Genomic DNA, 144,179 nt, shown 5'->3' with positions numbered 1-144,179 from the left:
CAATGAAGGACTCCACCATTCTGACAGGCAGTGAGTATCCACATTGCCACCATCCTCTGGGTGAAAAAAGAATTTCCTCTCATAACATCTAAAACTCCTGGTCTTTACCTTAAGTCTATGCCCCTTTGGTCATTGATCTCTCCACCCAACATTCCTTTCCTACCCTACCTATGCCCCTCATGATTTGACACATCACAGTCATGTCCACCGCTCCATTTCCGCCGCTCCAAGGAAAACAATACCAGTGTATCCAATCTCTCTTCCTAACTAAAACACTCCAGCCCAGGTAAATCTTTCTTCTGTACGACAGGGGAACTATGATGATATTTACAGAAGGAAAACCTGTTTTCAGGCACACAACATGGAAGACCGAATGTCTCTTGAACCAAGATGGTACTCTTCCAGCGCTGTTCACAATGCAGGAGCCAGAGTTCGAACACAGAATCTAATCTGGATAAATAGCAGCTGTGAGTTTAATTTTGCCTCCATCCTATATACCGTCTCAGTCACGCTCAGTACTGCTATATCGCCAATAAAATCTAAGTGCTGGCAGGTGTTAGTTTTCATTACAAACAACCAAAATTGCGCATAGTGCAAATCATATTTATTTGTGACATCATATCAAACATTCAGGCCTTAAATTGTTACTGTCATTACATTGTAGAAATATCACTGCAGTCCAAAAATCATCAAGTGATTAGTGTCCTGATTCTTGTGGGTGGCTGTTTAGCTATGCAATATCATTTAAACAACAATAAATCACATCAGACTTACAGTGTTAATTACAGTAAATAGCAAACAATAAGCCAGTAGGGTAACATTAATTCAGAATGACACACTGTAAGACATCATTCTCACTAATGTGGCACTCCGTTCACAAACACGTTTTGGTGAACTCAGATCTAAGTTTTGGCTGGTCGTACTTCTAGCAGAGGTAAAAACAATGACTGCAGATGCTGGAAAGCAAATACTGGATTAGTGGTGCTGGAAGAGCACAGCAGTTCAGGCAGCATCCAATGAGCAGCGAAATCGACGTTTCGGGCAAAAGCCCTTCATCAGAAGGGCTTTTGCCCGAAACATCGATTTCGCTGCTCGTTGGATGCTGCCTGAACTGCTGTGCTCTTCCAGCACCACTAATCCAGTACTTCTAGCAGATGTGAACGCAAGTGAAAATCGCCGAAAATTTGGCTTGGACTTTTTTCCCCTTTCCATGGTTCAGTTTGAATCTCAAAGCCAAGTCAAGGAGACCATACATCAAAGCTCCACCTATTTCTAATGAGTGGGAATAACTCCACCAGGCTCTATCACTGAAGGAAAGACAGAAATTGCTGGAAGAGCTCAGTGGGTCTGGCAGCATCTGTGGAGAGAAATCAGAGTCCAGTGACTCTTCCTCAGAACTCAAAAACCTGTCCTCGGAGTGTCATTGAAGACCTGTCTGAGGCCAGGCAACCCATTGACCCTCCTTCCCTTCAAAGGTGCAGGATAGCTCAGGGATTGGCAACTGGCCTTTAAGGACCTGTCAAGCTCTTGCGTGCGTCACCCATTTGATCCCTGCAGTCCTCTCCAACAGAAGGGCAATGAGACCGATGTTTCTGTAACTGGTGGTTCACCATCATGATTTATCGGATCACCCATTCCCCAACTGTGGTAAAAATCAACCCTGGTTGGAAATGCAATGCACAATTTAGTGTTGCCAACCTCATATGGGTTTATCCAAAACCTATAATTATCTCCCTCTGAGGTAGAGGTACTCTGCACCACGCAATCTACCTTGATTCATCTGCAAACACAATTCTACAACTGCCATTTGTTGAAGTTGCAAAGTGCTTGAATCCCACAGTAGGTTTCCATTTCATCCAGCGACACAGTTCGACCTAGAAAATGGCGTCTGAGGTGCCCGTGTTGGACTGCGATGGACAAAGTCAGAATTCACATGACACCAAGTTATAGTCCAACAGGTTATATTTGAAATCACAAGCTTTCGGAGCCCTTCGCCAGGAGTAGTGAGAGAGAAGTGAACACAGACACAGCACTAATAGGCAGAGAGAGCAAGGGCAGAGAGATCAGGAAATCATACAGCTGGTGTGAGTGGAGTGTCGAATAATTAGTCTCGGCAGGTGACCAACAGTGTTAGACAGTGTGAGTAAATTGTCAACAGCTGAATAACAAGCAAACAGATGACCTATAATCCGATTCAATGAGGCAGAGAGATAATCTAAAAAAATTAGAATAAAGTGGTGCTGGAGACAAACTAAACACCTGGAATAAAATAATAGACATAAGAGTCACATGTTGAGGGTCTAACCAAAGTATGAAGTAACCCAAAACTGTACAAACTAATGAAGGTAGAGAGATCATAACAATTTATCAAGGTGAAGGTGTCAAACAAGGAAGATTTTACAGATCCAGTTTACCAGTTCCACCACAGAACACACCAGATGGCCTCCTTATTTAGAGACCGCAATTTCCCTTCCCATGTGGTTAAAAATGCCCTCCAATGCACCTCATCCACATCACGCCCCTCCACCCTCAAACCCCACCCCTCCAACCGTAACAAGGACAGAACCCCCCCCGGTGCTCACCTTCTACCCTACTAACCTTCACATAAACCAAATCATCGAAGACATTTCCGTCACCTCATAACGGACCCCAAAACCATGGATATATTTCCCTCCCCACCCCTTTCCACTTTCCGCAAAGACGGTTCCCTCCATGACTACCTGGTCAGGTCTACGTCCCCCAACAACCTACCCTCCCTTCCTGGCACCCTCCCCTGCCACCGCAGGAATTGCAAACCCTTCCACATCCATCAAAGATTTACCTGCACATCCACCAATATCATTCATTGTATCTGTTGCTCCCGATGCGGTCTCCTCTACACTGGGGAGACTGGACGCCTCCTAGCAGAGCGCTTTAGGGAACATCTCCGGGACACCCACAACAATCAACCCCACCGCCCTATGGCCCAACATTTCAACTCCCCCTCCCACCCTGCTGAGGACATGGAGGTCCTGGGCCTCTTTCACCACCGCTCCCTCACCACCCAACACCTGGAGGAAAAACGCCTCATCTTCCGCCTCAGAACACTTCAACCCCAGGGCATCAATGTGGATTTCACCAGTTTCCTCTTTCCCCTTCCCCCACCTCACCCCAGCTCCAACCTTCCAGCTCAGCACTGCCCTCATGACCTGTCCTACCTGCCTATCTTCCTTTCCACCTATTCACTCCACCCTTCTCTCTGACCTATCACCTCCATCCCCACCCCCATTCACCCGTTGTACTCTTTGCTACCTTCCCCCACCCTCCTCTCTGACCTACACCTCCATCCGCACCCCCATTCACCTATTGTATTCTTTGCTACCTTCCCCCACCCTCCTCTCTGACCTACACCTCCATCCGCACCCCTATTCACCTATTGTACTCTATGCTACTTTCTCCCCAACCCCACCCCCCTCTCATTTATCTCTCCACTCTGCAGGCACCCTGCCTCTATTCCTGATGAACGGCTTTTGCCCGAAACATCAATTTTCCTGCTCCTCAGATGCTGCCTGACCTGCTGTGCTTTTCCAGCACCACTCTAATTTAGACTCTGGTTTCCAGCATCTGCAGTCCTTGTTTTTACCTGGAAGATTTTACAAATACAGAACGGTGTAGTGGGGTCACACATAGTATGACATGAACCCGAGATCATCTTCATGGATACAGGGCATGGCTATCAGTTTCTGTATGTTGATTCTGCGTTGTTATGTATCTCAAAGTCCACCTTGGAGGATGCTTACCTGAAGATCTTTGACCGCTGAAGTGTTCCCCGGATAGGAGGGAACATTCCTGTCTGGCGATTGTTGTGCTGAGTCCATTCATCCTTTGTCGTAGCATCTGCATGGTCTCGCCAATATACCGTGTCTCAGGGCATCCTTGCCCACAGCACCTGAGATAGACAACATTGGCTGAATAACATGAGTCTCTGCTGTGCATGTAGTGGGTGGTGTTCTCACGTGTGGTGGTAGTGTCCATGTCGATGACTTGCAGAAGTTGCCTTGGCAGGGTTGTGTGGTGTTATAGTCGAGATTGTCCTGAAGGCTGGGTAGTTTGCGGCGAATGATGGTCTGTTTAAGGTTTGGCCATTGTTTGAAGTGAGAAGTGGAGACCGAGTGACTTATCATTCGACACTCCACTCACACCAGTTGTTTGATCTTTTGATCTCTCTGTCTATAAGTTTTGTGTCTGTGTGCTCTTCTCTCTCACTATACCTGACAAAGGAGCAGTGCTCCGAAAGCTTGTGATTTCAAATAAACCTGTTGCTCTATAACCTGGTGTCATGTGACTTGACTTTGAACTACAGAACATAATCTTTTCTTTAAGTGTAGCAAATACAGTGTAGACTGTAACTTACTCTTCAGATTATCTAAATTTGGTTAAATATTAAAAGTGCAACTATTACTAAGCTAATGTTATTTATTCCACTGACTAATAATGTGCATGTGAGCAGTACATCACAACAGGCGTACAGGACAATGATTTATCCAAATAATCAATAGCCTGTCAGGTTGTTTTGGGTGAAGCACATCTGGCCAGGATTGATTAACAGAAATTCTAGTTTAAACAGATACTTTGGAAGTTGTTTAAAGCCTTGAGGGATGCAGGTTACTTCACAGAGATCCTTCCCACAGGATCTGAGAATGCTGAAGTAAAGTTGATGATGGATTGACCCGGATTTGAAACTACATTGTCGCTTCATCACTGTCGCTTGGTCAAGATGCTGGAAATCCCACTGTGGGTTTACCTCCACCCCACAGTCTGCAGTAGCACAGGAAGGTGGCACCACCACCTTCCCAAGAGCTATTAGGGACAGGCAATAAATGCTGCCCCAGCCAGCGAAGCCCACATCCTGTGACTTAATTTTTAAAATACTATTGTGCTGTGGATGGAACAGATTTAGTGGAATGTTTGCCTCACTCTTATGAGTTTCTTAAGTTTTTACATTATTTATCTCAACATTTTTGGCCATGGTTCCTTCCATGCCCTCTATTCCCAGATGTGAGGATGCTTTCCACTGCAATTCCTCCTTACCTTGCAGTCAAGCTGCTGTTCACCTCAGGTAAATTCCCACACTTTATGAGGAAATATATGGATGATGAAGGAACGATAAAAACAGCTCAATGGTTTACTAGTGTGTAGTACAGTGCCTTGCAATAGTGTCTTGCTTGTTAATAGAGCATCTATTGAACATTCATCCACCCCATGATTGTGAAGATTGAACTAATACATCTGTGCCACAGTTTATGCCGTGTTGACCGTGAAACATTCCTTTACAGATTTTCACCTCCTGGCCAGTGGCACCATCTGCTGTTAGTCTGCTGCTTTAAGATCCTTCCTGCTATCCATCTAGAGTCTAATTTAAAGTTGAGCAACAAAAGGTGCAGCAGATTCATTCGTAAATAGTCAACATATTGTATTGCACGTTAGGGACATGCTCATCCCACAAATGAATAAAAGAAACATTCTCACCAGACGGACAATAATCGCTGGGACACGGAATAAATTTAAACAAGAGATAGACGTTTTCAATGGGTCAAAGGGTAAAGGGGGACAAGCAGGAAAGTGGAGTTGAGGCAAGATGAGATCAGGCATAATCGTATTGAACAGCAGAGCAGGCCCGAGGAGCTGAATGGTCTACTCCTGCTCCCAGTTCTCCTGGTCCTCAGTAACTGGCTGCTTGCCACTTGATTCACGAACCTGAAGTGGCCAGACCAGCTTAAACAGAACCCCCCCTACTCCTGCTGAAAATGTGAAATCCCCATCCCCCCCATCACACAACAGGGAATGTTTTTTTTAATTTATTCCCGGGATGTGGGCCTCACTGGCTAGGCCAGCATTGATTGCACATCCCTAATTACCAAGAAAGTTGCTCCCAGTCAACCACATTGCTGTGGATCTGGGGCTGCATTGCAAGAGGAACTTTAACCTTTTGTTTTCGCTTCAACCTCTTCCTATTATCCATGCAAATCAAACACAAACACATGAATGTGCTATCAGCGTAGATCCTCTGGTTTTAACTTGGTTTATGCCATAAAAAGACATGAAAAGAAACACAAAAGAGAGTGGCTCTTGATGAGTTTTCTTCCACACAAAACCCACAAGCAATCGCAATGAAGATGGCTAGAAAAGACAGTGTACTTGTGGGTTTACCTGAAAATGGCTCCCGACTACCTGAACAAATGCGCTGGGCTGAAGTTCATGGATACATTTTCAGAAATGGGACAGTTTTTGAGCTCTGACTCCATTCTCTTAAACAGCTGGAATTCAGGCGTGATTTTATGTAGGGCGGCGGATAAAGAGCCTGCCTTTCTGTGATGTTGGCTTCAGGGTGAGAGCACGTGCGCACTGAGGAAATCCAATCCTTTTAGCACTTTTCTAGGATCTGAGAGTCATCACTTGCTGACCTCAAAAACTGTGGGAAAACCACTTGGAGAAGCAAATATTGAACAACAGTACAAGTTAGAAAACAGTATCATAGAACACACATTTTGGGTTCAATAGTTCTACAATGTTTAGAAGTACCCAGCTGTATATTATAACAATATGAATTAACTGCCGCATAATAACATTACAATTGGTGTGGTACTCCTGATTTACATTGGCAGGTTTGCAGGAATCATTTCATCCCAATTATTAGTGTGAATATGTACGATATAGATTAGGACAAGGCCAAGTTTAGCGAGATTGCCTTCTCCTTTCGACACAAGTGGAATGGCTTGACTGTCTACTTTCACGTTGTAAAAATAGCTACTTGGAATCAGTGCTGGAAGGTTAGAAATGGAATTAGAATTAGGTTTTACTGTACTCGAGTACAACGATACAGGAGTACAGTGAAAAATGGACAAAATCGCCATTCCCTGTGCCATCTTAGGTACCCAGTCACAAAATCTGAGGTAAAAATTAGAAAAATAAGTTAAAAGTTCAACATTACAGTTCTTCTCAGTACAAATAGTAAATAAGAATTAAAGTTTAAAGATTGTCAGTATCCAACATAAACCAATAGGGAGACAATGACCAAATGGTATCCAGAAAGTCAGCTAATGTTCTGGGGACCTGGGTTCAAATCCCACAATGGCAGATGGTGGAATTTGAATTCAATAAAGAATCTAATGATAGTGACCATGTGTCTATTGTGCTTTAAGGAAGGAAATCTGCCCACCTCCTGGTCTGACCTGCTTGCGACTCCAGACCCACAGCAATGTGGTTAACTCTGAACAGCCCTCTGGGCAATTAGGCTTGGGCAATAAAAACTGGTAGAGCCAGTGATGCCCTAATCCCATGAATTAGCTAAAGAAAAGGTCTACGTTACATTAGTGTTTGACCTTACATTTATAGAGCACCTGTCACAACCTCAGGTTATCCCAAAGTGCTTCATTAACAATGAAGAACTCTTCAGAGTGTAGTCACTGATGTAATGTGAATTAAAAAACCCGGCAGCCAATTTGAACACAACAAGCTCCCACAAGCAGCAATAACATAAATGGTCAGATAATTGGTTGGGGAAAGACAAGATATGAAAGAATAATTGCAGCAATAATCTAAATCATATACTTACTCATCACAATTAGCACTCTAAAATTTGTGATTTCTGAGTTTCACAGCTTGTGTTATACACTGAAACTGTATTACTGACATTAGTGGGGAACGTTTACCTTTACCTCACCAGTGACAGGAAGGGTGCAATTGCACCATCTGCTGGAACTTCACAACATTGCTATCAACCGTAAACAGATGGCATTGCGGTAAGGTCAATGATGGTTTTGAGAGATTTCTGTACAACGGATGCTCATAAATGGATTGCATGTTTTGTGTATGGTTTGCATTTTCTGCAATTATCACACTTTTCTTACACTCTAAAGCACTACAGCATGGACATACAGCCACACTCACATCACCCCTTACCACTCTCTCAAATTCCACTCAGTCCCTCCAATCCATGTATAACATTGGCATTTTGTTACATCTTGAAGCGATTCTCCAGCACTGTGACCCTCTCTTGGCTTCTCATCCCAAATGGTCTTAAAAAAACAAGACATTTCCTCGATTATTCTTCATTCTCATTGCTCAGCCTTGGACATTCAGCTGTTAAGTTCCAGTACTCTGAAACTCTGCGTAGTTGGCTCAGATTTCTATGCCCTCCTTTATTTTAAAATTCTTCATGAAGTTGGCCTGTCTGACAATACCTTTGGGTCTTTTATGTCCCGTAAGATATAGGAGCAGAATTAGGCCATTCGGTCCACCATTCGACCGTGAGTCCTGAAGAGGGGTTACACTTGAAACGTCGACTTCTCCACCTCATGGCTTGCTGTATTCTTTCAGCCTCCTGTTTGTCTACTTTGAGTTCCAGCACCTGCCATTTTTTTGTCTCCCACCATTCAATCAAGGCTGATATCAAACCCATTCTCATTCCCTCTCCCCATGACTCTTGATCCCTTTTATTAATAAACAACCTACCCCCATCGCCATCTTAAACCTGGCCTCCACAACCCTCTACGGCAATGAGTTCCAGAGATTAGACTGGCAGAAGAAATTCCTGCTCATCTCAGTTCTAAAGGGTCGTGACTTGATTCTGAGGCTGTGCCACCCTAAACTCTTCTACTAGTGGTAGCATCTTCTCCACATCCACTCTACCCAGGCCTCTCAGTACTATGTAAGTTTGAATGAGATTCTCCCTCATCCTTTGCGCAGAAGGAATTTCTAATTCTCAGGTGTCAGGGAAGGATAGATATCTCTCCTGATGTCAACCTGTCTGGTTAAATGTCTTAACTCCAGAGAGTGGTGAGTCCGTAGAATTTGCTACCAGTGACAGCAGTCTGAGGCCAAAGCATTGCATGATTCAAGAAGGAGTTGGACATAGAACTTGGGGCTAGAGTGATCAAAGAATATAGGGGTAAAGCAGGGACAGGCTATTGATTTGCATGATCATAATGAAAGGTGGAGTGGCCTCAAAGGCTCATTCCTGACGAAGGGCTTTTGCCCGAAACGTCGATTTTCCTGCTCCATGAATGCTGCCTGACCTTTTCCAGCACCACACTCTCTGATCTCCAGCGTCTGCAGTCCTCATTTTCGCCAAGTTCTGGAATGCACTGCCTGGAAATGAGATAGAGGTAGATTCAAGCATGGCATTTAAGGGGGCACTGGATGCCTATTCGGATAGAAATGGCATGTAGGGACACAGGGAAAAGGCATGAGATTAGCCTTGGGGATAGAATTGGTGCAGGCATGATGGACTGAATGGTCTCTTTCTGTTCCGCAGCAATTCTACAATTCAGGTGACCTCCTAAACGCCAGGTGGAGTTAAGGATTAGGACATCATCCACGATCTCATTGGATAATAGAGAGGATTGAATGGGCTGAATAACCAACATTTGCTCTGACATCTCATGGTCACTCCTGTTACTCCATTCCACAATGACCTGCAATCCTACAGTTGCCTTTAGCATGGCAAACTGTTCCCCCAATGCTTCACAAGAGTGGGTCCTCAAATGAGTGGTTTTTCACACTGTGAACTGTACAAAGGAGATGCAAGGATAGATGAGCCAAAGTTTGGTCAAAGAGAGTTTTTTTTTAAGGGGGCATTTTAAAGAGGAAGGAGAGGTTTGTTCAGGACCAAGGCAGCTGAACGCACAGTGAGCCACCAATGGGGTAGCAGTAAGCAGAGGTGCTGGAGGCCTGATTGGGAGGGTTCAAATCTTGGAGGGTTGCAGGGCAGGAGTTAGTTACAGAAATCAAGGTGGGTTAAGGGCATGGATGGATCTGAAAACAAAGAAAAACATTCTAAACTCGCAAACTGTTGCTGGACAGGGAGCCAATGTGAGCTTAGAGTGAGAACAGGGATGAAGTGAGATAGAATATCCGCAGTAGAGTTTTGGATGTTTACAGAGATTAGAAGATGGGAAGCAGCCAGGAGTATAGTGGCACAGTTCCAATGAAAATAGCTTTTCATCACATCCCCATGACCACCTGCGTGCAGTATGCATAATATTAGCATCCTTCTAATACTACAGGACCCTGATTTATATTATTAGTCCAACTCTGCTACTACCTAATGTCTATCGGGTCTTCCTAGATGCAATATGTTCTGATGCACATGAGGAACACAGTATGAGCGCTTGTTGTTGTTTAATAAACTTGGACTTTTAACCCAGTTCGTCAAATACCCCATATCCTGTTTGGTTAGTGAAATAAGAAGACAGGATCCTATTTAGAAACATCTGTTTCAATTAAATCAAAATAGTTTAGTTGTATTCCCTTGTATTAGAGAGGAAATGAACTGCAGTTAAAGTGGATTATGCATATCTGAGATTAAAGAAACCACTGCAATTACTGAGCAGAAAAGTCATAATTGTATCCAAGATTGGACCAAAATACAAGACATTTAAATAGGCTTCAAAATGGACCACTAGCATAATTGAATAATTGCCAACATTTTGAACTTACATCCTCGCTTTGATTTTTATTCCAAATGTAATTATTTTTCCCAAACTTCTTCTTAGCTTTCCTGAAGTTACAGGCTTCTGCCAACATACCTTTCCATATCCCCAGCCATCCTCCAGTAGCTCACTGAAGTGGTTATTCCCAGGTGCTAACTAACACAATATTGTGGCACTAGTGTCTTAATTATGCTGGGCCTGTCTAACATCTGTAAACAGGTACCCAGTGTAACTAGGGGCTATGAAGTCTCTCAGCAAATCATTTTATAAGTTCTGTAAAATCCATACTTTGTAACTGCTTTCCGTCTGTGAAGCTGGGGACAGAGGGCTGAATACTGAATACTCTGTGTGGAATTTTTACATTCACCCCTCGTCTGTGTGGGTTTCCACCAGGTGCTCTGGTTTCCTCTCACAGTCCAAAGATGTGCAGGTTGGAAGGACTGGCCATGCTAAATTGCCCCATAGTGTTTAGGGATGTGCAGGCTAGATGGACTATCTGTGGGAAATTCAGGGTTGCAGGAATAGGGTTGGGGTGGGATGCTTTTTGGAGGGTCGTTGTGGACTTGATGGGCCAAATGGCCTGCTTTCTCACTGTTGGGATTCCATCCTATTCTACTGCTTCAGCACTCACCTAGAGTGCATCTTCCATCTTTGCCTCTGCACAATGGGATACATCTTTATCACTGTTTTTAGGATGAAGGTATAGGACTAGTCAGATAACACAGGGGGTGCATATCATCCAATTGCTGTTACCTACTCCGGAACATGTTGCAATGTTACTTCTACCTTCATTTGACCCAACAGCAGTACTGTTATAATTGTAAGAAATTTGGGTTATTGATTTCTGAATAGCATTAGCTTGATGCTTAGAATTTTCATAGGATGAAATGGTTTTGAAAAGGAAAAATACTGACTTATTAAGGCCACAGCATCCACTTGACCAGAATGTGGCGAAACTGTGAAACCAATGTGAGATTAAACAAAGGGAATCGGAGGTGAAATCAGCACTTTATGAAAAGACATTGAACCTAGACAGACAAGTCTGCTTGTGAAGCAAACCTATTTTGACTTACAACGTGATGTGAATTTTCTCCCACACTCAGCAAACCCAAAGAAACATATTTTCCCCAGACAGAATACATAAAGTAAGTTTTTATTTCAGGGAACTGCTTTCGGCAGAGCTGAGGAGATGGATTTCTGACTACAATCAGAACCTGCTGGAGAAAGTGCTGCCTCAGCCTCTCATGAAAGAAAAGTGCCCGGAGACTAAACTGATTACAAAGAAACATCAAAATGCAGAGAACTCAAAAGGATAACTGAAATATTCACTAATGCTGATACTCAAGACACCAATTGAACAACCTAGTCTCAGGTTAAAACCCTCACGGCACAAGGTCACAAATTTAAACCGCGTGTTCCTCTCAACCTCCTGTACTGTACATATCAGACAGTTTCTGGGTTGAAAAAGGGCTCAGTTCTCGAGTCTATCTGCAAGTTGATTTCTACATGAGTCAAAACACAATGCAGGATAATGTAAAGCAGCTGTTCATAAGTACAGCAAATGTTCGTATATTAGGATTTCTAAAATTTAAAATGTACATTTGTAAGTGCAAGCATTTGTACATTGGACGCTCATAAATCAGGGACCTCCTGAAGTCCCTTTTGATTTTATACTTATGTTTGCTTCATGTCACATCTTTATTACTATTCTTGGGCTCAACAGATAGCAAATTCTTTCACTCAAGAAAACATTGCAATTGCTTCAGTACTGAGACAGTAGAGATGAATTAACCTTTTTTTTTATTTGCAAATGATTCAACCTTGTGCTAGAAAATAATGTTGTGAGGAGGTCAAAGTGAGGGGAGTCAATTCACCTCTCCTCCACCTGGTGGTAACAGTGGTTCCAGAAGGAAGCAAGCTGACCTGCAGCCCAATATAATGTCTGTCAAGTTCACCACAGCCCGGAAAACACACCGGGTACATCAGTAACAACATTCAATCATCTTGGCACTGATGCATAAACAAATCACAGATGTACTGTTGGCTCAAACAAGTTAGTTCATCACTTTCCTCATGGATTACTGACAGCAGCATGAAAGCACTGCAATTTTAAAGAAAAATAGGAAATTGCACAGTTATGTAGCACCTTTCAGAATATTCCAAAGTACTTCACAGCTAGTTAAGCATTTAAAAGTAATTTTGAAAGTGTAGATAGTTAACTTACATGGGCAGAACTCCTCACAAAATGCAATCATTGAGCTCACCCACAAAGTCTTAGATATCCCTTCATCAATCTCATAATTTAGATCAACAGGAAACGATTCCACTCACTAAATGTGCAGTTCATTTACAGACAGTAGCACACATCATGCTAACACCTGCCCTGGCAAAGTGTTAACATATCCCTACTTTCTACCCGAATATACCGCTATCATATCACAGATAATGCCCTCAATCCCAGGCCGTCTGCTGAGTGCACTGGATCAAAAAAACTCACAGCCGTGTTACTTTACTGCACCCTTGAAATTCCACCAAAACGACAGCCTGCACGCTACCTTGGGGTGGGTCACATAGACTGGATCACTTTGAGTTTCAGCTGGGGCATTTATCACCCGTCGATGAACTCCAAGTTGTGCACATTTTCTGCAAGCACGCAGCACCTCCTTAAAGTTGAGGCCGAGATGATCAAGTAGTGGAGCAGGTTCAAGGGGCTCCTAGTTCTTAGGTCCTTCTTAGGTCAGCCTGAAAGACTTGCAGATGAGGTGAGGTGAAAGTGAGGACTGCAGATGCTGGAGATCAGAGTGGCGCTGGAAAAACACAGCAGGCCAGGCAGCATTCGAGAAGCAGGAGAGTCGATGTTTCAGGCATAAGCCCTTCATCAGGAAGTTGCCTGTCAACTCTCCTGCTCCTCAGATGCTGTCTGACCTGCTGTGCTTTTCCAGCGGCACACTTTTCGATTCCCGTTGAGATGAGAGGACTCAAGAGTAAGTTAAGGAATTTCAAAATGAATTGAAACTGCTCATCATGCAATTGAATTTTTAATATACATTGTTTATTAAAAATGGAATGTGATTACATGATTGCATTGTTACTGTACAATGCTTGCTAACAAAAAACACTTTCATTGATGATTACCCAGCAACAGAATTGTACTTCAACTTGTTATGTTATTTCAAGGGGGTTGGATTATAACAGTAAGGAAGTCTTACTGCATCTGGAGAACTGTGAGCAGTTTTAATTCCCTTGGCTAAAAAAGCATATTCTTTCAGTGGGGGCAGTTCACAGAAGGTTCACTATGGAGGGATTGTCATATGGGGCAAAGGTTATAAATGTTGGGACTTATTGGAAATTGGAAGGATGAGAGGTGATCTCACTGAAACATATAGGGTCATTAAGGGGCTTGACAGGGTAAATTCTGACAGGATGTTTCCTCTCATGGGAGATCCTATAACCAGAGGGCATAGTCTCCAAATAAAGAGGTGCCGATTTAAAACTGAGAGGAGGAAGAACTTCTCTCAGAGAGTTGGAAGTCTTCGAAACTCCTCACCACAGTTGCTTTAGGGGCAGAGTTCTTGTGTATATTTAAGGCTGAGATAGATAGATTCTTGATGAGTCGGGGAATCAAGAGTTATGGGGGATGGACATAAATGTGGACGTGAGGAATGCCCGATCAGTCATGATCCTATAGAATGGTGGGGCAGGTTGGAGGAGCTGAATGGCCTACTCCTGTTCCTGTTTCTTATTGGTTCGCAGCTAAGATGTGGTACAACAACTTTCCAGAACTGCAGGATCCCTCACAACACAATCTCAAACATGGCAGAGTAGGATACTAAATTGAAGCCTGGTGGTTGTCCACATTCATAGAACATAGAATCCCTAAAGTGTGGAAACGGGCCGTCTGGCCCAACAAGTCCACACTGACCCTTCAAAGAGTAATCCACCCAGACCTATTCCCCTCCCCTATTACTCTACATTTCCCTCTGACCAATGCACCTAACCTACACATCCGTGAGCGCTATGGCCAACTCACTCAACCTGTACATCTTTAGATTGTGGAAGGAAACCGGAACACCTGGAGCAAACCCACACAGACACAGGGATTAGATTCCCTACAGTGTGGAAACAGGGCCTTTGGCCCAACAGGTCCACACTGACCCTCCGAAGAGTAACCCACTTCCCTCTGACTAATGCACCTAACACTATGGACAATTTAGCATGGCCAATCCAACTGACCTGCACACCTTTGGACTGTGGGAGGATACCGGAGCACCCGGACGAAAACCACGCAGACACAGGGAGAACGCAAACTCCACACAGATACACACCCAAGGCTAGAATCGAACCTGGGACCCTGGTGCTGTGAGGCAGCAGTGCTAACCACTGAGCTGCCGTGCCACGGGGAGAATGTGCAAACTCTACACAGACTCCACATTCAAAAAAGGAGAATCAATGTTTACCTCAGTCTTCATTCTATCCCCTTGTGGCTGGATTGGAACATGGTTTAAGGTGAGAGGGAAAGATTTAAAAGGGACCTAAGGGGCAACTTTTTCACACAGAGGGTGGTACATGAGCTGCCAGAGGAAGTGGTGGAGGCTGGTACAGGAAGGGCTTAGAGGGATATGGGCCAAATGCTGGCAAATGGGATTAGTTTCTGATTGGCACTGATGAGTTGGACTGAAGGGTGTCTTTCCATGCTAGACATCTCTATGACTCTATGACCTTATCTGTTGCAAGGAGAAAAGGGCAGGGTAACTACTACCCATTTTGGATCAGGAATTATCCAAACATTGGCAGATGGTGCTGTTGTGATAATGTCACTGGAATAGTAATCCAGAGATTTAGACTAATACTCGGAGGACAAGGACTCAAATCTCACCATAACTGCGGTTGGAATTTAAAGAGTATCAGTAACGGTGACTGTGAAAATATCATCTCTTGCTGTAAAAATCCATTTGGTTCTCTGACATCCTTCCCAGGGTTTGCCTACCACGCAATCCAAAATACTGCCTCTATGGAATTCCTTGCCCAGTGAAGTAGTTGATATTGCTTCAGTAAATGCTTATGCCCGAATCGTCGATTTTCCTGCTCCTTGGATGCTGTCTGACCTGCTGTGCTTTTCCAGCGCCACACTCTTCGACTCTGATCTCAAGCATCTGCAGTCGTCACTTTCTGTTACTTCAGTAAATGTTTTTAAAGCTAAGATAGATATTTTTTGAACAATGAAAGAATTAAGGGTTACGGTGAGAGGGCGGGTAAGTGGAGCTGAGGCTATGAAAAGATCAGCCATGATCTTATTGAAGGGAGAAGCAGGCTCGAAGGGCCAGATGGCCTACTCCTGCTCCTCGTTCTTATGTGATTAAATGGTCTAAGGAACCACTGAGTTGTAGGTCAAATTATAGTTGTTTCCATTATCTCATATTGGTTTGGTAAAATGTAGGCTAATTGGACTTGAAAATCTCAAACAGGTCCAATAAACTGATAATTTGCAGTGTTGATATTAGCTGGGTTAGCCGAAATGAAGTTAGATGAAGAGAACATTTGTAGCCTGTTGACAATCTAATGATTTGAAAGATCACTAGTTTTAGTGTGTTTCTGTGCTTTCTCAAAGGAATGTGTGCATGTTTAGATTGAGTGTGCTATCTCAGCTGTAATGAACTAGACTCTCATAGTAACTTAGGAAAAGCTGAAGTTTTGTTTAAATCAGACACAGTGAATCAGATGTGATAACGTAGACTGTTTATCAGTTTACAATTTGAGATTGTCATGAAACTGTGCTGTGTAAATATCATATGGTTGACTGGACGACATAAGGACAGCCACAGCACGAGCAACCAATCCTGAGATCAAAGGCTGTGAAATACAAGAGATATGCTTCTTTCCAAGGAGACATGAGCAAGTCCGAATGAGTTAATTGATTAAACTGACCATGATAGATAATACATTCATGATATTTGTCTGTGGTCAAACTGATCGTTCACTAGAGACTGTCAAGGTTTGGATGCACAATTTGTCTGTGGAAAGAGTATAAGGAAAGCTCACCTCAGAGCACAGATAGCCAGCTCAGGACGGGTCATTGGATCAGTGGCTGGAAGCTGGGTCTGGGCAGGCTGACTACCTGTGTTAGTCTGATCCTCAGACATCCATATTTACAGATTCACTTGTGATTGTATGGGTAAAAGTTTTGCAGTGTTTCTTTTGTAGCGTACTTTGCTTTAATAAAGAATATTGGGTACATCCCAATGTCTGAAGTACCTTGGGTTACTGATTTCCAAAGTAAAACTGAGGGACCAGTGAAAGTGGGAATAAAAGCCTATAATAATTACAGAGTTATATATGCCCATTCTTAGTCTAACATGCTCCTGCTTAGATTCATCATGGCTGCTGGTCATGTGGTATCATCTTGGTCCTTGGCCCATTCGCTTATTCAGTTCTTAAGGTGGTACCACAGCTGCAGCCCATTTTCCAATTATTTGTCGAGAACACATCACTGAATTCAACAAATTCAGATTGTGAACTCTGACCTCCATTTTGACTTCTTTTTTGCCAAGTCCCTTTTAGCATCTTTTTTTTTGCTTTCATTCAAACCTGTCCTTTATTTGACAATCAACACTTACCCTGCACCAATGCTTTGCTTCCTTACCTAATCATTGCCTCTCCTTTTTCTTTTGTTCCATAATGCCTTTGCTGTTTAACCACCCATTAATCTATCCTTGCCCTTTCCTTTTATCACTGACCACCCCACCCCCACCCCCCCACTCCACTAACCAAAGTAACAGTCCCACCTCTCTTCAGCTCTGAAGAAGAGTAATATTGGACTCAAATTGTTATCTCCATTTCTCCTTCCACAGCTGTTGTGTTCTGTCAGCACCTTATTCTTTAATATCTTATTTATTAAATCACCTTTTCTGTATTTTTACATTTTCATGAAAGTTTTAATTTCAAGGCTGGTTTACATTTCTGCCTAGATCTGTGATTCTGTTCATAAAATTCAATTTCTTAAAGGAGGCATTTAGAGGTAATATGGTACAGCAAAGGGACGGGATAGCAGGGGAGGGAGGAGCACACATAGGGACCAGTGAAAGTGGGAATAAAAGCCTACAACAGTTCCAGAGTTAAACGTACACATTCTTAGAGTCAAAGAGATGTACAGCATGGAAACAGACCCTTCAGTCCAACCCGTCCATGCCGACAAGATGTCCCAACCCAATCTAGTCCCACCTGCCAGCACCCAGTCCATATCCCTCCAAACCTTCCTATTCATATACCCATCCAAATGCCTCTTAAATGTTGCAATTGTACCAGCCTCCACCACTTCCTCTGGCAGCTCATTCCATACACGTACCACCCTCTGTGTGGAAAAGCAAGTGTGGAGAATGTTGTAGATATGAGGGATGTGGAGGCATGATGGTGGAGATATTATATTGTGGTGTTAGGGATGGAAGGACGTTGGGATTCATAACAACATGAAGACTTAGGCAGTAGAATTTTGACGATTTGAGGATATATCAGTGAAGTTTAAGGGGATGGAACAGCATGTGTTAACTGAGTGGAGGTGACAAAAGTATGGAGAAGCAGAGGAGATGAAGTCAGGGCAAAAGTGAACGAATGGGATTGAAATGGAATTGAGTATTCACTGTGGTGGAGTCTAAAACATGGCTCATGGTGCAACGGGTTAGCCAGGATGTAAACAAGTCTGGATTAGTCTGAGATGGCTGTCAGGAGCAGGATAGGGTTTGTGTCCTGGTCAGTGGCCACAGACCATTTCTAACCCTATTCCGCAGATTAGCCTTCCTATCCTTTACAGTCATGCAAACTCCCTATTTCAAATAATCACACAATCCTGGTTTTAAGCTAACCCACCCTGAAGAAGACAGGTTCTTGATGTTTTGTGTGTGTGTTTTCATTTTATAGGTATAGATTAAACTTTGCAACGCTTGCTGTTTTGACTTCAGATTTCAAGTATCCAAATTATTTTGTTTGTGGTAGATGCCCTTTTACCTAAAGAAATAAAAATTGACATCTGGCGCAAAGTAGCTGGGCAGTTAGGTAAACGTTTCTTTCATTCATGTACGGGTTGAGGGCACTGGTATGTAGGCCAGCGTCTATTGCCCATCCCTAATAGCCAGAGGGCAATTCAAAGTCAAGAATTAAATGTAAGACAGCAGTTTCCTTCCCTAATGGACATTAGCGAACCATGTGGGGTTTCTCCACCAATCGACTTATGGTCATATCAGACTCTCATTTAATTCAAATTTCACAATAGTGGGATTCCAAACCAGATCATTACCTGGGTCTCTGAATTAACAGGGTAGTAATAATATCTTTAAACCTTGGCTTCCCTGAAAGCTCCTGGGGCTTTAAAAAGAGCCATTTTGATTCACATTTCACTGATAAATATAGTGTAATAGCAAAGTTGAGAGGAGAAAACTGGCGAATTAGAACTTTACATTTGTGTTGAATTAATTGACTAATTACTGAGTTATTTCAAATATTCAGCATGGAGAGGATGATGACACCTACTGACTAACGGTAAAGGTAAACTTTTAAATTTAGATGAAAATTTTCTGTGTTTACTTTACTCTTGCCACAGATATATTCCCAGCGTGACAAAGAATCCACATGGTATCATATAAATTATCTGTTTGCTACACAGATGGGGCCAGTCCTGTTAAGAGTTTCAATACTTTCCATTAATTTGTTTAAAATAACACAAGACCAGATCATGGGTGAAGTTGGGCTTGCGGGGTGTAATGGTAAACTGCTAAACTACTGTTTTCGGGGAAATTGTCTGCTCAGAACCTTTTGGTCAAAAATAATCTTCATCGAGTTGTTATGATACCAACTATCCAAATCAAATGTGAAAGTAAAGTTGGCTTGACAGCACAAAACTCTTATTTTTGCCAATCGGCTTCCACAGTGGTCAGTCACTAAAGATATCCACATCGAGAGTCAATAGACAAGAGTAGTTTTATTTGTCATTTCTACAATATACAACTGATACAGTAAAAATGGGACAGCGTTCCTCCAGCACTGAGGGTGCTACATGGACAACACAAATTACATGAGAGTACAGTCATACACAGGACAGCATAAAGTGCATCGGAAAAGTACAAAACACGCAAGACAGCACAGTAATTCCTGACAAGACAAGACAATAGGCACAGTGGTGGACAAATTACAGTGCAATAATGACTGATCATTAAGAAACCATTGTTTTAGCAGCAATTCGAAAAGTCATACAAAGAATTGCAGAGTGTGATCACACTGGGTTAAGGAGCCTGATGGCCGGGGGGAAGAAACTGTTGCAGAGTCTGGTCATGACAGACTGAATGCTCCAGTATCTTCTGCCAGATGGAAGGAGAGAGAACAGTTTGAATGATGGATATGTGAGGTCTTCTCCAATGCTGTTGGCCTTTCGGATGCAGCGTGTGGTGTAATGGAGGGAAGATAGACCCGATGATCTTCTCAGCTGACCTCACTTATTTGTTGTCGGGTTTTACAATCCGAGACGGTGCAATTCCCGAACCAGGCAGTGATGCAGCTGCTCAGGGTACTCTCATGAGGCTGTCGATGTACTTTTAATGAAAAAACAGTAGTTTATAACACAAAGATTGAAACAAAAAAACTCATATGTTTCTACAAAAGACAAATTAGGAACATTTTATACACAGCAACAAATTTTCCAGTGCTATCCTTTACAGACACTCAACCACAGTGAAATACCACTCCTATCTTCACCAGCTCCCCTAATTTTTTTTAGTCAGATGCACAGATCTCCATATTGGCAATGCATTGTCATGTCAATCAGAAAGTGCAGTGTCTCCGAGCAGCTGCACAGTTTAGAGGGAGTGTTGTTCTTCACTCTTTATTTCTTCTTCAACTGAGGAGTTCACAAACTTTTCCTTTCAACAAATATTTGCACTTTGATTATTTCCATCTCACCCGAGACACACGACACAGACTAACTCAGTGTATTTGTCACTGAACTCTTAGGAAAAAAAATCTCAGCACTTTTTCCCATTTCCTGACCACTTTTCAGCTTTTAAACAGCACATCTGCCAAAATAGACCTCCTGAACTGAACCTGTTTCTGGTCTGTGGCCTCTCTTTCTCTGGGTTGTAAAACCTCACCTCAGTGAACACTTCAGCAATTATCTCACCGATAGACAGTCTAGTCATTCAGCTCAAATCACATGATTTTCTGGAATTGCTGATTTGACCAGCACATTCTCCCATACAGCATGAAATATTTCTGGATTAGTGGTGCTGGAAGAGCACAGCAGTTCAGGCAGCATCCAAGGAGCAGCCTAAACTGCTGTGCTCTTCCAGCACCACTAATCTGGTTTCCAGCATCTGCAGTTATTGTTTTTACCAGCATGAAATATTGTCCAGGCAAAAGTGAGGACTGCAGATGCTGGAGATCAGAGTCTAGACTAGAGTGGTGCTGGAAAAACACAGCAGGTTAGGCAGCAACCGAGGAGCAGGAAAATTGATATTTCGGGCAAAAGCCCTTCATCAGGAATGAGGCTGGGAGTCTCCTCTTCATTCCTGATGAAGGGCTTTTGCCCGAAACATCCATTTTCCTGCTCCTCGGATGCTGCCTGACTTGCTGTGCTTTTCCAGCACCACTCTAGTCTAGAATAAAATATTGTCCCCCCGCTAAAATGGCATTCTTGCAAACTGACCTGATGAATGCAAGACGAAAATCAAATTGTTTCCTTTTTTAGCAATTCTCAACAGATTTAAAAAAGAAAACAGATTCTTGTTGCTTTGTGTGTGTTTTCACTTTATGGGTACAGATTAAACTTTACAATGCTTGCTGTTTTTATTTCAGATTTCCAGTGTCCAGTTATTTTATTTTGATATTAAAGGCCCGGGATTCCTGTTCAGAGGGAACGCAATTTGTCTGTGGAAACTGTCATCTAGCTACTTTTATGAGTAAAAGTGTTGGGAAAAACAGACAGTCTGTTTGGGATATTCTCAGTCCATTTGAATTCCAAACCACTTTATCATCAAAGTCTGAACTTGAATATCATTTTTAGTTTAGAAATGTTGCAAGCTTGTACGATAATAGATAAAACAATATGATCAAATTGGTAGCACTGACTTTTAAAATATTATTAAGATGCCTTAGCAATTTATTTTAATTATTAACATGTGAGAAGCAATTGCTTTCAACCGGCCAAAAAAAAAAGACTGACTGAAATAACAAAAGGGTTGACAAGAATTAATAAATGTTCGCCCTCCAAAGTATCACGCTGTGCTTTTATTTGATCACTTACAGGAAGTGAACACAAACTATAAACAATAACGCATGTCAAGGTACTGACAGAAAATAATAAACCTCTCCTTCTAAAAGCAGCAGACGACAGAATCACAAAAGGAGGAGAGGTGCTCATCCTAGTTGACTTATTAACGAAGAAAATCTTTGGTCCTCTGCTGTATACTTTCCATTTCTATAAAGGCTGATAATAGCAGTCTGCCTTGTTTCCAAGCATTGAACATCACCAGCAGGACTCTGCTAGGAGGAGCTCCATGCATGTAGCTGATGTATACACTGGGGTCTGCTGTGTGCAGTCTAGTGCTGGAAACCGATGATGCAACTGCAGCCACTTACTTACATTCCTGTTTGGAGTAGTCTCCAGATTAACTTAAAGCGCTCTGCTAGGAGACGTCCAGTCTCCCCAGGGTAGAGGAGACCGCTCCCGATGCGGTCTCCTTTACATTGGGGAGACTGGACGCCTCCTAGCAGAGCGCTTTAGGGAACATCTCCGGGACACCCGCACCAATCAACCACACTGCTCTGTGGCCCATCATTTCAACTTCCCCCCTCCCACTCTGTCGAGGACATGGAGGTCCTGGGCCTCTTTCACCGCCTGGAGGAAGAACGCCTCATCTTCTGCCTCAGAGTTGGATAGAGCTCTCAAAGATAGTGGAATCAAGGGTTATGGAGATAAGGCAGGAAGAGGATACTGATTAGGAATGATCAGCCATGATCATATTGAATGGCGGTGCAGGCTCAAAGGGCTGAATGGCCTACTCCTGCACCTATTGTCTATTGTCTATTGGAACACTTCAACCCCAGGGCATCAATCTGGACTTCAACAGTTTCCTCATTTCCCCTTCCCCCACCTCACCCCAGTTCCAAACTTCCAGCTCAGCACTGTCACCTTGACTTGTCCTACCTGCCTATCTTCTTTTCCATCTATCCACTCCACCCTCTCCCCCCAATCTATCACCTTCATCCCCTCCCCACTCACCTATTGTACTCTATGCTACTTTCTCCCCACCCCCACCCTCCTCTCACTTATCTCTCCATCCTTCAGGCTCTCTGCCTGTATTCCTGATGAAGGGCTTTTGCCCAAAACATCGATTTTACTGCTCCTCAGATGCTGCCTGAACTGCTGTTCTCTTCCAGCACCACTAATCCAGAATCTGGTTTCCAGCATCTGCAGTCATTGCTTTTACCTAGTTGTTTTTACCTCCAGATTAACTTAGGCAAGGATCAATCAACAAGGACAGTATCGTCAAGCTACTGGACCTATGCCTTACCACACACTTCACCTTCATCAACAAAACCTACAGACAAAACCAATGGAATACCCATGGGATCTCCGATATCAGGGTTCTTAGCAGAGGCAGTAATGCAGAGACTCGAACAAACAGCTCTGCCAACCATCCAATCCAAACTTTGTCATCTTTGTCAACACCTTTGTCATCACTAAATGAAACAAATTAGAGGAAGCCTTCAAGACAATCAATAATACCCTTACTGGCATAAAATTCACTAAAGAGGAGGAAATAAAAACAAACTGCCATTCCTAGATGTCACAGTAGAGCGAACAGCCAATGGGGAACTTCAAACCAGCATCTACAGGAAAACAGCACATACGGATCAAATACTGAACTACAGAAGCAATCATCCTAACATCCACAAACGAAGCTGCATCAGAACATTACTTCAATGAGCCAAACATACTACATAGGAAAATCACCTGTACCGTGTATTCAAAAAGAATGGGTACCCAATGAGCACAGTCCGCCAATTTCTCAGAAACAAACCCAAACAAGCAGACAAAACACGTCCAGAAACCCTAGCCACTCTCCCCTCCATCAAAGACAGATCGGAAATGACTGCCAGACTACTCAGACCCCTTGGCACCATGGTAGCCCACAAATCTACCCACACACTAAATCAGCAGCGCATGAACTTGAAAGACCCTATACAGACAACAAACAAAACTAATGTAATTTACAAAATACCGTGCAAGAACTGTAACAAACACTACATTGGACAAACAGGCAGAAAACTAACCACCAGGATACATGAACACCAACTAGCCACAAAACGACATGACCCTCTCTCACTAATATCCTTATATACAGATAAGGAAGGACACCACTTCGACTGGGACAACATATCCATCCTTGGACAAGCCAAACAGAGAGACACACAAGAATTCCTAGAAGCATGGCATTCCAACCGGAACGCTATCAACAAACACATCACGTTAGACCCCATCTACCACACCCTGAGAAAAAGAACAGGAAATGACATAATCACAGGAAATGACATCACCAACCCAAAGAAACAAAAACTTATAAATAGAAAGCAGGAATTATGTACACTGCTTTGCCTGAGGCCCACTGAAGATCTTACCTAGTAGGGTGACGAAACATCTGGAAATGAACCTCCCAGCTCAGCGGGCAAACCTACATCTAGAACTTATAACTCATATCCAAACAGTTTCTTCACCCTCAAACTATGTCCACAGTACAACTGACTGATACTTGCGACTGATGTCAGCATGGCTCACCCATAAACTTGTGGTATTCACCAGTAGAGGGAGTTCCATTCAGGTCTCCTGGAAATCCTTGGTGTAACTTCGAAACAAAGTGCAGGAGTGGGCCATTCGGCCCTTCAAGTCTGTTTTGCCATTCAATATGATCGTGGCTGACCACCCAACTCAGTCCCCTGTTCCCGCTTTCTCTGCATATCCCTTTAGCCCGAAGTACTATTATCTAACTCCTTCTGGAAAACATTCAATGTTTAAGCTTCAACCGCTTTCTGTGGCGGAGAATTCCAGAAGCTCCCCACTCCCTACGTGAAGAAATTTCTCCGCATCTCAGTCCTAAATGGCCTATCCCATATCCTTAGACTATGACCCTTCTTAAATGTAAGAAGTGGAGATTAAGAAACCGCTGACATTTGACATCCTCCAACACCGGGATATGTCCATACCACTGGAAAAAAGTAACAGATTCCCCACACAACCGAACTCTGTAGTATGATGGCAAGTGGTTCTCTCCTTCCAATCAAGCATTGAATTTTTCACCCATTCAGCCATGCTGCCACGTTGATTTTGTTTTACCCATTTAGGTGTCAGCTGTGCTTACTGGGCATATTGCCAGAGAAGCTGGCAAAAGAGGTACCACTTATTGTGGGGTTCGACAGAGTTTATGCAGAAAGGATGTATCCCCTTGTGGGAGAGTCTCAGATTGGAGAGCAGAATCTCCGAATAAGAGATCACCCATTTCAGACAGAGAGGAGAAAGAATTTATTCTCTCAAAAGACATTGGAATTTGTGGAGGTTTTTTTTAGCACAGAGGGGTGTTGCGGATGGCTCATGAAGTACAATTGAAGCTGAGATAGGCAGATTTTTAATCAGTTTAGGGAGTCAAGCATTACGGGAAAAGATAGGAACGTAGAGCTGAAGATTATCAGATCATCCATGAGCTCATTGAATGATAGAGTATACTCAATGGACCAAATGGCTTCCTTTGTTTGTTGCGATTTCTCTATGACATCTAAGCATTCCTCCATGAACTGCAAGATGGGCACTAAACTCTGTCACCATGTCAGGTGTCAAGATCATGCATGTTTCCTGCAAGGAACTGACACTGACTGCTAGTTTTTTTAATTCTCTCATGGGATGTGGGCACTGCTGGTTGGATCAGCATTTATTGCCTGTCTCTGGTTGCCCTTGGGAAGGTAGCGGTGAGCTGCCTTCTTGAACTGCTGCAACTGATGTTGTTGGAGCTGTACCCATCAGCTGTACCCATCCAGGTAAGCAGAGAGTATTCCGTTACATTCCTGATTTGTACCTTGTCAATGGTGGACAGGCTTTGAGGAGTTAGAAGGTGAATTACTGCCGTATTTCATAGTAATAGAAACAGGAATAGGCAGTTTGGTCCGTCAACCCTTTGATCTGCTCTTGCAGCCCCTCTATTTATTTGGCAAGTGCAGTTGAGTTTCGGGCCAATGGTAACTCACTGAGATACTAATGGTGGCGGATTCAGTGATGGTAATGCCATTGAATGTCAAGGGATGGTAGTTAGATTGCATCTTAGTGGAGATGGTCATTGCCTGGCATTCTGAAGAAGAGTCACCGGACTCAAAATGTTAACTTTGATTTCTCTCCACAAATGCTGCCAGACCATGCTGAGATTTTCCAGCAATTTCTATTTTCGTTTACATTTGTAATTGGGTGTAATGCACATGGCAACCCTCACCCTCCTCATTCTGGGCTCTGAGCAATGGCATAGTGATATCATCAATGAACTTGCTATCCATCACTGGGACAAGGTTTCAAATCCCAGCATGGCTGATAGTGAAATTTGAATTTATCAAAAATCTGGAGTTTAACAAACCTAACCTAATGGCAATTACATAACCATGGTTGATCATTGTGAAAACCAACTGGTTCACTAATATCTTTCAGGGAAGGAAATCTGCCGATCTTACCTGGTCTGGTCCACATGTGATTCCAGACACACAGAATGTAATTGTCTCTTAATTGCCCTCCGGGCATTAGGGTTCAACAATTAATACTCATTAATAACCAGTAGCATCACTTTATCATGAAGACGATGTGTGACACAGTGTTCATCCTGGGTCAAATTGAGCATTGCAGTTTCAAACAGTCAGCTTCACTCTAAATGAATTTTTTTTAAAAAAAGACAGACCTGGATTAAGAACAATTTCTTCCAGTGGGAAGAGCAAGACCATCATCTTTGATTCCCATTTCAAATGAACAATTCCATCCTTCTCACCGCCACTGCGTAAGAATGAAACTGACTGTATGAAACTGTAATGTTCCATTTGACCCAAGATGAGCACTCAATCTGACATCTGCTTCATGACAATGAATTCCTCTGCAGCATCTTCTTTTCTTGCTTGTGCCAATACATATGCTGCTGAAACTCAGACCAAATGCTCCATCAACTCTAGACTGAAATTACGCACAAATCCTCCCCGGGTTGGTCTAACACATTCCTGATGAAGGGCTTATGCCTGAAACATTGTCTCTCCTGCTCCTTGGATGCTATCTGACCTGCTGTGCTTTTCCAGCACCACACTTTTTGACTCAGCTTTCTCTCTTTGCCCCATTAACTACTACCTGCATTCTAAAGTGCACTACGTCCTGCTCAGTTATTACTCTTTGTTCCTCACAACCTACATTAGTTCCTAGCCCCACAACACTTCCAAATTAAGATCACACTGACACGTTGAAATCTCTTGACCGCTCTGTAATCCGCACCTCCCCATCCCATCTCAGCCCCACAAAAAACTGAAAATTCTGTAATGCTCCAGTTCTATTTCTCCGTGAATCCCTCGGTTCTTTTGGCCTTGACAAATCTTTGCAAAGTGGAGAATTGTGGATCGTTGCACTGGTGTCAGAGTGTGTTGTACATTGAGACATTGAAAAATAATGACAGAAAAGCTCCATACGTTTATCAGTGTTATCTGATCACATGTCCCATAGCATACTTGAAACACACTGTAGCCTGTATTATCCTATTATATAGCTGGCGTTTATGGAACCAGTTTTATTTCACATTCAGCAAGTTTGCTTTTTTTTTGATGATAAGTTTGTGGTAGGCATCTGAGATCAACTCACATCAATGAACTGCAGTGCTGTTATTCCTTATAATTTGAACTTCAATGATGTAGGATTTGATTTCTGTAGGAATGGCAGGAGAACAGTAGTGCATGTATGAGTTATGGAAAATTATTTCTGGTCTTCACTGTAACAGCACGAAACCATTTCTTTGCTTATATTATTTTTTCCAAAGAATTCCGATTAGCCACTAAAAGCACCTTTATGAACACAGGCCCTCTCCCACTTTTTTTTGTTATTTCTCCATCTCTTTAAGTCCCAGTGCTCATTTAAAATACTCATGAATGTTTCTTTCAAAGTGAAGTTGGCAATGTAGGGGAACTGGAATGAAGTGGTCCTGGCGATAAGTTTGGGAGAATGACACTGAACTCTAAGTTTGATCAGGGTACTGAAACAATGCACTAAAATGGGTCAACTTGAACAACCAATTAGGGAGGGGAATAGGCGCAGACAAAAAAAAGTTGTAAAAGAGGGGTTCAGTTTTGCTGTGCTCAAATATTCATCTATGACTGGACCCCTGACATACACTGTGCCAATGAGTAACAATGGACTTTTTATTTGTTAAAGTTTATTCATTTATATGTTGGCATCACTGGCAATACAGCATTTATTGCCGATCCCTAATAGCTGTTGTGAAGGTGGTGGAGAGTTGAATTGCTGTAGTCTTTGTCTTTTGGGAACACGCATAGTGTTGTTAGGGAGGGATTTTAACTCAGCAATAAATAAGGATTGGTGAAACAAGCCCAAATCAATCAGAAATCTGACAGACTGGGGAAGATGCACATCAGGACCCTGTAGAGTTCCTGAGATGTGGATATAAGTGGGAATGACCTCGGAGGTTTAAGGTTCCAAAAGGATTATTCCTTCTTCTCTGGGATCATAGAATCACAGATTCCCTACAGTGTAGAAACAGGCCCTTCAGCCCAACAAGTCCACACCGACCCTCCAAAGAGTAACCCACCCAGACCCATTCCCCTTACTCTATTATCTTGTATTTACCCCTGACTAATGCACCTAACCTACACATCCCTGAACACAATAGGTAATTTAGCATGGTCAATTCAGCTAACCTGCACATTGCTGGATTAGATTAGATTAGATTAGATTAGATTTAGATTAGATTACCTACAGTGTGGAAACAGGCCCTTTGGCCCAACAAGTCCACACCGCCCCACCGAAGCATAACCCACCCATACCCCTACATCTACATCTACCCCTTACCTAACACTACGGGCAATTTAGCATGGCCAATTCACCTGACCTGCACATCTTTGGACTGTGGGAGGAAACCGGAGCACCCGGAGGAAACCCACGCAGACACGGGGAGAACGTGCAAACTCCACACAGTCAGTCGCCTGAGGCGGGAATTGAACCCGGGTCTCTGGCGCTGTGAGGCAGCAGTGCTAACCACTGTGCCACCGTGCCGCCCATTGTGCCACCGAGCCGCCCATTGTGGAAGGTAACCAGAGTATCTGGAGTGAACCCACGCAGACACGGGGAGAACAGGGGAACTCTACACAGTCAGTTGCCCGAGGCTAGAAACAAACCTGGTCCCTTGTGCTGTGAGTCAGCAATGCTCACCACTGAGCCACCATGCCACAATGGGGTCCTATGTGAATACCTCTGACTGAGAGATGGAGTCCCAGTCTTGGGATAAATGTGTGCAACTTACCTTGACAGTTATCCAGGAATTGTCAGACGGTTTAAAACCTTGGACTAATCGCTGGGTAACTCCATAACAACGCCCCTCCCCCCCACCACTCGCCCTCACAAAATCACTGCCACATCAACAGTCCAATGACCCTAATGATCCATCCACTCAATTTCCCACACCTTAATTATCTCTTGACAGGGATATTCCTCATTCCCGATCATCTCTCCCAAACCTACTAAACCCCTCACAACCAAATTCCTCCCCACCCTCCAACGCCTGATCAAACCCTGACTACTCAACTGTTCCCAAGCACCTGACTACCCACTAAGCCACTCACTCATCCAATTTTTTTAAACCCATAGTCATTTTTAACCCAGTTGAACCTTTAACAAAAAAAGAGACTTTTGCACCTTGCCCCAACTCCACTGTGATCCACTGGACTAAATTGGGAATTGCTGTACTGCCTATTCCCCCTTCATCTGGAACTAAAAGATGCCAAAGGAAAGTTGCATTGAGTTGGAAAAATCTTCACAAGGGTCAGAAATGCACAAAGCACAGACCCAGTTCAGGAAGTTATGAGACTTGGAGAAGCATGTGCACACAGTGGTAGTGACTAGCTACCATTAGGTGCAGGTCAAAGCTGGAAGATACCACTGAAGAAATCTTGACAAATTGCTGCAGGATGACTTGTACTGGTACATCCCACAGTCTTGGTCTGCTGGTATAGAGTGGATACAGTGGTGGTTTGGTTCCTGATCAAAGATATTCACAGAATCGTAGAATTGTACAGTACAGAAGAAGCCCTTTGATTCACTGAGTTTGATTGTGGGAGACCTCATAATCAAGCTTAATGCTGAGTATCTTTGGTATCCACAAATCTGGGTTTCTCAAGTAGGGATGAATTCAGGGTGGATAGGAGGTTGGTGTAGTGATTGGAATGATGTCAGCCAGGTGGATCTCATAGGATGCAAGTTCTGTGAATGGGGTTGTTAACCTGGTTAAATTAGGGAGCCCTGGCTGACAGATATAAACAAGTGTGTCAGGGGTTGTGTTCACTCTAGGAGCTAGCTCTAAGCTGGCTGGGTCAGGGTCATGTACTACACACATGTAAACAAAGAGTGAGTAGGTGACTGGGTTCCAGCCTCCTTGGAGTTATTTCATTTGGCTTATTTGATCTCTCCCTAGACAGAAGATGGGGGCCCACTTATAATATCCCCGACTAGCCCCACAATTGATCAGTCACTATAATACCTATATTTATTGATTCAGAATGGGATACCAAATGTTGCACAAAAAGTAAAAACAAATGCTAAATTGGTGCAGTGCGATTACGAAATGCCTGTTCGAAAGTCTGGAATTGCATTGCACAGTGTTGGCCCTAACAGCTGGTAACTATAATTTTAATTTATCGGCTAAACCAGAAACCTGAAGATGGAGCACTCAGGTGTTGATTAGACACGATTTTCATGCAGCAGCATATGGGGATTCCTTACAGAAGCTGTGCTATGAGCTGAGAGCAATGCAAGATAGCCCGACGTACTGCACAAGGTTAGGGAAACACAAACCACTGGAAATAAAAGTATTCCTATACTTCTGCCTGTTGTAGGGTTCCTACAAGGGCTAACTTAGGCTGGAGCATGGAGAGATGAAAGCGCCTGATAGTCTGTACAGAAGATTACAGAAGGCTTTGGAAGATGACCTCAGGCAGGATACTAGATCAGGCCGTGCATTGCATCATCTTGACATCAGCTGAGGCTGATGATCAGTCAATGGCCAGGTTACTGGTGGATTGGTAAGGATAGGATGACGAATGGTGTTTTACTGAGATAGGAAAGAATGTTTACGTTCCATGTAGTGACTGTGGTAACCCCTTGGAAAACTCTGTTGAAGGACCAATTATTAGCAAGACCTTTTGCAAGCTATGCAGTCTGAGGTTTTACCACTGACTTGATTTTGCCTTCAATAGAGCACTTTACCTAATGTGACAATGCATATGTTACCTCCTGTAACATTAACTGGGTGTGGACAGCAACAGATTTTTAATATAAGTGACTATTATTTACAAACAGTGTACTTCAGACACCTAAGTGTCTGGGGTAACATGAAGCAATTAAGCTGCAAAAGAGAGCTATATGCATTCAATAGCATATTATGCTTCAAGTGATACTTGGATAAGATAGAGTATGAGATCTTTATACTGTCATATGATACTGCAATGATGTCAGGAGTGTGTCTCTTAGTGGTCATGAGACATAATACAACAACTACAGTGGTTCACTAGAATGGCTACCACCTGCACTGAATAAGAGTTCAGAGATTGGTCATCAGATGCTGCATTGTTGGGTCCAATGGTGGAATGAAATTGGTCACCACTTGCATGTTGGAAAGAATGGGCTCCAACCAATGCCAAAACCATGTGTCAAGTTGGCTTTGTATTCCTCCTTGCCTTTTGACATTAAATGCATGGTTCATGATGCACTGAGCGTTTGTGGTACATTCCCATTAGCACTCCTCTAGGGTTGTCTCGTTGAGGCTCTCATGATGGCCTCTGCAGCTGAAGTTGTGAGAGGCTTCACTCTCTGATGAGCTCCTGGCTGCATATCGTTCCTGGCTGTGGTGCTTCTGGGTGCCCAGTAGCTTGCAAAGTGCAGATCCTAACTTTAATCTATCATCTAAAAGGTGTATGCAGTGCCCGTGTCACAAACACAGAGTAAAAAATATAATTTTAATGCACATATAGCAATTGTTTTTACAACACTTCTAACTGTGCCACTGCTGTAATCATGAGAGTGTTCTTATCGGTAACCTTCCAGAAGATTCTCAAAAGTCATCAGCCAGACACAAACACCTCAAGTATCTCTTAATGAGAGGACAGTGCAAAACTATTGAGTTATATGTTTCTGTAGGGATGATTGTCTCCACGAAAGCACCCTACACATAAAATAGCAACACCCATCTTACAAGATGGGTTTAAGGTCATTGCGGCACAGTGGTAGCATCCCTGCGTCTGAGCCAGGAGACCAGGGTTCACATCCAACCTGCTTTAGAGGTGTCAATAATAACACCTCTGAGCAGGTTGATGAGGAAAATATCTACAAGAAGATGTGTTAATGTATATTGAGAAGAGGACGAAGTGTAATTGAGTTTTGCCTGTACCTGTGTTTTTGTTTTTGCCGCTGTTTACCTATTATTTACTGATCTATGCTACTTAACTCTGCGATCTGCCTGCATTGCTCGCAAGACAAAGCTTTTCACTGTGCCTCGGTACACGTGACAATAAATTCAATTCAATTCATTCAATTCAATTCAATTCAATTCCATTTAAGGAATAGGCCAGAGACCGTTCCTTCTTGCAATGCAAGGTATTGTCTTAATGGTAAATATTTCTGACCGCCCCACCCCTCTACCATGGAGGCTTGGTCATATGACTCCCACAGTATTGAATCCAACTGTCCTTTATAACTAACCAATTTTAAAACAGTACACTGTTAAAGTGCCAATGCTGTTCTGTACCACATCTAGTGACAGAACCATCAACGCCTAACTCTGGGCTACACAGAAAAATATTCTGGCCTGTGATATGTATGTGTGCATTTTACAAGTCAAAGAAATAAACTTCCTCTCATCAAAACAGTGAAGCAGAAATCACACTGCTGCAAAGAAAATCTTCAAAAGAGTTTCAAAGGAACTTTTGAAGAAAAGAAACTGCCTACAACTCTTCAACTGATTGTTGGCCAATGAAATCAAAAACTTCTCTATTGGCTGCCATCGACATGTTGGGCCGAACGGCCTATCTCAGTACTGTAAGCATCAGTGAGTCTACTCCCACACTCTGTCCTTACTTCCCTGCAACTCTTTTCAAACAATTCTTAAAAATTTTGTTCAACAATGTGAATATTGCTGCTAAAAGCAATACTTATTGATCATCCCTAGTTGTCCTTGAGAGAAAGCCTTTTGAAATGCTGCAGTCCATGTAGTTTAAGTACACCCATGGTGTTGTTGGGGATCAAGGTCCAAGGGTCTGACCCACCAACAGCAAAGGATAGATGATAAAGATCTGAGACACAATGGTATGTGGCTTGGAGAGGAACTTGCAGGTGGTGGTGTTCCCATGTACATAGAGCCCTAGTCCTGCTAGATGATACAGGTTATGGATTTGGAATGTGCTGCTGAGAGCGAGTTGGCGCAGTGCATCATGAAGTTGGTGTAAATACACTGCTCCTTTTATGAATCCTCTATACTGTACTCTGAACCTTTCCAACACCTATTAGCCTCTATTCCTCTTAGCTGCAGAAATCTACAGTCAGCAGCTTCTATTAGGCTGTAACTCCTTCCAGGCTACATCATTTAACAACCAGCATGCCCCTCTCCAGGACAATTAGGCACCAAGCAATAATTGATGGCCTTGCCAATGATATCCAAATGCTATGAGAGAATGTTTTTTAAAAATAAAAACCTTCCCCCAGTTCCATACCTCTTGCGCCAAACCACTTCCACAATTTGCAATTGCTGTCTGACTTAACGGAGGTGGAACATTTTACCCAATGCACTGCCCAAGTCAATGTTATGATGATATAAACATTTTGAAGAACAAAATGATGAATGAGTGAGATGGAAAATGGAACACTTAACACATGGATGAGGGGCAGCTTCAATCTTCTCAGCGCAGGAGTGGAAAAACATTTAGCCAATATTCCCATAACCTAATGACTGTATCCTTCAATGAAGGCATCAACCATTAGAGCAAGGACCACTCCATGTTTGCATGGCTCACTTACATTCCCTATGGTTCCTCATAAGGGATGACCATAAAGGTAAGGCACTGTCAGGGGACCAGGACCCCTTTCAACCGTACCCAAGTTTGAGTCAGCACCTTAAAGAAAGAAAAGCTAAACGTTTGAGGAGAAATCAGCTTGTATTTCATGAATGAAGTGTTAGCACAAATGTGAACCATTATAAGCCAAGACATTACAGGAAATTTGAGCCAAGTGAAAATTGCTGGGCATTGTAACTTTCTTTTTCTGCACTGTAATCCATTTTTCAGACAGCAGAAAAAATTACGAAAATATTTGTAGAAATTCCCTTTGACAGCAACTTGAAACATCAAGTTTGTAATTTGATAATTTATGGAAGCTGATAAATTTGGCACAACTATGCTTTAATATATTCTCCCACTAAAAACACAAAATCCATAAAATTCAGGAGTTATGATAATTGCAAACTACAGATTCAGTTTAATTACTGCACAGTCATAGGTAGTCATGAGTGGTTGTATTACTGATTTATGTATATTGCGGGATTGATTGAAGCATCTGACGACAGCAACAACTGCATTTTAAAGTTTATGTAAGTCCCTCTATTCAGGCTGCTTTATAATCATTTACAAAATATTTCATTGTGCATGCTTAATTACTTTACTCTTGTTAGGAAGTTGCATTAGACAATAGACCATAGACAATAGGTGCAGGCTTTGGCCATTTGGCCCCTCGAGCCAGCACCACCATTCATTATGATCATGACTGATCATCCATAATCAATATCCTGTTCCTGCCTTATCCCCATAACCCTTGATTCCATAATCTCTAAGAGCTCTATCCATCTCTTTCTTCAACGTATCCAGAGACTTGGCCTCCACTGCCTTATGGGGCAGAGCATTCCATACACCCACCAATCTCTGGGTGAAGAAGTTTCCGCTCAACTCTGTTCAAAATGGCCTACCCTTTATCTTTAAACTGTGTCCTCTGATTCTGGACTCACCCATCACCAGAAACATGCTTCCTGCCTCCAGAGTGTCCAATCTTTTAATAAACGTATACGTCTCAATCAGATCCCCTCTCATCCTTCTAAACTCAAGTGTATAAAAGCCCAGTCACTCCAATCTTTCAATATATGATAGTCCTGCCATTCCGGGAATTGACCTTGTGAACTTATGGTGCACTCCCTCAATAGCCAGAAAGTCCTTCCTCAAATTTGGAGACCAAAACAGCACACAATACCCCAGGTGTGGTCTCACCAGGGCCCTGTACAGCTGCAGAAGGACCTCTTTGCTCCTATACGCAATTCCTCTTAGTTATGAAGGCCAGCGAATCCATTAGTTTTCTTCACTGCCTGCTGTACCTGCATGCTTGCTTTCATTGACTGATGTACAAGAACACCTTGATCTCGTTGTACTTCCCCTTTACCTAACTTGACTCCATTTATATAGTAATCTGCCTTCCTGTTCTTGCCACCAAAGTGGATAAACACACATTTATCCACATTAAATTGCATCTGCCATGCATCTGTCCACTCACCTAGCCTGTCCACGTCACCCTGTATTTTCATAACATCCTCCTCACATTTCACCCAGCCACCCAGCTTTGTGTCATCAGCAAATTTGCTAATATTACTTTTAATACTTTCATCTCTATCATTAAAGTATATTGCAAACAGCTGCAGTCCCAGCACCGAACCTTGTGGTATCCCACTTGGTCACCGCCTGCCATTCCGAAAGGGACCCGTTTATCACTATCTTTGCTTCCTGTCAGCCAGCCAATTTTCAATCCAAGTCAGTATTTTGCCCCCAGTACCATGTGCCGTAAATTTGAGATAAGTAAAAATTGCTGGGGTATTTTAACTTCTACCTTTCAGCTTATCAGGTGATCTAAGAGATCTTCAAAATTCTGAAAGATTAATATAGTGGATAGGTGGAATGTTCCTCTTGTGGAGAAGAGCTTACCTAGATGTCATCAGTATAGGATAGCTTCCAAGAAATCTAGTGGAGAATTCAAAAGAAACTTCTTTTACCTGAACAGTGGAAGGAATTTAGGATTCACCATCACAGACAGTTGTTAAAGAAAATAATATAAAAGTAATTAAAGGGAATCCAGACAAGCTTAAGAGGGTTTGAGTGGAGCACAGGCACCAGCATCTGATGCACATTTTGTCCTCCAACAAGCTATCTTTAGTTGAAGGGATCATGTTTATGTTACTACTCATAACACAAGATGTGGGTAAGATCCAACAGAGATTTACTGCAGCTCACTAATATATAATATTATTATCCCACGCACTTCAGTACCTGAGTTGACATTAGGCTATTTGATTATAAAGAGCAGTATGTTTCCGTCAGCATGTCATGCTTCAAATGGCTCAAGTTAAGATGCAGTATGTGATCTTTTTATATCATCTGATCACAAGCTATGACACAGAGATAATATAGTGAACACGACTCTTAAAGGTATACTGACACTTATGTCTGTGAGATACACACTAATATACTGATCAGACAGCACATCATCACCATTTTTCCAAACAAAATTATCCCAAACAAATGTACACTGTTGCACACAGCAACTGTTTTCATTTGGATAATTATATAAACAGGTGAAACAGAGATTATAAGACTGGCATTTCAAACATCAATGTAATGTTTTGGAAGTTTGCCAAAAATTCCCAGGATTCAGAAGACTCTGTCCTTCCACATTGAAGGGAGACAGGTATGATGGGTATGGGCAGAGTTGATGGTTTCATATTTCAGAAGTTGGAAAATGGTAAGGCTTTTATTTCTTGAGTCCAACATGAAAATCTAGACAGAGTCTTGAATTAATCATGTTTGTATCCAGATAAATGTGGGAAGATTAAATTCCTCATCTTCATGCCTGTAGGCATCTGGCTTAGTGACAATGGCTGAGCAAGGAGCAGTTCAGAGAAAGTTCTAACTCCTAATATTTTGTTGTGGCTAGGCTTTTGCCAAATCCTTTGGATGCAGTTCACAATTCAAAACATGTTTTGTTTTTCCCACCCCAGCACCATAAAACAATCTGCCTTCGAACCTAATTTTTGAGCCTTCATCCATTGATTATTCTGGCCGACAAATATTACAACAATGGATTGAAAAACCAAGTATTTAACCCAAACCTTTTTTTTTACTTTTCATTCCAAAATTTTTTTTAAGAAAGGACTGCTACTGAAAAGGTAAACTACACACTTAAATTCAATGATTATCCAACAATGTTCTGTATTAAGCCTGTGGAATGTCACATCTGTAAAGAGTGAGGGAAATTTAAATATAGAGAAATTTAAGAAGAGATAATGAAAGGGTTGCACATCCCCCCTTTCAGCAGAAAACCATCTCTTGCAGACATGATTATATCCCATCCAGAAATTTATTTAAAAAGTTAGAAATTCACCATAATATTAGTCTGTTATTAGCCACACGCCCTATTGTGCATGGTCAAGAGTGCGGTGAGGACCACAGCTCTGGGAACAGCCATTTAAACACACCTGCATTGCAGGTAAAACAAATGGTGTTTACTCTCTCTCTCAGTGAGAGTGCTGGCAAATAGTTCAAAAGGTATCAGTCTGAAGAAATTTCAATCAACTTACAAATCTAAGAGCCTTAATATTGACTGAATAATAGCTGTCACTGAAAAAGCTCCTCAGAGACTGGCATCCCGTCACCCTTTATTTACAATCATTATTTATGCCTGGAAAGTCCTTGACATTGATCCATCTCCCTCACAGCCAACCCTCAGAGTGAACAGAGCCCCTGAGACTCCTGTTTATATTTAGGCGGAAGTGGGTACTGCAGATGCTGGCGATTAGAGTCCAGATTAGAGTGATGCTGGAAAAGCACAGCAGATCAGGCAGCATCCAAGGAGCAGGAAAATTGATGTTCCTGATGAAGGGCTTTTGGCCGAATTGTCGATCTTCCTGCTCCTTGGATGCTGCCTCACCTGCTGTGCTTTTCCAGCACTACTCTAATCCTGTTTATATCTGTCAGCCAGGATTCCCTGATTGAGGCTGTTAGTCTAGTCCAATTAGGGAACTCATTCTATGGGTTCCAGCTGGCTGACCTTGTTACAAACACTAAAGTCAGCACTACCAGTGCCATTCTCTAATGGCTGCAACATCTTTGTATCTTCCCTTCACCAACAATTAAGAGACTGATATGTATTTTACTTTTATCTTTTTTGGACTGACTTCTTATTTCTAATCTGTGTGCATTTGTGTTCTATTACTGTTTCTTCTTGATGCGGAGGAGCCGGTGTTGGACTGGGGTGGACAAAGTTAAAAATCACACACCACCAGGTTATAGTCCAACAGGTTTAATTGGAAGCACTAGCTTTCAAAGTGCTGCTCCTTCATCAGGTGGTTGTGAAGCAAGGCCATAAGACACAGAACTTATAGCCAAAGGTTACAGCATCATGCCGCTGAAATCTAGGTTTATCATTTCATGACACTGTAATATTTTGCTAAAAATTCTGTGTCTTATGATCCTGCTTCACAACCACTTTATGAAGAAGCAGTGCTTTGAAAGCCAGCACCTCCAAATAAACTTGTTGGACTATAACCTGGTGTTGCATGATCTTTAACTGTTTCTTTTTGCATCTAGTAATTAATAAACTCACTCCTTTTGCGTATTTAAGGAGACCTGGCTAAATTGACTCCTTTTAAAACTCCAGTTCATTTGGACTTGGGAGGAAGATATTCACAAGGGAAGGGATTCTTTCTAAATTAACCTTGTTGCAAACAACCCGAGGATAGTGAGTTAATCTCTCCTCACCCATTAGCTTAACAAATTAGAAGCTTTCTGTCTGAAACTATAACAAACTGGGGTACATCACCCGTGGTCTAGTTGTAATACCAAGTGATGGAAGTACTCCCAGGTATACAGCTCTGCAAGCTCAGCTGATTTGTACCTTGCTCCTCAGATAGAGCCACAGGGAATATTTGTTGATGGATTGGAATTTGTTTCATTATAGAGGAGTCATGAGAGTTGTAATAAACCATAAGTGTTTAATATCGAGGTCTTAAACAATTCACAGCTAACCTAAATCATATTGATTTTTCACATACCAAAAGGCTGCACATATTACACAATTTCTCATTTCCCTCTTCTCTTTCCGTTTACCTAATTAACAGGGAAGTAAATTAGCATGAGCTGCCTGCTTAACCACACCACTTGAGGGCATCAGAGGCTCATTTGCAATGACCTTACATTACATTTCACAAACAAGTTCAGCATCCTTCATAAAAAAGCACTTGCAGACTGAAGGCAGTGTGTTTAAAATATGTTTATAGCGATTTGCTCGAATGTTCATGATACACGTTCTAATGCGTTTACGCCTATTTAGTTGTCAAACTGAATAGGATTTACTGTGACTGGCTATCTGTTAGATAACAACTTGGCAAAAACTTGCTCTTAAAAAAACTTGTTCTTTTTTTCAAGTAACACGCTGACATGCAATATGATACTGACTGGGTATGCCAGGTAGAGACAGAAGAATGTGAGGGGGCTGGGACAAAATGCAGATGGGCATCACATCAGGAATTTGGCAAATATTTAGTCTATTGTGTACCTGATCTGTCAATATTCCAGAGTTGATACATTTTAAAATCGGGGAGGGGGGGGGGGGAATCTTTGCTCGGGGGAATTGTTTGAGAGTTTCCTATGTTTGCCTTTGTATTTGGATTTTGGATATCTGCAGACATGATCTAACTGCTGCTTGCGAGTGTAACTTTGGCTTTACAAATGACTTTCTTTAGTACAAGCTAATCTTATTTTTTTTAACCAAACCTCCAAGATAAACAGAAGACACTGTTTACTGTTGTCGCTGACTGCCAATTTTCTAATGCACTAAAAATTGTAGATAAGGTGGAGCAACAACTTGCTCTGGAGCAAGTACTGACGCACTCTTGATTGGAAATACATCAACTTTTGAGCATGTTCTCTGCATTTCATTTGGGAAGTTACTATGGGCATGGTTCAGAACAAAGAATATGATGCAAGATTTGGTTTTCTTAAAGACCACATGCAAGAAAGGGCAGTCCTATAAAATGATTCCTTCAATTTTCAATTAAAATTGAATTAAAGCATGGGATACGCTAGTATAGTAATTGCATTGATTGCAATCCAGAAGCATGTGTTCAAATCACACTACTACAGCTGGGAAATTTAACTTTAATTAACTACATCTGGAATACAAAGCTAGTGTCAATAATGGTGACCATGGCATGGTGGCACAGTAGCTCAGTGGTTAGTACTGCTGTCTCACAGCACCAGAGATCTGGGTTCAATTCCACTCACAGGTGTCTGTCTGTTTGGAATTTGCATATTCTTCCTGTGTCTGCATGGGTTTCCTCCCACTGTCAAAAATGTGCAGGTTAGGCGGATTGGCTGTACTAAGTTGCTCATAGTGTCCAGGGACGTGCAGTCTAGGCGAACTAGCCATGGGAGATGTAGGGTTACGGGGATAGGGTTGTGGGGCAAGTCTTGGTGGGATGGTCTTTGGAGGGTCAGTGTTGATTCGATGTGCCGAATGGCCTGCTCCCACACCATAGGGATTCTAAGAAACAATTACTGATTGCTGTAAAAGTCTAACTGGTTCAATCATATCCTTTAGGGAAGGAAACCTGTCAGCCATACCTGGTCAGGCCTACATATGGGATTCCAGACTCACAGCAAGATGGTTGTCTCTTAATCGCCTGCTGAAATAGCTGAGCTGGTCACTCAGTTATATCACGAAGTGAGCTCACCTGCACTTCCTCATGGCCAATTAAAGCTGACCAATAAGTGCTGTCCTTGACAAAAAGTCAAGTCCACATCCCAAAAGTAAAAATCATGGTCACTACCCAATGGTGTATAAGGAAAACACGTCATTACATGTGATTCAAGAAAACACTGGCTTCTCCCAACTTGGCTCTAGCAGAGTAATAATTCCAAACTTACTAAATGATGTTCTTTTATTAGAGTGTACAAGGGCTTTGAGAGTTCAGAAGCCATAGCTCTGGAGGCTATGTTTGGATAATTCCAGCCAGCGCTTCCAGCAGCAACTAGTTGTGGTATTATGAGGAAGTCACAACATACAAATGTGTACAAGAAACAAGATAAGGCCACTCAGCTGTTATCAGCCTGCTCTGCCATTCAATAGATCATGGTCGATTTGATTTTAACCTCAAGTCTACAGTTCTGCATATCCCTGATAATCCTTCACCTTCTTGGGTAGTCAAGAGCACTTTAGAGAACATCTCTGGGACACCCATACCAACCAACCCCACCACCCCGTGGGTGAACATATTAACTCCCCTCCTACTCTACTGAGGATATGCAGGTCCTGGGCCTCCTCCATCCCCATTCCCTCACCACCTGACGCCTGGAGGAAGAACGCCTTATCTTCCGCCTCAGGACCCTTCAACCCCAGGGCATCAATGTGGGCTTCACCAGTTTCCTCATTTTCCCTCCTCCCACCTTATCCCAGTTCCAAACTTCCAGTTCAGCACTGCCCTCATGACCTGTCCCATCTGCCAATTTTCCTTCCCACATATCTGCTCCACTCTCCTCTCCAACCTATCACCTTTACCCCCACCTCCATCCACCTATTGCACTCTCAGCTACCTTCTCCCCAGCCCCACCTCCCTCCCATTTATCTCTCCACTTCCCAGGCTCCCAGCCTCATTCCTTATGAAGTACTCCGGCCTGAAATGTTGATTTTCCTGCTCCTCAGATGCTGCCTGACCTGCTGTGCTTTTCCAGCAATACACTCTTGACTCTGATCTCCAGCATCTGCAGACCTGACTGTCTCCTAAAGAATCTATCTACCTCCGCCTTTAAACTATCAAAAAAGATTCTGCATTGTATGCTTTTTGAGGAAGGAAATTCCAAAGCGTCACAACCCAATAACACAATCAGGAAGTATCTCAGGACTGACATATCCCTCCTCAAGACCCTTCCAGCTACCTACAGCTGCCTCCACAAGAAAATCATTTTCTTCAAAAAGGAAAATGCACTAAACTTTCTTCAGGGGTCCAGCTGGATCCTCTGACAAGACATTCTCATGTCTGACTGTGAGGCCAATATGATAATGATGTCTTGTTGGTCCCCAGTATTACACTCAATAGCTCAGAAATGCTAATGATCCTGTCGATTCCTCCAATAGCACCTCTCCAGTCTTATAAGTGAAATCTACATATTCCACCCACTGTAAAGCTAACAAACAACTCTTGACATTGGAAGGGAATTAATGGAACTTTCAAAGAAATTCGGCAGCTTTGTGTTTTAAAAGTGCACGCCTATTTACTGGATTTAAAAACTCACTTGGATTACAGATTGCTTACTCACTGTTCAATGTAACTTTCAGATAAGATAGACTACTTCAAACACAACCGGGAGTAATGTAATGAAATTAACTAATTTGATTTTCCAACACTAATATTTGCCTAACTTGCACACAATTCCCTAATCACACAGACTGTTATAGCCCATAATTCCAATTCATGCTCAATTTACCTAACTCAGAGCTACATAATAAGATGTTAGATAATGACACTGCTGCAGTTATCCGAATATGTGTTTGTTAGAGTAGCTACTGTTTGTGTCATAGGCATCTACACAGAGGAGGAGGCCATTTGGCTCATTATGTCCGTGCCGGCTGACAAAGGTCTGACTATACTAGAGTCATAGAGATGTACAGCATGGGAACAGACCCTTCCGTCCAACCCATCCATGTCGACCAGATATCCCAACCCAATCTAGTCCCACTTGCCTGCACCCAGCCCATATCCCTCCAAACCCTTCCTATTCATATACCCACCTTTTAAGTTTTGCAATGAACTAGCTGCCACCACTTTTTCTGGCACCTCATTCCATCTCCTGTACTCTATATGAAAAAGTTGCCCCATAGGTCTCTTTTATACCTTTCCTCTCTTACCCTTAACCTCTAGTTCTGTACTTCGCCATCCCAGGGAAAAGACTTTGTCTATTTATCCTATCCATGCCCTTCATGATTTTATAAATTTCGAGAAGGTCATCCCTTAGCCTCTGACACTCCAGGGAAAATAGCCACAGCTTATTCAAGCTGGGGATCTTGTAAGTCTTTTCTGTAAATCCTTGTAAATCTTTTCTGAACCCTTTCAAGTTTCACAACATCTTTCCGATAGGAAGGAGACCAGAATTGCATGCATTGTTCCAAAAGTGCCCTAACCAATGCCCTGTACAGCCGCAACATGACCTCCCATCTCCTGTACTCAATACTCTGACCGATAAAGGAAAGCATACCAAATGCCTTCTTCACTATCCTATCTACCTACGACTCCACTTTCCAGGCGCTATGAACCTGCACTCCAAGGTCTCTTTGTGCAGCAACATTCCCTAGGACCTTACCATTAACTGTATAAGTCGTGCTAAGATTTGCTTTCCCAAAATGCAGCACCTTGCATTTATCTAAATTAAACTCCATCTGCCACTCCTCAGCCCATTGGCCCATCAATTCAATTTTCCAGCTTTTGGCCCAGAGCGTTGGAGACTATGGCAACACAAGTCAATATCTAAATGTTGTCTCCATGTTCACCACCCTTTCAGGCAGTGAGTTCCAGACTCCCACCTCTCACCGTGTGGGTGATAAAAACATTCCCACCAGTTCTCCACTTAGCCTTCTATCTCTTAATCTGAAAACTACGCACCCTGGTTATTGACCCCTCTAATAATGGAAAGTGCACCTTCCCATCTGCCCTATATATGTCCTTCAATCTAACACACCTTTATCGAGTCCCCTCTCAATTTTCACTGCTCCAAGGTCAACAACCCCAGCCTATCCAATCTTTCCTCAAAGCTCAGATTGAAAACGATTGCACGGCTGGAGGTTAACGGCTTAACCAATACAAAATAATTTCCTCCTCTGTCTATCAACAATGAACCACAGCAACACAGGTGTATCGTACAGAGGGACCCCATTGGACCCATTGTGTCTGCACCAGCTATCCAATGAGCATTATGCCTTAGTGGCACTCTCCTGCCCTTGCCCAATATTCAATTTTGCTGAGTTTCCTGGAGGTCTTCTTTCCATTAGGCCCAGTATGATTTCTCACACCATTTTCACACACTCTTCTCATTGCCTACTGTCATGATTCATTGAAGTAGCATACTTCAATGCCCCATGATTCCCATAGTCATCACAAAATATTAAAGTTTTCAAATGAAATACGCAAAAGCCTCAAACTACCTGATTTTCAGACCCTGGGGGTAGGAAAAACAGATCACTTGCCTATACTCAACAAGGGTCATTACTTATGGCAGTTTTAGCTACGAGTAAACCAACTAAAGTAAGTAAACATTACAGATTAAAACTGTAAAACCTAATAAACTCATTCTTTTATACACAGACAATCATAAAGCAGATAAAAAAAATGTGGTGGACAGAAAACTGGAAAAACAGTTTGATGGTCTTTGTTCCACAGATCCATTTGGGTCAGTTCTCCCTTTTTCTGAAAGCTTCCACTGGTTTGCAAGAGACAGTCGTGGGGAGGAGTGGGGGTGGGGGTGGGGGGGAAGGTGGTAGAGCTGACTTACCTGTGAAAGGTCTCTACTTATCCAATTCAAAATCATAACTTGTATCATCTGCTAAAGGAAAGATAGGCTGGTTTTCTCTTGAGTTTAAAGTAGTTTATCTGGAGAGAACTGTGAGAGAGTGCTTTTGACTGCTACATACCTCTTGCTTTCCCTTCTGGTCTGAACTAGCTTCTCTCTGTCTTGCTTTGCAGCCTGAGCTGTTCAGCTAGTTGAAGATCAATCATATAGTTGTTGGCTGGCAGAGGACTTCAGTCATTGATAACTGCCCGTTAGTCCACACCAATCAGCTTCACTTGTAAATGACCTCTTGGTTTCAGTTCATCTGGGGAACACCGCAACCTGCAAGTTCCTCTCCAAGCCACCAACGATCCTGACTTGGAAGCCTGGTCGCTGGGTCAAATTCTGGAACTCCCTCCTTAACAGTATTGTGGGTGCACCCGCACTACATGGATACAAACTGCAAACTACAAACTGCAGACGGCAGAATTGGACTGGTTGGTGCAGTGGAGACAACAGCATGGTCTGCCGTCTGCAGTTTGTTTTATCCATTCAAGGGATGCGGGCATCGCTGGCTGGGCCAGTGTTTATCGCCCATCCTATTTGCCTTTGAGAAGCTGGTGATTAGTTGACTTTTAAAACTGTTGCTATCCATGTAGTGCAGGTGCACCCACAAAACTGTTAAGGAGGGAGTTCCAGAATTTGACCCAGCGACCAGGCTTCCAAGTCAGGATCGTTGGTGGCTTGGAGAGGAACTTGCAGGTTGCGGTGTTCCCCAGATGAACTGAAACCAAGAGGTCATTTACAAGTGAAGCTGATTGGTGTGGACTAACGGGCAGTTATCAATGACCGAGGTCCTCTGCCAGCCAACAACTATATTATTGGTCTTCAACTAGCCAGCTCAGGCTGCAAAGCAAGACAGAGATAAGCTAGTTTTACCTGCACATCCACCAATATCATTTATTGTATCTGTTGCTCCCGATGCGGTCTCCTCTACACTGGGGAGACTGGACGCCTCCTCGCAGAGCGCTTTAGGGAACATCTCTGGGACACCCGCACCAATCAACCACACCGCCCTGTGGCCCAACATTTCAACATCCCCTCCCACTCTGTCAAGGACATGGGGGTCCTGGGCCTCCTTCACCAATGCTCCCTCACCACCAGACGCCTGGAGGTAGAATGCCTCATCTTCCGCCTCGGAACACTTCAACCCCAGGGCATCAACATGTACTTCAACAGTTTCCTCACTTCCCCTTCCCCCCCTCACCCCAGTTCCAAACTTCCAGCTCAGCACTGTCACCTTGACTTGTCCTACCTGCCTATCTTCTTTTCCACCTATCCACTCCACCCTCCCCCCAACCTATCACCTTCATCCCCTCCCCCACTCACCTATTGTACCCTATGCTATTTTATCCCCACCCCCACCCTCCTCTCACTTATCTCTCCACCCTTCATGCTCTCTGCCTGTATTCCTGATGAAGGGCTTTTGCCCGAAACGTCGATTTTCCTGCTCCTTGGATGCTGCCTGAACTGCTGTGCTTTTCCAGCACCACTCTAATCTAGACTCTGGTTTCCAGTATCTGCAGTCATTGTTTTTACGTAAGGGGAGATCAAGGCAAGGCATGGCCATCCAGGCCTTGAACTGGTGAGGGATGCCAGGCCAGCAAGGTCTTAGGATCCTCAAAAGCATTCAGGGGTAGGGGAAAACCGGACACATTAATAGCAGTGTAAAGGGACTCAACTGAAACAGGGCAAGGGAGGGGTTATTGGAGGCATAGAGATAGTAATGGAAAGAGGAAGATGTTGAACGAGTGTAACATTATGGGTCACAGGCGGAGCCAATAGGTCACACACGCACCCCCAAAGTTGGAGCCTCAGCAAATTGTTCCAGAAATCAACTGCATAGTAAGGTCTGAAATTGAAACAAACCACTTGCAAAGTAGGAAATGTAATCACTGTGTTTTTCAAAGGGGGTGGGCTGCAATCTGAGCTCTTCTAAGGGACCAATGCATTCATAATTATATAAGTGATTAAACATAGCTACTTGCCTTTCAAATTAGAAATCAACATTCTTCAAACAATTTAATGCAGACCTCCGGTCATGAAGAAGTCTTTAATAGAAGTATGTTGTGCCCCTGACTGACACTTTGTGATCTATCAGTTCAATAGTTCTAAATGTATCAAATCACTTGGCAATACGGCAGCATATTCTCAAAAGGCCAAAGCCACAGAATCCTAAGGATTTGAAGCCTCCACATTACAGCTGCCATTCCCTGACTAATACAGTGAGCCTGCAATGTTTTTACGAGTGAGGTGAAATGCTGGGTGTGGGGCATTTTCAGGAGGGGTGGAGATGGCTCCTGGCAGCTGCCATCACATAAAGAGGTAATATATGCAGGGGCTTAACAGTGTTATACGGCACTCCACATCCTTTACTAATGCATAACAGTCATTCAGAAGCACTCCCGTCTGTGAGCATAACATTAAACTTTACTGTAAGGGATGTCAGGATCTCAGGCCTCAGGCATGCCTCCAATAACACATTATATACAAAATGTGCCTGACCTTTCTCACAGATCTGCATCTATCTCCTACGAAGTGGCTGAGACTGACTCTTCTTCTGTGGCACTGCTGCCCAATTGAGACAGTCACCTGAATGCCTGACTCACTTGCCACCCTCTTCACATGCAATTTTTCACTTGGATGGATAACTCATCCATGACCACGGCAGGTACAATGGCATCTAACATGCTTGCTTCCCTTCTTTAACTTCAAATGGGAACATTCCACCTAATGTCATGTGGCTGTGGAACCACAAGCTGTAATGGCCTAGTCATATTATCACTGGACTGTTAATCCAGAGACACAGATAATTCTCTGGGGACATGGGTTCAAATCTCACCATGGTACTCTAATGATGAATATGAATCCATTGTTGACAGAAAACCTATCATTAATGCCCTTCAGGTAATGAAATGTGCAATCGTTACCTGTTATGGCCTACTTGTGACTCCAGACTTATAGCAATGTGGTTGACTCTCAACTGCCCCTGTGGACAATAAATGTTGTGTAGCCAGCGATGTCCTCATCCTGAGACTGAATAAAGAAGATACCAAAATGCAATTTGCTTTGTTTGGGGAGAGAGGCATTCGACAGGAGTGATCATCAAACAGGTCAGCAGCACAGGGTCTACCTACTACTTGGTGACCTGGGTCACCAAAGGCACAATGGTCAACAGGAAGCAAGTGAGCAGCAGCTCGAGGTGTGCTCCCATCTCACCACGCTCTTGTACATTCCCATTCTCACAGGAATAAGAGTGTTTCATTCAGACCCTCAAGCTCATTCCACCACTCAACAGCTTGTGGCCTAAATCTGTAACCCCCTTTAGCCCATTTCCCTGAATCTCTTTGCCAAACAAAGATCTTGATATACAGTGATTGGAATGAGGTTGGTCAGGTGGATCTCACTGAGTATTAGATCCCTGACTGGGACTGTTAACCTGGGCCAATCAGGGAGCCCTGGCTAACAGATATGAACATGTGTCTCATCTTGTGTTTCACTGTGTCTCATATCTGCACACACACAACATGGGTGCTGTGGAAAAAATAAGCACTACCGCAGTTAGGCGGTAGTGTGGGGGGTAAAAGAAAATGAGAAGAAAAAAAGAAAAAGGAGAGAAAAAAGAAAAAAAATAACCAGGAGTGTCAGGGGAATAAGAAAAAAAAAGAACATGTGTCTCACCTTGTGTCTTTCACTGTGTCTCACACCTGCACACACACAACACGAGTGCTGGAGAAAAAAAAGAAAAAGAAAAAACAAAACAGGAGTGTGAGAGATCCTGTTCATTCTGAGAGCAGGCTCTGAGGAAAAAAAAATGAACATGCATCTCCGGGCCCAGGCAGGGGGTCATTAGGGCCGATTGCCTGCCCCTCCTCCGCGGTTATGTTAGAGCCTGGGTGTCCCTGGAGAAGGAGCACGCGGTGTCCACCAACACCCTTGAGCTGTTCAGGGAGAGGTGGGCACTGTAGGGAGTGGAGAGCATTATTTCCCCCTCTAACTATATTTTGATTTAATCCCTGCCATCCCCTTCACTGTTTGATCACACAGCATTGCCCTTTGAGAAGGGCATTGTTTGTAACTGGCTGTTCTTCACTGTGTCCTACACTTGCACACACACACGACATGAGAGCTGGGGAAAAATAAGCACTACCTCTGTTAGATGGTAGTGTGGGGAAAGGGGGAAAAAAAATTTAAAAACAGGAACGTCAGAGGTTCTGTTCACTCTGATAGCTGGCTCTGAGGGAGCTGGATCAGTGATGAAGGACTCTCCATTTTGTGTGTGAGGGAGGGGACTGACCTCTGAACTGCCTGGACCACACAGTCAGTGTATCTTATTAATGCTGTTGGTGTTTCCTACTGAGGAGGAGAGTTCGCTTTGTTCTCTTGCCCTTGTTTCAGGTAGACATTTTTGATTTTTGATTTCCTTTATCGTTTGTTGTGATTATTTTGAAACAAAAAGGAAAAGAAAGACTAAGAAAAGAACAGGAGTCTCGAAGTCCAGGCAGGGGGCTGTGGAGGGGGTCGTTATGGCTGATTGCCTGCCCCTCCTCTGAGGTTACATTCAAGCCCGAATGTCCCTGGAGAAGGAGCACGCGATGTCCACCAACACACTCAAGATTTTCATGGAGAGGTGGGCATTTCAGAGAGTGGAGTGTTTTATTTCCCACTCCAACTCTATTTTGATTTAATCCCTGCCCTCCCCTTCACTTTTTTGATCATGCAGCATTGCCCTCTGATGAGAAGGGCATTGCTTGTCACTATGGTGTTCCCTTTCTTCCTGCTGGTGGAATATAAATAAAGATTTGCTCTCTTATTCTTCACTGCGTCCTACACCTGCACACACATAACATGGGTGCTGGAAAAAAAATTGAACAGGAGTCTCGCCCCTCCAGTTCTATTTTGATTTAATCCCTACCGCCCCGCGCCCCCTACCCCCCGCCCCCCTCACTTTCTCCATGAAAGCATTGCCCTTAACAGGCTTTGCTTGTTGTTGGTTCACTGGCCACATGGGTGTTTGGAAATATTGAAATAAAATTATTTGCACATTGTGTCGTTACTGAATCACTGGACATATACACTTACAACACGGGTGTTGTGGGGAAACATAGGCACTCCTGCTGTACAGTAGCAGTGTGGGAGAAAGGAAAAGAAATGAACACGTGTATCAGAGAGTCTCCTCAATCCAGGGACTGGCTCTCAGCTGGCTGGTTAGAATACATGGACTGTGCACGTGTAAATACAGGGTGACTTGGTGACAGGATACCAGCCCCAGTGCAGTTGTTTTAATTACCTATCTCAGATTTAAAATTGACAACTGATCTGGCAGTGACGGATCTCTCACCATGGTATGCTTCCCAACCACCCCCTGTTCTCCCCCGGCTACGCTCTCTATGTTCACCTCTGCTACTAATTATCAGCTCCCCTGCCAAAAACAGGCTCATCGACCTGATATCGTCAGTAAATACTTTAATAAAGCACCTATTTACATGCAACAGTTTCATATGGAGATTCACAATTACTAATCCATTTGGAAAGGTATCCTTCAAACAAAAAAAGTTCTCCCAGAAGGAAAACACAGTAAAACTGGTTAATGAGACATGCTGGTCCAATTCATCACAGGGCAGCCCTGTGGATCAGTGGTTAGCACTGCTGTCTCACAGCACAAGACACCTGGGTTTGATTCCACCCTCAGGGGACTGTGTGGAGTTTGCTCATTGTCTTCAAGGATTTTCTCCAGGTGCTCTGGTTTCCTCCCATGGTCCATAGATGTGGAGGTTGGGTGCATTAGTCATGGTAAATAGTCCATAGCGTCTAGGGATCTGTAGGTTAGCTCGGTTAGCCATGTTAAATAGCTCAAAGTGTCCAGGGATGTGTAGGCGAAGTGGATTAGCCATGGGGACTACAGGGTTACAGGGATGGGGTGGATCTGGGTGGAATGCTCTTAAGAGGTTCAGTGTGGACTGGATGGGCCGAATGCCTGCTTCCACCCTGTAGAGATTCTATGATCTTGTGTGTTCAATCCTATGTCCTGCTGTGTTCTTCTTTCTAAAATAGGGGGTTTGAACCGTACCCCGTACAGCTGCATTTTACCCTATCGATCTGTGAACTCACTTGATATGTCACACTTGACTTGTAACCGCAGTACTCCCAACTTAACCATCAAGAATACATGGCGGGCGGGTGGAGAAAGATGAAGATTCACTCAATACCACTCCACATTTTGGAGAAGCTGTGTCGTGCAGCTGAGAGGTTCCGGGATTTACAGAAAGCATACCTTTGCTGACAGGAAGCTATTGAAAATCTTCATGCCTGCAGGGGATGGTTTGGAATCTCTCTCACCTTCCACCTCCTCCCAGACTCTCAGCGCCGCGTTTCAGTGACAGGATTGGCTCAGAATGCAAAACGGACTGAGAGAGTTTTAAAACAAGAACTGGACCGCTTTGGATGTTTTGTTTTATTTTTCGCACAAGCAGCAGGGATTTATATCAAAGTTGAATGTCGAGTGGGTTTGGTTTTATTACCTCTCTCTTTCCCTGAGTCTCCTGTAAAGGTGAGTTCACCTTTTCTTTGTTGTTGTGTTTTTGTGACTTGCAAAATGTCTCTTGACGACATTTGACAGGGGCGCGGGCGAAAGAGGTTCACGAGGGGACAACACGAGAGAGGGCGGCTGGTGTTGGAAATGTCTTTTAGCTCATCGTTTTCCCCAGAGTTTTATCATCCCTCAAAGACCCCACACCCTTTTGTCAGTTCTTGATACAATTTGGTCACTCTCTCCACTTCTCAAACTTAACTTGAATTGCAATTTTGAAGGGAACCCCTTTAGTGCAAGCCCTTGTATTTTTCTCAACTTCTTGACTCGGCTATTTGACCTCTCTCTTTATATATATATATATATTTAAGAAAACGATCCTTTGTGTCTTTGATTCCTACCTTCGATTGCCTCCCCCCACCGACTGCATTGTTCATAAACGTACGCCTTTAATTTTTCTTCCATTTCAATAGAGCCTTTGTTATGCACTTCACTAGTTTCCAAAGGGTTGATAATATTTTCAACAATCTTGTATTTATAGCCCCGAGAATACTTTACACAAGTAACCACTTGCTGAACAGCCGGTGCTATCAAAGTTCAGTTTACATTACATTTTTTTTCTCTGTCTGCAAAATTGTCATAAGGAATGTGGGATAACCAGATTTTGAATTTGAACTTTGCCGCTTTCAGTCTCGACAAATTTGTTTGAAATCTTTGCTCGGTGTGGCACCATTCTTACATCCTAATTTATTTGTCAATAGAGAGTTAATAATCATTGATTTATCCTTCCTTTGTCTTAACATACAACAAATAGAATCCCTACAGTGTGGAAGCAGGCCATTCAGCCCATCGAGTCCACACCGACCTTCCAAAGCATCCATCCAGACCCACCCCCAGGCTTGCAAATACCATGGCTAATCCGCCTAGATGCAATGGGGCAATTTAGCACAGCCAATCCACCTAAGCTGCACATCTTTGGACTGTGGGAGGAAACCTACACAGACATGAGGAGATTATGCAAAGTCTACATGGATATCTTCCAAGGTTGGAATTGAACCCTAGTCCCTGGCGCTGTGGGGCAGCAGTGCTAACCACTAAGCCACTGTGCCACCCCAAATGTATTTTACTTTCTCTTTTGACAGATTTATGTGCCGATAATGCCAACTTGCATTTGAATATCATCAAAAAGACCCCAGCAAGATTTAGTAGGATGTAGTCATTTTTAAAAAAGTGAATACTGAGTCAAATAACGCAGTATTGGGAAAGCTCGCAAAAAGCTGACTGAGGTGTATGTTAAGTAGAGTCTCAAGCAAGATACGTACGAAGGAACACAGTGATTTTAGGAAAACATTTCAGAGCAAAATCCCTGATAAGATGGCTACCAGTGTCAGAAACAAAGGAGAAGGGTCTGAGATTCCTCAAAAGGCCTAATTACTGGAACACACAGGGAAAGGATGCCAACACAAAGATTCCAATTTTAAATACAACGTTGTTGTAGAGAAGAGTGTGTCAGTGAAGATTTGGATATTGGGACTTGGTGTGGAATATGATGTACTTTGAAAGCCCAGATAGAAGTGAGCTGTACTTACAGTATTGGCACCCACACTCTGCCATTGATGAAGGAACAGAGCAAAGAAAAGCAGTTAACCACCAGAGAGAGGCAGTCTATTCGTTTTGCTTTCTTGAACCCTGCTACAAAAGAGGACGTTGTTTACTAAATTTGATTCTTGACAATTACTTGGTAAATCCTTGAAATTTAACGATCAGCAGCTTTATTATATCTGATATATATTTTTAAAAACCTATCTTTCGGAATGTGCTTTATTGTTTTTGTTATTAATATCAGAAAGGGAGAGAAAATCTAAGTGTGAGAAACCTTGCTAGGTTTTGGTGTAAAATCAATAAATATCAGCATTAGTTCCAATGCTATCTTTTTTTTTGTCAGGGAGTGCTGAATACGTTTGAACTGACCTGGCTGGTAGGATTGAGTTTCAGCTGTAATTAGCACTAAGTTAAGATTTACCTTGAGATTGATATTTGGATAAATAATAATGGGTGATGGCAGCAGATATTTGGGGAGAACCATTCGAGGGTTCACTACACACCAAAACATTTGCAGTCCTTAAGATTGCTAAGCCTTCCATTCTCATGCTGCTGCATATAAGGTCCACGTATGTCACTTCAATAACTGATGGTGTGCACATGTCAATGTCTGTTGAATTCTTTCTTTTGTGTCTTCCACCTTGCCTACAGCATCAAACCCAAGACTGAATGAGATCATTGGTGTTGTTATCTGACAAGGTGCATTAAGGTTCCTCATTGCCCTCAGCATTTCATTAAGCCTTTGATGTTGTTCAGAGTGAACTAGACAGTAAATGGAAAAGTCCTGGGGAAAATTGATATACAGAGAGATCTGGGTGTTCAGGTCCACCTTTCCCTGAAGGTGGCAACACAGGTCAGTAAAGTGGTGAAGAAGGGGTATTGAGTCCAAGAGTTAGAGTCATAGAGTCATAGAGATGTACAGCACTGAAACATACCCTTCTGTCCAACCCGTCCATGCCGACCAGATATCCCAACCCAATCTAGTCCCACCTGCCAGCACCCGGCCCATATCCCTCCAAACCCTTCCTATTCATATACCCACCCAAATGCCTCTAAAATGTTGCAATTGTACCAGCCTCCACCACATCCTCTGGCAGCTTATTCCATACACGTACCACCCTCTGCATGAAAATGTTGCCCCTTAGGTCTCTTTTATATCTTTCCCCTCTCACCCTAAGCCTATGCCCTCTAGTTCTGGACTCCCTGACCCCAGGGAAAAGACTTTGCCTATTTATCCTATCCATGCCCCTCATAATTTTGTAAACCTCTATCAGGTCACCTCTCAGCCTCCGACGCTCCTGGGAAAACAGCCCCAGCCTGTTCAGCCTCTCTCTGTAACTCAGATCCTCCAACCCTGACAACATCCTTGTAAATCTTTTCTGAACCCTTTCAAGTTTCACAACATCTTTTCGATAGGAAGGAGACCAGAATTGCACGCAATATTCCAACAGTGGCTTAACCAATGTCCTGTACAGCCGCAACATGACCTCCCAACTCCTGTACTCAATACTCTGACCAATAAAGGAAAGCATACCAAACGCCTTCTTCACTATCATATCTACCTGCGACTCCACTTTCAAGGAGCTATGAACCTACACTCCAAGGTCCCTTTGTTCAGCAACACTCCCTAGGACCTTACCATTAAGTGTATAAGCCATGCTAAGATTTGCTTTTCCAAAATGCAGCATCTCGCATTTATCTGAATTAAACTCCATCTGCCATTGACCCATCTGGTCCAGATCCTGTTGTAATCTGAGGTAAGCCTCTTCGCTGTCCACTACACCTCCAATTTTGGTGTCATCTGCAAACTTACTAACTGTACCTCTTATGCTTGCATCCAAATCATTTATGTAAATGACAAAAGTAGAGGACCCAGCACCGATCCTTGTGGCACTCCACTGGTCACAGGCCTCCAGTCTGAAAAACAACCCTCCACCACCACCCTCTGTCTTCTACCAGGTGAGTTGGCAGGTCATGTTACAGTTGGAAAGGACTTTGGTTCGGCCACATTTGGAATACTGCATACAGTTCTGGTTGCCACATTACCAGAAGGATTTGGATGCTTTGGAGAGGGTGCAGAGGAGTTTCACCAGGATGCTGCCTGGTATGGAGGGCGCTAACTATGAAGAGAGGTTGAATAGATTAGGATTATTTTCATTAGAAAGACAGAGGTTGAGGGGCGACCTGATTGAGGTCTCCAAAATCATGACAAGTATAGACAGGGTGGATAGCAAGAAGCTTTTCCCAAAATGGGGAATTCAATTACTAGGGGTCACAAGTTCAAAGTGAGATGGAAAAGGTTTAGGGGAGATATGCGTGGAAAGTTCTTTACACAGAGGATGGTGGGTGACTGGAATACTTTGCCAGCGGAGGTGATAGAGATGGGCACGATAGCGTCATTTAAGATGTATCTAGACAGATACATGAATGGGCAGGACGCAAAAGGATACAGATCTTTAGAAAATCGGCGACAGGTTTAGATAGAGGATCTAGATCGGTGCAGGCTTGGAGGGCCGAAGGGCCTATTCTTGTGCAGTAATTTTCTTTGTTTTTTAATTGTTCATCTTGAAAGAAACCTGAGGGGTGACCTAACAGAAATGTTCATTATTATGAATCGTGTTGATAAAGTGGATACAAAAGCAAAAAAAGCTAGATTTTCATTGGAGACAAGTGTCTTTGCTGGTGTTTAAAGGTGACGGGCATGACCCAATTGACACTTCAGTTTAGGGTTTCGACAATTTTCACTGGCCCAGATTAAAGCCACATGTGGGAAGGCGCTTTCGTCCCGAATTCCTGACTTGGGGACTGTCCCACTGTGGGGATAGGTACTGCATTTCCCCTTGCCCCCTCCCCTAACCCCAAACCCTTCACATTTTGTGGGGAATGACCAGCTTCTCAAGGATTCATGGTTCACAGCCCCTCACAGAAGCTGTGGGCCATACTCCGGAATTATTTGAAATTACATGTACATAATCTTACCTATGTATACTCGGCCAGTACGCAGTATGTTCAGAGACAACGCGATGTACAAATCTGATGGAAAGACCTTGAAATGCTCATGAAAAATAATTACATGCAGGTAAAATTAAAAATCAGACAACACCAGGTTATTGTCCAAGAGGTTTATTTGGAAGTACTAGCTTTCAGAGCGCTGCTCCTTCAGGTAACTAGATGAAGGAGCAGCATCTCTGAAAACTAGTCCTTCCAAATAAACCTGTTGGACTATAACCTGGTGTTGTGCGATTTTTAACTTTTTCCTCCCCAGTTCAACACCGTGCATGCAGGTAGTTCTCCTGTTATGCGGTACTTGCATGCCTGTGCAACACCCTGTTATAGAAAATTGTCCAATATAAATAATGGGGCCTATGGGAAAGACAGGATTAGGGATGAACAGCCAAAAAACTCAGTAAAAATCAAAACAAAAATAATAGTTAGCCTAACACAAACGATAGCACAGTCAAAGTAATTCTTTAAGTCATATATTTTAATGAAATAATACAGTAAATCTAATACTTTCACACTAAAATCTCTGACAACAGCACTGTACCTTTCACAAAGCTCTTCACCAGAAATCACACAAGCTGACTGATCACATGATGCAGACATCCTATCCTCCTCAAGATTCTCCCCGTTATTGAAATAAAGTTCATTCTAAATGTAGACTAGATTTCCCAGTTACAAGCTAAGTTTCAAGACATGCAGAGCTGATTGCTTTCCTGTTTTAGCCAAACACACTGAATTTGCATTTTTCAGACAGAGGATACTGAGGCTGGGTTTTGCTGTTCAGGTCAGTGCCAGGGATGGAATCACATAACAGTGAATGGGAGTTCACTTTATTATAAAATAAAGTCCACATGTCACAAATCACTTTACAGCCAATACGCGTTTTAGGAGAGTCATCTGTATTAAGAAATCTGCTTTGATGAAGACCGCTGCTCGTAAGTGTTGATATTGAAAGCATCAATTAGATAATGCCACAAGTAGTGTCTTTACCCCACTTGGCAACTCTTAATCTTGCCCAAATAAATGTACAAGATATTGAAAAAAAAATTTTTAGGTTGTAACTTTTTAAGATTTCTATCAATCAAAACCTGGACTCCATTGCAGTCTATGTAAACATATAAACTATTAGTGAGTTCTTGGAACTCAGCCAAGCATTTATATTGAGGCCATCCAGATAACCAGATGTACAGCCATCTGGTTTTTGTGGGTGTAATTGCCAGAATTGAGATGCCTCTGCTCCTCTTTGTGTTCTGTTAGAGTACAGAAGTCGGCTGATGTCCACTTGGGAGGCATGAGGAAGTGATGTCAGAGTTATAAAAAAAATCTTCGATACCATGAGACTGACAGCTCTGTAATAATGCACAAGGCAGCTCTGACTGAAAAGAAGTCAAAACATATTGCAAGATTGTCGCAAACAAGCTGCAGAAAAGCTCAGAGACTCCCCAAATCATCCATCAGAACTCAAATTATTGTGGTGTACTGAGTCTTTCATCTGTTTATAAATTTCCAATAATGCATTGGGTGTGTAGGAAGAGGTAACTTTATACCCTGTTGATCTGTTGAGAACGAGGATGAAGCTGCAAAAGTCATAGTTTTCAGTAGGTGGAGTTAAAGAGAATTTGCATTCACATTTTTTTTAGCATACAAGTGATGAAGCTCACTTGCACATTCCCCACTGGAAGCAGGTGCTACACCTTTCCATAATTATGGAGAGGAAGATGAGGATAGCTTGGTTATTATTTTTTCCCAATGTCTTTCCCAATTTTTTCCCAAAAAAGCCCTTCGTCAGGAATGATGAAGGTCCTGATGAAGGGCTATTGCCCGAAACGTCGATTTTCCTGCTCCTCGGATGCTGCTTGACCTGCAGTGCTTTTCCAGCACCACTCTGATCTAAACTCTGGTTTCCAGCATCTGTAGTCCTCACTTTTGCCCTCTGCTTTTTGTAGCCTAGTCTGCCAATGAGGGAACTCTTCCTTGCTATCATTGCAATGTGCTTTCAGAGAATGTTTCACTTCATGTACAATGTAAACAAATGATTGAAGAAAATTTATAGTTACTGCTGCTCAATGCCAGTACATTGAATGATAGTTCAGCTCATTGCATTCACAGCTTTGCAATTTGTGACTGTTTAAAATTGCATTTTCTCTGTGTACCCTCTATAACAACTAATCTTGTCGTGTACTTCAAGATTGGAAGTTTTACCTTTTCACTGCAGTGGGTGAGGGTGGAGAAATGTTTTACGCTTGAAGCCATTAAAACTCACCTTCGTATTTGTAGACTCCAGCGGCAGCTCAATCTGTGTTCCGGAGTTCTCACTGCATAAGGTTTGAGTTATAAAGGAAGGCTGGGACTTTTTTCACTGGAGCAAAGAAGGTTGAGAGGTGTCTTGAAAGAAGTTTGTAAAACGATGAGAGGTATGGATAGAGTTGATGGTAGTTGTCTTCTCTAAGTTGGGGAATTTCAAGTCTAAGGGGCACATTTTTAAGGCGAGGCGCCAGAGATTTAAAGCGAAAAGTAGAGTGGATTTTATTTGTCATTTCTACCATATACAACTGACGCAGTAAAAAAGACAGACGTAAGAGGCAAATGTTTTACACAGAGGGTGATGCGCATGTGGAATGAACTTCCTGAGGAAGTGGTGGATGTGGGCACAGTTACAATGTTTAAAAGACATTTGGATAAGTACATGAATAGGAAAGGTGTGGAGGGATATGGGCCAGGAGTAGGCAGGTGGGACTAATTTAGTCTGGGATTATGTTCAGCATGGACTGGTTGGACTGAAGGGTCTGTTTCAGTGCTGTATGACTCTATGAATAATTAGAGTGTAGGAAAATCCAGACAGGTTCCCTGGTGATAGGGATTTCTGTTCTTTTGATTATGCTGACCATTCAGAGGTGGCTAACATTTGTCGGACATAAACATTGTGACAATGGAAGTCATCCAAAAATATACCAGAGGATAGCCTCTGTTGTTTTGTGCAGAAGATATCCTCTAGGTCATCTAGGAGGTGGTGACGGCCTCATAGTGTGATTGCTGGCCTCATAGTGTGAGATCCAAGTGATGTTCTGTGAACTCAGGTTCGAATTCTGCAGTAGTGGAATCTGAATTCAATAAAAATCTGGAATTAAGGGTCTGATGATGAACGTGAAATGATTGTCAGGAAAACTTCATCTGGTTCATTAATGCCTCTTAGGGAATGAGTGTGCCATCCTTAACTGATCTGGCCTACATGTAACTCTATTCTACCTCCTGGGTAATTAAGAAATGGCAATTAATGCTGATCTAGCCATATCCTATGAATGAATAAACAACTCTTCTGCAATCATAAGGGTCCTCAGTGAAGTGAGGTTCAGTAAGACGAAGCTCACAAAGGTCAAACTACTTGTGATACAGCATTAGTTGGCAGATTCACCTAGAGGAGATGAGACTGGGTGCATGCAGATATGGATGTGTGACAATGTTAAAAGAGTAACTGTTCATTTGAAGAGCATTTGTTTGAGCTACAATGGAAGAAAGCTTAGAAGGGATATATGCTGTACTGTGCATGCGTTCATTACACGTAAGTCTTGCTGCTGATGTGGGAAACAGAAACCTTTCTGTGACTGAATTCTGCATCTTTATCCACCAATTCATCTGCTTAAAATGATTTGCGAGAAAGTTAGATGGATCTGCAAATGTAAAGAACTTACATTGATCAATAGTACCAAGGGACAATTAAGTGGGAGTGAATTGATTACCTGCATCATTTTATATCACCGAAAATGTTGTTTTTGTTTGTAGAGATCTGTGCTGGTAAATGGAAAATGAAACTTTGCATCTACTGCCAGCCTTTTCAAAGCAGGGCTAATATAGGAAAAGTTCAGTGTAAAATTATTGTAATATTTTATCAAAACTTGTCAGATTACAGAATTTCCCTTACTTCTGCTGTTAAAACCATAAACCATGGGAGCAGAAGTAGGCCATTCAGCCCATCAAGTCTGCTCCATTATTCACTGAGCTCATGATTGATTTGATCATCCTCAACCTCATTTTAATGCCTTTTCCAGCTTGACCCTTGTTTCCCTTACCTATTAAAGTGCTGGGGTGGCACAGTGGCTCAGTGGTAAGCGCTGCTACCTCACAGCACCAGGGACCCTGGTTTGATTCCCACCTCAGGTGACTGTCTGTGTGGGGTTTGCACATTCTCCCCGTGTCTGCGTGGGTTCCCTCCAGGTGCTTCGGTTTCCTCCCACAATCCAAACATGTGCAGGTTAGGTGAAATGGCCATGCTAAATTGTTCATAGTGTTGAGTACATTAGTCAGGGGTAAAATCTAGGGTAGGGGAATGGGTCTGGGTGGGTTACTCTTCGGAGGGTCGGCATGAACTTGTTGGGCCAAAGAGCCTGTTTCCATACTGTAGGGAATCTAATCTAATCCAAAAAATCTCTGTCTCAGCCTTGAACATGTCAAAAGCCCTCTGCAGTAAAGAATTCCACAGATTCATCATAAATTTCTTCTTATCACTGTCTCATGAAGGTGACCCCTTACTCTGAGATTCTGTCCTCTGGTCTTCGATGTTCCCACAAGGGGAAACAACCTTTCAGCATCTACCCTGTCAACTCCCTGAAGAATCCTGTGTGTTTCAATAAGTCTTTGAACCATAACACGATCCCTAGGGGATTTGAAAGGGTAGATGCAAAGAAATTGTTTCCTCTTGTGGGAGCATCTTGGACCTATGGTGTAATTTCAGAATAATGGGTCGCACATTTAATCTAGAGATGAGGTGGAATTTCTTCACTCAGAACGGAGTGAATTTGTGAAATTCTTTACCGCAAAGGGCTATTGAGTTGATTCACGACTGAGATAGATTTTTAATCAAGAAGGGAATCAAGGTTATGGGGGAAAAGGCAGAAGAGTTGAGGATTTGGAGTTGGAATTGAGTCCAAAGATGTGCAGTTTAAGTAGATTGGCGATGCTAAATTGCCCATAGTGTCGAGGAATGTGCAGGCTAGCCATGGAAAATGAAGGGTTACAGGGACAGGGTAGAGAGGTGGGTTTGGGTAGGATGCTCCTCAGAGGGGGGGCGGGGGGGGCGGCATGGACTCAGTGGGCCGAATGGCCTGCTTCCACACTATAGGGATTCTATGGTTCTATATGTTGCCTCTCTCATTCTTCTAAATTCCAATGAGTACAAGCCCAATCTACTCAACCTCTTCTCATAAGATAATAACTCCATTCCTGTTGTCAGCCTGGTGGACCTTGGCTGGACTTGCTCTAATACCAGGATATCTTTCATTAGACATGAAACTGAAACTGTTCACGGTATTTCTACAATGGCTTGACCAGTGCCGTATATAGTTTTAGCAAAACCTCTCTGCTTTTATCTTCCATTTGTTTTCAAATAAAGGCCAACATTTCATTTGTCTTCCCAATTATGCATTGGACTGGGATGCTGGCTTAGGTGATTCGTGGACAAGGGTTCCAAAACCACTCTGTTTTGTAGTTTTCTTCAGTCTTCCTCTATTTTTAAATAATATTTAGCTCCTCTATTCTTCTTCTGTTTGTGTATGCATGCTTGTGGAGTTCATATCAGTCCAATCATGTCATCTGTTAATTTAATGCCCAGTAGTTCACAAGAATTTAATGGATTTTGCTAATACTTGAAACTTTTGGAAGATCTTTATTCCTTTGCTGTCCAGCCTCATTGCATTCCTCCAGTTGCTGACTAGTTGTTGTTAACTGATTTGATACAGGTGGGAAGCTAACCTGGCTTTGGATGATCCAGCACTACATTGTACCCTGCATTTGCCTTGTGATAATTTGCCTTCTTAATCTGCAATTTTGAGCTACAATTGCATTACACTATGAATTTGATGGATCTATATTTCCACGGTACACTATGAATTTAATCAGCTGCTATTTCAAAATTCCTGACTCTGTCTCCTGGAAAATAACATTGGTTAAAATTTGAATTACATTTGAAAGACAGTGCAACCTTTATGTTAGATCTAATAGGCTATGTTAGATCTGATATTTTCCAATGTGGATCTGAGTCGCGGGATGGTTTCAGGTAACCTTTCTTTATTGCAGCTTTATTTTCAATACAGCTTCATTTCTCCAGAAGGCACACAAAAAGGCGCACACAAATTTCAGAATGTCTTAACTTATACAGTTCAAGCATAGAGTGAGCACGGTGTCCCCTCACTCCTGCTTTATCTATGATTGGTCAGCAGTGGTGGTTATCCCTTTGTAATTGGCTCTCTGGTACAGCATCTTATCTGGTACAGTTCAAGCTTGCCTCAGCAATGATTTCCAACTAAGCTAATCATATCACTGAACAACAAGGAGATGGCCAGGCTTGTGGTCCATGCGCAGTCCTTCATGATGTTTCCTGCATACTCTGTTATCTCCATTCTTGAGGTTTTTCACAATGGATACTGTACTCAAGTAACAGTTGCCAGCTACAAAGTGTTAACTGCAAATTAATTGGACACTTGCCTATCACTTCAGGACTTTAAAAGTTCCTCATAACAGGAAATACAAAAGAATATTTTTTTTGATCAGTTCCAACAAAGTTATATGGTTACACCTAATGTTAGAATTCTTTAGCTAAAAGTTTTCTCTTAATGTGTTCGTTCAGTCCACATTCCAATATTTGTTCGTTTCTGTACCTGCTCATTTCTCACTGTAATGATATGGGGGTCTGCTTTTACTGTCTGAAACTGGTTTGAATCTTTTCCTCTAATGCTTTTCGTGATTCTTGTGTGCATAGGTGGACCTATAACTACTTCAGAATCTATATCTATCATTCGGTGAAGAATCGTATCTAAAACTTATTGTTAATATTGTAACAGGTTGATTATCTGTTTCTTTTGAAATATTTAATTAGTGTGAAGTGTTCTTATCTATGTCTTGTGTCTGAGCAACTGCAGCTGCACATTCTATCTCAGTCCAGTGACCTTGAGTCTACAGAGCTACTATTGTTCTACTTGTGAAGACTACATGAAGAAAATATTTTCCGTAGGTTTGTAACTACTGTCAACCATGTTCTGCTGCGTTAGTCATGGGCAGCCGTCGGCCATTTTGTGCTGCTCAATCAAGGGCAGCCCTAACAGGCTACACAAAATCTGTTGCTGTGCAAATGATCACGAAGAATTGAAATGTTATTTTTTTGTAAGTTTTGTACGTTTTTCATTGATAGAGCTGGAATTAGATCCTGACAAGATGTCATCCTCTAATGATTGTGGAGCCTCTTCGTGGGAACTGAATGTTCAAGTGGATCAGCCAAATGAAGATTTGCCATTGGAGTTTAATTTGAGAGTAACAGGGGACTTTCATGTTGGAGGAGTCATGCTAAAATTAGTGGAACAAATTCGTAAGTGGAAATTTTTATTTGTCTCCAAATGTGAGTGATATTATGCTTAACAAATCAACTTTCAGAAAATTCTCAATTGTCCGTGGAACTTTATTTGAAATTTGTTTTTTTTTACTTGTGATGTTATTTTAGCATGATGTTTGAAACACAGGATGTGAAGGGGTTAGAGCAATGGATCAGACATTTTTGGAACCTATTGAGATCAACCCCACTTAGTGAGATTTGTTTTACCAAACTTATATGATGTATGAAAATGACTACCAGGTGAACAACAGCTGATCCCTGCTTTGATGCAGTAATCACCCTGAGCTCCATTCTCTACACTTGTCTTAACTCTCACATGTTTGGGAAGTCTCAACCCAGCTCCTGTTGAGATACAACCTCTAGGCAGAGAGCCCTTAAGAATTTGAAGCGTTTGGCTCCATGCTAACAATTTTACTTCCAGAGGTTGTGAGGATAGTGTGAAAAATGGAAAGATCATAACAGTGCGGTCAGTTCTATTCTTCTCTTAAAACACGAGAATTGAAATGTCTCCAGGGTATCTCCCATTCTGCTGCTGTAGCTCTGACCTAGGTTCAATGGGAATCTTGTTTATAGATGTAAAATGTACAGCTATCCTCAAGCAGAATAACATATGAAGTATTTCACCAGCTGCAGAGAATGTATGGAATTAAACAATGGAAAACAACGATATTGTGTTCATTTTGGTCCAAAATTGTAGAGGGTGTGAGGCCTGGAAATGGACGAGGTTCTACAGTAGGGATTAGATTCCCTACAGTGTGGAAACAGGCCCTTTGGCCCAACAAGTCCACACCAACCCTCTGAAGAGTAACCTACTCAGACCCATTTCTCTTTGACTAATGCACCTAACACTGTGAGCAATTTAGCATGGCCAATTCACCTGAATTACACATCTTTGGATTGTGGGAGGAAACTGGAGCACCCCGAGGAAACCCACGCAGACACGGGGAGAATGTGCAAACTCCAAACAGTCAGTCGCCCAAGGCTGGAATCGATCCTGGGACCCTGGTACTGTGAGGCAGCAGTGCTAACCACTCGGCCACAGTGCTGCCTCCTGCATATTATTATTTATTAAGGAGTCAGTAGCGTGAAATGTCCCGTTTTAGATTGTAAAGGCTGCAACAGCTCCAGGAGACAACATTCAGCAACTTTGCCAGAAGACCAGGAATAAACAATAAATTAGATTTTTCCTACATCACCGACATAGCAATAACAGATGTTAAAAATGTTGTAGATATCTAGATATTAAAGGTGGGGATAATACAGGAAAGTCGTGTTGGGATTGAAGATCAGCCATGGTATCGTTGAATGGCAGAGCAAGCATGAGGCACGGAAAAGCATATTCCTGCTCCTATTTCCTACATTTCTCCAAATTTAAAAGAGAAATATTTAAGAATTCAATTCCACCATTAGCATTAATCTTAGTGAATACATCAGTTAAATCTTGAAAATTAGATTAGATTAGATTACTTACAGTGTGGAAACAGGCCCTTCGGCCCAACAAGTCCACACCGCCCCGCCGAAGCGTAACCCACCCATACCCCTACATCTACATCTACCCCTTACCTAACACTACGGGCAATTTAGCATGGCCAATTCACCTGACCTGCCCATCCTTGGACTGTGGGAGGAAACCGGAGCACCTGGAGGAAACCCACGCAAACACGGGGAGAACATGCAAACTCCACACAGTCAGTCGCCTGAGGTGGGAATTGGACCCAGGTCTCTGGCGCTGTGAGACAGCAGTGCTAACCACTGTGCCACCGTGCCGCCCACAAATGTCAAGCAAACGCAAAAAACTGCACCTTTTCCCTCCCCTTTAATGTCACAAACCTACATTATCAGGTTAAATCTGCAGAACATTTTTACCTGATCAGTTTTCACTTTACCCCACTGAAGGCTGTGATGGGGAGGGCTGAAGTCATGGAGAAAAAAAGAGTAAGGGAAACTGTTCTGTTGGTAATGGAGGGCTGGGAAGAAATAGGAAACAGCAAAACCACAGATGGGTTAAATGCAAGGTGTTCAATGTACAGGGATGATGGGTTGATTGGGGTTTGTTGCAAGATAGTATGTAGGCAATAGAGCTAAACTTAAAGAGGATGAAGGATGAGAGGCTGACCGAGAGCATTTAAGAATAGTCTGGTCTGGAATTGACGAAAGCAGACAGGCCATTGCAAGGACAAGGCTAGCTGATGTTAGAATTCCTACAGTGTGGAAACAGGCCTTTCGGCCCAACAAGTCCACACTAACCCTCTGAAGAGTAACCCACACAGACCCATTCCCCTACTACTTTACTGACTAATGCACCTAACCTATACAACCCCTGAACCCTGAGCATGGCCAAATTCACCTGACATGTACATCTTTGGATTGTGGGAGGAAATCCACGCAGACAAGGGGAGAATGTGCAAATTCCACCCAGACAGTCGCCCGAGGCTGGAATCGAATCTGGGTCCCTGGCGCTGTGAGGCAGCAGTGCTAATGAGCCACCATGATGACCTGAAGCTCAAAATATGAGTGTTGGCAACCAAATGTGTGGAGTCAGATGCATATCTTAGGGTGAAGCTGTAGAGTAAAATTATCCTAAATTCCTCTTGCTTTGATTTTATTTTAACTACTATGCTTAAATAAATTGTGTTTTGCTTAACACTGAGTAATTTGACTAGTCACATTGCATCTGGAACAGACACTTTGTATTCGCCTTTGAAATAAGAAAAAAATTAGGATCTAGACTACTAAAATATTTTGAGGATGTTTGCTCTGGTCCGTGACAATGTGACATTGAGTCTATGAATCAATTTGCAGTAATGGCTGGGAGGGAATGATATCAGTGGTGAGGATGCAAGTCTAGGTAGCAGAGACCAAACAAGATAGTTTTGGCCATTCCAACATTTAAATCGAACAGTTGGTGGCTTATTCACGACTAAAAACCAGGCAAGCAATTTAACAACACAGGGTTATGTCATAAAGGGAAAATAGAGCTGAGTGCTGTCAGCATGTATTTTTGAAACAATGTCTACACATGATGTCTCTAAGGGGAAATATTTAGATCAGGAAGAGTAGAGGGCTGCTTTTGAATTCTTAGTTGAGTGCAACCATGAAATGCAAAATTGCATGACAGCATGGAATCAGACCGCAACTCACTTTGCATTGTAGAGGCTACTATCATTTGAAGGAACAATTTCAAATATCTAAAATCAAGGTGACGGAAAATGGTCAGGTTGAACTTGTAAATTTCAATACTACTAAATTAGAGTCATAGAGCTGTACAGCATGGAAATAGACGCTTTGGGCCAACTCGTCCATACTGACCATCGAGTCATAATCATAGAGTCATACAGCACAAAAACAGACCCTTCGGTCTAACCAGTCCACGCTGAACATAATCCCAAACTAAACTAGTCCTACTTGCTTGCTCCTGGCCCATATCCCTCCAAACCTTTCCTCTTCATGTACCTATCCTAAATTAACCTAGTCCCAGTTGCCAGCACCTGGCCCATATCCCTTTAAACCTATTGGTGTACCCGTCCAGATGCCTTTTAAATGTTGTCATCGTACCAGTCTCTACTACTTCCTCTGGCAGCTCATTCCATACACACACTACCCTCTGCGTGAAAAAGTTGCCCCTTATGTTCCTTTTAAAACTTGCCCCTCTCACCTTTAAGCCTATGCCCTCTAGTTTTGGACTCCCTCACCGCAGGGAAAAGACCTTGTCTGTTCACCTAATCCATGCCCCCTCATTGATATCCTAAATGAATCTAGTCCCATTTGCCAGCATTTGGCCCATATCCATCTTAACCTTTTCTGTTCATGTACCCATCCAGATGCTTTTTAAATGTTGTCATTGTACCAGCCTCCACCACCGAGCTCCTCTGGCAGCTCGGTGCTGTTGGAATTTTCAATTGCGTATTGATTATAAATCTGTTCAAACAGCTCTTGCACAAGATCTTATCAATTCTGTTGATTGGTACAATAGATCAACAGACAGTATAAAATGCACACTGTTAAGATTCACAGCCAGTGCTGTCAAACCAATGGTGGAGCCACCACTACAGAATCCTAAGGAAACCTTTTGATCTGAAAGAGTCAGGCATTACACAGAATGATTTTTGAACTTCTTTTATAAAGCTTGTTTTGAAAATTTGATTTGTTCCTTGAAACTAAAGGGTGCTGCTGCTTAATATAGCATTGATGTAAAGGTATTTTCTGACACAACATCATCTTTGTCCTTGTTCCGTTTATGTCGACATGATTGCTGGTTTTTCATGAAATAAGCAAAATGTCCAGCAATGTTCTTTGAAAAGCAGCAATAAAATAACAATTTCAATGGCCGTTGTAATCATCGTGTTTAGAGAATTTTAGAGGCTGAATAAGATTTCCTTAAACAATCACAACACTAGTCTAAAAATGAGAGACCCTTTTATTTGGATAAGTAATCGTCAACAGTTTGAACTGGAAGAGTCCTTATTATGATTCCTGGTTAATTACCAGATTACTTTAGCCTGACTGGGTGTGTTCCCAAGTTTGTTTGTTCACCTAGAGGCAATGAATGCAGAACATTTGAGCAGGTCGGAGGGGGCCTTGTGCCAAATTGGTAGTGTTCCTCCTTCTGGACCAGGAGGCCTGGGTTCAAGTTCCACCTCCCTCTGAGGTGTGCAGTAGCATCTCTGAACAGGTTGATTCGAAAAAAATATATAAGGACAGGCTGGCAGACCTCTCATGGAACAGTGGTAGTGTCCATGCATGTGAACATGTACTTGACCTGGGTTCAAGTCTCACCTTCTCCAGAGGTGTGTTATAACATCTCTGAACCTGTTGATTAGAAAAAAAATCTGGACAGGTTGGACCTATTGTACTTTGATCCAGATGCAGGAAAACAAAATGCAAAGGCCACCCATTACTTTTTTTTAGAAATAATCAAAGAATGAGCAACTTTCTGTTGCCATGTCAGCTTGGTAGCATTTTTGCATCCAACAGAAACTGCCTGACAATCTTAGAACATCTACTCTGATGCAATACCAACATATTGCTGCTTTGTCTCAAGTATTATCTATTGACTGGGATGCTAAACTGAATCTTTCACTGTTTCAGTTGGCTATTAAAGGAACACTGTGCCTTTTAAATTAAGCAAAGTTATTCTGATATCCTGGTTAATATTTCTGTTTCTACCAGTACCACTCAAGTGAAATGAAAATGCAGAGCGGTTATTCATTTTATGATCATATGTGAGAAATGTTTGTCTTGTTTGTCTATGGAACAACGGCCACTGAATTTCCAAAATTAATTTGCTGTATGAAACATTTTGAAACATTCTAGTATCCTCAAGCTCTGTTTAAATGAAATATGGTAATGTTCAATGAGGTTGTATAAATAGTTTTAGCCTTAAATGTTTGGTAGATGCAGCTGCTAAAGTGAATTTTCTGAGCTCATGTGTACAGAAATGTTTGGACAAGCGAATATCAAAAAATTGAACGTAGAAAGCAAGAGTAGGTTTTTCAGCCTTTTCCACCAATCTAAGGGTTCAAAGCTAAACTGTATCTTAACTCCATTCACCCACCTTGGATCCATATGCTTTTTTTTATTGTGGGATGTGGGCATCACTGGCTGGGCTCAGCATTTATTGCCCGTCCCTCATTGCCCCTTGAGAAGGTGGGGGTGAGCTGCCTTGTTGAACCGTTGCACCCCACCTGCTGTGGGTTGACCCACAATACTATTAGAGAGGGAATTCCAGGACTTTGATCCAGCAACAGTGAAAGTTACAGTGATATATTTCCAAACCAGGATGGTGAGTAACTCGGAGGGGAACTTGAAGATGGTGATGTTCCCATACGTCTGCTGCCCTTGTCTATCTAGATGGAAGTGGTTGTGGTTTTGGAAGCTGGAGTATGAGGATCTTTGGTGAATTTCTGCATTGCATCTTGTAGATATATTGGGCCAGCTCAATGTGTCAAAGATCTGACAATGTAAATAACCACTGCTTTTTCATCTGTGTTCCACAGGTGCAATGCACTTTGAAAATCTGGCTGATTTTGTTTTTTTAACCATCCTCTGGAAATCATATGAAACTATTTAAGTTAATGACTCTTAAATTTGCAGGTCATTCCACCGTAAAGGAGGAATAGAAATATGAAATTCCTATGGATGTCCCTTTTTACAATTTGAAATCCAAGCAGATCCAGGGATTCTTTTAGTTAGTTCTTGTAGAATTTCTATTGCATTTTGCAAAACATATAAATCCAGTAGCCTATGTTGATTGTAAAGAGTGGTGTGATACACATTCTAGTTCTTGGCAAGAGCCTGTAGTGCTAATGGATAAGATATTCATACTGTTAGGTTCTTCTTAATGATATCCAGGATTATAAATTGAGGTGGATGTTGGTATTAATTGTTCAATCAGCCATGATCATATTGAATGGGTGGCACTTTTCATCCTCACCAGAATACTTAGAGTAACAGTTCAGCAAAACCTTTAATGAAAATATTTGTTAAAGGACAAACCTTATTGTGTGTTGAAAAATTATATTTAGATTAGTATAGCTTCGAGCAAACTCATGCAGTTTGTAATTAAAATAGACTTGATTTGAGAAGTTAACATTAGCACTCGTGTGATGAGCTGAATGGGCTTTTCCTGTTCTGCTACTTCTAAGATTCTATACTGCCAATATAAGTCACTGAACCCCATTTATTATTGCTATTTTGTAGGTAGCAAACTTTCAAAACTGTATTCTGAAGTCTAGTTGTAGTTTGATACTCAGGAATTTGTCATGAAGATGCATATATCCCTGGTGAAACCTGGGAAGCTCTTTATGGCTCCAAGGTAGGAGGGTGTTGCAATTTAAATTCTGAGACCCATGTAGACATACAGCATGGGAACAGACCTTTCCGTTCCAACTCGTCCAAGCCAACCAGATATCCTAAATTAATCTAATCCCATTTTCCAGTATTTGGCCATATCCCTCTAATCCCTTCCTATTCAGATACCCATCCAAATGCTTTTTAAATGTTATAATTGTACCAGCCTCCACCACATCCTCTGGCAGTTTGTTCCTCTGCGTGAAAAAGTTGCCCCTTAGGTCCCTTTTAAATCTTGCCCTCTCACCTTAGACCTATGCCATCTAGTTTTGGACTTTCCTGTCCGAGGTAAAATACTTTGGCAAATCACCCTATCCATGCCCCTCATGATTTTATGAACCTCTGTAAGGTCACCCCTCAGCAACCAACACTCCAGGGAAAACAGCCACAGCCTATTCAGCCTCTCTCTATACCTCAAACCCTCCATCCCTGGCAACAACCTTGTAAATCCTTTCTGCACCCTTTCAAGTTTCACAACGTCTTTCTTATTGCAGAAAATCCAGAAAAAGTAAGAATTGAAGAAGAAAAAAAGTCTAGCATTTTTAATATCTCTGAAAATAACTCACAACCCAAAAGAATGAGACTCCACATAATTTGGAAGTTTACAAACTAGGAGATGGCACGTGTCAATGCATAAATAGTTGCAGCAACTGCTTGTTTATAGGCATCAAAATAATGTGAAAAATGCTTCATTCTTTTCCTGATTCAGATAACTCTTGGATTTGACAGTTTAAAAGCAGAACAATTTCTGGCCTGATTATCGCACACAGCATGCATTCCCTCTGGATAATATATTATGTTCAGCATTAATTTGTGTGTTTGTAACTTGGGATTTAGTCATCAGCTGCTATTAGCATCATGCAACATGGAGCCTCCTGCAATGACCTCTCTTTCCAGCTCTACAGCATTACCATAATGTTATGCATATCTGGTCATGGGTGTGCAGGCAATACAATTCTAGAAAATAGCATCAGATGAGGGAGCTTTACAGGTGAGATTCAGTGGTATCTGAACCTTTGACTTTAGTATCTTAAAGCAGGTATTTTCAATGATACCAAATATTGAAAGGTAGTTGAAATATTTCTTGAAGCCCCAATTTAAACAGGCTATGTGAGTCTTCCAGATCAACAGTGGCTTTTGCTTTACTGATGAATTGCAATACAAGGGGGGGTCCCTGATTCTCATACTTACTAATGCAATCCCATGCAGAAGTGTACTAATAATAATTTTAAAGATCCAAACATTTCCTTCTACTTATGATCTACAATTTTACATTGTGCAGAATTGTGTTCCAGCTTTCATATATATCAATTTGCAAATGAGCTGAAGAAAGGAACCCATTTTCAACCCATAGACTGCTAATACTGAACGGTATTGCTCTGCCCTAGTAACAGATAAATGTGCTGTTTGTAACATAGTTATATCATTTGTGTCTTTTATAAGCAACGCATCATCCAACTTAATGTGATGACTGTCAATGAAGGTTAACTTTTATATTCAGTGTATTGCCTGTGTTAGGATTCTGCCTGACAGCAGTACTGGGCAAGTCAGATCCCAGAATGAAACTGGCTTGATAGCTCATATATTTAACTTCTGCAGTTGTTTAATGTGGTGGTTTATCACAAACATGTTCAGACAAGGCTGCAGGTGTTCTTCAAAAACAGATCATTTAATTCATCATATAAAACAAACACACGCTTGTAGTTATAAAGGTCATTAAAACAAAGTATCAGCTTATTTCACAATTTACAGAGACTTAGTGCCAGAAAAATACTCCAATTTTAGCTTTTTAAATCTTTAATTAACTGATGCTTCCAGTTCTTTTATCGCCCTTGGAATGTAGGTAATTTTACTATTCCTTTCAGACTCAGCTGGTGTGAACCTCTCATGGTTCTGATGGCCTGAACATTTGTGGTCTAACAACTTAATTTATATCCAAACATTCTCAGTTCAGGAGCTCAGCACAGTAGAACACATTTTGCTAAGATGACTGGCTCCCATGATTTGAACTTGGTTTCCTTGCTACCTTCTGAATTGGGCTTCTGATTCTTCTGAGGTAAAAGTTTGATGCTTCTCTTCTGGTCGAAACTAAACTTAATGCATCAATGTAGGCAGAAGTGGGTACTGCAGATGCTGGAGATTAGAGTCCAGATTAGAGTGGTGCTGGAAAAGCACAGCAGGTCAGGCAGCATCCGAGGAGCAGGAAAATCGAGGTTTCGGGCAAAAGCCCTTCATCAGGAATGGTTCCTGATGAAGGGCTTTTGCCTGAAACCTCGATTTTCCTGCTCCTCGGATGCTGCCTGACTTGCTGTGCTTTTCCAGCACCACTCTAATCTTAATGCACTAATATGTTTACCTGCCATAAACCCAGCAGTAGATATGTTTTATTCATTAACACTCAAGAGCTGTTTTAAGGTACTTATGTCTATTTGGAAGTGATGCACTGGGGGTACTGACCAAATGACATGTTGACCTTCCTATTGAAAGAAAACTTCACAAAATTGAACATAATCTTCCTGCCTTTTTCAAAATCCAAATCCCAAAAATTATTATATATGTAATATGCATTCCATCCCCTGCTGTTCCAAACTATACACTTATATGTTGCTTAAACTAGAATTACAGTATGTATTCTGCACAGAGATTAATCAAGAGTAGATCATCTTTGAAAGCAACAGCCCAAGACAACTGAGTGAGGTGCATCAGAATTATGCTCTGTCAGGCTCTTAAAGATTTGGAGCCTTCTTGTTTTAGGATAATATGCAATTGTATATGGAAGTGCACTTTATTCAGAGTAGAACAGCAAAAAAAAGGGGTGTTTTAGGGACCTTAGAGCGAGTATCATTATTTAAGGGACTGGCACTGGAGAATCAGACATCACCAAGTCAGATGGGTGCCATTGCTAAAGGTGACTTGGTATAATTGTGAATGTAGTCGTTTTGGAATGTTGAAAGGGAAGGTTGCTCGCCATAGAGTTTTAGCAGATAATGAGTCTTTCAAATTAAAGATTGTGGCCAAAATAGAAATAGAATTATTCAACATTATACCTCCTCAGTGGTTGCTATGCAACTCCTAATTCTGTGCCATTCTGAAGTACAGCTAAACAATGGCTCTGGGTTTCTATGGGTCTGCTTTCAATTTCTGCATGTAGAAAATCAGTGTGCATGGCCATCTTGTATTCATTTGCATATTCTGACTGCCCAACTTGCTATCATCTATTTAACATTCTCACAAAGTCCAGATCTGCCCCCTTTCTGCATTACAATCTAGGATGGCAGTTATGCCTGATTATAGAGATCTTGACGTGTGAAATACTCAACTGTCTGTTCAAATTTTTGAGAAGGCTGGAGGTTGACGTCACTTCGTATGTTGACAGGATATTTTATTTCTGTTACAGCAGTACCTCAGGACTGGTCAGACCATGCTCTTTGGTGGGCGAAGAAAAAATGCTGGCTTCTGAAGACACATTGGACTCTGGACAAATATGGAATCCAGGCTGACGCTAAATTGTTGTACACTCCACAACATAAATCATTAAAATTGCAGCTACCCAATATGAAGACAGTGAGGTTAAAAGTTAGTTTCTCATCTGTGGTCTTCAGGGCAGTTATTGATATCTGCAAAACTCTGAGTAAGTCAATAATTTTACCTACTACTCTAAATCCCATAACTAAGGTTTAATGGTGTAGGAAATATTGAAGTGTGGTATCTTGCGTCGAGTACCATGAATTGCATTTTTCTTTTGCCTCACCCTTTGGGCTATTTTAGTTTTTTTTTCACTTCAAGTTACAGCTTACGCAGAGAGGGCTGTGGGTAGTCTGAGACTATGTGAAGTTTAGGTCCGATGTCTCCTTAAACAATGAGACTTAAAGATGGATGAAGACATAGATGGGGTGACTGAGAAGGAAATAGGTTGATTACAGTTGCATTCAACAACAAATGTGAAATTGTGAAAGGAGTGATTGTGTTCAGAATGAAAGAAATGAAAAGTAACAAAAAAATGTTCACCCATTTAAAAATGTGTTTATTCTGTGGGATGATCTCTATACCTCCAGTGGTTTCCTTTCTCCGTATCTTCAAGTTGCTTCAAGAGTTGCTGCAGCCACATATCATATCAACACAATGGTCACCAGTGGCCCTAAATATCTGTGGAGGGATTTGCTCATATTTACAGCGTAAGTCCTATATTTTGGTGATGTCCATGGACAGTTTGACACAAGCTCGTGTTTTTGCGAAGCTGAGGGTGGAGTGATGTAAAACATCCAGAGGATTGGGGCCACATCTTTGGGTCGTGATTCTCTGGATGGGTTGGGGAGTGAGTTACGTTTGTGCAAACTCAACTGCAATAGCCCAACTGATAATTATCAAAACTTCTGAAGTACGAATCAGGTTATTGCAAGAAAGGTCCACTTGCATTTTTCTGCTGAAAATATGATCTGTTCACAGAGGACGGGAAGTACCAGTCATTGAGAACAACAAACACACTGTGCTGAATAAGGTTTTCCTAAGTCATTTTTCTATGAACTTTGAACAGGTTTTCTGTAGAAGAAATCACTTGTGCAGCAGTTTGCTCGTAAATGCATTTCCTTTTGGTGCTGATATCCTGTAATCTATGAAGAGTAAAGCATTTACTGGACGGAAGGGCATTGAAAATTTGCTGACTGTTATTTTCAACAAGCTGTTTTCATGAATGTATTTAGCGAATATATTCAAGTTTGTGATCTGTTACACTGGAAATGACATACTTTTCAACTCCTTGGTTCTAAAACTGAATTGACAGCAATAATCTTTATTTTGAATATAGGAAATTGTTGTTCTTTAGACGAATCATTGGCTGATTGCATCTATGCAGTGATTAATTTACATACCAATAGAAGATTGATCCTCTTCCAAAAATCTGGGCTTTGCATGGATTATTCAATAAATCAGTCTTCAGTTCTGCAAAATTTCAATGCCCTCCCGTCCAGTAAATGCTTTACTCTTCATAGATTACAGGATATCAGCACCAAAAGGAAATACATTTATGAGTAATCTGCTGCACAAGTGATTTCTTCTACAGAAAATCTGTTCAAAGTTCATAGAAAAATGGCTTAGCAAAACCTTATTGATCACAGCGTGACCATCATTCCTAATGACTTGTACTTCCTGTCCTCTCAAGGATTGTCTTCTGTGGGCAGATCATATTTTCAGCAGAAAAATGCAATTGGACCTTTCTTGAAATAACCTGATTGGTACTTCAGAATGTCTGACAAATATCTGGTGGTCCATTTCCCAAGTTCAATTCCAGGGAATGCGGTGAAGTAATTCAGGAACCATTTAGGATACATATTGCATTTGAATGTGCATGCTGTCAGGGTTCATACTTTTGTGCTGTTTTGCAGCGTGCACGTATTGTATTGTCGCCACCATTGTTTCCATCCAATGTCCCTTTGGTTTTGACTGTATTCTCCTTGTTGCATTCTCTCCCAATGTTTTTCACTGGCCATTGCAGTTGAGTTTGCACAAACTTAACTCACTTCCCAAACAAAAACAAAGCTTTTTCCCATCTAAGATGTGTTCACGACCCTCCATTACGTTTTCTCAGGGAACTTCCTCTGTTTCAGGGAAATAAATTAAATTTATTCCCCCCATTCTTGTTAGATACATGTCACGGTCAGTGCCTGTCCATGCCGCTTCCAGAAAAGTGGAGTGCTGGTCTTCTGTTATCTAGCTCTCTGCTTGATGCTGCACACATACTGCGAGTCTGTCAATTCAAGATGGCAGAGTGGTCGGCAATGCTTGACTCCCGATTAGGTTAGATTACTTACAGTGTGGAAACAGGCCCTTCGGCCCAACAAGTCCACAATGACCCATCGAAGCGGAACCCACCTATACCCCTACATTTACCCCTTACCTAACACTATGGACAATTTAGCATGACCAATTCACCTGACCTGCACATCTTTGGACTGTGGGAGGAAACCGGAGCACCCGGAGGAAACCCACGCAGACACGGGGAGAACGTGCAAACTCCACACAGTTAGTCGCCTGAGGCGGGAATTGAACCCAGATCTCTGGCGCTGTGAGGCAACAGTGCTAGCCACTGTGCCACCGTGCTACCCACTGATTGTGGGGCTTAGCCACTCGAGGGCCCATGTAGCAGGCCCTGCCGTGTCCACACGGCTTCATCGTTGTCTTTCCAGCTCCGCAGCTCCGTTAATGTTTTTTAATGGTTTTGCGGGCCCTGGGGGCCTCCTCCTGTTGGAGGCTGTGACCCCTTGTATCTCCAACTCCACTCCATCTCGGGTCACGACATCTGAAAACGAGCCAGGACCCCGTCGGTCAACTTGGAGCCAGGATCCATCGGTCAGTGTCCAGTGGTGGAGGAGGCTGTGGGACCTGCCGCAACATTGACTGTCTCCAGTTCAGGGGCGGCAGACGTGGAAGTGACAGCACCAGTGGCAGAAAGAAAGGAGCAAATCACCAGGACCCCGGGGTGGGGATGCCTGATGATGGTGGCTGGAGGAACAGAGAGGGTTAACTCTACAGAGAGAGAAAGGTGGACATTTGAAGCTGTTATTGTCTTAGCATCATCAATTTAATATTAGTTTATTCAGTATTTTACCATTTATACAATGTATTCTGTCATCCAAGCTGGCGCCGGAACGTGGCGACATTATCCAATTTTCACTGTACCTAGGTACAAGTGATGATATTAAATAAATTAAATAATCTAATTCTGTAGGAGTGGTTGAGAAATGTCACTGAGGGATGTCTAAAGCTGTGACAGGATATATGTTTTCTCCTCTTATGAAGATAATGGGACATTCTGAGAGAATATACACCATAACGGTGTGTACTCTCTCTGAATGCCCCATTATTTTCATGAGGGAAGAAATGTAGAGTTACTTGAGCTGTGATACAATTTCTCAGCCTGTTCCCGCTGTATTTTGAAAGTGAGCAAGGGAAACTGCTGTGTGCATTGTTTTAAATTTTATTAATTTTGTGAGATGTGGGTGTCACTGGCTGGCCAGCATTTATTCCCCATCCCTACTTGCCCTTGAGAAGGTGGTGGTGAGCTGCCTTCTTGAACTGCTGCAGGTTGGCCCACAATGCTCTTAGGGAGGGAATTTCAGGATTTTGACCCAGCGACAGTGAAGGAACGGCAATATATTTCCAAGTGAGTGGCTTGAAGGGGAAGTTGAAGCTGTTGGTATTCCCATATGTCTGCTGCCCTTGTCCTTCTGGATTGAAGTGGTTGTGGGTTTGTAAGATGCTGTCTTAGGTTCTTTGGATTTCTGCAGTGCACCTTGTAGATAGCACACACTGCTACTGAGCATCAGTGGTGCAGGGTGAGGATGCTTGTGGATGTGATGCCAGTTTAGAGAATTCATTTTGGAAACTTAGCCCAGGCTTCAGACAAGTATCATTGGGGTTTCACCCAGATCCACTCTAAAATATTCCACCTTCCATGTATGTTAAAGAGACCCTAAACCTATTCAGCATTTCGTATACCTTTGCTATAAAAGGATCCAATACCAGACCTTGTACAAGCTACAGCGGCAATAGTTTGACAACAAAGAAATCCTTAAGTCAACAAAAATCCAAGTACACGGTGATTATTGGCATCACGCCCTTGTACTGCTGTGATACCTGCACTGTATACTAGCAATACACAGGAACACTGGAGAAATTTCACTAGTAGCGCCTCCATTACAATCTCCAGTTTCAATGGGAGGACTGTTGAACAAATGGTAATCCCTTTCTTGAAGCTAGCTGCACAACCATTCAAGAAAACCTCTTCCAAAACCATCTGTGAAGGACATGACATTGCGACCAATGGCTGAAAAGCATCCACTCGTTAAGTCCTATTTGCTCAATTCTTAGCGTCATAGAGATGTACAGCATGGAAACAGACTCTTCGGCCCAACCCGTCCATGCCAACAAGGTATCCCAACCCAATGTAGTCCCACCTGCCAACACGTGGGAAAACCATACACATGTATTCAGAAACTCTTGAAGCACTGGTATTAATGACTGGAAGAGGTTTGTTGTCAATCACTTAAAATGCATTGAGTCCAAAGGCATAAAAGAAAGGAAAAGGAAGAAAATGCAACAGTCAAGATTCCACGGCCTCTTAGGATATCTTGGCCATGCACCCAAAGAATTGAGGTGTGAGAATTGGCCTAATCATCCTGCAAAGACCCAGGGCAGAAACCTATGACTCTGGATGGATGTCAACATTAAAATCAGTGTCATTGGGTTGAAATCCTGGAATTCCTTCCCTAAGGGCATTGTGGGTAAACCTACAGCACATGGACTGCAGTGGTCCGAGAAAGCAGCTCACCCCCACCTTCTCCAGGGGCAACTAGGGATGGGCAATAAATGCTGGGTTAGTCAGGGACACTCACGTGCTGCAAATTAATTTTTAAAAATTCAGCCTAGTCATTTGAACCTACTACCATTTATGGAGCTACGTTGTGAAGGAACAGAAACTAACTCAGACCAGCCCCAATGCATGACATGTCAATCATGTACAGAGAGTGACAGAAAAGATTCTGATGATTGGGAAATTATGCTGAGTGACAGCAGCCAGTAGTTTTCAGCTTAGAGCCAATGAGTTGAAGACCTACTTCAATAGAAGGGGTAAACAATTGCAAGATGAGAACGTCATCTTTTGTTTTTGAAGAATTCATTCATGTGGATAACTCTGACAGGCCAAACAATTTTATTGCCCATCTGAATACTGTCTCTTTTTCAGAAGGCAGTGAAGAGTTAACCACTTTATCAGTGGGTCTGGAGACAGATATGTTTGAGGATATTAGTAAACCAGATGCATTTTTATAACAATCAACAAGGGTTACACAATTGCCATTAAACCAGCTTTTCATTTATAGAGTCATAGAGATGTACAGCACGGAAACAGACCCTTCGGTCCAATTTCTCCATGCCAACCGGATATCCCAATCCAATCTAGTCCCACCTGCCAGCACCTGGCCCATATCCCTCCAAACCCTTCCTATTCATATACCCATCCAAATGCCTTTCAAATGTTGCAATTGTACCAGCTTCCACCACATCCTCTGGCAGCTCATTCCATACACGTACCACCCTCTGTGTGAAAACTGTGTCCCTTGGGTCTCTTTTATATCTTTCCCCTCTCACCCTAAACCTTGCCCTCTAGTTCTGGACTCCCCGATCCCAGGGAAAAGACTTTGTCTATTTATCCTATCCATGCCCCTCATAATTTTGTAAACCTCTATAAGGTCACCCCTCAGCCTCTGACATTCCAGGGAAAACAGCCCCACCCTGTTCCGCCACTCCTTATAGCTCAAATCCTCCAACCCTAGCAACATCCTTGTAAACCTTTTCTGAACCCTTTCAAGTTTCAAAACATCTTTCCGATACGAAGGAGACCAGAATTGCACACAATGTTCCAACAGTGGCCTAACCAATGTCCTGTACAGTCGCAACGTGACCTCCCAACTCCTGTACTCAATACTCTGACCAATAAAGGAAAGCATACCAAATGCCGTCTTCACTATCCTATCTACCTGTGACTCCACTTTCAAGGAGCAATGAACCTGTGCTCTAAGGTTTCTTTGTTCAGCAACACTCCCTAAGACTTTACCATTAAGTGTATAAGTCCTGCCAAGATTTGTTTTCCCAAAATGCAACACCTTGCATTTATCTGAATTTAACTCCATCTGCCACTTCTCAACCCATTGGCCCATCTGATCAAGAACCTGTTGGATTCCAAGGTAACCTTCTTCACTGTCCACCCCATCTCTAATTTTGGTGTCATCTGTAAACTTACTAACTGTACCTTTTATGCTCGCATCCAAATCATTTATATAAATGACAAAAAGTAGAGGACCCAGCACCGATCTTTGTGGCACTCCACTGGTCACAGGCCTCCAGTCTGAAAAACAACCCTCCACCACTACCTTTGAGCCAGTTCTGTATCCAAATGGTCAGTTCTCCCTGTGTTCCGTGAGATCTAACCTTGCTAACGAGTCTTCCACGGGGAACCTTGTTGAACACCTTACTGAAGTCCATATAGATCACAACTACTGCTCTGCCCTCTTCAATCCTCTTTGTTACTTCTTCAAAAAACTCAATCAAGTTTGTGAGACATGATTTCCCACGCACAAAGCCATGTTGACTATCCCTAATTAGTCCTTGCCTTTCCAAATACATGTACATCCTGTCCCTCAGGATTCCCTCCAACAACTTACCCACCATCAGGCTCACTGGTCTATAGTTCCCTGGCTTGTCTTTACCACCCTTCTTAAACAGTGGCACCACGTTAGTCAACCTCTAGTCTTCCGGCACCTCACCTGAGACTATCGATGATACAAATATCTCAGCAAGAGGCCCAGCAATCACTTCTCTAACTTCCCAAAGATGTCCTGGGGATTTATCCACCATTATGCGTTTCAAGACATCCAGCACTTCCTCGTCTGTAATATGGACATTTTTCAAGGTGTCACCATCTATTTCCCATTCTAGATTTTATTGAATTCTTATTTCTCCTAGGATGGGCTTTGAACCTGTGTATGCGGGGAGTTCTGGATTGTTAGCCTGCTGACATTACCACTAAACCACCACCTGCCACATGTTGTCAAACAACCAAAATATTAAATCAACATTTGAATCATTCATCTTGTTAACTCTGTATTTTCATGTCTGTACAATTATTGAATTGATAATGTACCTATGTACTGTGGGACAATCTTATAGCAGCATATAAAATTATGAAAGGAATAAATGCGATAGAAGCAGGGAGGTTGTTTTCACCTTGGTGGGGGGGTAGGTGAAACTAGAACTGGGGGGCATAGCTTCAAACTAAGGGGGTGCAGATTTAGGACTGAGTTGAGGAGGACCCCTGCCTAGTGAAGCAGTTGAGATTACCTTGTTGAAAGTTTTTAAGTTAAAGCTAGATATTTCAATAATGAAGGAACTAAGGGTTATGGTGAGAGGGTGGGTAAGTGGAGCTGAGTCCATGAAAAGATCAGTCGGAACCTTAATAAATGGTGGAGCAGGCTCAAGGGGCCAGATGGCCTACTCCTGCTCCTTTTTCTTATGTTCTTATATCTGTTTGAGATTTATTTTCTTTGGAAAAAGATATATGATTTAACTTTAGGGGTCTGGCAGCATAATGGTTAGTACTGCTGCCTCTCGGTGCTAGGGACCTGGGTTCAATTCCAGCCCTGGGTGACTTTCTGTGTGAAGTTTTTACGTTCATCTTGGATTTTGGGATCCTAATAACGTCATAATCTGAAAGCCAATCTCAAAATGCTCCCTGGTTCAGTTGATCCTTAAAGGTACATTGTACAGAAGAAAACACAGGCTTTTTCCAGCACTAGGTCACCACATAGTCAGCGAGCCTTCCTAAATGTCAATTCTGAAACCATTAACTGAGAGAAGAAATGATAGATAGCTACTTAAATATGCTGCAGTCTGCAAACTCCAGGCAACAGGACATTTTTCTAGATAAAGTCATGTAGCACAGACCATTATTGACTGATAAAAATAATTATCGTTACAGAGCTGAAATGGCAAGTAACAAGTAATAATCTGAACCTAAAATCAGAATTAGCTTAGAAAAAAAAAGTAACAGTATGGCAATTTGCCTTGTGTCCTTTGGCTACCCTTCCAATTATGGTTCAGATAATTTGCAGCCACCTATATCACCATTGCTTGGTGGCATCTAAAATATCCTTATTTATCAACTAAAGAATGTAAAATGGAATTGATGGTATCACTTATAAGACATCCACAGATGGCAATTACTGAGGAAATGCTGGATAGGCTAAGCTAAGTCCATTGGAATTTAGAGTAAGAGGGAACTTGAGTGAAGCAGATAAGATCCTGAGGCCTCTTGACAAGGTGGATGAGTTGATATTTCTTCTTATGGGAGAATCTAGAATTAGGAAGTCTCTGTTTTAAAGATCATAAGTCATGTTTTTTAAATCCAATATGAGGCATCTGTTTTTCTCAGAGTCTGAGAGTCTTTGGAACTCTTCCTCAAAATGTGATAGAAGCAGAGTTCTTGAATATTGTTCATTCAGAGGGCGGTAGTTAGTATTAAAGAGGTGACAGGTTATGATGATAGAGGTGAAATGTTATCAGGGTAGGCGGGATTGTAGGATTTGGAGTTACAATGAGAGCAATCATGGTCTTGCAGGATGATGGAACAGGCAAATGGGGCCAAATGGCCTGTTCCTCCATGTATGTTAAGGAGGATTAAAGTCAACAAAATGAAAAATGAAGCACTGTATTTCATTCTGAATTAATTTTAATTGTTTAACATATTTTGGTTTTCGAATCTTTTTCTCCCTCTGCTTTGTGCAATATCTAAAGGGGTGGAGCAAATTATCTGCTGCTGAAACCCAACTGTTTTGTTGTTGCTTAGCTAAATTCTGAGAAGTGTACTAACCTGGATCAGTTCTTTAGTTGAGCATCCCTTCACTCATATCAGGAGGCACCTAGCTTTCATCTGACATATTCCCTGATCAAATGATGAGATAGGCAACTCTACATGTGAGGAGCTTGCAAGCATGAATTCTTGTTCAACTGTTTTGGTTTGTGAGTTGTAATTTCAGAACTGATTCTAGCATGTAAGCTGGTATCTTTTATTGCACACTGCTGTTCAGTCCCAATGTTATTACGTGATCACATTTTTCCTGTAGAGTATCTTACAGTTTCATACATTCGCTTTTACCAGTTATGAATTTACTTAAAATTGCAGTCACATTCCTGTTGATAATATTCATCAGTACAAAGACATGTAATGACCTGTCCTGTAGCTAGAATCAGACAACTTTGTTGGATGAAATGAACAGTTTGGTATTCCATCATTAAACTGTGCAGTCAAATATGACTTAATGCATATTCAGTGACTCTATCATCATTTCATATGATATTTACAGAATTGTTAATAGTATTTAAAAAGAAATTATGAACTGTTGTAAATTATCCTAGCTTGGCGACTAATTTTGTTGATAAGTCTGAAATTAATATGTTTGACTGTTTTAGAGCAAAGTGATATTTCCCCCATGCCAATTTCTCCCAAATTATTTGATTTGATTTTGATTTATTGTCGCTTGTACTCCAGTACAGGAGTGCAGTGAAAAGTGCATTATGTCACCACACAAGGTGCCATCAGACACAAGTACCTAGGTGCAGAATCTTAACAAGGTAGAAAGAAAGAACAGTTAAAAGTTAAACATTGCAGTAATCATGGTAGAGTGTAAAAGTTACACATTTGCAGACCTTCTTGGGTTTAAGTAGGACATAAAGAAATAAAGCTGAAAGTTCAAATATTACAGTCTTAAGAGCTTATGTCAAAAGGATCCAAAAACTCTGCTGGGTGTTATTTCAAATTCACTTCTATTGGCGACTTGCTTAAGTCTTTGCTGCTCCTATACTATTTGTTCATGTATGTGTACACTAATTCCTATTAATCATTTATTTTTATCCTTACTGTGTGTTTTCACAGCCTTGTGATGGTGTTATCTGCATAGAACTTGAAATACTGAAAAGTGATGTTACTGCTGTAGAAAGCACTTTAGTTTATATGACCTTTTTTATTGATGGCAGAGTTTGAAAGAATTATTTTTATTCTACAAATTAATGAATGGGTGGGGAAACGGGCTTCTATTGAATGATTAATGCTGCCTGTCTCTCTCTCAGAAGGTGGTTTGAATCCGACATGGATAGATATTCATACAGATGCCTGCAAGATTCTTTGTGAATTTTCTGGCATTGGATATTATTCTCTCCTGTTTCAGCTCCTTCACTGGCTGTCCCTGTAGTTAGATGTCTTTGCAACAACCAAATGCTGGCAACAATGTCACAGACAACGACAATACAGGAAACCTTGGCTGGAGAGTAGAGCAAAGTACTCCAAAACGATCGAGACGACGGAAATGTTGCTTTAAGATTCTTATTACGTGGTCCTAATTGTAGTATGGTTGCAGTGTGTTTCCCCGATCCTTCTAGATCCAGATTTTCATAACAGAAAGATCCTGAAGGTTATGAAGAAATGGAGAATGCAAGATGGTAGTAAAATTGTGCACAAATCCAAGATGTGTCATGTTGAATTAATGATGTTGGCTGCATATTGTCTCATTGTCACCAACAAAATCTTCACCGATCTCTCTGAAACAAGCATGAGTGTTGTCTGCCAAACTTAGGGACATTTCTTGTCCTGTGGTAACTTAGCAGGCCAGTCCGGGAGCTACAGGTCTTTGGGCAGAGTTAATGAGAAGACTATCCATATTCCCATATGTCGGCAGCTACCTTTTCTCTGAAGGCAACCATCAAAGAGGAGATACAGCACAAAATCAGTTGAGCTAACATAGACATCCAAAAATCAGACAACTGGGTTTTTGACAACACAAAGTTTCATAAGCGGATAAAGGAATATGAGCAACAAGGAGGTAAATTAGAAAACAGATCTTCAAAGTTTATAATCTATGGATTATTAGTTGAGCCGTGATCAAATTAGCATGGGTAGATAGGATTAGAGGGATGAATGTGTTGCATAAAGGTTGTAATGGGAGAAACGGGTTTTCATTTTTGGGACTAAGGAAGGGTCAACCCTGAAACATTAACTCTGATTTCTCTCCACAGATGCTGTCAGACCTGCTGAGTTTTCCCAGTGATTTCTGCTTTTGAGTTTGATTTTTGGGGTACTGGGAAAGTGGGTGTTCTGCTGTTGGGATCAAACTCCCCCTGAATTATGCTAAGAACATGTTCTGGTGAGAGATATAACGATGGTGGTAGGGAGTGCTTTAAACTAAATAGTAAAGGTGAGGAATTGAGTTGGGATGATTTGATGAACTAAAAAGCCAAGAGAACAAGGGTGCGATAGGGGAATGGTGGTCACAGTGTGCACACTTAATTGGGCAGTAATAGTTAGGTTATAGATTACAAAAATACTGTACTAAAGACTCTTTACTTGAATACGTGTGGCGTTCATAAAATAACGTGAGTTGAAAAGAGAAATAGAGAGAAATACATTTGATCTGATGGTGATTAAAAAGACAGCCAGGAGATGAGAATGTCTGGGACCTGAATATTCAAGGGTCCATTATATTTAGAAAGGGTTGGAAGTTAATAAATGGTGGAAGGGTAGCTCATTCAATTACGGACAATGTCATTACAATGGAGGAAGATTACTTTAATTCTGGTGATTGGGAAATAGAATTAGTTTGGGTAGAGATGAGAAATAGTAAAGGTAAGTTGAACTAAATTTAATTTAGGATATCTGGTTGCCGTGGATGAGTTGGACTGAAGGGTCTGCTTCTGTTTTGTGCAACTCTATGACTCTAAGTCACTTGTACAATGGTTTATAGGCCTCCTCAAATCAGCTGTGAGAGATACAGGAAGAAGTAGTGGGAGTCTCCGAGATAAGTGTAGTTATCATTGCAAGTAATTTTAATCCGTATGAATCAGACTGCCCAGGGTTTGCCGAATGATGAATTCGTAGTGTCTTCAGGACAGTTTCTTAAGCCGCAAGTTTTAAAGCCAGTCAGAAAGCAGACGAGACTCGGTTTAGTGTTGTGCAGTGAGTCAGGATTAGTTACTGACTTCATAATAAAGGTGTGCTTAGGTAACAGTGATCATATAATGATTGAATTTTGCTTTCAGTTTGAGGGAGAAAAGAGTGGATTGAATCCTGGCATTTTAAACTTAAACATGAGCAATCATGAAGATAGAGTAGACTAAAGTGAACTGCAAAACATAGCTAAGTGATAAGTCAGCAGAGGTATACTAACAGATGATATTTCAGAATATCTCAGAAAAGATGCATTCTGGTATGCAAGAAATACTCTGAAGGGAGAATGCACCATGCATGACTGAATTAGGAAGTTAAAGATAGTATAAGACTTAATGAAAAAGTACAAAATTTCACAAAATTGAGTGGCACGCCAGATTGAATAGAATATAATGAACAGCAAAGAATGACTGAGATGAATAAAGAAGGGGAAATTAGAGTAAAAGAGAAAGCAATTAAGAAATATAAACATAATTTGCTTGCAGTAAAGATTGAAGGGGAGAAATCTGGGAATATCTGTTCTATGAACATCCTGCCCCAAATGGAGTGATTACCCAGTGCATAAATAGTTGAGGTTTGAGGAGCTGTGGATATGCATCTCAAGCTTTATTAAACCTGAAGGGTGATCAGCAGTGCTGAGTGCTACGAGTCACTATCTGCTGCTCGTCATTTTGGACCTTTAGGAGGCAGATTAATAACTGTAAAATGAGCATTCTGTGACCCAAAACATTGTATATGTGTTGAGATGGCTATGCAACCATTTCTTGTGAAGCAAAGTGAACACACAAACATGTGAAATAGGAGAAGAACTTGACCATTTAGCCACTCCAACCAGCTCCACCATTCATCAAGATCATGGCTGATCTGTTTGAGTTTCAAATTCCATATTCCCTGTTAACCCTTGATTCCCCGATCAACAGGATTCTATCCACCTCCGACTAACAAATACTCACTGACCCATCTGCTACCACCCTTCTGTGGTAGAGAATTTCCAAGACATGGAGCCTCCTGAGAGATAGAAAATCCTGTGGGGTTAAGTATTTCATCTCCTTAAATGTTCCTGTAATGTGTTTTGAGTACACTTACTGTGACATTCTCGTGGTGATTTATTTGTTTTGTGTTCGATTTTTATCTCGCATGCTGTTCACATTCATCTCCAAAATACAACATCAAATTCAGATAAACTCTCTTACATGCCTACTTTCTCTCCCACTGTCAAAAATTCCAATTGAGAACTAGCACAGCTTCAATAAATCTGTTGCGTGTTGGATATACTGCACATTCTTGGTAAATGTGCCAACAGACACTGCTCAGCTATTAACCTCAGCTGGAGAATGAAGTCTTTGGGTAACTAGACCACATCGATGAATATGTAGATGGGGAGTTTCCATGAGTGTTCTCCAAATTGACCCCATACCTTCAGAAGATGATTGGTGGAAACTCCAAACAGACATGTTAATCAGATACTAGCCAGAGGTACAAAGCCAGCAGTCTGGTCTGAAAACATGGGCAATGGCATTCCTTCTGTGGATAACTTCACCAAAACGTTGGCAGGTGCACAAAGAAACTTGAGCTTTGTATTTTTACCAACTAAATGTGTTTCACCTGCTTGATTATTTGTCCTTTGATATGAATTGCGAGAAGGAAATTGTCCCTCTCTGCAGAAATTTGAATAACATTCGTAGTGTGCAACTATGTGGTTGTTTCATGTTATTGCACAGCACAATTTGTAACTGGTTTAATATTCTATTTTTGTTTAAGCAGGTATTATCGGTGCTGCATAACTATATGCGGAATACATAGGGTTTATAATATGAAATAGATCCATACTGGTGTTAATGCACCACACAAACCTCCTTCACATTTTTACATCTAACCTGTTGATTCATATATCTATTTCTTTCTCCCTCATGTGTTTATCTACTTTTTCGTCGAGTGATAGCAAGGAAACAGGCCCTTTTGTCCAACCAGTCCATGCTGACCATGTTCCCAAACTAAACTAGTCCCACCTGCCTCAGCTCAGCCCATATTCCTCCAAACATTTCTGATTCATGTACTTATCCAAACGTCCACCATTTCCTCTGGAAGTTCATTCCACACACGAACCACTCTGTGAAAAAATTTACGCTTAGACTCCTTTTAAAATTTTTCTCTCCTTACCTGAAAAATATGTCCCCCAACCATCTTGAAATCCCCACCCTAGGGAAGAAGACAGCTGCCATTCACCTTATGTATACTTCTGATAATTTTGTAAACCTCGATAAGGTCACCCCTCAACCTCCTGTACTCCAATGAAAAAAGACCCAGCCTCTCCTTATAACTCAAACACTGCATTCCTGGCAACATCCTTGAAACTCTCTTCTGAACCCTCTCTAGCCTAATAATATCCTTCCTATAACAAGGCAATCAGAACTGAACACAGTACTCCACTCAATTGTATATTTTCAAAACGCTGGCACTCAGGAGAGGATTTACATACAGTCAGTTCTACTTTCATTAGCCTGAATTAGCTGTAACGCAACTGAGCGAATAGGGAACACTGCTTCTAAAGTGTGAACTTTTAAAGTGTGTGTTGGCTATAACGTGATTAGATCGCCAACACTTTTAAGTGTTATTTGTATTGCGCAATGTTTGTATAGCGTGGAATCGCACAGGAATGCAACTATCACCTTCTGGAAGAACTGACTGTACTTGATCATTGAAAACAAACATCTTGTTTTGACATAAGTAATCAAAGTTGTGTTCAAGTTTACTTTAACTCATTGACTTTGGAAATTTACTACTGAAGAAGTATGAGAACCATACCTGTCCCCAGAGTTCAACTTGCCACCCTAGAATATCAGAGATAGGCTGACACAGATATTGAGGTTGAGAGTGTGTTGCTGGAAAAGCATAGCAGGTCAGGCAGCATTTGAGGAGCAGGAAAAATCGATGTTTCGGGGCAGAGCCCTTCATCAGGAAGTCTTAAATATAGATGCCCTTCTAAAATATAGCCCTACCTAATGAAGGGCTCTGGCCCGAAACATCGATTTTCCAGCTCCTCGGATGCTGGCCGGTCTGCTGTGCTTTTCCAGCAACACACTTTCAACTCTGATCTCCAGCATCTGCAGGCTTCACTGTCTCCTGACACAGATATTAGCCAAGGTGTCAGCTGAGGTAAGCAGAGTGAAGGAAGGAAGGGGAGACATTACCGAGAGGGGTTCTGGCAGTTGCCTGTGAATTTTGAGCGGGGCTGGGGGAGTAGCCTTCCAAATCCCTGAGAGTACTGAGCAAACTTGACAGATTTTGCAAAGGGATACCTCAAACAGTTGGTAGACCTCGTGTTTCTATGATATACGTCTGGAGACGATGCTTCGTGTTCAAGTTTTAGAAAATGCGTTGTGTTGATATTTTGTAGGAGCTAGTTTTAACTGTCTACACTAAGGTTATTTGTACTTCCAAATGTTTTTAGATATTCGTAGGCCGGAGGAACTTTCCCTGTTGAAACCACGAGGGAACGTTTCAAAAAAGAAGAAAGAGAAGAACAGTAAGCATGCTGTTGATGAAGACATTTTAGACTTGGACCAGGGGCCAGTTTCTCCAGGATCAGTAGGTAATACTTTTGTAAGCGAAACTAAACCATCTAAAATGTTGTAAACAATTTGGTTTATTTTCCAAAGATGTGTATGCGCTGGAGTGCCTTCTTTTATATTGAAATTGTACTCTCAATGTTTGTGCGTCTTCTGTTCACAATACACCTCTCAAAACATGCACTGAACTTATTAAGTTTCCCTTTGTGCAACCTCTTTCTGATTTTAAAAGTACTGCAGAACTAGAATTAGAGACATACACTGTAAATATTGTCAGAAATAATATTTATTTCTTTATTTATGCAGTTGTCATGTTTGCAAATGATATCTGCAAAGAGCATTTCTAACTTGCCAAATAAATAAAAGACATCGATCTCAAATCAATTTTTAACTAAAGTAGCACTTCTGTTTGACCAGTGTATATAACATGTTTTACAACTAAGAAAATTATCTCTTTTTTTTTACCCCCAACTCACCTTGGTCAGTCACAAAAATATTTTGATTTCATTGCAGCATGGAGCTGTTATACTTCATTAAAATGTAACTTCATTTAAATGGAGATGAAGGAGTCAATTGGCAGGGTCATCAGTGGGTGGCACGGTGGCACAGTGGTTAGCACTGCTGCCTCACAGCGCCAGGGACCCGGGTTTAATTCCTGCCTCGGGCAACTGTCTGTTTGGAGTTTGCACATTCTCCCCGTGTCTGCGTGGGTTTCCTCCAGGTGCTCCTGTTTCCTCCCACAGTCCAAAGAGGTGCAGGTTAGGTGAATAGGCCATGCTAAATTGCCTGTAGTGTTAGGTGCATTAGTCAGGGCTGAATGTAGGGGAATGGGTCTGGGTGGGTGGCTGTTTGGAGGGTTGGTGTGGACTTGTTGGACCAAAGGGACTGTTCCACTCTGTAGGGAATCTAATCTAATCTTGGATGAAAGAAAGAGGAATTTTATCACCTCTAACACAAAGGGAAAAATAATAAAACTGCAACACCACACAAACACTGGCAATGATTTTAAAAGTGTGTGTGTGCCTGATACAGACAAGGGGAATAAATGATGCACAGTTAAGAGGTCTTAGAGTCCTTGAGGTGTCAGATTGTCAAACCGATGACCAGAGTAGTTTAATAGTTGACTCAGCAGTTCTGAAACATATCATTAAATCCTTGGGTGAATGGTTGTTTTCCCAATGTGCTTTTTCACCGTGTGCTGTATTCCAAGATGATGAGAGGAAGAAGCAGGGAGAGAGAGGGTTCCAGCTCCTGTTGTCACAAATTAAACCTTATTCTCTCTCTTCTGCTCAAAACCATCTGTTGGTATGTAGCTCAATTGTCCATTCGAGTTGGCTAACTGGTGGGTGAGCATTCCACCTCCTAATTATATACATGTGAATCAAGATTTAAATTCCTCAGTTTTGATTGTAATTAGATAAAATAATAATTTCAGCACAGCTCTTTTGTTCCACAGGGCTGTGCTGGAGTTTGCCTTGATCTGTGGTCAGGTCTGTATTTCCTCCTCTTTAAAAACCATGAAAGACCTTGGGTATAACTATGAGATGCTGGACATTGTTTTTACCTTATTAAAATTTGATAGTCCGTGTATACTATTATCATAGAACTTGATGCATCTGTAAACTGAAGCCATCTCTTCGTGACCAATGATATAAAGATGGACACCATCTCATTTTGCCTCTCCATAAAGGAATAATAGGAGAATTGGGATCAAACAGTTTGGATTGTGAGTGAGAAGTTTGATTATTTCTCTTTTTTTGCTCAAGATTAATATTATTTTTGCAAAGATACTTCTGCAGTTTTCTTTTTTTCTCCTTTCCCTGTTTTGAAACCTCTGTGCACTGTAGACATTCCCACTTCAGTTAAATCTATTTCTGACCATGCCATGCTAGAAAGGGATCAAGAGACAGGGTTACATGACTAGGTGTCCAGTATTGTGTTTCTAGGAGATGAATATATGGCTCTGTAAGATGTCTTTCAGATTATGTGGTGGTTTGATGATGAGAATTGTCAGCACCTCTTGTCATTAGGAGAAAGTGAAAACTGCAGAAGCTGGAGATGAGAGTCAAAATGTGTGGAGCTGGAAAAGCACAGCAAGTCAGGCAGTATCCGAGGCATTGGAGAGTTGACATTTTGAGCATAACGGCTCATACCCGAAATGTCAATTCTCCTGCTTCTCAGATGCTGCCTGACCTGCTGTGCTTTTCCAGCGTCGCCCTTTTTGACCTGCTGCCATTAATCCATTAAAACTGATTGCAATTTAGGGAGCCTGTGTATCCAGAATAATACGGAAACCAGAATATTGCTGAGCATGATTCTGCACTTTACCAGAGAATATGCTGTTGAAATCTGCACAGAGTGTGAGCCAACAAAAGTTCCACTTATATGCTATTAATCTTGCTGTTAAAAAGATTCTTCAATTCTTTCTGGGCGGCACGGTGGCACAGTGGTTAGCACTGCTGCCTCACAGCGCCAGAGACCCGGGTTCAATTCCCGCCTCAGGCAACTGTCTGTGTGGAGTTTGCACGTTCTCCCCGTGTCTGCGTGGGTTTCCTCCGGGTGCTCCAGTTTCCTCCCACAGTCCAAAGATGTGCGGGTCAGGTGAATTGGCCATGCTAAATTGCCCGTAGTGTTAGGTAAGGGGTAGATGTAGATGTAGATGTAGGGGTATGGGTGGGTTACGCTTCGGCGGGGCGGTGTGGACTTGTTGGGCCGAAGGGCCTGTTTCCACACAGTAAGTAATCTAAATCTAAAAAAAAAGTTGCAGCTGATTGAATGAGATCTTTCTGGGTTTATAATGATGAATGTACAAAGTTTTTACATTCTAATTACCGTTGCATACTTCCACTAGCCCTGAAACCTAATTTTATATTCAAGCCCTTTCATATTTCTCTTATATGATAAAAGATATTCCACATACTTTCATTTAAGTGTTTGGTTTTTTTTGACAGTTTAGCTTCTGTCTTAGCTGAATCATCATTTATTTTGCAATCTGAATGTGTTGAGTGCTGATAGTCAGTGCATTTTGTGACAAGATGAGCCTTTAAGAGGGATTTGTTCTGACCTGTTTCTCTTGAAGAGTGGCGTTGTAATGCAGAGGTGGCTGCTCCATGGAAAGCAGAGTAAATAATTTTTTTTTAAATTAGATAAAAGAAGCATGAGTGGGTAGAATCAAGCTCAAATAGTCCGAGGGTTTTAATTTTGTTTTCAGTTGCTGAAGTTGGGAGTTTTGAAGTTGAAGCTGCTAGATGCAGCTCACTCTCTGCTGCTGCAAAAGCTGGAGTTTTGATAGTCAAATTTATGCCAACTCTTTTTTTTTGTATTAACTGTGGTGTAAGAATGTGGAGATAGAAATAAGAGTTAACGTTTGAATCTAATATGACGCCTCTTCAGTATTATCATATGCAGGCAGGGAGTTATGGATTGATAGGCAGAGATATGGGAGGCAAGAAAAACGTCTCATGAACTTTAGAGAAGGTATTTTGGGAAGATAAAGATGGAGTGGTAGTTTGTACGAGGGAATGAGGGTGGGCTACTTTGGGACTGTCAAGGGTGAATGGAGGGGAAGGGAGGCCTGAATCTCATGAAGGAGAAAGTGGGGAATACCTTTTACATCCCCTCTTCACTGTTTAATCTCCTCAGACTGAGAGATTCAGCCAAGATGTAATACTAACTTTCTCAGATGGCCGATGGCTGGACACTTCCTACTGATCTGAAGAGGAAAGAAACACAGGAGGACAGGTCATGGACCCTTCACTCCTCACCTCCATGGTTACACTTTATCTGAGTCTATTTGGAGAAGATATGCAGTCCCACAAATGAGAAGGCAATGTTGAGAGCAGAACATGACATAATGGTTTCTCTTTTTTTTCTCTTTGGTGGAACCTGGAACACTAGTGCTACAGAGAGTAACATGGGGACTGTCACATTTAATAGCAGTGGCTATCTGTCAGTTTAAAAACTTGGTGATGTGGTAGGTCATGTGTTTATGCCCAGCCCATACATGCATAATGGCTAGATATACAGCAAGTGATAATGTAACCTGAAAAAAGTAGCCTGCAGAAATTTGGCAATCACTATGAGGTGGATTTTCCCCTCTCCTGAATAGGATCTATTTAGAACAGAATCTCTGCAGTGTGGAAGCATTTGGTCTATCAAGGCCACACTGATCGTCAAAGAGCATCCCACCCAGACCCACCCTACTCCTGTAACCCTGCATTTCCCATCGCTACCTCCCCTAGCCTGCACACTATGGGTAATTTCCCAAGACCAATCCGCCTAACCTGCACATCTTTGGACTGTGTGAAGAAATCTGGAGAAAACTCATGCAGGCACGAGAATGTGGAAACTCTAGACAGACGTTTGCCCAAGGCTGGAATCGAACCTTGTCCCTGACCACTGAGTGGTGCTAATCACTGAGCCACTGGCAGCCCACACTGAGCCATGGTGCTGGCAGTTTAATCTAGAATCAAGGCAAGCTTGTTGCTGGAAGCCTGGAAATTATGATGTCAACAAGCATGATCAGCAGCTGATTCATTGAAGTATTCCCACAGACAGCAAATCAAGACACTGAATGAGTTATGGACCAGTTCCTTCAAAACATATCAAGGATGTAACCTAGACCCTGGAGAAAGTGAAGTTGCATGGGGTCCAGGATGTACTAGCTAGATGGATAGAGAACTAGCTGGGCAGCAGGAGACAAGAGTGTAGTAGTGGAAGGGAGCTTCTCAAAATGGAGAACTGTGACCAGTGATGTTCTACAGGGATCTGTGTTGGGACCACTGTTATTTGTGATATACAGGTACATAAATTATCTGAAGGAAGTTATAGATGGTCTGATTAGCAAGTTTGCAGATGACACTAAGATTGGTGGAGTAGCAGTTAGTGAAGGGGACTGTCAAGGGGAATGCTGCAGAATATAGATAGATTGGAGAACTGGGCAGAGAAATGGAAGATGGAGTTCAATCCAAGCAAATGTGAGGTGTTGCATTTTGGAAGATCCAACTATACAGTAAATGGAAAAGCCCTGGGGCAAATTGATATACAGAGAGATCTGGGTGTTCAGGTCCATTGTTCCCTGAAGGAGGGCAATGCAGGTCAATAGAGTGGTCAAGAAGGCACACAGCATAACTTTCCTTCATCAGACGGCAGGTCATGTTACAGTTGTATGGAACTTTAGTTCAGCCACGTTTGGAATACTGCGTACAGTTCTGGTTGCCACATTACCAAAAGGATGTGAATGCTTTGGAGGTTCACCAGGATGTTGTCTGGTATGGAGGGCGCTAGCTATGAAGAGAGCTTGAGTAGATTAGGATTATTTTCATGAGAAAGATGGAGGTTGAGGGGCGACCTGATTGAGGTCTAAAAAATCTTGAGCTGTCCAGACAGGGTGGATAGCAAGGAGCTTTTTCCCCAGAGTAGGGGGATTCAATTACTAGGGATTGTGAGTTCAAGATGAGAGGGGAAAAGTTTAAGGGAGATAGAGTCATAGAGATGTACAGCATGGAAATAGATCCTTAGGTCCAACCCAACCCAATCTAGTCCCACCTGCCAGCACCCGGTCCATATCCCTCCAAACCCTTCCTATTCATATACCCATCCAAATGCCTCTTAAATGTTGCAATTGTACCAGCCTCCACCACATCCTCTGGCAGCGCATTCCATACATGTACCACCCTCTGCGTGAAAATGTTGCCCCTTAGGTCTCTTTTATATCTTTCCCCTCTCACCCTAAACCTATGTCCTCTAGTTCTGGACTCCCCCACCCCAGGGAAAAGACTTTGTCTATTTACCCTATCCATGCCCCTCATGATTTTATAAACCTCTATAAGGTCATCCCTCAGCCTCCGACACTCCAGGGAAAACAGACCCAGCCTGTTCAGCCTCTCCCTGTAACTCAGATCCTCCAACCCTGGCAACATCCTTGTAAATCTTTTCTGAACCCTTTCAACTTTCACAACATCCTTGCAATAGAAAGGAGACCAGAATTGCACACAACAGTGGCTTAACCAATGTCCTGTACAGCCGCAACATGACCTCCCAACTCCTGTACTCAATACTCTGACCAATGAAGGAAAGCATACCAAATGCCTTCTTCACCATCCTATCTACCTGCGAATCCACTTTCAAGGAGCTATGAACCTGCACTCCAAGGTTTCTTTGTTCAGCAACACTCCCTAGGACCTTACCATTAAGTGTATAAGTCCTGCTAAGATTTGCTTTCCCAAAATGCAGCACCTCGCATTTATCTGAATTAAACTCCATATGCCACTTCTCAGCCCATTGGCCCATCTGGTACAGATCCTGTTGTAATCTGAGGTAACCCTCTTCGCTGTCCACCACACCTCCAATTTTGGTGTCATCTGCAAACTTACTAACTGTACCTCTTATGCTCGCATCCAAATCATTTATGTGAATGACAAAAAGTAGAGGACCCAGCACCGATCCTTGTGGCACTTCACTGGTCACAGGCCTCCAGTCTGAAAAACAATCCTCCTCCATCACCCTCTGTCTTCCTTTGAGCCAGTTCTGTATCCAAATGGCTAGTTCTCCCTGTATTCCATGAGATCTAACCTTGCTAATCAGTCTCTCATGGGGAACCTTGTCGAACGCCTTACTGAAGTCCATATAGATCACATCTACTGCTCTGCCCTCATCAATCCTCTTTGTTACTTCATCAAAACACTCAATCAAGTTTGTGAGACATGATTTCCCACGCACAAAGCCATGTTGACTGTCCCGAATCAGTCCTTGCCTTTCCAAATACATGTACATCCTGTCCCTCAGGATTGCCTCCAACAACTTGCCCACCACTGAGGTCAGGCTCACTGGCCTATAGTGCCCTGGCTTGTCTTTACCACCCTTCTTAAACAGTGGCACCATGTTTGCCAACCTCCAGTCTTCCGGCACTTCACCTGTGACTATCGATGATACAAATATCTCAGTAAGAGGCCCAGCAAACACTTCTCTAGCTTCCCACAGAGTTCTCGGGTACACCTGATCAGGGCCTGGGGATTTATCCACATTTAACCATTTCAAGACATCCAGCACTTCCTCCTCTGTAATCTGGACATTTTGCAAGATGTCACCATCTATTTCCCTACAATCTATATCTTCCATATCCTTTTCCACCGTAAATACTGATGGAAAATATTCATTTAGTATCTCCCCCATTTTCTGTGGCTCCACACAAAGGCCACCTTGCTGATCTTTGAGGGGCCCTCTTCTCTCCCTAGTTACCCTTTTGTCCTTAATTTATTTGAAAAAACCCTTTGGATTCTCCTTAATTCTATTTGCCAAAGCTATCTCATGTCCCCGTTTTGCCCTCCTGATTTCCCTCTTAAGTATACTCCAACTTTCTTTACACTCTTCTAAGGATTCATTCGATCTATCCTGTCTATACTTGACATATGCTTCCTTCTTTTTCTTAACCAAACCCTCAATTTCTTTAGTCATCCAGCATTCCCTTTCATCCTGACAGGAATATACTTTCTCTGGATTCTTGTTATCTCATTTCTGAAGGCTTCCCATTTTCCAGCCGTCCCTTTACCTGCAAACATCTGCCTCCAATCAGCTTTCAAAAGTTCTTGCCTAATACCGTCAAAATTGACCTTTCTCCAATTTAGAACGTCAACTTTTCAATTTGGTCTATCCTTTTCCATCACTATTTTAAAACGAATAGAATTATGGTTGCTGGCCCCTAAGTGCTCCTCCACTGACACCTCAGTCACCTGCCCTGCTTTATTTCCCAAGAGTAGGTCAAGTTTTGCACCTTCTCTAGTAGGTACATCCACATACTGAATCAGAAAATATGTGTGTAAATTTCTTTACACAGAGGGTGGTGGGTGACTGGAACACTTTGCCAGTGGAGGTGGTCGAGGCAGATATGATAGCATCATTTAAGATGTATCTAGACAGATATATGAATGAGCAGGGAGCAGAGGGATACAGATCCTTGGAAAATAGGTGACAGGTTTAATAGAGGATCAGATCGGTGCAGGCTTGGAGGGCCGAAGGGCCTGTTCTGTGCTGTAATTTTCTTTGTTCTTTATCTTATTTAGAGGCAAGCATAAGACCTTATGATGTGAATCAATTCCTAGACTTTAAGCAAAAATCACTTATTCTTACACCACAGTTAAAATATAAATTAAAAAAAAAAGAATTGGCATAACTTTAACTCTATCAACATACTTAAAATAATATATTATCTTAACTACTACTCATCAATGTAGCAGCATCCTATAAACACACCCTTAGCAAAGGCAAATTCAGCAAAACAGAGTTCCTTGCTATCTCTCCCAGTCCAGGAGAAGGAACACCAATAGAATAAATCTAGCAGCAGCAAGAAAATTCAAGCTGTTGTGTTTTTAAGACTTGTCTTCGGATTTCTTTTATTGTGTGTTACATGAGAAAAGCTATGAATTTTATCGAGTCTTACATGCTGCAAGTATTGGAACTATGGGTGGAAATCCACCCCCCACCACCAACCACCATTGAAGGATATTTTTTTCTGTTCACTATTTGCAGTAAAATCAAACTGAAGATCTAAAATGAATTTTTATCAACTTTACAAGAAATAGCATTTAGAGGACATATTGCCAATGGCTTTATGACACCAGTAGCACAATGACAGAGTGAAATGTTTTCATATTATGTTGTTTCTACTTTGTACTTAGATGTGCATTATGGCTACACCGTAATGATTAAGTAGATTCCCTACAGTATGGAGACAGGACCTTTGGCCCAACAAGTCTACACTGACCCAACATTTACCTCTGACAAATGCACCTAACACTAGGGGCAATTTAGCATGGCCAATCCACCTAACCTGCACATCTTTGGATTGTGAGAGGAAACCACACAGACAAGGGGAGAATGTGCAAACTCCACACAGACAGTCATCCGAGATCGGAATCGAACCTGGGTCCCTGGCGCTGTGAGGCAGCAGTGCTAACCACTGAGCCACCGTGCTGCCCTAACTGTCATCAGTCCAAATTAAAATAATGAACCAGTTTTACCAGTGTAGATATTTTTGATTCAGATTTCCAGACTCTGCAGAATTTTGTCTTTATTTCAACCTCTTTAATGCACTTTCATCTTACCTCTGCATTGTTGGCTTAGGAATCTACAAGAGTCAAGTCTAATTGCCTTGGACCTCATTATTCTTTCTTTGACTTCCAAACTGACAATAAGTACCATAATAGAATCATTTAAAGTTTATTGGTTACCTGATGATCAATTTTTTTTTCTATCAGTTGGAGATTTTGCTTTTCCCTTAAGTAATCTGCAGAAACAGGTCAAACAAGTCACTTTGAAATAGCACCTACGAACTAGCCAAGAGTGTAAATGTGTGACACCCTGTCTCTGAGATATTGATAGGCAACTGCTGTAGAAAACCATTTTTGAAAGATAAGTTGGGTGCAATTAATTTTAAAATGTTTAAAATGGGGATTCTTAAGAGTAGGAATTCAACAGATTTCTGCCTTTTCACATCACAGTCTGATAGATCTACACTCCAGTCAGATAACTCAATGCGATATACTTGAAAACCTCAAATTGGAGGTGTTTGATTAAATACAATTCCTTCACACCCTGGACCATGCTTTATTCGCTCTGCTGTCAGAATAAAGAGCTCACTGTCAAATATTTACTGAAATCACTCTTCTTTAGCCACTGGAAGTACACAGGAACAGCATGATAACTTGGTAAGGGGAGGTGTCAATTTAGTTGTAATATCATGGGAGTAGTAATCCAGAGCCGACTAGGGACATGGATTTGAATCCCACTACAACAAACGGTGAAATTTGAGTCAATGAAATCCAAAATTAAACCATATCTAATGGTGACAAAGGAATCATTGTCTATTGTTGTAAATATCCATCTGGTTCACTCATTTTTAGAGAAGGAAATCCTTAAAACTAATGAGGACACTGGTGGAATTTAAAGTCAACTAATAAATCTGGGATCCGTTTCATGGTGGAACTATCATTGCTTGTCTTGAAAAGCATCTGATTCCGTAATGCCCTTCAGAGAAGGGAATCTCCCACCCTTACCTGATGTGACTCCAGGTCCTCGGGAATGTTTTTGACTTTTTAAAAAATTGTTCTCTGGAATGGCCGAGAGACAGCTCAAGAGCAACTGGAGATGGGCAAACAATGCCAACCTTGCCCAGCAATGCCAATATCTCTCACAATGATAAAGGAAAAGTCAAACTAATAATTCAGAGGCACAGGCCAGTCCTCAAGGGGCATGGGTTCAAATCTGACCACAGCAGCTGGTGGCATTTAAATTCAATGTCTAAGTCTAGAATTTCCATAAAACCTAGTTTCTACTTTGCCAGAGCATGATTGAGGCGTGACTGCAAAAGTAAATGTTGTGTACATGCGCTTGGTGTTGCCATGGTTACTGACTAATTATATTAAGAACACCATGGTAATGTTTGTTTTAATGATCATAACAATTGTTAATGTGGAACAGCACCAATACTGTTTGTTTGTTGTAATCTATTGTGTTCTTAAGATTTGTCTTCAGATTTCTTGCATTTTATTGTGTGTTACAAGAGGAAGAGCAAGACAATTTCTCAAGTTTTGCTGCACATATATTGGGACTGTGGGTGGAAATCCCCTCCACCAATATTGAAGGGTGTTTACTATTTATAGTGAAATTCTAAAATGGATGTTTACCAACTTTACAAGAAAAAGCATTCGGAGGACATCTTGCCTTTATGATACCATTAACACAATGACCGAGTGAAATATTTACATATTATGTCGTTTCTGCTTTGTAGTTAGTTAATTATGGTGTAGCCAGTCTTTATAACTTCCTGCAATGCACATCTGTCATCGGTCCAAATTAAAATAACGAACCAGATTTAGACCTCTATCCTGTGAAGACACCAAACATCAGCACAAAGGTTATTGCTTCATTTTGTATGATGTCTAATTATTTGCTCACTTCTAATAAATATCAGAGTGCTTCGGTGTAAATGATATAAACATTTTGTCACTTGTCTCGTTGCACAGCAAGTCCTGGTCTATACAGCAAGACGATGACTCCCATATACGACCCTGTCAATGGAACACCTGTCTCTTCTACAATTACATGGTTCAGTGATAGTCCTCTCGCCGAACGGAACTGTAACATTCTGGCTGTCAGCCAGCCAATCCTTACACCAGAGGCATTGGCTAAAATGTACAGGCCACAGAATCAAGTGGACAAAGCAGAGCTGAATGCTGGGTAGGATTGCTTGACATGATTTATTTACCAATTACCTACTATTTAAATTGCAGTGGTGCAAAGGAACAAGTTTATTAGATATAACCGTCTTGCCATGGTAATGGTGTCAAATTATGAGGTCAGCTGGCAAAGGCTTATAGTCCCTTGAGTTAGAAGCTTAACAGGTGATACACCATTGAACCACAGAAAAGTTCTGGCACATAAAGCAGCCATTCAACCCATCAATCAGATGTTTAAGTAGTTTAAAAGATTCATATCTTCATTCGCTCCACATGATATATAGGGCAGCATGGTGACACAGCGGTTCACTTTACTGCCTCACAGTGCCAAGGATCCAAGTTCAATTCCAGCCTTGGGCAACTGTCTGCATGGAGTTTGCATGTTCTCCAAAGGTCTGTGTGGAGTTTGCACCAGGTACTTCAGTTTCAAAGTCCAAAGATGTGCAGGTTAGGTGGATCAGTAGATTTACAGTGGGACTGACTGGGATGCTTTTCAAAGGGTCGATGCTGACTCAATGGACTGAAAGGCTTCTACCTGCACTGTATGGATTCTGTGATATGAAGAAACAGCTGAAGGTACTGCACAGTTGTGGGTCCTGGTAATACCTCAGCAGCCCCACCAAATTCATGTGCTCAAGTACCAGCTCCACCCTGAGTCAACCTATTCCTTTACAGCTCCAGTACTGACAAATAGCCAGCCATGGGAAAAATTGCCCAGTACCCCCTGTCCTTGAAAAGCAAGCCAAATCCAACCTAGCTGATTATCACTGCATCGATCTACTGACTGATGGGAAGGTGCCACTGGCTGTGCAATCATGGAACAAATACTTAGCAATAGCCTGCTCACCGATGCTCATTTTGGGTTCAACAAGAGCCACGCGGCTCCAGACTTCTTCACAGTCTTGTGCTAAACATAGACAAAAGACCTGAATTCCAGAGAAAAGAGTGAGTGATTGACCCCCGATGATAATAATAATATTATCCCTATTTAATATTGAGATTCATCTGAGAGTAAGTGAGCTTTGCTGGCTGGGCTTATACTGATTGTTTTATACAGTAAACATTCCTGTATGTAGGGGTCTGTGAAAGTTTTATACCTTGGGAGGAGGGTCTCAGAAGCAAAAGGTTGTTCCAAACCATACCAAGTTTCATGCATGCCTCTACGTATGTCTGAATACATACAAATAGCACTTCTTCAGCATTCTAAGGTGCACTGAAGATTCTCAAGTAAGTTGATAAACTGCTTGTTAATTTTGTCAATGCAACTCTCTGTTTGTATCTTGTCTAACATACGTACGTGCGAGCCCTGCCACTGCGCTTGTGACCCTTACCCCCTCCTTCTGTCTATTGCTCCTCATTTGGTATCACCTCTGCTTTCAATGTGGTGCTTAGTAATCTCTTCACAGAGTGATTGAGGTGAATACAGTGATGCATTCAAAACAAGAGTAGATATATGTATCAGGGAAAAAGGAATAGAAGTTAATGTCACTGAAGTTGAACTGGTCGGAATGGGGTGGTGTGGAATTCAAGTGGAGCATTAATGCTAGCATGGACTGATTGTTTCAGTACTGCATATTCTATATAATATTCTTGCACCCAGCAAACGGCTTCCACTCAAATCTAATCAATAGTCCTTCCAGGAGAAGCCACATTTTCCTATGCCTTTGAGTGCTCAATGTTCCCAGCACACATTAAAATGTATGTTTCCTGGAATCTATGGGGTCAGGGCATATCGGCAAGTGCCAGGAATATGGGTAACTCTTGGTCCGATTTTTCTCTAAAGCAGCCCTCCAGAACACAGCTAACAATGCTTGGTCATTATATATGGACATATTGGAATAAATTTCGTCTCAATTACAATCCTAAGAATTAGTCACAGAAATACTGATGTGTGATGATGCTGCTCCTTTAACACGATTATGTTGTCCTTGATTTCTTTTTCAGGAGGTTATAATAACACTGGTTCTGAATGTTGGGTTTCAAGGGTTTTAGGACCAGTTTGATTATAGTTAACAGATATTGTCTCAGGCAAAAGGCTTTCAACTTATTTTAAAAAAACTTCTACAAAGAAAGGGGAGTGCCTAATACTCCCAGCTGTGCTTTTCTCTGGTTTGGTTTGATTTAGCAGTCTGACAATTCACTGACAGTAGTCAGGCAGTTTGAGGCTGCTGATCCAAGAAACAGCTACATGGAACAAGGTGTTCCATGCTGACTCTCTCTCTCTCTCTCTCCTCACTATCCTATAAGTCCCTGTGTTTGATTTCCCCTTTTGTGCCAAGGCTTGTTTATGGGTATTATTGCAAGTACTTGGAACGGCATCTTTAAGTGGGGATAGTTTGTTGGGTTTTCGGATAGGTTAAGTTATTTGGTATTCTGTTAGAACATTACAGCGCAGTACAGGCCCTTCAGTCCTCTGGTTCCACAGGTTGGTGCAACATAATCTGTGAAGCCCATCAATTCTACACTATTCAGGCAATATCCTGGTAAATCACTTCTGACCCCTTATCAAAGCTTCCACGTCCTTTGCGGTGACCAGAACTGTACACAATACTCCAAGTGCAGCCTTACCTGAGTTTTGTACTGCTGCAGCATGATCGCATGACTCTGAAAATCAATCTGGATTAGTGGTGCTGGAAGAGCACAGCAGTTCAGGCAGCATCCAACGAGCAGCGAAATCAACATTTCGGGCAAAAGCTCTTCCAGCACCACTAATCCAGTATTTGATTTTCAGCATCTGCAGTCATTGTTTTTACCCTCTGAAAATCAATCTCTCTACCAATAAAAGCTAACATACCGTATGCCTTCTTAACAACCCTATCAACCTGGGAGGTAACTTTCAAGGATCTATGTACCTGGACACCTAGATCTCTCTGCTCATCTACACAACCAAGAATCTAACCATTATCCCAGTACTCTTTATTCTTGTTGCTCCTACCAAAATGAATGACTTCACACTTTTCCGCATTAAACTCCATTTGCCACCTCTCAGCCCAGCCCTGCAGCTTATCTATGTCCCTCTGTAACCTACAACATGCTTCAGCACTATCCACAACTCCATCGACCTTCGTGTCTTCTGCAAATTTACAAACCTATCCTTCTATGCCCTCATCCAGGTCATTTATAGCAGTGTCCCCAAAACAGATACTTGCAGTACACCACTAGTAACTGAACTCCAGGATGAACATTTCCCATCAACCATCACCCTCTGTCTTCTTTCAGCTAGCCAATTTCTGATCTAAACCCCGAAATCACCCTCAATCCCATGCCTTCGTGTTTTGTGCAGTAGCCTACTGTGTGGAACCTTATCAAACACCTTAGTGAAATCCATGTACAACACAGAAACCGCTTTACCCTCATCCACCTGTTTGGTCACCTTCTCAAAGAACTCAATAAGGTTTGTGAGCCATGACCTACCCTTCACAAAACCGTGTTGACTATTCCAACTTATTTCTTTGCAGTTGATTATAAATCCTATCTGTTATAACCCTTTCCAACACTTTACCCACAACCGAAGAAAGACTCACTGGTCTATAATTACCAGGGTTGTCTCTACTCCCCTTCTTGAACAAAGGAACAACATTTGCTATCCTCCAGTCTTCTGGCACTATTTTTGTAGACAATAATGACATAAAGATTAAAGCCAAAGGCTCTGCAATCTCCTCCCTGGCTTCCCAGAGAATCCTAAGATAAATACCATCTGGCTAAAGGGGACTTACCTATTTCACACTTTCCAGAATTGCTAACACCTCCTCCTTGTGAACCTCGCTCCCATCTGGTCTAATAGCCTGTAGATCAGTATTCTCCTCGCCAACATTGTCTTTTTCCAGTGTGAATACTGACGAAAAATATTCATTTAGTGCTTCTCCTATCTCATCGGATTCCATACACAACTTCCCACGACAGTCCTTGACTGGCCCTAATCTTTCTCTTGTCATTCTTTTATTCCTGATATACCTATTGCAAGCCTTTGTGTTTTCCTTGATTCTATCCACTAACAACTTCTCACGTCCCCTCCTGGCTCTTCTTAGCTTTCTCTTTAGGTTTTTCCTGGCTAACTTGTAACTCTCAAGCACCCTGAGACCTTCACGTCTCATCCTAACATAAGCCTCCTTCTTGCTCTTGACAAGAGATTTGACTTCTTTTGTAAACCATGGCTCCCCCGCTCGATCCCTTGCTCCCTGCCTGACAGGTACATACTTATCAAGGACACGCAGCAGCTGTTCCTTGAATAAGCTCCACATTTCAATTGTGGCCACCCCCTGCAGTTTCTTTCCCCATCCTATGCATCCTGAATCTTGTCTAATTGCATCGCAATTGCCTTTTTCCCACCCCCCAGCTGTAGCTCTTGTCCATTGGTAAAGTAAACATAACCAAATTGTGGTCACCATCACAAATCTAACACCTGGCCGGGTTCATTACCCGGTATCAAATCCAACAGGCCCTTGCCACATAGTGTGTTAGGAAACCCTCCTGCATGGCATTCGACAAAAACTGATCCATCTAAAGTACTCTAACTATAGTATTTCCAGTCAATATTTGGAAAGTTAAAGTTCCCAATAACTACCTGGTCACGCTCTCTCCTATCCAGGATTATCTCTGCAATCCTTTCCTCTATATCTCTGGAACTATTCGGAGACCTGTCGAAAACTCCCAACAAGGTGACCTCTCCTTTCCTGTTTCTAACCTCAGCCCATATTACCTCAGTAAGTGAATCCTCAAATGTCCTTCCTGCCACTGTAATACTGTCCTTGACTAACAATGCCACACCTCCCCCGCTTTTACCACCTTCTCTGTTCTTACGGAAACATCTAAATCCCAGAAACTGCAACAACCATTCCTGTCCCTGCTCTACCCATGTCTCTGAAATGGCCATAACATCAAAGTCTCAGATACCAACCTATGCTGCAAGCTCACCCACCTTATTCCAGATGCTCCTGGCGTTGAAGTAGACACACTTCAAACCACTTTGCTGCTTGCCAGTGCACTCTTGTGACCTTTGAAGCCTTATTTCTGACTTCACTACTCTCAACTTCCTGGACACTGGAACTACAGTTTAGGTTCCCATCCCCCTGCTGAATTAATTTGAGCCGTCTTGTCTGTGTTTCATTTGGTAATCTTGTAAATAAATTCTGTTTTGTTTAAAACTATGTGGTTTGACCAACTGCATCACTCCTGGAATATCCGCAGTACACCTTAAAACAACCAGCAAAGATAGGGTCTGGGCTACTTTCCTGAAATGTTTTGAGGGTGTCTGGCCTGGTCCCTAACAGATGTGAAAGATGACACTCATTATTAATTCAAAAATACCCTTAAAATTATAACTAGAATTGAATTGAAGACAATAGGTGACAGAAATAATAAACTGTTAAAATGTAAGTTGGAATTTCATGAAATATTGTGGTTAATATGCCTTGTTGCAACTTTTCGAATGTAGCTTAATAGCTTTTGGCTGATTTTTAGTAGATAATCAGTTAAGCCAAACAGAGCAAAGGTTGACTATGTGGGTTGCTTTAATACAGTAAATGTGAAATAATACAAAGGCAAACAGCAAAGATTCCACCTCTGGATCTTTCATCATTTATTTACAGTTTCTTTCATTGCACAATTTCTGCAGATGGCTAGATTCATCACGTTCACTGATGGAACAAGGCATCCAGAAGGAAGATAAGCTGCTGTTACGTTACAAGTACTACAGCTTCTTTGATCTGAACCCAAAAGTAAGAGACACAGTCATAATAATCTTTTGAGCATCCCACCACAGTACTGGGAAGATACACAGTAGTTAAGGCAAATGGGAGCATACTATTCAAACAGAATAGATTGTCATGTGTATTTTTAAAATATAAAAGTGAAAAGTTTTATAACTTGTCATACTACAGCGCCTGTATTAATGACATAAGTGATAGATAAGCAGAAAAAAGTAAGGCAGAGTTCACCTGAAATTAATTTCATTTCGGAGAAAGTCGATTAAGACAACAAGCGCTGAAATACCTGGAAGCCGCAGCTGAAGATGACGTCCACACCTACAAGACCTCCACGCTTGGACAAAACAATCAAACCTGGAGACTGCTTCTCCAGGTCAAGGCTGTCACCAATGTGGTACTGCTGCTCCAGACTGGAATACAGCACCTCCGCAACAGGACGAGACCTCCATGCTACACACCAGGATGATACCTCCACACTGGGACTGGACGAGATCACTATGCTGGGCCACTGGGACACCTGGAAAGTGCTGCTGAAGAAGGCGTTGATGCTGGGACAAGACTGTCAAACCTGGAGACCACCATGTCAAGCCAAGACCACCCATCCAGGATGAGGCTGCCACAGCAAGAGACTGCTGCATGCAGTCTGTAGTACAAGGGGAAAACATTTATATATATTCAGGATTTGGAGATTTCGGTGCTGGACTGGGGTGTACTACATTAAAAATCACACAACACCAGGTTATAGTCCAACAGGTTTAATTGGAAGCACTAGCTTTCGGAGCACTGCTCCTTCATCAGGTGGTTGTAGAGGATACAATTCTAAGGCACAGAATTTATAGCAAAAGTTGATTATAGCATAACCTGGTGTTGTGTGATATATATTCAGGTGATTCTCCTAACTAAGGTATTTTTGTAATACAACAAAAACACCAAACTTGCTGCAAAACTACAAGCACAAATTTATGAAGAGGTTCACAAACTTCCATGGATAAAGACCATAATGCCATTACCTTAAAATATTCTATGCAGCACTATTATGCAAAAATTTAATTAATTTGTCTGAAATTTCCATATTTTAGTTGAGCTATTAATTATTTTAAATGGATTTATAACACCGTTGTAATAATGGAGAAAAGAATTTCAGAAGCATGTGTGAAGTATTTGCATGGCCTAATTGCAGAGCCTAGCCTTATTGCTTTGGGAAGAGAAGTGGGTGTTGTACATTTTATTCTCCATTCTCTATCCCATTACTGCCTTTTCAGAATAAGGCATGCAGGTCCATGCTGGAGTTGACGTGATTAATACAGTAGTGGCACATAGCACCAGCTTTATCTAACCCTGTAGTACTTCTCTTTCCTCTGTAACAGAATATCTGTATTACACCCTTAGTGACGTCTCTCTCTCTTACACGCAGTATGATGCAGTCCGGATAAACCAGCTGTATGAGCAAGCACGGTGGGCAATTCTGCTGGAGGAAATTGATTGCACTGAGGAAGAAATGTTAATATTTGCAGCACTGCAGGTAAATGTCATTGTTTAAAGCCAACTGTTGCTACAAAAACCTGTTTCAACAAGGGGGAAGAACATGTCCCGACAGACATCTAGATAACAGACAGGTCTCCGGCAGAACATACTTCGATCACATCTGGCATTCTCAGTTCATATTCTAAATTAGAAAAAAAATCTTCAATTGTCTTGGATTTTCAATCCTTATGCATTCATTGCTGATGCAATTCATTAACAAATGAAGAGCAATAATCAGAAAATGCTGAAAGGACATGGTGACTGAATTTTGATATGATGCTGCCGGTGAAAACTGAAATAACCATGAAGAATTAAAGAAATACAAGAGGATTCTGGAAATCCTCAATGGCTCAGGCAGTGTCTGTGGAGCTAATGGGCTAGATTTGCACCACAGGGTGAGGGGGAATCTCAAGTTGATTGAGCAAAACCGTCTCCTTCGCAGTGACTCCACCTCTGCATTATTTTCATTCTGGGGAGGGGTGTAGGTTGGTCATGCTTGGGGTTGGCATGGTTCAATTCTGTCCAGATTAGAGTGGTGTTGGAAAAGCACAACAGATCAGGCAACATCTGAGGAGCAAGAAAATCGACATTTCAGGCAAAAGCCCATCGACAGTAATGAAGGCAGGGAGCCTCTGGGGTGGAGAGATAAATGGGAAGGCATGGGGCTGGGGAGAAGGTAGCAAAGAGTATAGTAGGTGGATGGGGTTGGGGCTGAAGGTAATAGGTCAGAGAGGAGGGTGGAGTGGATAGGTGGAAAGAAAGATAGGCAGGTAGGACAGGTCATGAGGATGGTACTGAGCTGGAAGGAGCCTGCTACCTGCAGAGGTAGTGCAGCAGTTCAGATATGGCCCTGAAGGTGAGAATGCTGAGAACGGTTCTTAAGATTTTGACCCAGTTTTGTTAAAAACTATTAGGCACTCTCTCACCCAAACTCATGCCACTTCACAGCCCTCGTTCATTCCCTACCTCCTCTCATCCCTCATGCCACCTCCGTTGCTATACATTCAATCTTGTCTGGTGGGGCTGATGTCAGGAGCCAAACGGAGGTGACAGAAATCAATGTCTAAAAAGAGCCTTCATTCATACACACTTGAGACAGAAACTTTTATTCATTGTGAGATATTGTGCTCTAGGTTATCTTTACCAGCTTGCTATATTCATTGATACCAGGTTCCTGTTCATTCATTCATACAATTTCACATGAGCACTGTTTTGACAGGTTTTTTTTTAAAGGGATAACAGCCTTGAATTAATGCAACAACACACCTTTGACAGCCCTCTGTTGTAAAGAATTCCACAGATTCACTACCCTCACAGAAGCAATTCCTCCTCACCTCTCTCTTAAATGTGCAGTCCCTGATTCTGAGATTATGCCCCCCGATCCTAAAATGTCTCTCAATGGGAAACAACCTTTCCACATCTATCCTGTCAAGTCCCCTGAGAGTTCTGCATTTTTCAACAAGTTTGTCTGTCATTCTTCTAAATTCCAATGAGTACACATCCATCCTACTCAACCTTTCCTCATAAAACAGTCTCTCCTTATGTGGTGCCACCTTTGTGAACCTTCTCTGAACCGTGTGCAATGCTAGTGTGTCTTTCTTTAGATACCTTAGTGGAGTCCTTTCCAAAAAAAAAACACACTTAACTATGATCAGTTTGGTAAACATCACATCTTAAATGATTAAAAAATTGTTTCAGTATCATATAAGCAAGCTATCACAATTGTCGGAACCACAAGACTTCACTAATGAGCAAGATGAAGATGAAGTGGAAGCTGCCCTTGCCAGTCTGGAGGTGACACTTGAAGGTGGAAAAATAGACAAAATTTTGGTAAGAAGTCTCATTATTTTGTATAATTTTAATAACCTGTCCAACTGTTTTTGTTTTAAATGGAGGTGTCTTCTCACAATCACTTGCATAACATTTAAATGTTTTTTTATGGATAGGTACAAACCTCGCTCAGTCATAGTTTATTTTTTTTAGATTAGATTCCCTACAGTGTGGAAACAGGCCCTTCAGCCCAACCAGTCCACACCGACCCTCTGAAGAGTAACCCACCCAGACTCATTTCCCTCTGACTAATGAACCTAACACGACGGGGAATTTAGCATGGCCAATTCACCTGATCTGCACATCTTTGGACCGGAGCACCCAGAGGAAACCCATGCAGACACGGGCAGAATGTGCAAACTCAACACAGACAGTCGCCCAAGGCTGGAATCGAACCTGGGTCCCTAGTGCTGTGAGGCAGCAGTGCTAACCACTGAACCACCATGCCGCCCTTATGATATTTTATTCAAAATAGACACGATCTGATATCTTGGGGTCAAAATGCACTCTCTGAAAACTGGGAGTATCGAATGAATTAAGGTAACTGAAAATATAATGCTTCTGTAAATTTTCTAGATCACTAAAGTTGCTATGCTGCTCTCTATTTGGTTCATGTGTGTTTGCTTAACTTGACCATGAAGTCCAGACAGTATTATCCTACCTCATAGAAACTGGAGTACTTCGAAAAAGCAGAACCTGCGATTATGTAGGAAAACACAACGAAGAGGAACAAAAACCTGAATGAGATAGGTGGTCAGCAACAATGGCTTGGAGGTCAATCCTTAATTCTAGGAGAAATACGGTGGCTCGGTGGTCAGCACTGCTGCCTCACAGCGCCAGGGACCCGGGTTCAATTCCCACCTCGGGCTGTGTGGAGTTTGCACATTGTCTGCATGGGTTTCTTCCAGGTGCTCCGGTTTCCACCCACAATCCAAAGACATGAAGCTTAGGTGAATTGGCCATGCTAAATTGCCTGTAGTGTTGGTGCATTAGTCAGGGGTAAATGTAGGGGAATGGGTCTGGGTGGGTTGCACTTCAGAGGGTTGGTGTGGATTTGTTGGGCCAAAGGGCCTGTTTCCATACTGTAGGGAATCTGATCTAAACGTTGATGTTGATAGAATACCAGCTCCATGGCCACCATTTTAAGGCCATCTTTTGCACATTGATAGAAAGGTGACTGAGTAAAATAGATACATTCATCTCAGAAATCTCCAAATCAAAGTTAAAAATGGTCCCTTTACCTCTGATATTCTGTTTCTAGGCCAACAAGTGACAAAAGTTGGGTCTGAATGACAGAGGAGTATGTTTTAAAAATCGAATATAAGGCCTACTCTGTAAGAGGTCTGCTGATTAGAGCCAGAATGCAGGTTCTTAATAATTTATAAACAGTCTTTATATCCAGAGATAAATCTCTGACCGGCATGATGATGCTCATCACCAGTGGCCCAAGTAGGGAGGGCATTGTCACCAATTCATTAAACCTTGCTTTGATATAGTACAGTCTTGGTATCCTGCTGGAAGGTAGGGACCTCTATCTGGTGACTGTCCAACAATCTGAGTGTGTTAAGATATTTTCAAAACCAACCTATTTAGAGATGTAATTACATGCCCCTTGAGAAGGTGGAACCTGAACAAAGGTTTCCAGCCTCAGAAGTAGGGGCACCACCACTGCACCACAAAGAGCCTTTCTGAGTGTGTGGAAATTGTTTAATTAATGACGATCACCCCCGCCCCTAATTAGTGGACATGTGGATGTTTTTTCTTCAAGTTAAAGGAACCGGTTTCCCCTCGGGCTGCCATGAAAAAGGGATCCTATCAATAAAAGGGCAGTGTTAGTGCCACGGGACTGATAACCCAGAACCTCAGGTTTGTGTTCTGGGGATGTGGATTCAAATCTCAACATGGCAGACGGTGACATTCAAGTGCAACAGTTATCTGGAATAAAAAGCTTGCCAATGGCAATTGTTCATGGTCGTTAAAAGCCCGTCTGATTCACTAATACTGGAACCTGCTGTCCTTACCCGGTCTGCTTTACACATGTCTCCAGACTCTTAAAACTGCCCTCTGGCCATCAGGACTAGGCACTAAATAGTGGCCCTGCCCCCAGCCATACCCACATCGTGTAAACAAATGTAATAAAAAACTTTAGTTTGTTAAGTTGCTGTAAATGTCACATACCGTGAATTCCATGTACCGTGCTTGGCTCCTATTAAGATGATTAGTGGACACTGGTATGTAGAATGCAGATAAGCTGTCTGGTTTGGAAACTGACAAGGTACCAGTTGGGTAACCTCAAAGAATAATAATTTGGGATAAAATTAAGTCAAATGGAAAAAAGTGAAAATTATTAAGGGAGAGCCAACGTGGATTTCTTCAGGGAAAATCAGGTTTCTGGAGTTTGTTTAAAGAGAAACAGTATGGGCTAATCAGGCCAATGCTGTTGACATGGTCTGCACGGATAGCTAGAAGGCACTGGGTCCAGTGAAACACAACAGACCTGAGAGCAAAGTTAGGGCTCGTGGAATAAAAGAGATAGTGGCAATAGTGTGATACAAAATTGTCTGAGTGGCAGGGAAGAGAGATTAAAGGTTACTAGGTAGGGGGAAGTTTGTAGCAGAGCTCCCCAGAGGTCAATGCTAGGGAGTCTTGCTTTTTCTGTCATCTACTAATGATCCATAGCTTTGTAATATATTTGCAAAAGCTAGCATAGACATGTTGGTGGGGTGGCAGATAGAGTAATAAAGTCAAGATCCAACGAGCCTGAACTGCTGTGCTCTTCCAGCACCACTAATCCAGTATTTGGTTTTCAGCATCTGCAGTCATTGTTTTTACCTAATAAAGTCAAGAGTCTGACAGCACATAAACAAGTCCTTCAATCCACCATGTCTATGCTGACTAACAAACACCAAACTACATTAATCCCACTGACCCGTCCACAGCCTACAATATGAAGAGAAATGTGATACATTTTGGTGGGAAGATGAAGACAGAATATCAGCTACAACATAGAATTCCGACAGTGTAGAAACAGGCCCTTTGGCCCAACAAGTCCACACTAACTCTCCGAATAGTTACCCAGCCAGACCCATTCCCCCACCCTATTACTTTACATTTACCCCTGACTAATGCACCTCACCTACACATCCCTGAACACTATGGGCAATTTAGCATGGCCAATCCACCTAACCTGTACATCTTTGGATTGTGGGAGGAAACCCACGCAGACACGGGGAGAATGTGCAAACTCCATACAGACAGTGGCCCGAGGTTGGAATTGAACCCCAGGTCCCTGGCACTGTGAGGCAACAGTGCTAACCACTGTGACACCAGAAGTTAGAGGGTACAATTTTAAATGGTGTGCAGGAGTACAGGGCTGATAATGTGTTGCTGGAAAAGCGCAGCAGGTCAGGCAGCATCCAAGGAGCAGGAGAATCGACGTTTCGGGCATGAGCCCTTCTTCAGGGAACTGAAGAAGGGCTCATGCCCGAAACGTCTATTCTCCTGCTCCTTGGATGCTGCCTGACCTGCTGCGCTTTTCCAGCAACACATTATCAGCTCTGATCTACAGCATCTGCAGTCCTCACTTTCTCCTGCAGGAGTACAGGGACTTGGGACCATACATGATGCATTAAAGGTAGCAGACCGGGTGTGAGAGAGCAACTAAAGTATACAGTGCCCTCGTTTTTATTAATAGAGGCATGGAATACAAGCGCAAGGATTAGATTACTTACAGTGTGGAAACAGGCCCTTCGGCCCAACAAGTCCACACCGCCCCGCCGAAGCACAACCCACCCATACCCCTACATTTACCCCTTACCTAACACTACGGGCAATTTAGCATGGCCAATTCACCTGACCTGCACATCTTTGGACTGTGGGAGGAAACCGGACCACCCGGAGGAAACCCACGCAGACACGGGGAGAACGTGCAAACGCCACACAGTCAGTCGCCTGAGGCGGGTATTAATCCCGGGTCTCTGGCGCTGTGAGGCAGCAGTGCTAACCACTGTGCCACCGTGCCACCCACAGGAGGTTATGTTGAAATTGTATCAGACACAAGTTTGGCCTTAGCAAGAGTATGGTGTCCAGTTCTGATACCACACTTCAGGAAGGACATAAAGACATTGGAGAGAGTGCAGAAGAGGTTTATGAGAATTATTCCAGGGATGAGGTGATAACATCACTGGACTAGTAATTCAGAAACACAGGCTGATAGCTGATAACATGGGTTCAAATCTTAACATGGCAAATTATGAAATTTGAATTCAGCAAGCATCTGGAATAAAACACATTGTAACCACCAAGAGTTGTTGTGAGAACCCAGGTTACCAATGCCCTTTAGGGAAGAAAATCTGCCTTACTTATCTGGTCTGGCCTACAAGTGACTCCAGACCAACAGCAATGAGATTGACTTTTTACTGCCATCTGGACAACTGGGGATTGGCAGTAAGCACTGACCTAACCTGCAATGTTCCACATCCCATGAACAAATAAAGAAAAAGTTATGTATTCAAAATCAAGAGAGGTCTGTACAGAATAAATGGGGAGCACATTTTCCTAATTGCAAAAGGATCAAGGACTAGAGGCACAAATTAGTAACATTGGGAATTGATAAAAATAGGAAAACTGATTTGAGGAGAAACATCTTCAAGTGGTTACGAATGCACTGTTAGGGGGTGGGGCAGTGGGAGACTCAATCAAAAAATCCAAAAGGATTTTGACAGTGTGCAAGTTTTCAGGCTAACAGCAGGAAGTGTGTAGCTCCGGCACAATGATCCAAATCACCTCCTTCTGGACTGTAACAATTGTGCGATTCCATTTACATCATGTAGCATTGTCTCTTCGGTTGAACTGTTAACATATTCTTTGTGTTGTTATACTGTGTATTTGATTTAAACAGATTTTGCAGACTGGGTGGAACTATGTTTCCATGAATTGCTGAACAAAGAGTGCACTTTAGACCCATATATTTGACTCATTGTAAGAAAAGATTTCTGCAGACAGTTCAGGCGATAATGTCTGAATTCCAGTTTATAAATGTTTCACTGGAATATAACCTAAACTTAAAAGCTGCACCGTGGTAAGTAATTATGTTGTGTCTGTGGAGTTGCAATCATCTTCTGAATTTTTGAAAGAAGTGACAAGTTTGAAAATATGTTTGGTTCAAAAACCACATTCTTCTTTGGAATTATAGCTAATGCATTTTATGAGTCTTTTCAATGTTATAAACCGCATGCAATAAAATATGAACCTCAGTAAATGTTTGAGTAATTAAATCCTATGCTTGTGGAAGTGAAAACAGTATTTAGGTGGTTTTCCTGATAGAAAACTGAGTGATGAGACTCCAACTTAAATTTCTGGCCAAAGTTCGCAGCTTTTCTGTTTATCACCTGCAGACAGGATTGAAAGAAACTTATAATTAAACTAAGCCTTTCATTCTTGGAAAATATTTCCACACCCCAGTATTTGAAAGTCATGTCTTGCTTGCTTTGAATCCCAAGTCCATCAATCCCAAATACTGCAGTTGTCTACAATAGTTTCTGCTGCTGTTACATTGTCTTTCCAGATAGGATAATTTAACCTAATTAATTTTTCTTACTTCAAGTGGCTGTTTCACAGTCTCCCCTTACCCACACTGCAAGTTGAAGTGTAGCAATTATGATTACAAGTCTATTTCCTATTATTTAATTGTGCAATAGATGGAAACTGCAGATTTTCCATTAATTACTGTGTAAGTTTGAAGAGAAGCATTACATTAGTAGAAGCTTTTTACTTTAGAAAGTACATCCATACACCTAGACTCTTTCATGTCTTTGATTCTGGGGTACTTTAAATCTTGCCCCAGGCTAAAGGTCACACATGCTCTGCTTCACCTTTATGAAGGTTCTTCATAGAGAGTCATAGAGATGTACAACACGGAAACAGACCCTTCGGTCCACTTGTCCATGCCCACTAGATATCCCAACGCAATCTAGTCCCACCTGCCAGAACCCGGCCCATATCCCTCCAAACCCTTCCTATTCATATACCCATCCAGATGCCTTTTAAATGTTGCAATTGTACCAGCCTCCACCATTTCCTCTGGCAGCTCATTCCATACACGTACCACCCTCTGCGTGAAAATGTTGCCCCTTAGGTCTCTTTTATATCTTTCCCCTCTCAGCCTAAACCTATGCTCTCTAGTTCTAGACTCTCCCACCCCAGGGAAGAGACTTTGTCTACTTAACCTATCTGTGCCCCTCATGATCTTATAAACCTCTATAACATTCAGCCTGCGACCTTCCAGGGAAAACAGCCCCAGCCTGTTCAGCCTCTCCCTGTAACTCAGATCCTCCAATCCTGGCAACATCCTTGTAAATCTTTTCTGAACCCTTTCAACTTTCACAACATCCTTGCGATAGAAAGGAGACCAGAATTGCACACAATATTCCAACAGTGGCTTAACCAATGTCCTGTACAGTCGCAACATGACCTCCCAATTCCTGTACTCAATACTCTGACCAATAAAGGAAAGCATACCAAAAGCCTTCTTCACTATCCTATCTACCTGCGACTCCACTTTCAAGAAGCTATGAACCTGCACTCCAAGGCCTCTTTGTTCAGCAACACTCCCTAGGACCTTACCATTAAGTGTATAAGTCCTGTTAAGATTTGCTTTCCCAAAATGCAGCACCTCGCATTTATCTGAATTAAACTCCATCTGCCACTTCTCAGCCCATTGGCCCATCTGGTCAAGATCCTGTTGTAATCTGAGGTAACTCTCTTCACTGTCCACTACACCTCCAATTTTGGTATCATCTGCAAACTTACTAACGATACCTCTTACGCTCACATCCAAATCATTCATATAAATGTTGAAAAGTAGAGGATCCAGCACCGATCCTTGTGACACTCCACTGGTCAGAGGCCTCCAGTCTGAAAAACAACCCTCCACCACCACCCTCTGTCTTCTACCTTTGAGCCAGTTCTGTATCCAAATGGCTAGTTCTCCCTGCATTCAATGAGATCTAACCTTGCTAATCAGTCTCCCATGGGGAACCTTGTCAAATGCCTTACTGAAGTCCATACAGATCACGTCTACCGCTCTGCCCTCATTAATCCTCTTTGTTACTTCTTCAAAAAACTCAGTCAAGTTTGAGACATGATTTCCCACGCACAAAGCCTTGTTGACTATCCTGAATCAGTCCTTGCCTTTCCAAATACATGTACATCCTGTTCCTCAGGATTCCCTCCAACAACTTGCCCACCAACGAGGTCAGGCTCACTGGTCTATAGTTCCCTGGCTTGTCCTTACCACATTTTTTAAACAGTGGCACCACGTTTGCCAACCTCCAGTCTTCTGGCACCTCACCTGTAACTATCGATGATACAAATATCTCGGCAAGAGGCCCAGCAATCACTTCTCTAGCTTCCCACAGAGTTCTCGGGTGCACCTGATCAGGTCCTGGGGATTTATCCACATTTTTGCGTTTCAAGACATCCAGCACTTCCTTCTCTGTAATATGGACACTTTTTAAGATGTCACCATCTATTTCCGTCCATTCTATATCTTCCATGTCTTTTTCCACTAGAATCACTGTTGCAAAATACTCATTTAGTATCTCCCCCATCTCCTGCAGCTCCACACAAAGGCCACCTTGCTGATCTTTGAGGGGCCCTATTTTCTCCCTAGTTACCCTTTTGTCCTTAATAAAAACCCTTGGATTCTCCTTAACCCTATTTCCTGAAGCTGTCTCATGTCCCTTTTTTGCCCTCCTGATTCCTCTCTTCAGTGTATGCCTCCTGCCTTTATACTCTTCTAAGGATTCACTTGATCTATCCTATCTATATCAGACATATGTTTTCTTCTCTTTCTTCACCAAACCTTCAATTGCTTTAGTCATCCAACATTCCCTACACCTACCAGTCTTTCCTTTCACGCTAACTGGAATGCATTTTCTCTGGACTCTCATTATCTCATTTCTGAAGGCTCCCCATTTTCCAGCCGTCCCTTTACCTGTGAACATCTGCCTCCAATCAGCTTTTGAAAGTTCTTGCCTAATACCGTCAAAATTGGCCTTTCTCCAGTTTAGAACTTCAACTTTTAAATATGGTCTATCTTTTTCCATCACTATTTTAAAACTAATAGAATTACGGTCGCTGGCCCCAAAGTGCTCCCCCACTGATACCTCAGTCACCTGCCCTGCCTTATTTCCCAAGAGCAGGTCAAGTTTTGCACCTTCTCTAGTAGGTACATCCACATACTGAATCAGAAAATGTTCTTGTACACACTTTACAAATTCCTCTCCATCTAAACCCTTAGCACTATGGCAATACTAGTCTATGTTTGGAAAGTTAAAATCCCCTACCATAATCACCCTATTATTCTTACAGATAACTGAAATCTCCATGCAAATTTGTGTCTCAATTTCCCTCTGACTATTAGGGGGTCTACAATACAATCCCAATATAAAATACTTTCATATTTCTCAATTCCACCCAAATAACTTCCCTGGATGTATTTCCAGGAATATCCTCCCTCAGCACAGCTGTAATGCTGTCCCTTATCAAAAACGCCATTCCCCCTCCTCTCTTGCCTCCCTTTCTGTCCTTCCTGTAGCATTTGTATCCTGGAACATTAAGCTGCCAATCCTGTCTGTCCCTGAGCCATGTTTCTATAATTGCTATGATATCCCAGTCACGCTCCTAACAACGCCCTGAGTTCATCTTCTTTCCCTGTTAGGCCCCTTGCATTGAAATAAATGCAGTTTAATTTATTAGTCCTACCTTGTTCTCTGCCTGCCCTGACTGTTTGACTCACTTCTGTTCTCAGCTGTACCTGTCTCAGATTGATTTCTTTCCTCACTATCTCCCTGGGTCCTAACCCCCCCACCTTACTAGTTTAAATCCTCCCAAGCAGCTCTAGCAAATTTCCCTGCCAGTATATTAGTCCCCTTCCAATTTAGATACAATCCATCCTTCTTGTACAGGTCACTTCTACCCCAAAAGAGATTCCAATGATCCAAAAATGTGAATCCTTCTCCCATACACCAGCTCCTCAGCAACTCATCTGCTCTATCCTCCTATTCCTGCCCTCACTAGCTAATAGAACCGGGAGTAATACAGATATTACTACTCTCAAGGACCTCCTTTTTAAATTCCTCCTTAAGTCTCTGTAACCTCCCTTCAGAATTTCAACCTTTTCCCTTCCTATATCGTTGGTTCCAATGTGGACAGTGACCACCTGCTGGCCCCTCTCCGAGACATCCTTGATCCTGGCACCAGGGAAGCAACACACCATTCCGGTTTATTCTCTGCTGGCCATAGAAACGTCTGTCTGTACCTCGGACTAGGGAGTCCCCTAACACAATCGACCTCTTGGAATCCGACGTACCCCTCATTGCATTAGAGCCAGTCTCAATACCAGAAACTTGGCTACGTTCCCCTGAGAATCCATCTTATCTAAACAATTCTAAATGATGCTTTACCAATTTATGGATGGTTATTGTCTTTTTACCATAATTCCCAATTCTAATCGTGTTAATATGCTTTGAACGTTGCTTCACAGTAATTTGAGTAATGGTTCAAGATCAATTCTAGCAAAGTCATGACCATTCAACCTAGTTCAGCTTATCTGGTAATGATTGTTAGGTTTGAATCTGGGCACCTGAATCAGTTTTGTATTTCCGAGCAAATGACTGCAGATGTTGGAATCTGTACTGAAAACAAGAAGTGCTGGAAAACACAGTGGGTCAGGCAGAATTCTTGGAGAGAAGGAACAAGGTAAAGCTTTGAGTCTAGATGACTCTTTGGAGCAGATGTGAAATGTTGTGGGGGGCAGCATTTATGCAACAGGTGGGGTGTGGAGTGCTAAGGAGAAAGGGTGTAGATAGTGCCCGTCAAGTGATCGGAATGTGAGAATGGCAGAACAACAGTGTGTCTAACTGTCAGACCGGAAAGAACACCATTCCTGATGAAGGGCTTATGCCCGGAAGGTCGACTCTCCTGCTCCTCGGATGCTACCTTCCCTGCTGTGCTTTTCCAGCACCACACTCTTGACTCTGATCTGCAGTCCTCACTTTCTCCTGGAAAGAACAGTCAGTCCCACTGGAGTGGGGAGAGAGGACATGGGGTGACAGAGAATGTAACAAATAAAGCTCAAAGAAAGGGAAGGAATGGGAGTGAGATCCCAATCTGAAGGTATTGAACGTAATATTTGGTCCAGAAGGTGTATTTCCTCTCAAAGATTTCTCACTCATTTGCAGGTCAGTTTTAAATACTCTTATTCTATCAGACTTTTGCTACTCTTGAACCTAAGGTCTGATAGCATCTGTGGAGAGAAAGCAGAATTAACGTTTTGAGTTCAGTGACTCTTCTTCAGAACTAGTCTAATGTTGCCCTTGGTATCAAGGCTGCATTGTGACTCTCAGGGCCTTGCTGCTATTCAGTGTGTTACAGTGGTCTTCAACTGTGACTTTTTCTTACATTTGCTCTTACCCAAGATGAGTAATTGGGGTGGCACGGTGGCTCACTGGTTAGTACTGCTGCCTCACAGTGCCAGGGAACTGCGTTCGATTCCAGCCTCGGGTGACTGTGTGGAGTTTGCACATTCTCCGTGTCTGCGTGGGTTTCCTCCAGGTGCTCTGGTATCCTCCCACAGTCCAAAGATGTGCAGGTCAGGTCAGGTCGATTGGCAATGCTAAAATTGCCCTTACTGTTCAGGGATGTGTGCGTTAAGAAAGAGACACTCTCATTTACATAGCATTTTTCACAAGCTTAGAATGTCCCAAAGATGCTTACAATCAATGAGGCAGCTTTTTGAAGTGTGGTCACTTAATGAATTTGTGGTGTTTCCAACAACAGAGCCCACAGCCACGCCCCACTAAATTCCCTGGAAAATTGCAGCTGTTATTTTACTGAACAATTAAAGAAATTAATCTATCTATATTTGTGGGGCAGCATGGTGGCTCAGTGGTTAGCACATGCTACCTCTCAGTGCCATGGACCAGGGTTTGATTTCATTCTCAGGCGATGGTCTGCCTGCGTTTGTGTGGATTTCCTCCTGGTGCTCCAGTTTCCTGCCACAATCCAAAGATGCATAGGTTAGATGGATTGGCCATGCTAAATTGCCTATTGTCTCCAGGGATGTGCAGCACAGGTGGAATTGCCTTACAGGTTTACAGGAATAGACTGGGGGTCTGAGTCTGAGTGGGATGCTGAGGAGGGCTGATGCAGATTTGCACAGCACTGAAACAGACCAAACAGACTCTTCGGTTCAACTTGCCTATGCTGACCAGATATCCCAAATCAACCCAGTCCCATTTGACCAATATCCCTCTAAACCCTTCCTATTTATGTATGCATCCAGATGCCTGTTAAAAACTGTAACTGTACCCGCATCTACCACTTCCTCTGGCAACTCATTCCACACACACAACAGCCTCTGCATAAAAACGTTAGGCCTTAGGTCTCTTTTAAATCTTTCTCCTCTTACTTTAAACTTACGCCCTCTAGTTTTAGACTCACCTACCCTGGGAAAAGTGCAATTCTGGTCTCCTTCCTATTGGAAGGATGTTGTGAAACTTGAAAGGGTTCAGAAAAGACGTACAAGGATGGTGCCAGGGTTGGAGGATTTGAGCAATAGAGGCTGAATAGGTTGCAGCTGGAGCATTGGAAGCTGAGGGGCAACCTTATAGAGTTTATAAAATCATAAGGGGCATGGATAGAATAAACAGACAAGGTCTTTTTCCTGGGGTGGCGAGTCCAGAACTAGATGGCATAGGTTTAGGGTAAGAGGGGAAAGACTTAAAAGGGAACTAAGGGACAACATTTTCACACAGGGTGGTGTGTGTCTGAAATGAGTTGTCAGAGGAAGTGGTGGAGGCTGGTATAATTACAGCATTTAAAAGGCATCTGGATGGGTATATGAATAGGAAGGGTTTAGAGGGAGATGGGCCAGGTGCTGGCAAATGGAACTAGAATAGGTTAGGATATCTGGTCGGCGTGGACGAGTTGGACTGAAGGGTCTGTATCCATGCTGTACATCTCTATGACTCTATTCACTATTCCCCCTCATGATTTTATAAACTTCAAGGATAGTCCCAGCCTGTTCAGCCTCTCCCTATAGATCAAACCCTCCAACGCCGACAACTTCCTTGTAAACCTTTCACATTTCCCAACATCTTTCCTATAGCTGGGAGACCAGAATTGAATGTATGTTCCAAATAATTCTGTGTTGAATCAAATACAGCCATTGTTAAGGGATAAGCAAGAGATAATGTTTCAGGTCAGTGACCTTTCAATTCTCATGATTGGAAAGACCATCAACCTGAAATGTTTAACTCTGAGTCTCTCTCTCTCTCTCTCTCTCTCTCGAGGTATTAGCTGACCTGCTAGATTTTTCCAGCAGCTTCTCTTTTTCGTTCAGACTTCCAGCGTCCATGCTCCTCAGCTTTTTGAGAGAACCACTGTTTGTTTTTAGCATTTTCTCTTTCTCCAAAAATGTAAAAGTTATTGAGATTAATATTATGACAGATTACTTGCTCTTTTTTTTCTCTAGGAGGACATCACAGACATCCCAAAATTAGCAGATTACCTAAACATCTTCAGGTTAGTAAAAGAATTCTTGAATTATAGCGTCACTGTATTTCTGTAATGTCAGTTCAGCTGTATATTATCACCAATAAAAATCAGTGTTTTGTATGAATTCCAAATAATTATAAGGAGTGACACTTATAGAGGGTTGTTTTCAGGATATAAACATTTAAATAAGCATTATTAGGTCTTATATTAATATGTAGTTTTCATACATTAAAATAAAACAGAACTGGATGGTGGACATCTAAACCAAAAATAAATTGCTGGAGAAACTCAGCAGGTCCTGCAGTATCCATACAGAGAAAGCAGAGATTACATTTTGAATCTAGTGACCTTTCCTAAGAACTGATAATAGCTAGGAAAAGGTGAAGACATGGGCTGGGTGGTTGGGAAGGAGTGAGCGGATAGACAGGAAGAGAGAGAGAGGGAGAACGACAGGGAGACAAAGGGATGGTTGAAAGAATGACAGTGGCTTTCATACGTGACTAATTTTGGAAGAACGATGTATGTTTTTAATTTTCCCGGCCCCCTAGAGATAATTAAGAGACTGAAGGACTGACAATATGGGGGTGAGCTCCGTCTTCCTACCAGCAATACAAAGCTTACTGGCATGGCCATTCGGTAGGGGCACCCATCAGTATTTAGATGTGCACATGGGATGCCAAGGCAAACAAGGCTACGGACAAAGCACTGGAAGATGGGATTGGAATGGCTAGGTGCTCATCTTCAATGTGCAGACTTAATAGGCTGAAGGGCCTTGTCCTGTGCTGGGAGTCTCTATGACTGAGCCGCTCAAGAACTGATTTGAAGGCCACTGCCCGTTGATATTTTGCTTGCGACATTACCAGGTAAGCCCTAGTAGCCATTCCAGGATGGAGCTCACCTTGATAGACATTCCATGGCCTGTGATACCACTGCCAATGGGTCTGCCTGGCCTCAACCTCAGCATGGAGGTTCTGTTTCTCCCTTGCACTACAGCCTGAGTAGACGTGGTGCAGGCCCACCAAAAATAGAGGGCTGGAAGTTCCTTCATGTGGCAATATGACCATTTGGCTTTTATTTTCAGAAGCTGATCCCATCTGACAGTACCATCAATTGGAAGCGGTCTTGCATACAAGGTTTTCTCTTATTGTGGACTTTGTTTCCGGTAAACTCAACCTGATGGTTTTCTTGGCAGCGTTTGTTTTCCAGAAGTAAAATGATTTTGGGAAGATAGCAGAGTTAACATTTCTAATCCAGTCACTCTTCATCAGAACAGATAAAGAGGCATTGAGCTTGAAACCTTAACTCTGCTTTCTTCCCACAGATGCTGCCAGACCTGCTGAGTTTCTTCAGCAATTTCTGTTCTTGGTTCAGATCTCCAGCATCCGCAGTTCTTTGTCTTTCTTAAATTATTTGTATTTACTACCATATAAGAAGAGAGATATTTTGAATATCTAAGGAGAAAATGTATCCATGACTATGAGGTCCTACATGCAAGAGGTAGACCCATTTGAATAGATATATTGCAATATTTAACTTGAAATGAATCGATTTCTGAGTTTTGTTTCACAGATGCTGGAGTGGCTATATACCACTCCATCATGTGAAAGCTTGTTTCAGAATTAAACTCACCAAATATGGAGATACAATACAAAAACAGAAATTGCATGAGAAACTCAGCAGGTCCAGCAGCATCTGTGGAGAGAAATAGAGTTAATGTTTCAAGTTCTTCAGAATGCTCCTAAAGAAGGGTCACTGGACCCTAAAAGTTAAGTCTACTTTCTCTTCATTGCCGGACCTGCTGAGTTTCTCCAGAAATTTCCGTTTTTGTTTCAGATCTTCATCATCCACAGATACCACATTATTGTATTAAAGAGGATTAATTGCAAGTAAACTTCCCTCGGGTGGGGAGAGTTCAAAACTAGGTGGCATAGATTTAAGGTGAGTGGAGGAAGATTGAAGATCTGAGGGGCAACTTTTTCACACAGAAAGGGTGTTTTGTATGTGGAGTGAACTGTCAGAGGAAGTGGTAGATGCAGGTATAGTTACAGCTTTTTAAAAAAAAATTGAATAGCTACATGAATAGGAAAGGTTTAAGAGAGATACGGGCCAAACACAGGCAAGTGGGAATAGTTGGGAAACTTGGTCTGCATGGACGAGTTGGACTGAAGGATCTGTTTCCCTGCTATCTGACTGCTTTCAAACTGAAAAAACGACTCTGAGCAATTTAAACTTTTTTTGAATGTAGACCTCAAAATACGTTTCGCATTTCAGACCCAAAAAACTGACGCTGAAAGCCTACAAGCAATACTACTTTATTTTTAAAGACACCTGCTTATCTTACTTCAAGAATAAGGAAGCATCTCAAGGAGAACCAATTGAAAAATTAAACCTGAGGGGTAAGAAACAGAGTTTAAGTTGCTGCAGATTAAACATCGCTTAAAAAAGCCAGGTAACGTGTTCTAAATTCCAAAACTTAAGTTACAAATCTAATGTTTTAACAAGATGATAGTGGCATTGTGGTCGTTGGAATCCCATCATTACACGTAGTGAAATTTGAATTTATAAAATTCTGGAGTGAAAAGCTAGCCTAATGGAGACCTTGTAAGCAGTATTAATTATCATTAAAAACCCATCTCGTTCACTAATGCCTTTCAGGGAAGGAAAGCTGCTGTCCTTCCCTTGGTCTCGCTGACATGTAACTCCAGACCCACAGCAATGTGGTTGACACTGAACTCCCCTCAGATGGATAATAAATGATCGCCCTGCCAGTGGCACCAACATCCCATGAACGAATAAAAACAAAATTTACTCTGATTCAATATCAAATTGACGAGGTAATTTATTTTCCGTAATAAAAGCTACAATGAAACACAATTAGACCAAATTAAACATTGAACTGAAACAATTGGAGGTTTTCCATCCATTTGGCAATATTTCCACTTTCCATATGTAAATTCCTTTAACCCCTCCATCTCCCACTCCGATTTAGACGCCCCCCCCCCAGCTTAGAGGGCTGGCATTCATGTAAAAGCAGCCTTCCCTTAGGTGTGTATACCATTTCCCACATTTTTTTGCATTCAAATTCAAACATAACCGTGACTTTCTACAAAATAGTAAATTCCATTATGTAAGAAACAGTACGCAGTTCTACAAAGTGCATATCTGTATTAGGATCCCTCTGCAAATTGTCACAAGTGCAGGTGTCACTGATTTGCCAGACACTAGTAGTTGTATTCCACCATATTACCTTGTTCTGCTGTATGTCATAGGTTGCACAACAGTGTCGTTATTATGATGCCTCATTTATTAGGTACCTAGAAATTTGGCAAAAATATTTAAAACACACACCTCAATAAGATCAAATTTGTTCGTGGAAGTCTCAAATAATATGTTGTTTATCAACAATTTTAATTAAACTTTAGATCGCAGAATGAAATAACTTTTTGCATAAATGTGAATATTAAATATAATGTCTCTCTGCATATCAACTAAGATTCTGATTTATTAAATAATTGAATTTTAAAGTTGGATGCAAGTAATTCTAAATCGGAAGATGAGTAGGAATCTATTGGAAAAAAGTTACAGAAAATTGTGGCTTGTATAATATACACTTTTCTTCCTCTACATTAGCAAATAACATTTGGATGAAACTGAGCTTCTGAGAAGAAAGAAAAAAATTCTAATATTCAACATTGAAAATTATCTTATACATTTGCCTTAAGATGGCTTCAAAAATGGAGGGAGAGGTTCAGAAAACAGTATGTATTGTGGGGTGGAGGGGTGTGATTTGGCAGAGCACCAAGAGAATTGTTGCATGGTTTATAAGGCTAACTTAGTCTGCTAATCAGGTTTCACTGAAGTAAAGAATATTGCATTTGTATAGCAGTATTCTGGACCTCAGCATTTCCCAAAATGCTTTACATCGTCATTGCTGCTCCCCCACGATCCACCATCTTCTCAGATCTCTTTGGAAGCCTCGTCACCGTGGTTTCCACACAGAATCTTCAAAAAAACCATTTAGAACGTGCCAAAAACTAAATTAATTTCCTCCGGAGAAATTGGGGTTAATTTTCTGCTGCAGGCAATATGGGTTGCCCATTGGGAGTTACTGGGATACCCAGAACCGACAATTTTCCATCTGTAGTGGACCAATTTCACACAAAAAAACTCCCTAATAAGAAAGCTGCTTTGTTACCTATATCAGTACCAGTTTGTCTTTAATAAGAGTGGTAATTTACAAAATGTGTAACACCGCAGTATCTCAGAATGTAAGGGATTAGTCTGGGGTTAAGAGTGAATCCAAGAAACACCACAGGCTTTAATACACATGCTCCTAAAACACACACAAGCATACTTGAAAACCCTTTATTCAATTTATCTGTCACATTTCAAGTCTCACTTAACTATTTTCCTTGAAACCTTGCCTAATACAGGATGTGAAGTTATGCCAGATGTGAACGTAGCAGGACAGAAATTTGGGATCAAGTTGCTGATTCCTGTGGCTGATGGCATGAATGAAGTATACATAAAATGTCACAATGTAAGTCTTCTACTGTAAGTTTTATAGATTCACAGGAATTAACACTTGCGAGGTTTTGCTTTGGCGCATGTGAAAACATTTCTCAGCACTCTATGGCAACGACAGGGAATTATCATTCAGATTTTGAGAGGGATTAGGGAATTAACTGGCCTTGGTTAAGCAAGATTCTAATTTGGAGTGATTAAGTGACTTAGCTTATTAGCATACTTCACTGAATATATAACTCTTTGTTTTAATAAGAACCTCACCAAGGGGCAACACAGTGGCTCAGTGGTTAGCACTGATGCCTCACAGCACCAGGGACCCAGGTCCGATTCCATCCTTGGGCGGAGTTTGTACATTCTCCCCCTGTCTGCGTGGGTTTCCTCCGGGTGCTCCGGTTTCCTCCCACAGTCCAAAGATGTGTAGGTTAGGTGAATTGGCAATACTAAATTGCTCAGAGTGTCCAGGGATGTGTAGATTTGGTGGGTTAGCCATGGTAAAGGTCAGGATTACAGGGATGTTCTTTGGAAAGTCAGTGTGGACTTGAGGGGCCTGTTTCCACACCTGTAGGGATTCTAATGATTTGGGATGACAAATCTAGAAAGACACTGTTCAGAGATAGGGACATGACCACTGCACTACAACAGCTCTGACCACGTATCCACATACTGTGCATGATAGAATTGAAGTTTCATAAATAGCAAAGGGGCCTCAGAATTACACAAAATACAACTCAGATCAAAACTAATCAAGCCACTTTGTTCTTGTATAAGATTTTAGTTAGGACTGCATTCAGTTTTGTGGGTGGTGACGTAGATGATCTGTGGAAGATTTACGTAAGGTCACTAGATTTAACTCTAGTTTAATAGCCCTTAGCCATCTGACAGTCAGCAAAGTGGGTCTTTGGGAAGACAGGATTGAAGTGATTAAAGTTTTGAAGTGATCAAATTAATTCTGCTTGAGCAATTTATATCAAATAGGGAAAAGGCATTACATAATCTATCCAAGCAGAAAACAAAACTATGTCAGGAAATTTCTCATAAGAGGGTTGTGGATAATTGGAGCAATATCGCGAATTGTGTGGCCTATACAGTTGTTTTAGTCTCATTTAATCCAGAAATGTGTAATAACATTACTGAACAGGGTAATTAGAAAATACCTATGCATGCATAATGTTAGCCCTGTCTATGTGCGTAATGTTACATTTATCCACATCAAGGGACTTTTGCAGGATGCAGACCCATTCTCCTATTATATTTTATTAGATTAAGTCTTTACTTCATATTTAGGGTTCCATCCCCAGCATAGGTCTCCCCATTACAAATTTGTCTTGGTCACTAATGCAATTAATGATGAGCAGCATTCCCAACATAGACCCACCAAAGAGCACCACTACTGTTACTGATCTCCCCACACATATCCACTTACTTACTCAAGGGAACACGACTAATTTGCTGTCCAATTCAGGTTAGCAACAACTTATCAAAACTTTCCTAAAGTCCAAGTAAATACATTTAGTATTTTACCTCCTTAGCTACTTTCCCAATAATCTCAAGCAAGTTGGTTAGGCACAACTTTCTTTTTCAGAAATGTCTGATGATACTCACTGTATCACAATGTTCATAGCTCAAGTTGTCCTTTTGCGGGGTTCACAATCACAGTTACCTAATATAAACAGTTGACCATTATTAGTAAGGAATTTTCAGAGGGTTTATCAAAATATGTTCCGAAGCAGCAGTTCAGATGCAATGCTTTATTTAATTAGACAAAGGATATATGACCTGAGACAGATGGATGTGTCTTACCAATCCCGAAGCCAACTGTAGAATGGAGAATCAAAGGTAGTGGACCTTAGGATTTGAAGTAGCAGGATGCTCATCCCAGGTTTCACTTAGCCTTTGATGGTACTGGTTTTCTCTCAAGATGACGGTGGCTCATTCCCTTGAACTCCATCTCCTTCTGTTCCTCCCTCCCTCACTCCTCTCCTCCTTTCTCTCTCCCTCCCTCCAATGCTCTGGGCCCAATAAATCTCCAATGAGAGTGGTGATTCGTGTAACCTTTGCTTTGTTTTCATATGCTAGGGATTTGTTTGGAGAAGGCTACTTATTACTGCAACCGCTAAACGAGGTTTCATGCTACCAGGAAACACTTAATATGGAACACTAAAAGAATTCAGCTTCAGAAAACTCCAATTTCCAATAGTCCTTTCTAACAACTTCCAATAACAAACTAACTCGTAGACCTATAGTTTCCTATTTCCAAATTGCTGCCCTGTTAAATAATGGTACTACTTTAACCACTTCGAGTTCACTGGAACAATCCCAATTCCCTATGAGCTATTAAAAAAAAAGTAAACAACAGGGTTACTTAACATAGCCCAAATTTAGACAGCATTGGAAGGAATGATATTGTATCATCCATAAAGGAACCATTACTTGGGTACTTATTTTTTTTAAATTATAAAAATCAACGATATCATTGACCTTTCCTTGCTATTTTACTTCGTGTTAGCATACATTAGGTATGGTACTAATTAGTGCCTTGAATCCAGTTGAAGTCTTGCTAAAAACATTGTAAAAATCAACAGGAGCAGACTCTTCATCTATCAAGGAGCATCTACATATCAGCTTGAGGGACATAAAAATGGATTGAGATGCTAATGGACATAGCCCCAAAACAGGGGTCAGATGGACAAACTGAATGGTCTTTTTCAAGTGGTTCCCTGGCTCTGCATTAGATTTGTTAGCCAAGCTGACTTTATGTTTCTAGCTATTTTAAATGGTTTTATATTAACACCAAGCATTGATGGTTGACTGCAGGAAACACAATATGCTAAATGGATGGCTGCTTGCAAACTGGCTTCAAAAGGGAAGACTATGGCTGACAGCTCATACCCCACAGAGGTGCATGACATTCAATCTTTCTTAAAGATGAAGAACGTGAATTCTGTGCCTCAGGTGATACAGGACTCAAATGCCCTGGATGTGAATCCAGAATCATTGGTGTCACGAAAATACTTGAAAAAGTTAAAAACTAAACAGGTATGGGTTTCTGACTGATACAATTCTACATTTCACTTTTTCTTCCCCCATGCAAATCAGATTACTAGGGATGAAATGAAAATACTTTGGTCCATAATGTATAAAATTCGACATTAAAAGATTGAATGCTCACATTAGTTTTTATTTCAGAATCAGCCTGCAAACAGGGCGGCACGGTGGCTCAGTGGTTAGCACTGCTGCCTCACAGCACCAGGTTCCTCGGTTCAATTCCAACGTCAGGTGACCGTCTGTGTGGAGTATATCATTGTTAGACTTTAACCAATCAGGACATCAATTTCATAATAACAAAAATCTGTCTTGAAAGCTCCAACAGACTACTTGAAGGAGAATCCCATAGTTCTGCGACACCTTATGTGAGGAATAAGTATTTATTGATTTTGTTCCTGACTGGCCTAGCTCTCATTTTAAGATTACGTCTCCTTGTTCTGCCCCATCATATTTTAACATTCCAAACAACGCGATCATTCATTTCCCCCAAACCCTTATCATTTCTTGGCTATAGAAGATTGGCAAGCTAAGATTTTTTTTAACATCATGCTGTCTTTAACCTGCACCTCTTCAAGATTATTAATTATATTCTTCGCAAAAAGTGGGTCCACGTTTGATCAAGAATCCAGATGAGGTAATGACTAAGGCTAGACTCTGTTACAATGCAACTCCTCCCTTATTGTTTCTCAGCCCCTTAAGATTAAATATCAGGTTTCAGTTAGCCTTTTTGATTATGTTTGGTTCCCGTCCACTAGTGTTTAATGATTTATGTACTTGTGTGCACCCAAATCCTGTTTCTACTTTGCATTTTGAAATATTCCATTCAGCCTGGGTTCAAAGTATGCACACACATGCCCACTGTGAATTCTAATTACATAGTTATTTCAACTCATTTAATCTGACCACGTGTCATTATAACTTTGCTACACTGATCCACAGTACTTAATGCCCTTCCTACCTTAACAGTCACCTGCAAACTTGGATATGCAATGCTCTGTTCTCTCAAAGTCATTAATAAATATACCTGACCAGATTGTTGCAAAACACTACCCATCACCCTCGGCACCTTCAACAGACAGAAGAGGAATAGGTGAGGGGAGGAAAAAGATGCAGAAAAAGGACCGAAAGAAAGCATATCTGTAACTTAGCCATGGGAATTTTATTAGTGTCCAGTATATTCCATTATAATGTATAGAATACATTAGATCATTCCTGCTTCTTCTGTGCCAATTAATATTTCCTGTTACCATGGCTGCATTCAGTACTTCCACTAGTGCACTACAGCATTTTTAACTCCATCAGAATGAATGCTCAGATTTAAAAAGTAAATGTGAAGTCATGGAGGAACAGCACGAAGAGGCTATAGATGTTACATAGGTCTAACCATTTAGAATGGGTATCAGCCTCTCTGTAGCCTGACACTAATTTCTGATAGTATTGGTTTAAAAAAAAGGGTACAGATTTGTGTGTACCTGTCTCTTTTCTCACTCTTGCATTGTTGTATAGATTACCAGGAGCAAAGTTGGCAATGGATCCATAAGAGAACAATCTAAAGATCAAATTGCTGTAACTTATTTATGCTAAATAATTTTATTACCTATGCTCAGATTTATGATCAACTCCTTGCCCATGGTAAATTGTTAAATTATTGTGGGTGGTGAAGTAGGCACTGAAGTGGGAGATGGCATGGAACTGGGTGACACTAGGCACTCGGACACACAAGATGGCCGCCGGACCACCGAGCAAACACAGACACTGCCTGGGGCCACCAGAATGCTAGCACAATGCACTCACAACCTAGTTGATTCGTTTAAGGCAGGTGGGGGACGGAATGTACATGAGTAGAGTATACTGCCCAAAGTGTCTGGGTCCAGCCAACACCTTTGATAGAAAGCCAACACCTTTGATAGAAATGCTGCCTGTTTGATACGGACTCAATACAAAGTGCTAATAGCCAGGGCTGCAGTATTCGTCCTTCTCAGGAAGGACGATTACTGCCCATTACTAGAGCAATAGATTTCCGCACAGACATTGAAACTGACAATGACGGTGCTGAAATTAACAAAGGCTGCGCTGGAACTGACAATGATTGCATCAAAACTATCAACGATTCTATAATGTTTACAACAAACAAAGTATGTTCAGAGTCAATAACCTCATCAGTGACTTCTTATATCACTAAATGTATAAAAGTATCTTGATGTGCTCCAGGTTGAGAGAGGAATTGTAGCTGACTGTTGAGCTGTTGGTGTCTCTCTCTCCCTGGAGCTCCAGTATTTCCTTGTACAATAAACTCTGTGGTTGAACCCCGACTCTGACTCTGAAGCTGGTGATATTCCCCACAACAGCGCTAACGAGTGACTGCTCTTCAGTCTGCCCACTGTTCTTCCAAGGTTGTATTCAAGTCTGTACTCAAGTCTGTACTTCTATACACAAGTGGATTGAGCATCTGTACATATACACACACGATATATATGTACAGGTGCGTCAAAGAAAAAGCTTGGGCACATTGAAGTAATTGTACTTGTTGCAATAGCTGTACTACATTAAATTCTCTCTTGGATATTTGGTTTACAGTTGACAACACGCATCCTGGAAGCGCACCAAAATGTTGCCCAGATGACCCTGGTAGAAGCCAAGATGCGGTTCATCCAAGCCTGGCAGTTACTGCCAGACTTTGGAGTTTCTTATTTTTTGGTCAGGTTAGTGACATTTAAGAATATTGTATTGGTTTGTATTGGCAGGGCAAACTGACATTCACATTAAAACTCAAATATAAATGACTCAAAGGCAAGCTTTCTTATTTTTATACACATACTTTAATCACTAAAATTGTTTTTAAAGTTGTATTCCTAGAAATACAATTACCACCGACAGAATTGGTGACTAATCAGTCTGAATTATTCAGGCCCTTCCCAGTGATTCAGTGAATGTTGTTTATTAGTGAAGATATCACTTTTATTAAAGTTTGCATATTTGTACAAAACTACACGTAGGTGAGGCAAAAACATTTTTAAAAAGTTACAAAACCCAAATATAGTTGAAATAAAGTTTGATTTAAATGTTCACAAATTAAATTACTTTCATGCAGGAAAAATGTTAAATCAAACGTAATTTCCCTACTTCACGATAATTGTTCAATTTAAGAATAAGAAGGTAAATGAATTAATGATGCAAGCTTTTCAATGAATTAAGCAAAATAATTTCTAAAAACATGGAGATGGATTTAAATATATTTATCAAAATTTCTAGTACGCTGTGGACAATTCACCTCAATTATATATTTTACTCCACATTGTCCAATACTTTAATTGTTCCCCTTCATATACTGCTTATGAATTGTTTGTCTGTCAACAGTCCATCTTCCACGAATGCAGAGATACACAACAGAGTCTTAGAGTCAGAGATGCACAGCACGGAAACAGACCATTCGGTCCAACTTGTCCATGCTGACCAGATATCCCAACCCAATCTAGTCCCACCTGCCAGCACCCGACCCATATCCCTCCAAACCCTTCCTATTCACATACCCATCCAGATACCTTTTAGATATTGCAAATATACTAGCCTCCACCACTTCTATTGGCAGCTCATTCCATACACATATCACCCTCAGGTCTCTTTTAAATCTTTCTCCTCTCACCCCAAAGCTCTGCCCTCTAGTTCTGGACTTGCCCCACCCCGGGGAAGAGACTTTTTCTATTTACCCTATCCATGCCCGTCATGATTTTATAAACCTCTATTATGTCACCCCTCAGCTTCCGACGCTCCAGGGAAGACAGCCCCAGCCTATTGAACCTCTCCCTATAGCTCAAATCTTCCAACCCTGGCAACATCCTTGTAAATCTTTTCTGAACCCTTTCAAGTTTCACAACATCCTTCCGATCAGAAGGAGACCAGAATTGCACGCAATATTGCAAAAGTGGCCAAACCAATATCCTGTACAGCCACAACATGACCTCTCAACTCGTAGACTCAATACTGTGACCAATAAAGCATACCAAATCCCAACTCCTATACTCAATGTACCTGTCAGCCGGTATCTTTACTGACCTTTAAAAGATTGGAAGAAAGTCTATGGTTTTTGCTTATTGCCTCACTATAACAGAGGGGACTGGAAACCCACTACTAGAACAGCTGTAGTCAGAAGTCACATGACACACAAGCTTCTAGAGTACTGCTCCTTTGTCAGGTGAGTGAAGGTGAACTTCATCTGACAAAGGAGCAGCACAACTAAAGCTTGTGATTTTAAATAAACCTGTTGGACATCGGGAAGAACTGTGGGCACCAACTAACTATGGAGTCCTACTAAGCTCTCTATAATGAGGTACAGGAACTCTACTGTATTACTATATAGGTGTTCAAACATGAAAGTGTACAAAAATCTCTACATAGTTATATTAATATTTCCAAAACCGTCTGTGATAAATCTCTATGGTGAAAACATTTGAGTGGTTTTTGTTTTAAAACTTAATTCTCGCAACTGATCTCAAAAATAATCAACAACTCGTGATATACCTGGACCCCTCAAAGCGCTTGAAATGGAAAAATGAGGACACAGTGCAAGGACATCAATTGTAGGATGTCGGACAGTGGAGAGGCAGGAAGAGAAAATAACCGTAAGCGTAAAGAACAGGAAATTGATACAAAGAACAAGTCTTGGGAGAAACTAAAAGATACAGTCAAAAGTAATTGTTGGGGAACAGGGCAGAAGATTGGTGCGAAACAGTAGGATGAACTGACATGAAGTTTCAAAAACAAAGTCATTGTACTTTTTAAAAATAATGACAAGATAGATCAGATGAGGAAAATCACTCATCTCTTCATTTCTCATTGATTCAGAAAGACTCTGTTATCACCTTGTTAAAAACTTAGGACCTCCCAATTCCTTATGTGTTGACACAAGCACAGTTTACAAAGCCAGACTTAGACCTAATTTGATAAGAAATTTGAACTGTTAGGTCTGCAGTGAATAGAAGTAGTAATCCAAAGTATTTGCAATTACCTTTTTACTGTCACACTTTACACCAGACGTTATGTAGACTCTCCAGCAAGCATTCTCTTAGAAGAGAAAAAGCTGGAAAACAATGCTGTATGAGCACATAATCAAATTTGTTTGCATGAAAATTTACTTTGTACAGATTATACAGAATACAAAATGTGATTTTTGAATCCACATTTAATTTAGAAGGTGGCAACAAACGTTGAGGATGCACATCTGCTTCAGCCCAATCAGCTTCTGACAAACTGATGACGTCAAAATCCAGCAGCAGGCATGCACTTGCCAAAACTGGCAAGAATTCCTTCAGATTTTCCAATGTTGTGCGAAAGGAAATTTCAGCTCATGCGAGACGGATGTTAATCAGGATTCCTTGCGATTCTTTCCATACACAAACAATAATCCCTATCTAAATCTACTCATTTTGGTCTCATTAAATGTTGAACTCCTTCCAGAGTACTATTGTAATGTATCCTCGGTCCACAAATAACAGGGTTATGCCTTAAAACAAAACATTTAGACAATCTGTTGCCAAGAAAGAGGTTTAACTGCGGTGTCTTTATGTTTGTTATTATCTTCCTGCTATTAAAAATGTCACTTATATTAGAGTTTTAAAACAAAAACTGTGGCCCTTATTTAAATTCAACTGTTTCCCAACATCACCTTTTTACAGATTCAGAGGAACCAAGAAAGATGAACTGTTAGGTGTTTCCTACAACCGATTAATAAGAATAGATATGGCCACGAGAGATCCTATCATAACATGGAGATACAGCAACATTAAACAATGGAAGGTCAACTGGGAAATCAGACAGGCAAGTTACAAGTTACCCTATAATCTCTCAGTTTCAAAAATAAAAGGACAGCTCATTTATTACAGAACAAACCAGTGCAAAGACTACCTATCATTAAGTTATTGATACTATTCTGTCTCCAAGCAGTAGAATATGTACAAGAGCTTTGGGAGAACAGGAACTCTTTTTTTTCCTATTGTTCACTCTGTACAAAAACATTTTGAGTTTTAACTGATCAAAATTAGAGTATTTTGTACAGTCCTCCTCCTCCGTCGTCTTTTTGAGCTATGTTTTACATAGATGTATTTTAAAAGTTCATGTTTTCCATATAAATCCAACATACTTTACTGCCTGCCTCTTCATGAATGACACTTTTAAATCTGTCAATGGAAAGAAAAAGTAATGGGAGGCAAGGGCAGTTTGGATTGGGGAGCAAACATTGATCGAGCCATCTGAAAAAAGATAGTTTTAGGAAGTACTTGAAGCTCAGGGAACAAGAGCATCACATAAGCTGCTATCTCTGCAAATCTGTTTTAATTTACATTCGAAAATATAACTCTCACTGCAGCATGACATTTAGGGATAAATCACACTTCCAGGTTGTAATTTTTTTTTGTAGACATTAAGAAACAGAATTCAGAACTTTTAAGCACTACAGATATTTCTGAAGTTCTACAAAATGTGGATGATTTTGAAACAGCATTGGCTCCGTCTGATAAAACATTTGAATAGTTCAAGAAGCCATCCAAGATCCTTGAGAAGCAGCACGGTGGCTCAGTGGTTAGCACTGCTGCCTCACAGCACCAGCATCCCAGGTTAGATTCCAGCCTCAGGTGACCATGTAGAGTTTGCACTTTGTCAGCATGGGTTTCCTCTGGGTGCTTTGGTTTCCACCCACAGTCCAAAGGTGTGCAGGTTACGTGAATTGGCTATGCTAAATTGCCCATATTGTTAGTGCATTAGTCAGAGGGAAATGGGTCCGGGTGGGTTACTCTTCGAAGAGTAGGTTTTTGTGTCCTTTCACGTAATGACTGTGAGATTCCTAGTTATACAATCTTTACATAACTCAGTTTCCATTCAGATTTTATGCTTTAACTTGAATTTACACTATCTTAAAATCAAATCTGTGGAGGATTAAAATTCATGTTTTTTGCAAAATATGCTAAATTGCTCATAGTATCGAGGTGGATAGGCCGGGGAAATGCAGGGTTACAGGGATAAGGCAGGGAAGAGGTCAGTGTGGACTTGATGGGCGGAATAGCCTACTTTCACACCATAGGGAATCTATGATTCTATAACTAGGAGCAGCCACATTTCCTCAGTGACGGCAAGTATTGCAAAATTCTTAACGCTAGGAGATAGTGCCATCTGCTGGAGAGCTACAGAACCTACTTATGTTCTAAAAATGCATCTTTAAAGGATTATTGCAGCGTGATCTCAAGTATGCGAATAATCCGTCATTTTTATTTTCAGGTTGAAATTGAATTTGATCAAAGTGTGGCAATAGCACTCACCTGTCTAAATGCAGACTGCAAGATTGTTCATGAATACATTGGAGGCTATATTTTTCTGTCCACACGTTCCAAGGATCAAAATGAGACCCTGGATGAAGAACTATTCCATAGACTTACAGGTGGTCAAGAGTAACGTAACAACAACAACAGAGAATCTGAACCGTGGAGCATCATTATCTAAGATAGTTATTGCTAACAGCCCAAAACTAACTATAAAACCAAGCTATTTGCAGCAAACAGCATTAACTATCTACAATGAAAATTAAATTCTATTCATGCATTATTGTATTTTTTTTAATGTATACACATGTTCCAATTTGTTTTAAGACACCCAACCAGTAACAGTACTCAAGCATACTGCATATCAACATATAGCATTGGCTGGGTAAATGTCATTGAACTTATTGAGCTCTGAATATTTGATTTATCTTTAACAAGGAAACAGTCACGGTTTAATCATTTCTATGTTAACCTTAGAATGTACTTATCTGCATGGGAAAAGCTACTGAAAAGGTGAAAAATAAATGGCCACAGAGAAACCACAGTGTACTCGTTCCCATTGATCATCTTTAATAACTGGAAAATATTAACTAAGCAATACATTTTGGATTTTGCAACCTTATAGACCACATTCAATTGTTGACAGATCTACAAGAGAATAAAATTTCCACCTGGTAATTCCCTGCTTGGTCCAAACTGTATTTTTGGAAGTATTTGTTTTTTATTAGTCTGGCAGCAAAATGAGAGGGCTGTCTGCTCATTGGTGTTAGCATTGTAGCCAATCTCAAGATCAATGTTTCTTTATCCACCAGATACACTCCTGCCAATCTCTGAAGGCAGGAATCTGGCAAGACAGCCAGAGTCCCAAAAGCGTGAATGACAGAAACATTCATTTACCAATTACCCATTCTCACACAGGCTGATACTGTTTGCTCCAAAAGGATGATTCCTCACGTTGCCAGTTTCCTCTGACCTTCCAAGACCTGGAGAGGAGTAGAAGCCTTGGAAAGTATTTTAGGTGGCCCATAAGCTCTGGCAGGAAGCAGGCCGAATGCCAACATTCTTAACGCAGCAAGTTTGAAATCTTGGAAAAACTCATCCAGAATTCACACCAGAACTGCCCACATTTATCGAGGGAGAAACAAAAGTATTTAAACATTGAGCCATATGGTGTGTGCTATTTTCAGAACTGAAAGATCAATTTGGCTGTCTTGGGTCAGAGAATGTGTTGTGATGCAGTGGCAGCTGATGAAGTAGAGGGAGAGAAGTGTAGATATAAAAGTATTAATTACAGCTTTAACCTTTTCCCAAGATGAATATAAAAGCAGAAGTCATCGGAGACAGATTCTTGTTCAATAGGGGAATTGAGGGTGATGGGAAAAACACAGGAAAAGTGGGTGTGAATGCTGTGTCAGGCTCGAAGGGCCAAACGACCTACTCCTAAACCTATTCCTATTTCTTCCAATCTTATTGTAGTCTGAGCAATCTCATGGAACTAAAAACCCAATCAGGATTAGCAGAGACCCGAGAGCATTTCGTCTGTTTTGAGACATAACTAGGAATTGGACAGGAGACAGAAAATGGATCATGGGCCAAAACTCACCTCAAATTTCAGAGTGCAATATTTGTTGCAATGTTTTAGACTATGGCCAATTAATACCATCAAGTCACCATACTTTGGTGGGAATATGTATAAATCTTATTAAACCTCCATTCCATATGTTGCTCTCGAGCATTCTTCGGCATTGTATTGAAACCAGAGTTGGACACCAAAACCACTTTGTTACAAGTAACTGACATAAACAGAATATTGGAAATACAGCACATTTATCAGATCCGTGGGGAAAGGACTGGTTAATGGAATTAATAATTAATTATGTTTCTTTCAAAAAGGTGCTATGTTCTGAACCATATCCTCTAAGATTGGTCTTCCTGATTCCCTCCAGTAACGGTAGGCAGAGTAGCATCTATAATGGCTACTTCTTCCAAGGATCTGTCCTTTGCTTCCTATTTCTCATAATCCTGCTGCCTGTTGGTGACATTGTCTACTTCAGCACTAAATTTTGATTCCTTCACTGCTAAATTATCAGTCAGCTTATCCACAATGTCATCAGCATAAATTACGTGTAATATTGAGGAGATTGAAGCAATTGCTTTTGGTTCCTGCTCCAACTCCATCCCTCTCTCTGGCAACAGTCCAAGAGTAAACCAGTCTGCTTGCAACCTCAAGCTTATGTTATATCCTGAGAAGAGCCATGAACCTTTTATAGTCCTGCCACAGCTGAGGCTGCCCACTTTGAATTCTGTGACATCACCTGCCTTTGTTCATTGGCTGCCAAGACCCTCAATAACGAACCGGTTATCCCTAGGCTTGAATAGTTCAATGTATTCCAGGGTGGACTCCTACGTTGCTCCCTCTATAAACCTGGAAGCATTCAAAGCGTCACAATCCAGCTCTTACAGAAAGATATTAAGGGATATGGGCCAAAAGCATGTGCGTGGGGTTTGACCACAGATCAGCCACAATCGCATTACATGGCAGCCAGGCTTGAGGGGCTGAATGGCCTACTCCTGTTCGTATGTTAATTTGCACCATCATGTCCCTGTCACCTGTGAACCATGTTCACTCCTGTATTTTAACACCTGGATTTTAAAGCTCCCACCCATCCACAGCCCCACCACTCCCTGTCTCCTCTACGCCCACAATCCTCCATGTCTGAAAGACTGTCAAGCAATTATATAATTTTAAAAAAGGCAAGGGGTAACCCTCTCTCAGTTTCGCAGCCAAGTATGGTACTGACCCACAGCTAACACTGGCATTATCTATATTTGTTGCAACTGTTGTTGATTTTCATATTATATAAAGGGCCCAATTGTACAAGTTATATTTTATTGAGTTTGAGGTGCATCAGGAATTAGGAGACAGCCAAATCATGATTTCTCATCCATAATTTAAAATTTACATTATTAGACCCCTGACTGAGACACAAACCCAATTAAATCCAACAGGTTATCCTCAACTATAAAAGTGAGCGACAATCCTTAAAATAAAGTTTTTATACAAAAAAAAAATTAATGAAGGATACAGCAAAATCTAAATCAATTCTTCATGTCCCTTCCCTTATAAACCCCTAGCGTGTGTGTGTGTGTGTGTATGTGTTTAGAGCAGTGGGGTCAGCTGTAATGTGACACGAACCCAAGGTCCCGGTTGAGGCCATCCCCATAGGTACCGAACTTGGCTATCAGCCTCCTTGTGTTGTTGCCTGTCCTGAAGTCCGGCTTGGTGGATGGTCACCCAAAGGTCCCGGAGGTCAAATGTCCCGGACCACTGAAGTGTTCTCCAATTGGGAGTGAACACTCCTGTCTGTTGATTGTTGTGCAGTGTCCATTCATCCACTGCTATAGCCTCTACTCTGTCTCACCAATGTACAATGCCTCTGGGCATCCTGGCCTGTACAGTATGAGATGGCCAACGTTGGCCAAGTCACGTGAATACCTGCCACGTACATGGTGGGAGGTGTCCCCTTGTGGACACTGACACATCTTGCAGCGTCTGCTGTAACAGGGTTGTATGGCTTTCTGGGCAGTTTGCTGCAAACATTTGGTCGTTCTGATCACGTTACCAGCTTGCTCTTTTTGTCTGCCCTGCTTTCTCTCCATTTTTGACTTATTTTATGATGCACTCCTTTTCTGCTTTCCTCGCGTCTCACAAGACACAAAGGTTGGGAGAAATCAGGTTTCTTCAAGAAAGGTCCTCAGACACAAAGAGGAAACATTAAGAATACACCCACTCAGCTAACCTACTCAAAAGTTGGAAAGGGTACTGCAGGCAGAAACTGGAACAGGAATCAACTATGCAGTGAGGAAAGGCTTGTGGCGGTTGAGTGAAATTGGAAAGAAGCCAGTCGGGTCTCATCCTTCCTGTACTAGGATCATTCCAACTTTGCCGAGTTTTTTTTTCAGAAAAAGAACATTCAGTATAATCTCAAATTTTAAAAAATTGCAAACTCAAAACAATGCAAAATGATGTCAGGATGCACAGACGAGATAAGGCTCTCTTGTAACAGTAATTCCTCCTCCTTGCCCTCTCATTGGGGTTTGGGGGTTAGCAAGGAGCTGCTGGAGAGATGGTGGAAAATCTCCATGCCTTTTGCAAGCAGCTTGTGCTCTGCCACTATCGTATATACGTAACGTTTCACAAAACTTTGACTCACAAATTATACTTTATGAAGAAATTCTCTATGTGGTTCTCTTGAGCACTAATGCAAAACACAAGCTGTTCACAGTTCAAGTTACCTTACCCACAATGTACTGGACAAAGAGGAGTCAAAACAGACTTGGTGGAAAGTTTTTTTTTTAAAAAGTACAGGATAAAATAAATAATGACTTTTTAACAACTGTTGACCAGCACTAAAAGAAAAAGGAGCGTAGTCCAAATTTTCCTTTCAGAACGACAAGAGACCACAAATGATCACTCTGGCAGGAAGCCAAACAAAGAAACAACCAGAGGTAAAGGGAGCAGTACATTGGTGTTGCTTGTCGTCTGGCAAGTTGTTATTCAACTTGTGAAAAGTTAGAAAATAACAGGTCCAATTTTCCACCCCAACTACTGACCCATTTTATAATTTCCTTCAAAGATTAGAGCTCTGGTTTAACTAGAGGGGTGATGGTCGAATGGTATTATTGCTGAACTGTTAATCCAGAGATTCAGCTAATCTTCCGGGGACCCCCAGGTTCAAATCCTGCCAAGGAAGATGGGAGAATTTGAACTTAGTGTAAATCTCGAATTAAGTGTTGAATGATGACCGAGAATCCAATGCTGAAATTGTTGGAAAAACCAATCGAGTTCACTAATGTCATTTAGGGAAGGAAACTGACATCCTTACCTGGCCTACATTGTGACCCCATAGCAATGTGGGTTCACTCTGAACTGCCCTCCGGGTAATTAGGGTTGGGGTACAAATGCTGGCCTGGCCAGTGACACCTAAATAAAATTTCTTTCAAAAACTAAGAGCTTGAACAACAAAGAACGGCATGTGGGTTTCAGTGTTCCCAGCTATTAACACTTCAAAGCTTGCTAATTTCATCAAGATCACTTGATCTCACACAACTTTGGAATCCACCTTTGTAACATATAAATACTACTTCACATCAATTTGGCAGCAAGGGGTTGCTGAGACATCAGAAAACAGCCACAATGGGCCAATACAGTCCCGAAGGGTCATCAGTGAGCGGAACTATCACTTCTTATTTCTCTCCACAGATGCTGCCTGTCCCATTTCTGGCATTTTCTGATTTTGTTCATTTCTAAGACTTAAACAATTTATATATCATTGACTCTCATATTTCAAATTGCAATGACACATAAGTAATGTCTATTAACAGGGAGTCGCATGCCATCTAAAAAATTAAGTGAAAGTGATGACAAGAAAATATCATATGTTCAAATGACAAATGACCTTTGTGAACAAAAATCGAAACCACAGGATTATTACATTTGTCACAAATGCTTAGCAGATATTATAACCAAACTTCGTTATTGCATCGAAAGCTTTCTTTCACCATCAATAGTATAGATAGCCTAGATGCTCCATTTAATTTGCAGTGAATAACGTTATCACCATTTTGATCTTATACATTCTCCAAAAGATCAAAAGAGAAGAAACCAGGTTTTCAAAATTATAATTGCATCAACTAAAAATTCTGGCATGTCAAATTCTCAAAGTGGATTAGTTATGAGCGAGTGGTGAACAAAACACTGGGAGTGCCTTCTGTAGCAAATTAGCTTCTCCTCAGATAGCAGGAAGATCATGCTGGTTTTTGACAATAATCATTACTCCTCTAAGGAGAGATACAAAAGAAACACAGACATATGGGGATGCAGCTACTGTCCCAGTGGATACACTAAAAGAATACAGTAGCTACTGGAAACTATGTCTACCAGCTATTACATACCTGCTTTCTTTCACTTACAAAGTACAGCTTTACATTTATGGGGAATAAAAAGTGAAGCTGGAAAAAGCACAGCAGGTCAAGCAGCATCAGAGGAGAAGGGGTGTTAACATTTCAGGTCAGAACCTTTCATCAGGACAGAGGGAAGGGAAGAGGGCTGCAAAGTAAATGGGGGGGGGGGGGGGGGAAGGGAGGGAGGGAAAGATGGGGCTGGGGGAAAGATGGGTGGGATGGGGACTGGTGGTGGCTGTGATTGGTCAGTGAAGCAGATAGATGGGAAGGGGGTGGGATGGAGAGGGAGGGCTGAGCCTGGGATGTGGTGGGGAGGTTTGGAAGCGGATGAATTCTATGTTAAGGCCACATATTTATCAAACCTGAACCCCTTGTATTTCATTCACATTCAAAAGGTCCCTTGGCTGCAAAGAAAGGCACTCAGTTCTATAGGAGGTTCTTAAGAAGTCATATCGGACACGAAACGTTAATTCACAGATGCTACCAGAGCTGCTGAGTTTATCCAGCATTCTATGCTTATTATAAATTTTATTTTTTTTTAAAAACAAGTAGAGTTTGTAACAAACCAGCCTCAAGTTCCTTTAACATGGGACTGAAAAATTTACAGCTTAACTCCACAATTTGATCTTATCTCCTCTGGCTGTACTCTGTAAAGCTGACGAGTTGTTCTTGATTGTAGCCATCCTGTTCGCCTAACCTCTAACCATATTTCCACTGGCCCTCTGGATCACTCACAAAACTTCCATCTTTGTCCCTGAACATGAATTGCCACTCAACCCCTTTGTTCTCTACTCACTCCTATTACTGGATTAGTGGAATCCTGATGAAGGGCTTTTGCCCGAAACGTCGATTTCGCTGCTCATTGGATGCTGCCTGAACTGCTGTGCTCTTCCAGCACCACTAATCCAGTATTTGGTTTTCAGCATCTGCAGTCATTGTTTTTACCTCTACTCACTCCTGTCTATTTAGCACTGCAGCCATCTAACGTAGAGAATGAGCGAGAAGGGGCCATCCTGCCCAGTTTGCCAGTTTGAAAGCACTGTCCAACTGATGACCTGTCACTTACCCCAAAAGAACTGGTATTTTTTCTTCTCCAGTATTTTTTAAGGACCTTTGGGAAGCTATTAAATCCCTTTTTCAAGTTGTGCAAAACAACTTACTGCATTTAAAAAAAACTCACAGGCTTCTGCTTTTAGGAATGTTTCTATGCAAATCACAAAAACGAGGACATTTACCAAATCAATGCACCAACAAGTCTGAAAACATGCCATGGTTCTCAGAGCAAGTTGGAAGCAACAGTACAAAAAGCACCACAGATACAACAAAACTATCCAAATAACTAAGACATAAAGTGCACCCAGAATAGAGGGAACAGTACTAAGGACAAAATAAAACAATGTAACTACAACAAACTAAATATGGCATTTATATAAAAGGAAGCAAGCAACAGATAGGAAAAAAAATCTACAGTATACTGAGAAATTCAAGTGCAAGTCCACTCAAACACTCCAACCTCTTTCAACAACAGGGAGCTTATGACTTAATGTGCAGTATTTAGGCTCTTGCTGGACTTCCAGTGTGCTAGGCTAGGATT

General features: G+C 41.8%; 1 protein-coding gene across 2 annotated transcripts; it reads left to right on the top strand.

Annotated features, from left to right (window-relative positions):
- The first annotated feature begins 50,612 nt into the window (after positions 1-50,612).
- On the top strand, positions 50,613-137,322 carry fermt1 (FERM domain containing kindlin 1). Of its 2 annotated transcripts, XM_072581455.1 has the most exons (15): positions 50,615-50,961; positions 62,726-62,899; positions 73,170-73,403; positions 88,771-88,911; positions 99,910-100,123; positions 105,737-105,839; positions 107,242-107,349; positions 109,050-109,181; positions 121,720-121,769; positions 124,014-124,138; positions 126,176-126,282; positions 129,084-129,305; positions 131,892-132,016; positions 134,987-135,128; positions 136,581-137,322. In XM_072581455.1, exons 2-15 carry the CDS (start codon positions 62,749-62,751, stop codon positions 136,752-136,754), a joined length of 2,028 nt encoding a protein of 675 aa, XP_072437556.1. In that variant the 5' UTR covers positions 50,615-50,961; positions 62,726-62,748; the 3' UTR covers positions 136,755-137,322. The 2 variants fall into 2 exon arrangements, with proteins under 2 accessions (XP_072437557.1, XP_072437556.1); XM_072581456.1 differs by lacking the exon at positions 109,050-109,181 and having other exon boundaries at positions 50,613-50,961.
- Positions 137,323-144,179: the final 6,857 nt, after the last annotated feature.

This window comes from Chiloscyllium punctatum, chromosome 11, assembly GCF_047496795.1.
Source record: "Chiloscyllium punctatum isolate Juve2018m chromosome 11, sChiPun1.3, whole genome shotgun sequence".
NCBI lineage: Eukaryota > Metazoa > Chordata > Chondrichthyes > Orectolobiformes > Hemiscylliidae > Chiloscyllium > Chiloscyllium punctatum.
Note: the sequence above shows the minus strand (reverse complement) of the source record. Positions and strands in the feature narration are given on the sequence as shown.

Coding starts and splice junctions, on each gene's coding strand:
- fermt1 (XM_072581455.1), top strand. CDS start 62,749: ATGTCATCCTCTAATGATTGTGGAGCCTCTTCGTGGGAACTGAATGTT. Junction 105,840..107,241: donor TCTTTGATCTGAACCCAAAA/GTAAGAGACACA, acceptor TCTTACACGCAG/TATGATGCAGTCCGGATAAA. Junction 126,283..129,083: donor TATACATAAAATGTCACAAT/GTAAGTCTTCTA, acceptor GGTTGACTGCAG/GAAACACAATATGCTAAATG.